This window comes from Centroberyx gerrardi, chromosome 1, assembly GCF_048128805.1.
Source record: "Centroberyx gerrardi isolate f3 chromosome 1, fCenGer3.hap1.cur.20231027, whole genome shotgun sequence".
In the NCBI taxonomy this organism is placed as follows: Eukaryota; Metazoa; Chordata; class Actinopteri; order Beryciformes; family Berycidae; genus Centroberyx; species Centroberyx gerrardi.
Genome location: NC_135997.1, coordinates 5,981,569 through 6,087,963, shown reverse-complemented (window position 1 = coordinate 6,087,963; position 106,395 = coordinate 5,981,569). Strand labels below are relative to the sequence as shown.

General features: G+C 41.9%; 1 protein-coding gene across 3 annotated transcripts; it reads left to right on the top strand.

Annotated features, from left to right (window-relative positions):
- The first annotated feature begins 4,047 nt into the window (after positions 1 to 4,047).
- tspan4a (tetraspanin 4a) lies at positions 4,048 to 97,642 on the top strand. Of its 3 annotated transcripts, none has more exons than XM_078286780.1 (8): positions 4,048 to 4,157; positions 24,876 to 24,955; positions 63,005 to 63,196; positions 70,261 to 70,335; positions 85,976 to 86,077; positions 88,351 to 88,482; positions 93,420 to 93,503; positions 97,054 to 97,642. In XM_078286780.1, the coding sequence occupies exons 2-8, from the start codon at positions 24,893 to 24,895 to the stop codon at positions 97,120 to 97,122; spliced, it is 717 nt and encodes a 238-aa protein (XP_078142906.1). In that variant the 5' UTR covers positions 4,048 to 4,157; positions 24,876 to 24,892; the 3' UTR covers positions 97,123 to 97,642. The 3 variants fall into 3 exon arrangements, with proteins under 3 accessions (XP_078142906.1, XP_078142924.1, XP_071752285.1); XM_078286798.1 differs by having other exon boundaries at positions 4,067 to 4,150; XM_071896184.2 differs by lacking the exon at positions 4,048 to 4,157 and having other exon boundaries at positions 24,635 to 24,955.
- Positions 97,643 to 106,395: the final 8,753 nt, after the last annotated feature.

The following is a 106,395-nucleotide window of genomic DNA, read 5'->3' as shown; positions in this document are numbered from 1 at the left end:
GCAAGAACGTAGGACCAGGCAAGGGATTTACACCATTGGCTGTAATGCAAAAACACTGTGAAGCTCACTTTACATCACCTCCATGTCAGTCTGTGTGATCGCTCATTTTGAGTTTCCATAACATGATACAAGTGTTGCCAGCTTTCTGTTTTTGACAACTATAACTCCATACCATGACTTGATTCAGTCACTAAAACTGAGACTGTAAGCCTACAGAAGTGATGTAACAGTCTTGACAAAAAGACAAAATGATTGCTAACAGGAAATTGTAAAAGCATAATGTTTTTAATAAACATAATGACTGTAACATTTCCCTAATTTTACTGGATGCTCTTTATTATTGTCATATTTGTGTTTGTCGGCAGGGAAAGCATCTTCATCTAGATCCCTCCAGATCTGCTTAAGTCATTAAGTGATTGTAAATATTTCATTAGTTTCTTGTTGAACTGCATGTTTGAAATGCCTCTGGTAACAGTTACATCATTTGTAGCATTATTTGCCAACATTAATAACATTTCTAGAAATATTATTTGCCAAGACGCTCACAGCCGGCTGAGCCGGTTTTCGCTTGTTTTCAGATGTGTTTTTATATTTGATTATATTAATCATGATGAAGTTATGAAGTTATCAAACGTGCGCAAGTCATTCTCAAATGAGATCATATGACATGAATATCTTCTACAGTAATGAGGATTAGTGTGTCATATGCAACACATTTGTTACTCATTTACCTCTTTTGCAGGCCCTTGATCTTATGCAAAGGCATTATTTCATATTTATTTTTATTTTATATAAAGATGATGATGAGAGGTGCTAAATTCATAAATTCATACTCTCTGAAAAGTTAAATAAAATGATCTTCCTGTAATTCACATCATGTGAAACCTGCAGTGATTTTTGGACCTAAAAACATTTCCTCATTGTGAATGTGAGTCATTCTCAACTAGCTAAGTTAGTATGAAGCAGGGGGAAGCAGCAATCAGACACTTTCCAATGCAAGAAATGAGAAGAAGGGTTTAAGAAGTGGAATATATTAAGAGCATCTTGCATCCCTTTGACTGACAGCTTCTCAGCAAATGTGGGGCACAACCAGGCTACAAACTAGTCATTCAGGATTACAGTAGACCTGCCCTTACTGACTGTACATGTGAACATTATAATAAACGTTTTTGTTTTGTTTTTTTTAAATAATAAGCTTTAGCCTATTTGTATATCAGCTTTTCAAAAACAAAAATTTACATAAAAAATGAGATTACATGAAAATGAGTCAATCATAAATGAGACACTAATAAATAAGACCAGAGAATTAAGAATCATAGAATTGTCACAAAAAGCCTGCAGTTATGGATTAGGGATCCTAACCACATACAACACTACAGCACTTACACATCAGTGGGCAGCGAGAGACTTGAAGCTGATTGAGTAGCTGTCTGCCCAGCAGTTTTATTCATGAGTCTGAGCATGACAGGATTTTAATTGCTTGATTATCCTAGGTACCATGACTGTATGGAAGCACCTGCCTTCAATATGCCTTCTAGCCCTCATTTGCGGTAGTGACAGTTACTGCACATTAGGTCTATTTGTAATAATTTGGGATCAATATAATTGAAAGGACGATTACATTTAGTCAAAGTTGCCTTGTTTACCTTCACACTGAGGAGCTGGAGTTCAAAAATAACAGTTCAGCCCCCGGGCTTTAGTTGCAAAAATGCTGTTGTCAGTTCCTCCACTCCCAGCCTTTTAACTCTGCTCTTCTGGAATGACAGTAGTTGACAATATGTGACAGTTGACAAATTTATAATATAATATGACACACTGTCAAAAGCCAGAGAGGAGGAAGCACCAAGCAGGACTCAAAACTGTCTTCCAGTGATTCTCTTCAGTATCAGTTCTTGTAATATTGCCAGTTAATGTTTTGATGGTAATTGTTGTTGCTTGTGCGATTTCAAATGGTTCCCTATTTTTCTATGTGTGAAAGCCGTCCCCAGTGAACATCATTTCCACCCCGAATGCAACAATAAAAACAAAAGACTGCATCAATGCCATTAGAATACAACAGGCAGGACCATGTGATCTTTTCACTGTTTCCCATAGTTGGCAGGTGTGAACAGCAGGTCAAGGTTTTTATTTTGAGGGAATGGACCGGCCCTCGTTTCACAAGGCTGCTGGCCTGTCTTCACTCCTGGTTTTATTGTCTTTTGCCTTGATGGCAGTGTTAGTTGCGCTTAGGAAATTACTTAAACTTGAAATGAGCAAAGCTAACTTTGAAAATCATCTCTTTCTGTTTTCTCTTATCTTTTCAGCACTGCTTTGGGTTTGTGAATATCTCTCCACTATGTGTGCCATAGAGTTGCAATAGTCCATTAACTTTATGTGGGTATTTATAATGACAAAGTCAGTATAGGCCTACTTCTGGCAAATAAAAGTTGTTGACTTGTTGCAAGATCAAAAATATCTACCCCATTAACCTGGGCACAGTGTGCAGTAACAGCAGCCAGGGAGGAATGGGCTGCGGCTTGACATGAAGAAATGGGCACCAGGGGCAATAAGCCAGGTGGAAAGAAATAATGATCTAGAACCAAATATTAAACAAATGATGCCATGTTTGGGGCCGTATGAAATCAAGAGGACCCAGGAAGTTGCCTTGCCATACAGAGAGGAATCCCTCACTCATTCACTCACTGCTGTTTCTCTTTTTGCACATGGGTTATTTGATTTCTTTATCCTGGCAAAATATTTTTTGTTGTAAGCATAAGCAACTATAGCTTACTGATTATTGGAGGTGTTTGTATATGAATGAAACACTGTGAATTGTGGTTCAGTATTAAAAAATATACAAAATAAGATGAATGCAAATAAAACTAACATATTTTTGAACATCTAGTAGCAAATACTTTGGCACTTCATAAAAAAAAGTCCAACAAGTGTTCAGGAAATTTAACAAACTTAAACAAATTATATATATATTTAGAAGGAACATCAGAGACAGCAATGTCATATATAAATCAGTATTTGTATCTTCAGGACTGGGCTGCATAAACAGCTCAGTACATCAGTTGTCTACCTTGCAGACAGCTACGGTGTTAAAGCAATGTGTTGCAGCTGGCCGGCCTTATAACCTTTTTTCAAACATTATGTTGCCCAGCAAGCTGGTTAACCGGTAGCCACTATAGCCAACAGCAGCTAACTAGGCTGCCTGTTCAGGTTCTTGTTTTTTCAGGCAATAGTCAGTTCTCAACACAATTCATTCACTAACATGAAACAAAAGAGGAGGTGGCTGCTTTCCAGTCGACACTCAGGAAACAAAAACCCTTTCTGCGTGTGTGAATCCTTCACCTACATGCTAAACAAAGGTCTAAAAAAATACACAAACAAAACACAAGCCACAGTTTGTAATTTAGCCTACAATCAATGTACTTTGACACCCATTTTCTCAAGGGATCAATAAAGCTTCATATTATTTTATTCACAAAGGCAGATTCAACAATTTGAAATATATATATATATATGAATATTACATTTGGTAACTCTTGGTTATCTGTTGGACTTTTTTTTTATTTTTTTATATATAAAGTGCAAGTATTTGTGGATGGTCAAAAATATAGGCTACTCCATAAAACACAGCTTGTCTTACAGTTGTCCGTATTTCGCACATGCGCAGTGACGAACAGAGGCCAAACAATTGTCTTGAGTAATTGTGTACGTGATGTGTCAGTTATGATCCATTCTTTCAGCAAATAAAAACTAGCAATCATTATATCTTTCGAGATCATTCAATAGCCTAATACACACGTGTTTACGGGAATAGATATTGATCATCACATTTGATCATCTCAATTATATATATGTAGTTTAAGTATCAAAGCAAATATTCGTTTTGTGTCTTGGAAATTGTCAAGGAGGGAAAATGACAGTTGCTTTTAAATGCTATAACTTTATTCACCACTAGACGTCGGCATATTGCTATTTGACCAGTCAGTCACATGTGTAGTGAAGTTGAGAGAGAGAGAGAGAGAGAGAGAGAGAGAGAGAGAGAGAGAGAGAGAGAGAGAGAGAGACGGTCGGTGGAGGAGTAAGAGACAACTTACACAAAGTTTTGCGACACACTGAGGGAAGAAGGACCGCCGAGAGAGACCAGAGTGTGAGATAAGTGAGTGGTAAGTCCTTTCCTCGTTTCTCTGACTGTTAAAAAAATAAGAAGCATCCACTCGTAACTGTTTTGAATCTGTCTACTCCTCTTATTCTCCTGAGACTCTTTCTAACTTACTCTCTCTCTCTTCTAGCTCTTACCTTTCTCTCTCATTCTGTCATGTTGCAGCTACACACATCATGTCAATGACCTTGTTTTGGCGATTTAACTTTAACAAAACAAACAAGCTGAGTTTTTGTGGGCTCTTTGTGTGTAATTAGAAGGGTTAAACTATGCTAATTCCAGTTGTCTTGTGTAAATTGGCCAGTGAATACATTTTGATCTTTATTACTGTGGGATAGCAATAATTATAGCCTACTTTGCATATCCTTTTCCACGTGAGCTCACTGCTCCCCAGTAGTATTGTAAGTATATTTATAATACTCCTAATACTGAGTGTGTTCTTGCTCTGGTCAGTTATGGCCCAAACAGACGCTTTTCTTAAGGGAGTTGGTGATGATAAGAGATAATCGGCCGTTTTACAAGGTTTGTTATGATTATGGAGATGTGAGGATGAGGAGAATGTGAGAAATGAAGCTCTCTGATTGGCCTGGGAATGTTTTCCTTGGATCTCGATGAAAGACAGAAATAAACTCTTGGAGGAGAATAACATTTCAGAATACCAACCATTCCAGAGGCCGTTCCCTCCCATGGGTTTTTATTTTTTCTAGATGGGTTACAGGAACTTTGGGCCTCATCGACTTCCCCAAACCATGGCTGCCTGGCACAGCGCACTGGAATTCCACTACCATACAAAGTGCCCTTATGTTACATCTACAGTGGTCCAAAACGCTCCCAGATGAAGCTATACTCCATATTTCTACTTGAATTACTACTTTCTAACTTTAATCAAGACAACAAGGCTGTATTAAAGGAAAAATCCACCCAAAGACACTGTTAAAGAAAACGGCTACCGGTGATGTACCTTGCATTTGTGGGCCTATTTTGTTGTTTGGTGGAGTATTTTTCTTATTCCTGTGGACTGGTCAAACATAGATGACTTGACATCATGTCAAGATATTTCCAGTGAAGCTACAATGGAGTTTGACAGCAGAAAAGGTTTCAGCGATCTGAAACACCAGAGGTAAACGTCAGGTTTTGGTGTCAGTCCCTCAGAATCAAAGAGCGAGGGTTTCTTTCTAGACTCAACGTTTTGCACCAACGTTCAACAATCACACAGGGAGAAATCCATTGTAGAAGAGGCAGAGAGACCAATTTCTCCACTGGCAGCAGCCTCAATAGACCAGAATGCAATGCAGCAACAAGGCATGTTGTGTTTAGAGTAAAGGGCACAACTCTTGCTTTTTCTCGACTGGAAAAACTCTCGCTCTCCCGCTCTTAATACGCTAACGCTCTGTCCACTGACACGTATAACCAACAGCTGAATGCTGTTGAAGTTCACGCCCGTCCTTTGGGGGTTGTCGAAAGGCATTCTGGGAAATGTGGGAAATCACTAACTGAAGTAGAAGAAGAGGCAGGTTGAGGGAAAGTGCGCACACCAAAAAAGCCTAAATTAGAACACAATTACAACGCACGTTTCATCACAAAATAACTCCTGGAAAGAATTGAACATCACAGATTAACGACACAGTGTAAAAGTATCCGAAGGTGGATTTTGCCTTTAAATAGAGCGAGCTCGTGAATAATAAAACGACTCATCCTCACCGAAATCTTTGCACTGTCATGCCTCCCGACGCACGGTGACTGTCAGACCAGCTTGACACATCCCAGGATGTAATTTGACAGTGCAGAGACAGTAAATGAAAGGAGACAGCTTTCTCTTTTCCCGTGTCCTCCCACGTCCCATCAGCCCCAGCAGGGCTGAACTGATGACCCCGGACAGTTGGCAGCTGCCCACTGTTTACATTTAGCCTGCAAACACTCGCTGAGAGCAAAGGAGCAGTTACACAGAGTCCTGCCTTTGATATCCCCCTCCGTGTTTTTTCCCTGCTGCCTAACAAGACTAGTAGTGCATATGGCATCTAGCTATTTTTTGATGGAAGCACTGAAAATGTGTTTGGGAGAGAAGCACGAGGAGGGTGTTGAGTGTTTTCTTCAGTCGTAGCAGCTGGTGTGTGTGGTTTTTTCCCCCGAGCTCGCTCTGTGGCCGACTTGTGGGCTTCTCTAGGTGTGGCAGCTCTCTGGATAATTGCCCTGAACACTGGCTCTACAGAAAGTGGATATAACCGTACAACGCTGCATTGTGCCGCCCGCAGGTGTGTGTGTGCGCGCTATAGTCTGCTCTACATTCGCTCACCCCATTTTCCCCTCAGTTTCTTCAGTACAGTTTATTTTCTTTGCCAGATTTCAGCCACTGCTTCCCTATTCCCTTTGTTCCCTCAGTACATTTTTCGCCTGCAGTTTTCAGCCCCTGTGTTCCCTCACCTCACTTTTCCTCAGTCTGTCCTGCCAAGGGAATAAAGGGCTGAGTGGGCGTAGGAATGAAAGGTATGCTGAGGGGAAAAAAATCAGGATTCAGGAAACATGAGGTGATCCTGGATGTACAGTTTCTGATTCTGTGCATCGTGGATACACAGGGAGGGAGAGGCGGCGTGGAATTGGATAAGACACACCAGCTTGTGTACACAGTCAGAGACTCCCATCCACTAATATGAAAAAGAACTATAGTAATCCCAGAGGAATATTATAGTGGTACCCTACCATGGGAGATAAAAGATACCATAAATGTCGCTGTAAACTCGCTGTTGAACACCACAGACACAGTTTGAGATGCGATGAGATGCGATGAGATGAGATGAAATGTGATGAGATGAAATGTGATGAGATGCGATGAGATGAGATGAGATGAGATGAGATGAAATGTGATGAGACGAGACGAGATGAGATGAGATGAGATGAAATGTGATGAGACGAGATGAGATGCGATGAGATGAGATGAAATGTGATGAGACGAGACGAGATGAGATGCGATGTGATGAGATGCGATGAGATGAGATGAAACGTGATGAGATGAGATGAGATGAAATGTGATGAGATGAAACGTGATGAGATGCGATGCGATGAGATGCGATGAGATGCGATGAGATGAGATGAAACGTGATGAGATGAGATGAGATGAAATGTGATGAGATGAAACGTGATGAGATGAGATGAGATGAAATGTGATGAGATGAAACGTGATGAGATGAGATGAGATGAAATGTGATGAGATGAGACGAGATGAGATGCGATGCGATGAGATGAGATGAGATGAGATGTGATGAGATGTGATGAGACGAGACGAGACGAGACGAGACGAGACGAGCGTCGCGACGCGACGAGATGCGATGAGATGAGATGAGATGATGAAAATATATTCAAATGAATGCTATCAAATACAAATTTTTATCAAATACATTTTTTGTAAATATATCTCTAAACATATTCTGGATATGTGAAATGTTGGTTTTTTTCCCATATGGATCCTGCTGGGAACAGATTGCTTTAAGTGTCAAGCCTCAAAAATGAAAATGGGAAATAAAGGCAGTGTGTTTGACAGCTGCCGTTACAGCAACAATAATTTGCACTTAGCTGCACATACTTGATGCCACGCATGATGTATATATATATATTTTTTATTCTGCCCTGGATTTGAGGCTCCAGCATGGCCTCTTTCATTTTGAAGGGTCTCTTTTGTCTCTCCCCTGTTATTCCTTGTTGAGAGCTCTGCTGAGACGTTTAGTGCAGAGTGAAAAACCACAAGCCTTCACCACACTCTCCCACTGTCGCTGACTCCCGTCTCACGCCCAGTTTAACACAGAAAAAAAAAAATACAGTCTTTTCCTCACTGTATATCTTGACCCTTCCTTCCCTTGTTGGGTGTTTCTCTTCCTATCTCACCTTCTTTCTCTCACTCTCTCCACTTCTGGTTGACATATGCAGCTTTTATCTTTATTCAGTTTTGTGTTAAAACTGTTAAGTTTTCTTTGTAAGTGATAGAGGTAGCAGCGAACATCAGCATACTATATATAAACGTTTTTTTTTAGACCTCTTGGTAGAGCGACTGCAAACAAATCTTTACATAACCTGTAATTTTGCATTGCAGGGGGAATACTTTTAAACATGCTGACATCCCACACAGCTAAAAATATTTCCTGTACATTTCTGATTTGGTGGCTAAAGGTTATCTGTGCCTCCCTGTTCCTCACATTTCTCACAAAGCATTCTCTCCACGTGCTTCGTTGCTTGATATGATTTAATTTTCTTTATCAGTAATTTCTGTCTGGAAATGAGCGACTGCCAGGAATGAATGTAAATGAGAGTCGAGCCCTTGTTTTAGATGTTTTATTCAGTATAGGTTGCTCAGTCTTTGGTGATCTTAATGAATTTAGCATAAGTTTTTGGAGGTTGCCTCCCTGGACATGGATCACACTTTAGCCTGAGAGGAAAAATCAATTTTCATGATGTTAAAATGGAGAATATCAGGCTACTAGAATTGGAGTACAATGCCTTCGGAAAGTATTCAACCCCCTGGACTTTTTCCGCATTTTTTAGTGTTATAGACTGAATACAAAATGGAAATTTGAGGGTTTTGAGATTTGGTCAATCTACAGAAAAAAAACCCATAATGTGAAAACATGTTAGTGTTTTTTTTCCCAATTTACTGAAAATCTTCTCATTTGACAAATTATTTAAACCCTCTGAGTGAATACTTTGTAAAAGCACTTTTGGCAGCGAGCTTCAGGTTCTCTTGGATAAGTCTGTATCATCTTGGCACATCTGGATTTTGGGATTTTCTCACATTATAACTTGTAGTTTTACTCAAGCTCTCTCAAGTTGGATGGGGAACGTCTGTGAGCAGATTTCTTCAATTTCACAGATTTTAAATGGGATTCAAGTCCGGGCTTTGGCTCGGCCACCCAAGGACTTTCACACTCTTGTACTGAAGCCATTCCAGTGTCGGCTTGGCTGTACGCTCAGGGTCAACGTCCTGCTGGAGCAGAAATTGTCCCATCTGTAGATTTTGTCTGTTTTTGGCTTCATTCTGTGTTTCCTCTGTCCTTACAAGTCTCCCCATGCAGTCCCTGTCACTGAAACCTTCCCCTCACCGCCTGATGCTGCCACCACCACCCTTTACAGCAGGGATGGTGTTACATGGGTGATGAGCAGCGCCCCGGCTGCTGCCAAATTTAGAGGTTTGCATTACAGCCGAAGACTTCCAATTTTTGTTTCATCGGAACACAGAATAATTCGCCTTGTGCTTTCGGAGTCTTTCACGTGCCCTTTTGCAAACTTCAGGCTGCTGCCACGCGCCCTTTTTCCTCCAGGAGTTGCTTCCTTCTGGCCGCTCTGTCTGTTGTCCTTCTGTCAAATCTCCCATCGCAGCCAAGGAAGTCTGTAGTTCTGTCGGAGCGATGCTTCTCTGTTTCCTCGCTGACCAAAGCCCTTCTGGCTCGGTTGCGCAGTTTCATCAGATGACCAGCTTTAGGAAGAGTCTGGGTAGCTTCATATTGTTTTTGTTTTTTTTAAATCTCCTAATGATGGAGCTTACAGTGCTTTTGTGAACTCACAACACTTCAGAAAGTGTTTTAAACTCTTCCCCAAATCTGAGCTGATTCTTTCTGAATTCTACAGACAGTTCCTTGGACTTCATGGTACAGTTTCTGCTCTGACACACTCTCATCCGTGAGACTTTATATAGACAAATGTGTTTTATTCTGAGTTATGTCCAATGAATTCATTTGGCCACAGGTGGACCAAACCAAACCAAGTTGTAGAAACATCTCAAAGACATCAGAATGCACTTTAACTTAATTTGGAGTGTCACTGCAAAGGGGCTGAATAATTATTGACTCAAAGTATTCAAGTTCAAGTGTGTTTATTTGTCATATGAGTAAAATATTTGTTTGCTAGGTCCTCTCAGTATAAAAGGAATAAGGAACATATACTTCACAGACATAAAAATAATTAAAATAAAGAATACAATTAAAATAGAAAAACAGAATTTAAGAGGAAAATAAAAGAGCATAAGAAGATAATTGTTGTAGTGCAGTGACGTGATATAAAGTGTAATAGTGTTCGTAAAGTGTCAAAGCGTTCATTTTAATTTGTAAAACATTGTAAATAAATTAAAAAAAAACACTTTGACATTATGGGTTATTATGTGTAGATCAGTGACAAATAATCCTAATTTAATCCATTTTGAACTGAGGCTCTAACAGCACAAAGTGCAGAGAAAGTCAAGGGGGTTGAAGACTTTCTGAAGGCGTGCAGGTGTGGAAAACTGGTCCTGGAAAACTGAACTTTCCGTCTGAAATGCACATCGACCCGATCTGAACTATCCTTCTTGTAAGAACATCCTGATTGCTAACGAGCCCCGAGAGCGAGGATCTGGCATCACTTCAGCTTATTAATTTCATCAAATCTGGCTGCATGCTGTGAGCGATGCCACACTGTTTCTCTCTGCTTCTGTACTCATCATTGCATTTTCTTGATTTGCCATTCCTCCCGAGGTACAAAACAGTGTCACATTGAGCTCTTAATATAACACACCCTAACTGATAGAATATCCTGTTTCCATGCCAGTTTGGGATGATTTATCTAATTATATCCCCAATTAGCTCACAGTGGCTAATGTCACACGTCATTAGCCCCTGTTAGCAGGAATATTCCCGGCACTGTAATTAACCCTCATATAGAGGCCTTGATTATAGTGTCCTTTGTAATGTCTGCTCCGCCCTGGCCAACCCTCCACACTCACACACACACACACTCACACACACACTCACACACTCACAGACACGTATATAATTTGCTTATCACCATATAGTCATGCCTTGCCTTGTATGCCATGGCAGTGTTGTTTTTAGTGGGACAAAGAAAGTCATATGTCTTTAAAATACATATTCACACACACACACACACACACACACGCACGCACGCACGCACGCACGCACGCACGCACACACTCACACACACACACACACACACACACACACACATAATTTGTTTATCACCATATAGTTATGCCTTGTATACCATGGCAGTGCTGTTTTTAGTGGGACAAAGTCTTTAAAATATATATTCTCTCTCTTTCTCTTTCTTTCTCTCTCTCTCTCTCTCTCTCTCTCTCTCTCTCTCTCACACACACACACACACACACACACACACACACACAAATAGACACATAAATAATTTGTTTATCACCATATAGTTATGCCTTGTATGCCAGGGGACAAAGAAAGTCATATGTCTTTAAAATACTCTAAAATACGTATTCACACACACACACACACACACACACACACACACACACACACACACACACGACAAACATATAATTTTGCTCTTATTTGTTGTATTTCTAACTAGGTCTGTGATATAATTAACATGCACAGTCTGCCACTCCGCAGTCCACAGTGACTTGTTCTCATTGAGAAGTTCACAAGGTACTTTTTTTTTTTTTTTTTACTGCCACAGCCTGCGGATTAGTTGCCATGGAAACAAAGCTGTCGGAAATCAGGATGAATACTTTACCCAATACTTGTGTTTGCTTCCACCAGTTTAGGGTACATTATGGAAAAGTTTGGAGAGCTCGGTTGATAGAGGCTCGATATCTCTCAGGGACTCGAGTGCATTGAAACACTCGACAAATACATTTCCCTCTCTCCGTCCACCCGGTTCTTTCTCTCTATCTCCCCCCCCCGCCCACCTTTTACTCTTGAAGTTTCCTTTTTTACGCTTCGGCTGACAGCAAGATTGTAACTTTTCAACACACTTTTAAAAAATTGAATGGAGAATCATAAAAGGAAAGCTAAAAAGGGAGAGCATGGAAACAAACTGGGATGTTAAAAACAGACAGGAAAATCGAAGAATTTGCATTAAATCCCTGATAACGCCTCCCTCACTTTGTCTTCATAAATAGTAATGACGGCATTATCTCAAATTCTAATTTGTTTTATTGGCATGGCAAGTATTCTCATATTGCCAAAGCGTCAAACTGTGTAATGATTAAAAAACGATCATCTCTCCAGGCTAGATTATCTCGAGATTCACACCTCAGTCTTGAATTGTTTACGTGCTGCCGTCTCTTAGCGGATCATTTTGAGTGTGTTTCTGAATTTAGCCGTCTTCTCTAACTCTTATTAATTAGTGCTTGGAAAGAATAGCTGACAGTGTGACAGATCACGGCTGATATTTTACTGCAAAGTGACAATACAGCACTTCCTGTTGTGTATAAGTGAAAATGCAATCAGTGATAATGCCGCTTTGCCTGTCAACCTTTTCCTTTGTGGTGACAGCGAGGCAGGGAGTTTTTATTAACAAGGAGTACAGTTAGATGTTTTGTGTTGTGTTATCTTATGTTGTGACTCCTGCGGTGAGACATGAATGTTACTCGATAGCGGTGATATACAAAAGAGCTGTCACATGTTTGTTAAGCAAAACCTGCAGCCTGATTATCTACTCTGCTTTGTGACTTTTAATCTGGGTGAAACTTTTATGTTATGGCTCGGTTTTTTTGATGAACATGACAATTATAATTAACTATTAATCATATTATTATCAAATAATAATAGTTTTTTGAAATGTTCCTATCATGTCAGTAATAACTGAGTACCTCTGCTCAGCATGGATTCCCCTGAGTGGGGTGGGTAAGTGCAGTGAGCAACTACACAACGATAACAAAGATGATAATAATTGGGCCATGATCCAACACTTGCACATGACATGAGTCACAAACATTTCATGCTCAATTTCAATTATCTTTGTTTCGTTCAGTTTTTTCACTTCTCACTCACTCGACTTCATTGGGACTCCACTGGGGACCAAAGTGTTTGCTAGTTTTGTCCTACATTAGCTGGAGAGTATACTCACTTATTACTGGCAAAATATCAGCATTTGATTCATGAATTAGTATTATTTGATAATAATATGATTCGTAGTTGTTACTCATCAAACAACAGAGCCATAATCCAAAAGTCCACATGAATTGAAAGTCACAAAACAGCGTAAGAAAAGGCTGCAGGTTTCGCTTAACAAACGAATGTGACAGCTCTTTTATGTTTTATGGAAAACGGGTGTTCCAATTATTTTGTCCAGTGAGTGTGTGTGGGAGTCATTGAGTGCCGCCTAGCAGTGTGTAAGCTGACCACCAGGGGCTAAATGAGCCGCTGCTGAGGCTCTGCTGAAAGGACGACGCTGTTCCCTGTCTCACATTCCCAGGAAGGATTTAAAACGCAAACAATCGGCCGAGGAAAAAGTCAGCCGAGGCAAGAATTCAAACAACGGAGAGGGTCCGGAAACATGGGAGGGAGGGAGAGAGAGAGAGAGAGAGAGAGAGAGAGAGAGAGAGAGAGAGAGAGAGAGAGAGAGAATGACATGCAGCAAAGGTCATGCAGCAAAGGTCAGCAGTCAGATTCAGACCCACGGCGTTGCAGCTACACGGTGTGCAACTCGGCCGGTCGAGTCAGCGGGACGCCCCATCATGCTCACAGTCTGCTCCTGACAAAGCAGTTTTATTTTTGCGTCACTGACAGTTTTAATAGCTTAATGGAGCATATGGATCAACACAAGGCTGTAAATCGAAGATGTGTTTGTTTGTAAAGATATCATACTAACAAAAAAGCATCAGTTGAATCCAAAAATGCAGCTTACCCCAGACGGTGTTTACCAAGTTCGGCCGATTCGTTTGTCAAATGCATAACCAGGCCTTACTGTTAATAGGCTATTATAAATGTGTTTCTAATTTTTGGAGTCTTCCCACAGCCTTTAATTACAGTGTTTGAGAAGTAAAGTCAAAGTGTTTTCTTTCACAAACTTTTATTGCTAACAACAGCTTTGAGGAAAGTTTCTCATGTTGGCTGCCTGCCGTTGTAGCTTCTTTATTTCCAGTTAATTTACCCTCACAGCCTCTTTTTAATGACTTGAAATGTAAATAAATGCTTAACACAGTGCAGAAGCAGATGTGACGAGAGGAGGAACTCTGACACCTGACAATCTATTGACAGGATCCTGTCTCTCTTGGTTTAAAGCAAGCTGTCTGTCTTGATGTAGCTCACACTCACATTAAATTATTCCTCTCTCACCACGTAACAAACGCTGACAGTCATCATGTTGATAATTAGGGACGGAGGCATCCGGTAAACTTGAAAGAATGCCTAAGCATATCCGCTGTGGCCAATTTTTCCAGCCATGCCAGATAGCAACAGCTATTACAGTTGCTGCTGATAACCACTAACCAAATCAAACATGTGTAAATGTTTCAGGTAGATATAAAAACTGGTTTTATGTCTTTTTTTTTACGATCAGGTTTTGTAGTTGAAAGGACGCCTACACAGGAACGCAGAACCAATCAACTTCTTTCCACTTCAAAAACTCCTTGTAAGAACTTTGATCTTGTTCAGTGAAACATTTAATTGCATTCTGGAAACATTTGCACACATTTGATTTGACAAACCCCTTTGCTTTCTATGAACTAGTTACATGGTGCACAGGCTGCTGCTGCTGCTGCTGCTGCAGCTCAGATGGACTTGCGTTGGATTTGATCAGCCCCCCACTGTGGAGACACTGGAAGCATTGCCATATCCTGTATTCCAGTATCCCTACAAAACATATTGTCACAGAAAGGGATACATGAAAAAAATGTTTCATAACATCATTATCCAGCCACTGAGTTGCAGCTCTCCTGCTTCAGCTAAATCCATGCCAGTTTCACAACACTACTGTAGCTTACAGCCTGGACCTGAATTACTTGGCTGCTTGAATATTATCCTGCAAAAGACAATTATTTTTCTACTGTCATGCAAAAATACATAACATTTACAATTTACATGCATTACAAGCGTGGCTCCTTACAGCCTGTCACGTTAAACGAGTACATGTCTGTTCGCCCTTGGGAGCCGTCAAGGTTCCCTCGTCTTTGAAAGCCAGACTGCTGTGCGTTGTATTGTATCTGTGTCTTACACACTATTGACTACAGTCACAGGAGAGCACAATGGACAGAGATCCTTGAGGGAACGATGGAGCTAAGCCACGTGACACACACACACACACACACACACACACACACACGTGCATCAATTGATGTGGTTTGATGGTAGCTGTCTCTGCTGCTCCAGGGTCTTTATGGTGGTTAACTCTCTCGCTCTCTGTCTTCTGAACCGGCTCCCAGGAGCTGGTCTGCCTACACACAGCCACCTGTCTGAGGCAGCTAGTGATGAGATTACTCTCACTGGGATTTCAGCTCTGTTTTTATATGTGTTTGTTTTCACATGCTTCTCTCTTAATGCAGCACATGAGGGAGGACAGGTGTCTCTGTCTGCTTCTGGCTCTGTGTGTGTAATCTGGGAGTGGGTGTCCTATATATGTGGGGCTGCCAATCAATTGTCTCGTCTCCATGTTAATGCAGCGCGTAACTGAACACCTGTGTGTGTATGTGTGTGTGTGTGTGTGTGTGTCTTGGGGGGGGGGGGTGTTCATGTATGTGTGTTATCCCACCGTAAAACATGATTTCAACGTTGTGTCTCTGCTCTAGCTCTCATATGATTCAGGATCTTTTTGGCATGTATAGCCCAGTTTTAGACGAAGCAGTAAATCCATTATTACGTATTTAAACACTGTATAAACAGCTGTAAATATGAAAAGTATGTGCCAGAGTTGCCCATATGTACAAGATAATGCTTTTCTTTTGTCATATAATCCAGAAGACGTAGTCTAAGACATAGACATCTACTACACTTTTACTTTTAAACCCTATGTAGCCTCATTGTAGCCTAGACGGCTGTAAACCATTTAGGAGTCTTTTAATGAACGGAAAACTGCTCAGTGGGATCGTGTGTTGTCGTGAGTTTTTATGATTCCATGTGTGTTTGTGTTTGTAAAAAGGATGGATCGTTTTCCAGCAACCCCCCTACCCATCCTCAAGGGGAATTATCCACCCTTCATGTCTACAATGACGTGTCCACGTAGAACGCATATTTGTCTTTTCTCGGGCAGCATGTGCCTGGCAAACAGGATAATAACCCCTTTGCTAAGATGGATTAGCAGCAGAATGCAAATGGGAGATGTGACAGATACGCGTACATCGTGTTTGTAGGTGAGGAGGTTTTTATTTTTATTTTTTTCACGCTGGCTCTTCAAAGGTGTGGAGCAGAGATCAGAATCTGTCATGCTGCTCCTGACACCCCATAAGGCAGAAATGGTTGATAAATGGATGGAAATCACCTTCTCACCCATCGCCGTGAATTACCATAAAGCTCAAGGTTTGAACAGATTCCCCCAGACATGTTGTTTGCGTTCATCATATTGACTGATGTTCAACTAAAATATGTGAATATTTTAAGACTCTTTCTTCTCAATATCCCACCACAAACTGTGCTGTAATCACAAGTAGAAGTTCCCTTCATGAAATATATATGCAAGAATTATGCGTCTGTATATGAGTAGATAATGTTATTAAAGTCAGATTTATGCATCCTTACCAGTGTAGTCCCATTTGAGGACATGATGAGACAAATACATCCTGATAACAACTTTAAACCTAATTAGTTTTTCTGTGGAGGCAGCCTGCGCTATATAGATTGTATAAATAATTAAAGTTCAATTTCCTCAGTTCACCTTCCCAGATGATAGGTAATCTACCTTTAGGCTTTCCACCAGCACAAACACAAATGGTAAATGATGAATTTTCATTGTTTCTTACCCAGGCCGGGTGTTCAGCAGCCTCTGCCACCAAACACTCAGAAACTTTCAGAGATGCTTTTCATCACAAAAAGGATGATAAGGTCAAGTGACAGTGTCTGTTCGGCAGATGATTCTTTAAACAGCGCACAGCCCTTGTGGTTTTGGTTAACTGAAAGGCTTATTTAAATTAAATAATCCAAAATTGACTGTGTGCTTAACCTTTATTTAAAGGCATACTGAGCAGGATTTTACCCCTTGAAATAGCATAAACCCATCCAAAAATTACCCTACTCAATCGTTACTTATTAGTGTGTGACAGTGTCTGTGTCTGCAGAGCGCCTGCCTTCTGCCTGGATTTTCTTATTTCTGAATGTTCGGGACGTTTCTGGGTGTCAAACTTTTGTCAGTGGCTGTGAACCAATATCTCTGCTTGCAAGCAGATTTTGGCTCAACTTTTTATTTTTGACGATGCGAAAACCCTTGCATTTGTGCCCTACACAGTCTACGCTCTGTGGAAATAACTTTATTTTCGACCTCTTTTGCAGTCGTGGTGAGTTTAAATGGTTTTATCTTTAAAAGCCACGCTGGCTGCGGTAGCGATCCTGAACTCTAATACAGAGTAACTGGAGTTCTGGTCAGAGCGAATGTGTCGTGAGCTGGCAGCTAGCTACCGCTGTTAGCGTAGCTTCGTTGTAGTGGAAAAGCTGATACCTAGAAATAGAAATAGAATAAACTTTATTGTCCATCCAAGGCAGGAAAATTGTCCTTGGTCTCACCCAGGAAAATATAAACACAAACATGTCCACAAGATACTGGCACAAGGTAGGTGCCAGTTACGCTAACCGGCACCTACCTGTCCAACAGAATACAGGCCAACTCCGCATCGCTCTTCATCCCCATCCTCTCCGTCAATGCTCACCAACGGATGAAAGCAAACCCCAGATTCACTCTTGTTCTGGAACGGTCCTTGTCTGCTTGGCGTTTCGCCTTGCTATACTTGTGTTTTGTACCGTTCTTTGAACCGGGTTCAGGGACGAGGGGTCAACTTTGGAAGTTGTGCTTACAATCCACAAACCGGCAAAATCCTACTCAGTATGCCTTTAACCAGAGATGTTTCTTTTTTACACACTACTACCACAGTCTTCTACCTTCAGCCGCTGAGCAGCTCCACTGGGGCAGGTGGGAGTTAAGTGTGTTGCTCAAGGGCACTTTTTCCAGGGCGGGGAGAGTGTTAGAGAGTGCAGGGAAAAATGGATTCTGTGTCACATAGCCTATGAGATTGCCCTCCAGTCCCCTGTTTATGATTCCTACTAAATTCCCCGAAGACGTTATGGGGTCTATAGGTCCTTGCTTGTTTTCTGTTGTAAATATCACTCTCCCCAGCGGTTATAATGTCTACCTGACCTGGTTCAAAAGTGTTAAGCCTTTCTTGGAAAAAAAGCTTACAGAATGTGGCATCATAGCTCCTCTCAGAGACGGTGGAAAAGAAAAAAACATTTTTAGAAAAAAAACAAAAAGTTCAGAATGTTTTTTTTTTTTTTTTGCAGAATGTCGAAGGAATCTGCCGCTCACCCAGCCAGCTGCAGTCTCTGCCACGCTGCTGGAGCAAAAGTGACATATATAGAAGAAAAGGAGTCTCTGCACACTCACTTCACTGCATATTTCACATTTTAATAGCAGGCTTTCCGTCTAGGAGACCTTCATCAGAGCATGTGCATATTAATTAATATGCATATTAAATGTGAAATATGCACTGAACTGAGTGTGCAGAGACTCCTTTTCTTCTAAGTGTGTTTTTTTGGAAACATCACACAGGACTGAAGCCACTCTTCTCTGGATTACTGCTGATCCCCTGCGTTTCTGTTAGTGCTGCTTGACCTAATCGCAGCCTTCAACATGAGTGATCTTGCTTTTCTAATTGATTGAACTGAGGAATTGTGTGTTTGCGCCTAGCTTGGACGGGTTCTCATCTTACCGGTCGAGCTGAAAATTTTCAATCTCTGCTGTTGATTATGTTTTTTCTTCTTCTTCACTGATTACGTTTGGTGTGCCTCAAGGCTCATTTCTTGGGCCGGAATGTTTTATTTATATGTTATCCCTTGCTCATATTGCATGCTGGGATTGCATTGCTATGCCAGCGGTACTCAGCATGTCTAGCTGTTGTCAAGGAGTGGATGTGCCAAAATTTCCTTCAGTTAAATTTAGACAAAACTGAGGTCCTGAATATATCTCGAGACAAATTCAGTTTTTTCTTGGTCCTTTATCTCTACATCAAGCTTATATCTAAGAATTTAGGAAATTGAGCAACATACTAAAAAGCTTCTTCAAATATGTTTTTACCAAATTAGGACCATTGCACAGATCAGATCATTTTTGTCTTTTGATGATACTGAGAGACTTACATATCATACTCTATTCTTATTATTTATACATTATATTATTATTTATGATATTATATTATTCCAGTATTATATGTTCTTTTATATTCTTCTGTAATGCTGTTTTTAAGTTTTACCTATAGCACTTTTTACCTATATTAAATGCATTTTATTTTTACACCACGCTGCACAAAGTGTAAATGGGAGTTATGTGTTCGCCCCTGTCTGTCTGTCTGTCTGTCTGTCTGTCTGTCTGTCTGTCTGTCACTAACACATAACTTGCGCTGTTCCGATCATGACAAGTCAAGTTATGTTTATTTATAACTTATTATAATCACATTTGTTTGTGGATGGAACAAGGCGGCGTGAGCCCAGTGCTCCCCACTGAGGAAGCATTTGGCAGGAGATGGATCCGTTTTACAGGCAGGCAGACAAAACCATAACAAAGACTTGCACTATAATCACATATACAGGTCACACTCAATCAGCCCCTTTCCACTTTGTAAAGCATGACTGCCATGGGTGACACCTTCCTTCATGACATTTAAATTACATTACATGCAAGCGGCTCGGGTGTAGCATCTCTCTAAGTGCTTTTCTGGCTGTTTTATTGTCTATAAAGCTCTACAGTCAGTGTAGCAAATCTTTCATCCTGCATGAACTGGCTTGGTTCTGTAATACATGTTTATTTCCCCGCAGAGCAGTTCTTATTAATCTTCATGGCTCTGATTCTTAAATGATCTTTGGTGTCATGCTGTTGTGAAAAAGTCCTTCCAGTCTGCTCAGCTTCCACCAGACAACTGTGTTTTTGTCTCCTTTCATCAAGTAACTGAAAGTGGCCGCTGACTAAAACTGCACCCTGCCAGCACCTGAGAGCGCCGAAACAAAATGGAATGTTTAGATCTACACATTATGCATGTATAGAAAATGTCAGGAACTGTGGTGCAGACTTGAAGCTATTTTCACCTAATGAATATTGTGCATTCACAGTTTTAAGGCGCAATAATGGAGTTTATTCAAATGACTCACTCCATGTGATTTAATAAATGAGAAAGCATTAATTTAACCTCAATCATTGCACTAAGAAAGCATGTCTTTAAGGGAAAAAAAACACCCTAAAACACTTTAACACGGTTGAAAAGAGCTATCGGTGATGTATCTTGCATTTCTGGACCCATTTGGTTGTCTAGTGTTGTATGGCCAAACGGCCAAATGTAGACACGCGGAGTTGCAGGTGAGGTCATGAATGCACGTGAAATTTGAAACAACATGAACCGCGCCGCAGAGCCTCTGTCCAGGATTGGCTGAACAAAGAGGAACTGGAACTGCTGGCCAATTCTGGTGAGGTTATTTGTTCTTGTTGGGGGATGTGGAGAGCTGCATTTTCCTGCAGCGCCACTAGTGCTGGAGGTTTCAGGTGCACCGTCGTCATGAGAAGTGTGAGAAGCATGAACACCAAGCTGCACGTATGGCATGAAGCAGCCCTCACCAACCTGGCAACCTCCCATAATCCTCCCTCCACCAAACCCAACCATCCCATCAGATCCAACCCCCCTCCCTCTCCTAGGTCTAATTCTTATTACTTATCAGCAGAAACTGCTTTTTTCTTTGATAACATTATACTTCATGCTTAGTGATGCTGCTTTGACAGTCAAATTGTGTTAGCAATGTCAGCTAATGCTAATGGTAGGTGACTTCACCTGGCTGAAATGGCTAATGTTGAAAGTAGTTGTCAGCTACAGTTTACTCAATTGGACCTAGTTGGTTTGGAGATAAACATAAAGTAGCTGACTGATCCACATCATGGATGTTCCATAAAATCTTCTTGCTGTAGCCTTGATTTGGACTGTCTTGGGTCCAGATTGCCAAAAATAGCATCATGGTGAAAGTGTGAACATGAATGATTTTGTAATGATTGCATAAGCTAAAATTCTACCAGGCAAACAGCTCTAAATAAAATGTCTTTTGGAGAGCTAGTCTCATTTCGTATGCTCATGTTGCAGCTCTGTGCACAATGCGCTTGTCCTTGGAGCCTATTTTGTCACTTAGTTGAGATATTCAGAAGAGACTCATATCCCATCTTTAAACAAGGGAAAGCAAGCCAGCATCCTAGCCCTTTATGGCTGCATGGAGAGGAGAGTGCAGCAGAGTGCATTTGGAAGATTTGCGCATCTGACTGAGCGCATCTACCCATTTATGTCCTTGTTCCACTTCACGTTCTATTATAAAAGTACCTGAATATGTGTTACTATCTATAGACCCTCAGTCTTCTCACAAAGATAAATTTCATAATGTATCATTTTTCTTTGTTACAGCCCAAGACCTTTTTTTTCATTGATCTATTTGTACATGCTGAAGACATCAAAGCTACTGCTGCCCTTTGGGTGCTGCTGCAGCATGTTTACTTTTTTTTTCTGCGTGTGTGTGTGTGTGTGTGAATGGGTGTTTGCGTGTGGGTTTGTGTCTGTGGTGGTGCGGTGGGTGGTGTGTGTGTGTGTGTGTGTATGGGGGGGGGCATAACATGAAGGACTAAGAATTAGGCTACATATTTGCTTTGTGATGCTAAAATGTCTGTAAATGCAGACCTCTGATGGATTCTGCTGCATGACTCATCCAAATCTATATATTTTATGAAGTGACTGCAGATTAAATCAATTACTGCGTTAATTGACACATCAAACGAATGAACCACATACTGTATTATTATGCCTCTTTTTCTTTTTCATATGAAGTACGGTTCATTAGAATGGATTTTAGATCATGCATGCAATTAGCAAACACCCTCAATGTGGGGAGAGATATCTTGAATATGATTGTGCCATCCTGTGCCAAACCCTTAATTAGCGAAACTTAAACAAGCAGGAGAAACACACGCACCCGTAGGAGACAGAACAGAAATCTGATAAAGACATAACTACCAAGTCAATACCTGTGCAGCTTTAAAACCTCCACATGGATTCGTAGCCGCTGACCCAGATGGCCACCAGGTTGTGGAGAACATGCTGTTATTCTGTGTGAATGTCAGTGATGCACTTCCCAGTATGTTCATACAGATACATGCTTTCAATGAGTTGTTTGCTGTGCAGTAACCTGTGCTGTGTGTGGGTTATATGTGGATATGCCCCATCTCCCGGTCCGGAGGGACGGACAGAGAAACATGACTGAAGCCAAGCGTATAGAGAGAGAGAGCAGCCTGGGTTGTGCGCAAGAACAACCTCTGAATGTAGAATGAGTTCCAGGCAGGAGGCAGAAAGAGAGGAGAGAGAGAGAGAGAGAGACAGAGAGTGGAAAAGAGACAGAGAGAGAGAGAGAGAGAGAGAGACAGAGTGGAAGAGAGACAGAGAGAGAGAGAGAGAGACAGAGAGTAGAAGAGAGAGAGAGAGAGAGAGAGAGAGAGAGACAGAGAGTGGAAGAGAGACAGAGAGAGAGAGAGAGAGACAGAGAGTGGAAGAGAGAGAGAGAGAGAGAGAGAGAGACAGAGAGTGGAAGAGAGACAGAGAGAGAGAGAGTGGAAGAGAGACAGAGAAAGAGAGAGGAGAGAGGAAAGGAGACAGCCCTAGCACAAGTGCAACGGGCTACACAGCACTGGTATGTTAACCACAGACCAGGTTTTTATGTGTGTGTGTGTGTGTTTCTCTGTGCCAGTGTCTGTGTGTGTGTGTGTGTGTGTGTGTGTGTGGTGCGCGCCTGAGTGTATGTGGTAGATGGTTGGACATGATTGGCGTGCGCACGCGGGAGGATGGGCTGCAAGACCCTGATTGGCTGCGCCGCGTAGTAGGGTGTGGCTAGAATATGAATGACTGCTCCAGCCTTTCTCGCAGTCAGGTTTTGGGGACAGTTACCAAGGAGGGATGGGGTGTTTGAGATTGTGCATGTGTAGGGGAGAGCATCGCAGCTTGTGAGAGAAGGAGAGAAAAAAGGGAGGGGGGCAGAGAGAGAGGAGAGAGAGAGAGAGAGAGAGAGAGAGAGAGAGAGAGGGAGGGAGGAGGAATGAGGGAGCTTCAGGCAGCCAGGCTGGACTACCGCTCAAACACTGCAGTCTTTCTTCTGCTTCTCTGAGGAAACTGTCTCTCGCTCTCTCTCTCTCTCTCTTGCTCTTTCTCTCGCTGCTTGGCCATGACCCTGGTGGACACCTTGATCTTCTTGCCCACCTAGAGAAGAGGAGAGAGAAAAAAACGCTAGAGCGGAGGGAGAGAAGAGGGACGGCCGCTGAGCACTTTGCCTCACTGATGAGAGTCTGGAAATTAATTAAACGCCGTCAGCAGCAGCGCAGAGAGCGGGAGAGAAGGGGGGGAAGACAACAGAGAGGGATAGAGAGTGAGGTGTAGGAAGAGACAGAGGAGTGTGAGAGAGAGAGAGTTGGAGTGAGCGAGCTGGCAGATGTGTGGAGAATGAGCCGCGGGAAGAGGAGGAGTAATCCCTAGACACTTTTGGAGACAAAGGAACAAGTTAGGGCAGAGGCAAAAGAAGCGAGCAGAAAACTAGGAACTAGGCAAAGCTGAATTCAATAGAGATATCCATTTAAGAAGCCAAAAAAACGGTCTGCTCACATGCATTATTCATCCCTTCATGCCTCTACTGCTCTTTCATTCTTCCTCTGACATTCGCAATATCATCCTTCCATCCCCGTGTCTTGTTCACTTCTCATTTTGTCCTTTCTCTCTTTATATGCATGTCAGCAAAAGCACAGCGACAGTACGCCACATGGGCATTGCTGAATCCTCAGAGCTGAGTGCAGCGTTCATTTCTCAGCGGACTGTGTTATTACTGTGTAAAAGAAGTTGATTGGCTGAAGTGAGGGTGTCATCACCCCCCGGCCAGAGCACCTGCTCAGGAATTTCTCATGAGACCAGGTAGGACGTTTTCTGGATCATTCTGCCAGCCAAAACCAGTTGGAGAGGTCGAATCCGAGCCCTCCAACAGTTTGCCTGATTGAACTGTTATGAAAATGGAATTGAAAAACGGCTTATCTCTCGGAGCATGACACCTGTGTTTGAGGGATTAGGGAGCGGAAAACAGGGATGTGCAGATGTGTATGTGTGTGTTAGGATTATGTCCTAAATACACAGAATTACACAGGTGTTGCAGCAGGATTATGCAAAGTCTCCATCTGAATATAGTGGCAGAGTAGGATTAAGGAGAGGAAGTCAACTCAAGTGAATGACAGCACATTATCTTCCACAGATTAACTCAGATCGGGTTTTTGATCATGTTTGGTCTGTAACTTAATCGACTGATGTTCTGACAGCGCTCCAGGTTCGATAGGGGTCATAATTATTTCTGAGCTCCACTGGAGATAGGTCAAAGCATTTCTGAAATACGACAATCCTCCCTCAGTGGAATCACTTAGTTTCTGGGCCTTCGTTGTGGACTTTGTGCCTCCGTGCAGAACTGAATTACAGAGCGTCACTATTAAAGACTCTTCGCGGCTCCTTCACCTCTCGTAATGAGACGCTCCAGCACAGACGAGACTCCGTACCGGCGCAGTCCGTCTCTGGACAGCAAACCGGACACGCCGCCGTTCACCTCCGGCTTTCACCGCTACAGTGGGGAGTTTGAGTACAAGCGGCCGCCGTTTGCGTTCGGCTTCCACACGGCGAAGGGGCCGCAGACGTCCAAGGGGCGCTACGCCCAGGGCAAGAAGTATGTGGTGTTTTACCTGGACCTCTCCTTCATATTCCTCCTAGAACTGCGCCGCTGCAGGATGGCCGAGGGTTGCATGATGGGCCTGCGCTATGGGATGGTCTTCTTCAACCTCCTCTTCTGGGTGAGTCCATTATTTTCAAATTCAGTATCACTGTGTGTAAGTGTTGTGTGTAAGTGTGTATGTGTGTGTGTGTGTGTGAGTGGGATGTTTGTTTTGTTTTGGAGGAAAGGAGGTCTAGGTTGAATCTGTCTTGTTTTTTAAATTGTTTTTTGGCTCTCCATATGGTGTTTTTTTAAATTTTATCTAGAGACAGGTCTGTTATGTCCGCTCTGTGCAGCCGGAATGGTGTGTGTGTGTGTGTGTGTGTGTGTGAGAGAGAGAGAGAGAGAGAGAGAGAGAGGGAGGGAGAGAGAGAGAGAGGGGGGGGGATCATGCATTTAGATTGTGTGTACAAAGCCCACTGTGTGGGTGAGTCAAGGTTTTTCTGTTCCCTATACGGTACTTCCAGCGTGGGTGTGCTGCATTGTTTTTTGTGGTAAGCTTTGGCATGTTTTCAGCGCGTGTCGTGTGCATCCCGGCTTATCACACTGTTAGCGCTATACTGTAATTCTTCACCTACTTCTACTTCGCCCTCCTCCCTGCCAATAGCGCTCCTCAGCTCTTCCATAAAAGCATCTGCTGTCAGTCTGCTCTATCTGGCTGATCTTATCTGTTTACCATGGGGACTTTTGATGGCCTACGTCTGTCTGCCTCTGTCAATCCCAGTCCGATAGCCTCACTTCAGATCACTCCCATTCACACCGCGAAGCCTGTCAACTTCGACCGGTGTGCTTCAAATTTAAAGATCTCTATCTCTTACTTTGTGTGGCCTTGGCTCGCTCTTTGCTGTCTGTTGTGACTTGTCCGGAGCTCTGAAGGGACGCTGGCCCCTGTCGTTCCCTTGCTGGGGTTACTTTGATTCGTCGTACGTCCATTCTCATCGGTAATGGAATGAGACCTTGGACGCAGAAATGCAATCTGGCTGCCAGGATTCAATCTCCCCCCGGGGAACGAATGACCTCTTCACCTCTACATCTTCTATCAGCTATAAACTGCTGTCAAAATGGGGTCAAAGTATTTGTGATTAGCACGATGTGTGTGTGTGTGTGTGTGTGTGTGTGCGTGTTACAGCTGGCAGGGACAAGGAATGTTGGCCTTCACCAGCGAGGGATAAAAAATGACCACTTGGCCAGAAAGAGCTACAGCATTCTTCTCCTCAGAAACCATTAGGCTCATTATGCCTGAGGTGAAAAAGGAAGAACTCCTCAAATCTTCAAAACAATCTGTCAAAGCTGTAGCTGTTACATTGAAGATGGCCAGTTTCAGACTTTAGTATCTCCACCTTATCAATAGCAATTCACAAGCCAATTCACACTCATAAGCCAACCGGTTCACCTTTCGGACAGCTATGTCACAGCCACTTTCGACTGGTCAGTTGCTAAACCACAGGCCTTGATATGCCAGAACATGAGGAAGGGCTTTTTAGGGGTAATTACCTCCGCCAAGGAGGTAATGGTTTCACCTGCGTCCGTCTGTCCGTCTGTCCGTCTGTCCGTCTGTTAGCAGGATATCTCAAAAAGTTAGGCACGGATTTGCACAAAACTTGGTATGAAGGTTGGTTATGGGCCAAGGAAGGACTTTTCATGTCGATTGGTCAAAAGGGGGCGTGGTGGTGGGCGTGGCATATCACCAAATGGTGCAATACTTCCTTGCGGGGTGTTGTCAGACATGGCGGTGGTCTGTGCTCTGCTGAGCACATTTTCTAGTTTTACAGTTTTTGAATGTGACCTTAATATTCTAAGAAAAGGAGATAATTTTTCCCATTCAAATTATACTGGGAGACCAAAATGCTAATCTTATAAAAAATGCTACCAAACTTGTGAGCATTTTAGTTAGAAAGTTTTCGCCCCAAACCGTCTGTTTGTCTATTTGTCTGTTAGCAGGATTTCTCAAAAAGTTATCAATGGATTTGCATGAAACTTTATGGAAAGATTGGTCATGGGGCAAGGAAGAGGTGATTAACTTGTCACACCATAATTGACCAAAAGGGGGCGTGGCAGTGGGTGTGGCTTCTCACAAAAAGGCTCACGTAACATCATCAAACTTTGTGGCCTATCAGCAGACAGAGAGAAGAGGCAAACCCTCCCTTATTGGCTCAATCAAACAACATGCGGGTACTGGAGAGCTCATTTCCTGTTTATCGACCCTGCTAATTTTTCCAAAACTTGGTCCAGTGTTAGAAGGGCAGCTCTAATGGTCACTGAACACATATAGAGCTGATTGGTTGTGTTGTGATAATCGGCTAAAAGGCTTAAAAGTGGTGAGAATTTGAACAGGCAGATCTGATGTCGCATTTCAGGTCCAGTCATGAAAATGTGTGAATCTCCTGATGTGAAACAAGGTGGTAATGTGGCATGGAAGAAATTATTAACTTTTGGGGAAAATCCGACAGGTGGAACTGGCATATATTGACAACTGCATAGTGTTGGTGGAGGTATGCGCTCTACTGAATGCCATCTAGTTCTGATTGTTATATTGAATCATAGAGTGAATGGATGTTCCCTTGTCCTCTGGCAATATGACACAGACCAGCTGTGCTACACCTTTTAACAGTGTGAATAAAGTTGACTAATCATCTAGATGGAACAGCAAGCAGTCAATAAACGTAAAATAAATCGTTTAGAAATCCCCACGGTCATTTTGTAAAATAAGCTTAAATAGCTAGCAGCAAATTGACTGGTGCTAACTTGATGTCAGATACTGGTTTATGCAGTTGTAGTGCTTGAAAAGCCCCTTGTCCCTTGAATAAAATGCATGAAAAGAGGCTTCCTGGGAGATAAACAGTGAGTAAATTTACAGTGGCATTTTAGCCCAAGTGAAAAAAAGGGGAGGTGAATACTCCAAACAGATTTTGTATAAATTGTATAACTTCACATAAATCAGATCAGTTCGGATGTGGCGTGCTTAAATGGCTTTTTGGCTTAAACTGATTGCTGGGGGAGGAATGCTTCAAAAGCGACATTACTTTTGGGGACAGTTTTGATCTGTTTTGATTTCAGACAGCCTGAGCCTCAGAGTCTGGCCTCTGAATATGACAAATTGTATGGTAGGGAGATCATCCTCTGATTTATTGTCCTCTGCAATTGCTCCTCCTAACTCAGCATGTGAAGGGGGGGGGGTTGGTGCTGAGTTGTCTATTGATACAGTAATTTCCTACCATCAAAATGAAAGAGTGTGTTCAGTGCGTACACCAGTAGCTGCCAACAAAAACATCGTAATCTATATTCAGTGTCTGCCTATTGCTCATACTGCTGCCTTAAACAATTGAGGTGTGTCTTCGCCTCGATTTTACATCAGGGAAGAAAATAACTAAATCATTTCATTTTTTGTAGATCGATGTCCTATCACTGGCTTTAAAAACATTTCACGGGATTACAAAGAATGAAAGTAGCCAAGTGAGAGCAACCTGCCCAGTTGCCTCGTAAGGAACAGCTTGTTTGTGATCTTATTATCTCATCTTGCGTCCATTGACTGTACAAGGAGGTTGTCAGGCTATAAATTAGTCTACTTGTCATTTATTAAGTGCATGTCCCACATGATCATTTCCTTATGCAATAGCAAAACAACACACAGAGGACAGAATGAGGACACGCTGCCAGGGAAACACATTTTTAGGGGATACAAATTTTGGCAAAACACCGGAAAAATCCTCTGGCATGCAGGAAGTGAAGCAGCACCAGCGGTTTGTTTGGAATAAACAGAAGAAGAACTGGGTAGTTTGCATGAGCAGTGATAGCCACCATGGCTGAACAGACAAAGAAAAGAGCGCCACCTACAGAGACTCAAACTGCATCAACAGAAAATCCAAGGAAAACGACGTCACAGTCCCGCCCACACTGTTTGATTGACAGGTGATCTGTGGGAAGTGCAGTGCAGAAATACTACAGCAGAGCACTGAGCACCAAAGATGTAAAAAAAAAAGAATCTAATTGATTACTACTTTAAGCAGCGAGTCCCATTGAGATTAATTAAATCTCTTTTGTCAGAGATACCAGACCAGGGAAGCAGCAGCAGTGACAAACACTATCAGAAGCAGACTCACTTTATCTGCCAAGTACAGTAAATCTACAGGAATTTGTCTTGATGCAGAGACATATCGACAGCTCGATTAGATAATAACACACTGCATACATACACATGGACCGGAACAGCAAGACTTCACATACAGTGCAAGAAGACAATGTTAAGATATCGCTGTTGTCGTATTAAAACCTTGTAATTTTGGTGATTTTTCGTGTTTTAACTTTAATTGGAGGATTACATGGTCTTCTATGGGTTGAGAAAATTGCACAAGCCTTATGAAACCTTTTCAAATTCCACTGGATAAACAAAGAAAATGCATGGTGGTCGATCTGATTTGGTTCTGGTTTTCATAGTTCCTGAACACTGGACATTTGGGAGATACAGGGTTTTCACTCGACAAAAAATGAACTATTTATGAGCAAATGTCTTAAGATGACTCCTAACTTCAACACTAATGTGCTTAACTTTCATGCCAGCGGTCAATATGGGAGAGTAGGTGTCATTTGTATTTGTATTTACAGCTGTAGAGGCAGATGTTGTGTGTCCAACAGTCGGCCAGTGAACTATGAGGGAGTTCTACTGAGTTGGATGAAATGGATGAAATAAGTTACAAGCTTTATGAAGCATGAGCCAGCTCCGTCTCCCAGAGGGAACTTTTCAGGTCAAACGGTTGCTCGGGTGTTTAGGATTGGTGGCAAACCCTCCTGCTCTATTTTGCTCCCTGGCGTCACGCGGCTCCCTCGCATCGGGCAGCAAACTGCCAATCACCCGTGCAGCAGCGCGGACAACATGGAGTTTGTCCTTGGAACAGCAGGAGCCGGAGGAGAACTAAACTGTGATATAGAAGATGATCGGATGCTTTTTATTATCGAATGGTAAAAATTTGACCAGGGGAGGCTGTAAAACTTTGAGCTTCTTCAGCTGCATCAGGAAGGACTTTAATGATCTTTCTTAATTAAGCAGGAGATATTCTCATCCCTTTTGGTGTTGTTGGTGATGGTGGATCAACGTGATCTCATAAAATTTCATCAAATGAGCACGAAGTCTGAAGCACAGACTACGTGTTGTGGACGCAAATTATGTGAAGTTTATGCTCCTCCACCACAAATTGGATTCTGTGACAACAGCTGGAATTGGACACAGCATTTTCAGCTAAAGGTTGGCTAACGTTTAGGTTTAGGCAAGTAAAACAGCTTTGGTTAAGGTTAGGAAACTAAAACAACTGTATTTAAGGTTAGGGTTAAGGTTACGGTTAGGTTTAGGCAACTAAAACAACTTGGTTAAGGTTAGGCAAAGGCTTTGGTCTTGGTTAAATAAGAAAAACTTCAGATAAAAATTAAAACTCACAATAGAAATCTCCTTCGTAGAAGCTGGGAATTGAACCCAGGTCATTGGAGCTGAAGACAAATGTATCCATCCATCCACCGACAAAGCTACTTTCCATCGCTCTATTTCAACATCACATTACTTAATGTTTCTCGTTGTGCCTCCTTCACAAAACCCTTTTGTGGTGGGAACACTTTCTTTCAGTTTTCGTGCACGGAGCACGTATTTGTATTTTAAGACTTTGTGCTTATTTCATGAATTTTCAGGAGATCCGGCTGTGGCGGCTCCTTGGAGCGTGAATGACTGAATTCACAATTGAGACATGTATCTGTTGCAGGCAGGTTCGACAGTGTTCTGCTTCAAGTTGTTGGCAGCCATGAATGAGGTGCTCAGTGGCAGCTGGTGCCGTTCTCTCCAGGTGGGGAAGCACCAATTATCCCCCACTCTCCACTCCCCACCTCCCGCTGTTAAATACAGTCACACCAATATGTACAAAGCAATAAAACATAATTACTGAAAAACGGGAGAAAGGCTTTAATTTCTGTGAAAACAAAATGTATCAAAATTACAAAAGGTGCTATCCAAAAGAGCCGAAAACTAAATTGTCCCAGAACCGTAACTACAGCACTGTCACCTTGTGGCAAAAAATATATAGTTTTCCTCAGTTTTCCTCTGTCTGTTGATTGCTTTCCTGTTGCAATATCCTGTCAATCAGGTCCAAGCTTTTACTCTTCGCTTCTCCTCCAATATACACCTCTGAAATGGTTTTTGGTTACGGAATTTTACTCTTTTTCCCTCTATGCACCATCTGTGAAGCTGTGCTGCTAATAGTGCTGGCCATGTTAGCTACTGCTGTTTTCACTCTGACAGTGATTTTGAACAGAAAGAAGTACATGTTCGTCCAGGACAGACTGGGCTCGCTGGCTCCAGTCACTGGCTTTTCATTCAGTAAAGCATTTTAAAACATTTCACAGGATTACAGACTGAAAGCAACCTACCTAGTTGCCTTGTAATGAGCAGAGGTCACGCTTGTTTGTGATCTTATTATCTCATCCACTTTTTCTACAATTAAGTTGTCAGGCTATAAATTTGTTTACTTGTCATTTACTAAGCACTTTTCCCCCTACGTTAATTTCCTTGTGTAGTTGCAAAACAACAACACACCGAGGACAGAACGAGGACACACTGACACACTGGGAAACACATTTTTAGGGGATGCAAATTTTGGCAAAACACCGGGAAAAACCTTCCGGCACGCAGGAAGTGAAGTGTTTTACATTTCCAGTAGCAGCAACAGCGGTTTGTTTGGAATAAATAGAAGAAGAACTGGGTAGTTAGCGTGAGCAGCGATAGCCACCATGGCTGAAGACAAAGAGAAGAGCGCCACCTACAGAAACTCAAACTTCATCTACAGAAAGTCCAACACACACCGAGAACACAACGAGGACACCCAGCCAAGGACACACATTTTAAGGGATACAAATTTTTGCACAACTTTGTGAAAAATCTCCTCAGTTCTTTTGCACTACGTACACATATGTGCAGAACTAATGGAGCCATTTCAAACCCCCTCCTGGGCGGAAGTAAGGGATTTGTGGCAAAACTAGACTAGATACAAACATCTACAAACTTTTAAATTAGTTTTTATTGCAGAGATAATGCATTTGCACACAGTCTAGAGCCATACAATATTGAGTGAATATTATTAAAACGATTTTTAAATAACTAATAACCCTGGTGCCCTCTGCTGGCCAGCTGCCACTGGAGGCTTCCACCTCTCTCTGTCCCACAAACCTAAGAAGTCTGACGGACAGGTGGCAGGAGAGGCAGTTACTGGTGTACAGATGTAGAGGAGAGGAGGGATCACTGTGCTCACAGAGAGCGGTGAGATGTGAAGGGTCTCTGCAACGCAATTGGTGTTTTATCTGTCAGGAAGTCAGTTATCCATGCACAGATTAAGGGGCCAACTATCAACCGGAGCAGTGTACCGTTGAGCAGTTAAAGGATGATGGTGTTGAACAGAGATCAAAGCAGAACTCCGGCCATTTTTGACCTGAATCCTATTTTCCCATCTTTTTGCATCATATCAATCCATTTCAACCAACATCTCATCAATTGCCTCACTATAGATCTACTTATGTCTTGCTTGTCAGGGTTTTCGGCTCACCAACACAGTGCTAATGGTTCAATGGTCACTCCAAAAATCAACCCCAAATTATCCACAGCTTGTCTTTTCAAACACTGACTGCTCGCTCTATACGTGTCTCATTAAAGAGTTTTCATCAATATGTTGAAAAAGACATGCTTTAAGTGCTTTTCGGCCTGATTTTTGGGGAGTCCATCGGCTCTATAGGACTAGATTGGAGAGCAGCACCCAGGCAAGTAAGACATAAGTAGCTCTATAGTGATGCAGTTGACGAGATTGTCGTTGGAGTCGATCTTTATGATGAAAAATTTGGGGACAATATGGGTCCAGTTATGCTTCAAGTCAGCAAACAGCATCCAGACGCAGGAGCCAGACTGTCCGGGACAAAGTGTTGACGTCACTGACCAATTTGCTCTCGAGGAAAGCGAAAGGGGTCAAGGAGTCAATCTGTGACACAATTTAGATTGGACGGTAATAGGCGCTTAAAGGCCTTCATTATGACTGAGGTCAGGGCCGCTGGCCTGCTGTCAGCGGTGGATGATGTCATGCGGAAAAAGGACTTTCCTGGGAACGATTGAAGATGCCAGTGAGTGCTGGAGCGAGCTGGTCGGCGCAGTGAGTGAAGGTTTTGCTTTCCTGATGTTTTGCTGCAGAAAAACAAAATGCACATTCTCCTTTGCGATGAGGAGGACAGCAGTGAGGCTGTGGGAGTTTGAATTTAGCTTTACTGAGGGACTTAGGCTGGGAAAATCGGTGACATCTTTCAATTTACTGCTCAAAACTCGTTTCTACAGACAGGTCTTCATATAATTTGTTGCTTCTCATTCTTATGTGATGCTCCTATGGTTTTATATTTGTTTTGTTCTTGTGTAACCTTGTTGTTATTCATGCCTGGCATTTTTATCGCTTGCCGTATTGACTTTTGTTTATTATTATTTTATGGTTTGCAAATCCCTTTGAAACGCCATTTTGAAAAGTTCTGTATAAGTGAAGTATTAGTGTTATTTTTGTGGTATTTTTTTAGTAGTAGTATTATTAGTAGCGTTGCACACACTGTCTTTGACACTTTGTCTCTTTCTCTCAAAACAAACGTGGAGCAAAGCCATCACACAGTCTGAATTTTGATTTCATGCTTTCATGTCATAAAAAGGTGTGACAATTTGCAGATTGTCATAAAAATGCTTTGAAGCATTGCATAAAAAGGAATTGCAAGCAGGGGTCTGTGTGTGTATGTGTGTGTGTGTGTGTGTGTGTGTGAGAGAGAGAGAGAGAGAGAGTGTGTGTATGCACATGCCCACATATGCCACACGCTGTGCTAAGACATGCAACATCAGCAGAGACACTTCAAATTCAAATTGGAATCCAATAACTATTCACTTACTTGGGGCTAAATTCAGTTATCCTTATGTTAATTTCTCAATTACCTTAAGTGAAGGAAATAAGCCCAGCACTCTGACCTGGTGTATTAGTGTGTGTCGAGTGGGTGAGAGGGGTCTGGGTATCAGCCCTTCCCAGACAAGGCAACAGAAAAATAATGTTTAAAGGGCGAAAAGGATTTCTGTGCCCCAGGGCAAATGCCCATGAGCCCCTAAATGCAGCTGCAATGGCTTCACAGTGAAATGACAATGACAACGGGCTTCCCAAAAATGTTCTACGATGCACAACACTAATCGTCTTCAGCGGAAACCACCACAGAGCTGCGAAGAGTGCCCCACAGCTACAAAAGACCAAAATAAGGCTCTCAATTACAGTCACTTCTTAATTAATCTTGTTAGCACAAACTTGGCTTTTCCACACTGCGGGGGGCGGGGGGGGGGATGAAACCCATGCAGAGGGTGAGACTGGAAGACAGCAGGAAGAAGGGAGAGAGTGAAGATGCCTTCTCAGAAGTTGTGTTTACTTGTCATCGTAATGTAGGTCAGAACCCAGTGGAGGATCCATAGATTTCCAGAGTTGTGAATGGGTTGCATCTGTCTCCCCTGATTTAGCCAGATCAATAGAATTTGCCTTCCGAGTGATCTGAGATCCGCCCCGCCTCCCTGCACCCACCGCCCCTCCCCCCCGCCCCTGCCGCCCCACAGCCCATCGATCTGCAGCAGGACGGGGGACGTGCGCAGCATGATCGGTCCAGATAATAGGCCCGCAGTTTGCATTTGCTGAGTTTGGCATGTTTGTGCACGCACCTCACAAACAACAATACTACAGCAACATTCAGCTGTGGGGAAACTGCTAGACCTGGGCATGGGGGATACAGTGGGATAGCACTTTATCATTTCTTTTCTTCCTATCATTATCATCACGGTGTATTGTTTAGAATTTATGACCCTTGCAATTTTGTTTATGCCACGTTGTGTCCAAACATCATCGGTGTTTCCATCTGGAGTCTGGCAGATTCTGTTGTGCTGTGATTATCGGTCAGTTCTGGCAGCTCTATTTGCTGCTTAGCCAATTTGAATATTCACACTTAAATATTCACTAAACACACCAAATGTTTCTGACACTTACCAATAGTCTGACAGTTGCTGTTGAATAGTTCCTTTAATAAAGCACTTCTGTTGTCATCCTCCCTTTAGAATCACATTACAAAACATATTCATGCTTATGCTCTAGAGCAGTGATTCTCAACCTTTTTCATATCAAGGACCCCTCATTCAGTCCACATTAGGGCCACAGACCCCCATTTGATGAGATTTTGTCTGTCAGACCCAAATCTGAGAATATTTTTATTGTTAAATATGATTTTGTCCAGAATTCCATGACTATCTGTATTGTAGGTAGAGAGATAACAGTGAAACTATGATCAAAATAGTCATTAGTACATTCTCTAATTGTGTTAACTTCTTGTAAATGAAATAATGGTGAAGTTTAATAATTCATCAATTTGCTGTGGACCCCCTGGAACCCCCTCAAGGACCCCTGGTGGTCCCCGGACCCCACGTTGAGAACCACTGCTCTAGAGATTTGGTGACATGTAGACGCAACAGAAACCATCTAGATGGTTTGTTCAGTGTTAGAGAAGTTAAAATCTGAGGTTGGACCAGTGGCACCTTACAGGGTTCGATGTCTGGCATGGTTTTAGGTAGAATTTATATTTCCAGATCCACCGTAAAAACATATTTTTTGCTGTCAATGCACAATATGTTTTTTTTTTCTCCACGTCTGTCACTTCCTGGGGCTTTCCTAACAAAATAAATGTGAAGCCTAGAACATAAATGTGACCAGCCTTAAACCATGAGTTCACAACCATTCTCTAGGACAATATTAACAGCACTCTTCATACATAATAAACAAGTTTATTCACTGAATTACGTGCTTCAAAAAATACTCAAACAGTGTCAACTACAGTGTTCTCTTGAGGCAGGAAGAAGAGCTCTCACTCCTCTCCAACACTTCCAGATTAGCCTGAGGACTGTGTGGAAGTACTTAGTGAGCGATGTGCTCACTATTTTGTCAGTATCCTGACAGTGAATTGTCTTTCTCCACTGCATCAGACTGCTGCGACTGCAGTGAGCTGCACTCTCTCTACATAGATGTCCTTGTATTCGCACACTCCCAAGGTTGGGCCAAAAATTAATTACATCTGGTATGCAAAACAGGACATTTCTTTCTTTATTCAAATCAAGTTAAAAATACAAAACAACATCAACAATACTGCATTTACTGACAGAAGCTTTAATAATGGTAAGCCAATTGCACTACCAAATATTTGAGGAAAATACTCATATATTTAATTGCTCTATGTAAATCTGCTGAAATAAGACGCATTACTGGATTTGTTCCAAGATCTAATGAAAGTTTGTGAAAAAATATTTATACCGATTTGCACGGAACCACTAATAGTTGATGAGTCAAGAAAGGCTGGCAGAATACAGTGTCTGTTTAGGTTAAATAGGCTATATTGAGTAATCACAGTTGACAGATCTGAGAGATGAACATTTTTAAATATTCATAAAGGACACTTAAGGACTAGATGTGTCAGAGCAGCGTGCACTGTGGTTTAGAAAACAGCATGGCCTTGATTCTATAAATGTAGCTGTTCTGTTTTGGTAGGTAGGACTTATTATAAAGGTGGGTCATTCTTTCTTTTTAAGGAGACTGTGAAGGGATTCTAGGATATCACATGCCAGACCTGGAAGCTGAGCCTCAGCCCACTTCAATATACACTGGTTTGAAAATCATCCATTTAAGTGAGATTTACCCAGAGTCAAGTTACTGCCCATCGGTATAATCCCCCGATCCCAGCCTGTTTTACATAGCTGCCCAAGTGTGGCCGCTTGAGGCAGAGATAGAAAGGTAGTGGGGGTCTTTTTGAAAAACCAGCTTGAAAATGAGACTGAACATAATGTGCTGTAAGACAAGGATCCACAGAGCAAAATGTCTCTCAGGTGTCTCTCAGGTGTGCATATGAAGAGCGTTTCTGTGTTAGCATACAGCAGCGGGCTGTTAACCCTCGCATCGGTGAGAGACCCCCGTCTTTCTCTCCCATCCCAGATGGAGAGCAGATGGAAGCAGCGAGCTCTAACACCCCCGCCAACTCTGCTGACGCAGGGAAGAAAAAGGAGCTCAATATACCTAATTGACAGCATCTTGTCGCGAAAGGAACTGTAGTTTAGGGTGCAGTGGAGTCCCACGTGGAATGCATAAACAGCCGAGTGACATTGATCAGAGTCGAGTGGATCCTGGTGCGGCTGTGGGATTCAGCATGAGCAAAACTTCTTCTGTGCAGCAAATAAAAACGGGATCGATGTTAATTACCAATAGCTCTCAGGGCTGGAGGAGCCTTGGGATCCTCCCTTGTTTGAGGAACGATCAAAAGAAGCTTCTTCAATTTTGCGCAAAGTGTATCATGTCATGTCATGTGAGGATTATTTATTAATGTGCTGTGTTCACAATGAGATGTCGCCAGGAAAAGCAAAGAGACGTCAGGAGGGGATGAAGGGGGTGGGTACAAAATCTTTAGTAACAAGTCACTTATGCCCAATGAACAAGCGGTGGTGTATAAGTAATGTCAATCTGAAGAGAGATAGAATTCTTTCTGATATATGGCTCCGCGGTTCCCACTCACTTGATAGTCTCTCTCTGGAAGAAAGCCTTTATATTGATATTCTCCCTCCCCTCCACGGTTTCTATTATCTCTGTGGAGAAGTTGAGCAGTACTCTCCAAACTGTCAGGAAATATTGCTAGATGTGGGCTTACTCAGAGTAGAATAGAAAATAGAACAAAATCATATAGTGTCATATGTAGAGATGATTCCTTAGTGATGTAGTCAGCGTAGGTAAATGGAGCATATGGACTTCTCTTTCTGGGCGTACAGAATAAGTTTGCCTTTGACACACCGACCACCTCCACATCCGCTACACCGCTAGAATCCTTCAAATCCTTTTACATTATCACTTAAAAAACACGCTTCTAACTACGCACTCACACATATAACCCAACCCTCACCTGCTCAATCGAACACTATACACTATAATTTGATATGTTGTGGCTAATCACACATTTTACAACCATAGATTTTCCTGTCAGGAGTGGTTTCTGGGGCAAGCTTCACCTCTGTCAAGAGCATGCATCAATTTAATTAGATTATGCTAACAACATCCACCTCGTAATTACACCCAACACCTGCTTGCCACAGTCAAGCTCCTTCAATATCACACCGCACTCATAGAAATGGTGCACAGAAAAGGTGATATATTTCCATTTGCATGCATTTTTTTTCTCCCTGGTCAAAATTTCAGACCGAGAAAATAATCTATCTGGAAGGCCTTGTGTGCTAAAACGGGTTGGTGTATCGATCAGGCTTGCTTTCCATTGTTAGAATTGAGTTCTGTGTCTTTAGAAATAGAGAAATAGTGGTCTTTCAAACTAGAAATCCTTCAAAAGAGACAGCCTGAACCTTGAAGTGTTCAAAATGGCTTCTCTGAGTACTTTAGCTTATGTGATTTTGTTCTCAATGTGTTATCTGACACAAAAGTCCAATGACATTTTATTCCCTTTCTTCGTGCTGCAAGTTCTGACTTACCTTTGGCACAGTGCAGCGACAGTCTATTCAGTGAAATGCAATTAAACCGCCTTCTCAGGACCTGACGTTTCCCTTTTAATTATGTAGCCTTTTAACTTTACACCATCCTTTGCAATTCTCAGTGAGTGTTAGTAAACTGTCTAACTGGGCAACTGCAAGACTGAGAATTATCCAGGCTGTGTGAAGGACTGAGCGTGCATTTTGTTGGTGTGAATCAAACTTTACATCACCAGGCTGCCAATCAAACCGGGTCAGGAATTCACATATGACTTTAAATTGTGGAGATAAGTGTGCACAGAACAAGCCCTCTGCTTCTTTTCGTGTGTGCTCTCCTCCGCTGGGCCTTTTAGACCTTCATTCATTCACACACACATTTATATTCTCTCACTTTCCCTGGCAGACATTCCTTGGTACACACATACACACACACACACACATTTTCCACACTCTCACACATTAACAACAGCGAGAGGACGCAAGATGAGGCCCTGCTCTTTCAGCAGGCTATAAAAATAGAGGCTTTATTAACACTGATAAAAATTCCATCTTCTTATCGACAGGGGAAACGGAGAAGGGCGGGAGAGTTTGCTGCAGCGCTGCTTAGAATAAGGATGCTGCTGGGCAGAGGGGGAAAGGGAGAGAGAGAGAGAGAGATAGAGAGAGATGGTGGGGGTGCGGGCGGAAAAGGGGAAGAGAGTATCGGTATTAAAGTGAAGCCAAAAAAGCAAGAAAATGAGACAGGAGTCGGGTAGAGGAGAGGATCAGAGGGTGGCTGGGGAAGTGACTGGGCATGGAAAGATGGGGAGAGTCGGGGAAGAACCATTCCACTACCAGAGAGAGTTAGAGAAGGAGAGGAAGACAGATGGAGAGAGAGAGAGGGAGAAGGAGAGGGTGTGTGTGTGTATGTGTCTTTAATGCCCTTGTTCATGTAACTGAGGTTCGGCTGTGGGAAGGGAGCAGTAAGGACGTTTTTCCTTACTGCAGGCTTCCTGCCTGAACAGTTAAAGCCAACCCAGGGGAGGACGGAAAGATAAACACAGAGAACCGGTGGCATAAACGAATTAGGCCAGCGCTCCTGTAATGACGATGTGGTGCGGCAGAGAGTCCGAAACGGCGTGGATATATAAGCCAGAGGATGCCTGCGCACCTTGGGACCTGTGCTGAATGCAGGTGGAGCGGTGCAGAGCGAGGAAAGGGGGGGGGGGAAGGGAAGGGGGAAAGGAATGGAGTAGGGGGGGGGGGGGGGGGGAGTGAGGGGGACGGGGGGATGAGTGAGGGATGGAGCGGCCCGGGGGAGACGAGGAGGTTGGAGGAACAGGTGGGGAAACAGCAGGCGGCGAGGGGGTAAGGGAAAAATGTTCTGGTAACGGCCCAGACAGCCTGCATCATAAAGCACCTTGATGATGTTGTAATGACCCGAACGTGCGTGTTCGTGGAAAAACGGGCTAAAAATATATGGAATTATGACCTCAGTGAAAGATCGTGCACGGCATTTTAAAGGAGTCCCCCCCCCCCCCCCCCCCCCCCCACCCCCATTGTTTTTCCCTAATGACCAAAATGGCTATTGCACTGTTTAGAATGGGTCGGTGCGTGTACGTTTGGATTGAACAGGATTGATTGTGTGAAAACTGCCGAATGTTGTTGCCGCTTTTATCAAGGCTGTATCATCCGTGCCTCCGCTCCATCAGAGTTGGAAAGTAACTGAGTACATTTACTCAAGTACTGCTTGCTTTTTACTGGCACTTGGCTTGAGTATTTCCATTTTGTGAGACTTTATACTTTTACTCCACTACATTTCAGAGGGAAATATTGTACTTTTTACTCCACTGCATTTATCTGACAGCTTTGCAGAATAGGGTTTTACGTGGAAAACATACGATGAGCTCAAAAAATATGATGCATTGTTAGAGTTTAAACTCTCCAACAGTAAATGGAGCAGTTAGAAATACAACATTAAAAATACTTCTTACAGGTTAATGCATCAATAATTAACAGAAAGGGACTGTTCTTGAAAATGACTTCTACTTTTGATTCTTAAGTACATTTTACTGCTAATACTTCTACACTTTTACTTAAGTAAAATTTTACCTTTTAATGGAGTATTTTTCCATGAATACTTTTTTCACCACTGCACTCCACGATGGAAACATGCCGACCGCTCAGCACGACCTTGTAGCACCTGACTGATATGGATGACTTAGTATTCAAGAGTCTTCCCAAGGTATCCAAGTTATCGCCAAACTCATCATTCCCACGCGCGCTCTTGTCTGGCCTGGCAAAAAGAAGAGCGACTCAGGCTTAGACACAATAATACGCTCAGGCAAGATAAAGAAATTGCTTCTCTAAGGAGACAAATGCTTGTCCAATCAATCTCGTGACAAAGCGGGGTTCTGCCTGAATATTTCCAAGAGGCACCTCTGCCCCGTCCTCCTTTGTAGCTGCCACAATGAAATCCTCGGTGGTGTCTTGTACTGATCAAAGGCCATTCCCTCCATCTCTTAAAGAAGAATGAAGGACATCCATTCTTATTACACCCTCCATTGCCTTTTATTGAGTCCAAGTCTATGGGGCAGCCGCCTCATGGGAACACAATGGGATCTGAACTGATACCGCAAGGCGATGCAGCCTTTAAGACAGCTTTGTTAACGGTTGACAAGATAAATCTGTAGCCCAAGCCCAAATATTCTCATGAAATATGTATCAATCCAAAGGGAGACAGGGCATGTTTATCTAAAACGCTGTGCTATGAGTGCCAAAATATGAGAATCCACCAGTGGCCTTATTTTCTCCGTTTCTATAATATAAGCACGAGCTATGATGACATAGCTAAATGTTTGCTTTGCAAGCTGGTTGTTTACTTCAGCAGATGCATATGATACTGCTTACTGCCTTCAGATTCAGAGTTCCCTACCGTATGATAACCAATCCACAATTCTTGCCGATTCTTTGAGCTAATTAAGCAGGATAATCTTCAAGACTTGTGCAAGATATCCTGATCACCCTGATCTTGTGAAGCTCTGTGGCTTACTTGACGCTAAATCTTTCCAAAATTTGCTTTAGTCAAGTACTGTTGTTGAGATGAAGGTATTTCAGTAGTAAAACTACTTGCTAGGAAATATAAAGTTTTTTCAAATCATTAATGTTCTTCTCAGTTGCAAGAGGTAAAGCCTGAAGCCAAATAATTTGATTACAAATGATTCACAGAAAACTAAAGGCTTATGAAAAAAAAAAGAAAAAAAAAAAAAGAGAAAAAAATCAACAACAACTTCTAAGTACAATAACTAGTGTCCCATCCATCGCTGCCCTCCCATGTGGTGAGCTAGTTGATACAACAGCTGGTGATAACCAGTCTGAATTATAGATGTTTTTTCTAAATGCCTCAAAAACCAATTAAGGCATGCGGTATAAACAAGTCACACTGATGCAGTGCATGTGACTCCTCAGCAATCACTCATTAACCAATAATTATGAGACGCTGTCCCTATAACAAGATCCTAATTTGAATCCAAGGCAGAGCCTCTGCTAAGTGATGCTAGCAAATGCCTCTTGGCATGATTCTGTGTGAAGCATTAATATGTGATAAAAAATATGCCATAGATACATTTAGATCTGGTTATTGAATTGAATAATTTTGATATAGCTATAGAGCCAGTTGCCTGGACAGAGATTAAAACGACTCTTTAAACTGGAATGGAAAGGTAATTCCAAGACTATGGAAAATATGGTATCTGTGGTCTTATGAGCATATACAACACATGTAAAAAGTAGGAGAATTCAGTTAGGCCTACGTTCCAGTTTTGAATATATCAGTCCACATGTCTCTCTCTCTTTTCCTGACACTGCTTATAAATTATGCTGAGACCTACAAGTAGATAACTGATGTCAGCAATGAGTCTTACTGTGAGGGCAGATGCATAATTACATATTTACTCATCTATGTCTGTAGTTACAGTGATATATCAGATCAAGGCTACCGTTATCCAGTTACAACTGGAGGAAAAGGGCCCTTGTGGCAGATAACATGGTAAGCACAAAGATAACCTGACAATTTAAGAGTGACATTTTAACAGGCTAACAAAATGAGAAAAGGTTTAGAATGAAGCAGTAGTTACAGTGAACGTAGCTTCGAGTACAAATCAAGTGTCTGTGATGACTTGTGTGTGTATGTTAACTAATTGTATCAATGAATACTATGGCTAGCAGTGTGTATTCTGCAACCAGCTGATCAGAATGAAGACCTCTGGCTCAGAATGTTTTTTATACTTTTCTTTGTTTTCATATTTGGTGGATGCTAAATATGATGCTCAACTGTGATATCATATATACATTTTTGCTATTTGAAGCCGCCAACTTTCCAGAGACTTTAAAATAGTTCTTATCCTAGATTTTATAGTTTCCAAAACAGAGAGTACAGGAGTTTGGAAAGTGAGTTTTTGAAAGCCAGAAACCTGGCAAAGTTGAGTTACGTTGAGTCATTGGTATTGATCAACAACTCTATTAACCAACACAGATATATTATGGTCATTTTGTGCTATGGGACTTACTGAATCTTTCTATATATATAAAAATCAAGCACAGTTGGTTGATACTTGACATATGACACATGAAATTAAACCTTAGGCGTTATACATTTATGCATATAGAGGTTTTAGGGGAATATATTTATGGCTGTTGAACTCACTTGAGAATAGACAGGTATCCTAAGGTTGATAATTAGTGAAGTAGACAGAGTGATTGGGTAGTCAGTCACAGAGGAGTTCTTTAATTGGACACACTATTTCTCTGGGTGCTGATTGGCTCCCTGACACCCTGGGCCCCGGTGTGACTGCACCAATAACACTAACGATAGTTTGACTGAAAAGTGTAAATGCACTTTTTCAGGACAAGACCAGGAATTTAATTAATCTGAGCCACAAAAAAATATGTATTTTCACAGACAGATTCAAAATTCACACTTTCCAATTTTTAGTATGCTGTGTAATATCAGCTGTTACTGGTTGGATTTATTTCACTCCAGCTCCACAAATTGCATGCGGGCCTAAATCCATTTCAGGATTTTGAAGAAACTTGCCACTCCTGAATCAAATTAGGCCTACATGATCAAAGTGGGAGACTCCATCGCTCAGAAGCAATTAACTAAAATGAATGTTTCTAAAAGCCATTTTTCATGCCGGGATCCAGGCATTAAACAAATATTGTCGACACCTGGACTGCAGGGAGCGGCAGTGATTGGTTTTTATAACGCATCGCTATTAAATTGTGCAGGGTGTCAGTGTTCCCTCTTGCATGATCACAGGCAGGAACTGAGCAGCATTTGATCCCTCCTCTCTTCCCATGCACCAGTTTTCCTTCCCTGGCACATTCATAGCCGTTTGATTCTGCAAAGTACAACACAACCCCTCTATGCAAATTTTTTTTCACCCTCATGCTTTCCGGTCCTCCCCATTCCGTTTGATGCGCGGCCCTTTTGAAATATTCAACGCTGACACTCCCATCTTATTACCTGCATGTCCAACTGGATATAGCAGAGGGCTCTCTGCTATGTAGCTGCAGTGTGTGTTTGTGTGCGTGCGTGTGTGAGCAGAAAGAGCTCAGAAGCCGTCTTTTATTTGGCTAATCCTCTTCTTAACACAGCCTGCTATGTCCGCTCTTCAGGGCGGCATTGGCTGGTTGAGCCTGCTCAAGCCTAAGCCCTTTCACCTGCGGTGGATTTGCCATTTTCAGAAGGCTGGTGGACGTGGCAGTGATTCGAACTGGCGTTGGCAAAGCTTGACTGCCGGAGGGGGATGAGGGAGAGGAGGTGAGGACAGGATGAAGGCGAGATGAGCAGAGGGAAGGTGAGGTAAGGTAAAGGATGAAGGGATGACAAGGAGAGGATGTAAAGGGAGCAAAGCAGACGGGAAGGGAGAAAAGAGGGATGGTTTGAGCCAGTGGGGAAAAGGGAGAGCTAATGATGGGAGGAGAGGGAGAGGGAGGAGGAAGGAGAGGCCAAGGTGTGAACGATGGAGAGGAGGGAGGGGGGGGGGGGGGGCTGAGAGAAAGGACTAATGATCGGAAGGGGGGAACAGAAAGGAGGCGACTGCGAAAGAAGAGAACGAGCGGCACAATTAAGAATATAAGGAATTAAAATCACACAGAGTCACAGAGCCGGGAGATGAGGAGGAAGAGAGTAAATCGGAGGGGGGAAGAGAGAGAGAGAGAGAGAGAGAGAGAGAGAGAGAGAGAGAGAGAGAGAGGCAGGAGGAGTGTTGAGGGAATTATAGATGGCCTCGCTCAGCTGAAGCGTGAACACACACATGCAGAGGTTGGGAGGGTGGATGTTGATATATGCACGCACACTCACACACAGCAGCAAAGGAAAATCAACACACACACACACATGCATACACATACATGATCGAGGGAAGAGGGCTGTAGATTTCCAGCTAGTGAGATGGAACAGATTTTGTTGCGGGATTTTATTAGCTGCGGACGTTTCATGCCTCTATCAAGGGAGCCCTTGGGATGTGGAGCCTCCGTTACTGTAAATGAAGGGAAACGAAGCCTCCTGGGCCGTCCGCTGCTTAACAACGCTCTGACTGAATGAGCCCACTAGTTTTATATGTCACCTTTCCTCCCCTCTCTCCGCATTGTTGACCCACTCGTGCTCTGCGAGTGTCTGATTACTTTCATTTCGCTGCACACTCGTTCTCTCTCTCTCTCTCTCTCTCTCTCTCTCTCTCTCCCTCCCTCTCTCTCTCTCTCTCTGTCTCAAACCATCTTACGTCTCTGCCTCCTTGTTTGTAATGCTGCCTGCCACTGCATTTTGTCATGCAACTCTCATGGGTCACTCTTTGTTACTCTTTCTATTTGTTGGCCCCTCTCTCTCCCTCTCTCTCTCTCTCTCTCTCTCTCTCTCTCTCTCTCTGTCCTCCCCACCTCTCTCTTTCCATCAATAATTTGTTATGCCACTGTTGCTCTGCAGGGCAGTTCTCATTGGTCTCTATTTCCCTCTCTCTCTCTCTCTCTTTGTCGCTCTCCCTCTCCCACCATTTCTGATTTGTTATGCCACTGCCATTCCCTTGTACAGATCTCATTGGTCACTGTCCGTTGAGCTTTCTATTACCCTATCTCCCTCCATCCCTCCCTCCCTCCCCCTCCCTCCCTCCCTCCCTCCTTCTCTCTCTCCCTGTGTTGTTTGATCTCATACTTCCCCTGTCAGAGCAACCCTGAGATTTGTTTCTCCCTACAGCATGCTACCAATGTGTTTTTCACCTCCAACGCCTTTATCAGCAGAGACACACAAAGGGTGCACAGAATTGGAAAGCTGCTAGTGAGGCCAACAGTTTTGTCCATATTTCTGTCCAGGGGGAGTTAGTTAGTCAGCGTTGCACATATAGTACACGTTTTGCCTTTTCAGTCTCTGCCATTAGTATCACCTGAATGCACCAGGAGGTATTCACAAGGCAGCATGGGAATATGGAGCCATTATTGGAAAACGGACAAGGCAAATGCTTTGTGAAATACTGCACTGTTAAGTTTCTGTTAGATGTGATTCTGGTGTGTGTGTGTGTGTGTGTGTGTGTGTGTGTGTGTGTGCACAGGGGGTGGACAAAATTATGGAAATACTACATGACAAAGGGCATTAACTTTGAAGTAACTAAATCACATTACAAAGGCAGCTACACAGCAACAATCATTTTACGTTGAATGCTAATTAGCAGTATGTGTCAGCTTGAAAAGATGTCCGACAATCTCCAACTTTTATATGAGTTTTCAAAGCAAGATGAAGCAACTAGCAGAGTTCCAAAGAAGCCAATTAGTCTGCGCCACAAAAAACTGCAAAATGATTTCGCTTGGTTTCGTAGGAACAGTCTCCAAAACCACGACAGCTTATATCAAATACAGGCAAACTGCATCAGCAAAGAGAAACAGTGGTGTCAAGTTGAAGCTCACTGACAGAGACAGACAGACACTTACCAGGATATCTGCAAAGCTACTGACTTGAACATTACAACAGAAAGGAATCAACGCGGCTGTCTTTGACACAGTCGCAACAAAAACTGCGCATGGAGAGCTTCACAAAGCTGGAATTTCTTGCAGGACTGCCATTCAGAAATTGCTAGTATTCAAAACCAACGAACAAAGCTGGAGTAAGGAGCACAAAAGCTCGATCCCAGAGCAACAGAGAAAAACAGTAATATGGTCTGATGAGTCATTTTCACCCTTTTTCCTTACTCTAGATAGGTTCATGCTTGGAGAAAACCAAAGGACGCCTTCAACCCTTAGTTTCTGTAGCCAAGTGTTAAACATGGTGGTGGATCTGAGCAGCCGTCTCGAGGGAGTCATTACACCTGATGATTGCTCTGCATGGTCGTATAACAGCCGAGGAGTATATGAGGCCATTTCACAGGACCAGGTGCAGCCGATAACGCAGACTCCCTTCCCTAATGATGTTCGCATAGTCCAAGATGATAATTCCCCCATAAACGCAGCTAAACAGATTCAAGGGTGATTTCGTGAACACTTCACGCCTTCCATGTCCTCCCCGATCGCAAGATCTGAACATCATCGAACCTTGATGGGAAGTTCTGGAGTGCAAAGTAGATTTCTACCAAGATATTTTCTACTCTTGAAGAAAGGTTCGATATCCCACTCCACACAGTTCAGGACTTGTATGACACCAATCAAAACGAGCAATCTAAGCTGTTCTGAAGGCAAAGGGCTCTACTCCTTATTAGGTCGTTCAAATATTGTTAGGTGTTTTCTAGTGCAACCTGCCTGTTATCTCTCTTATTGTCTTTATCCAATATCTCTGTCCTGGTGGAGTTTTATGTACAGTCGTGTGTGTGTGTGTGTGTGTGTGGCGGAGTGACTTGGATGCCTGTTCTCAAATGAGCGCACATTAAGATCAGAAAACACTTGAGGGCACTGAGGATAATTTGCTCCAATATGATTCCTCCGTAGTGAATTCAAAAATGGCTGCTAAGAAATTGAAGGAATTTTTTGAAAATGAAAGGCCTGATGACTTCTTGATGGCTTTGAAACAGTCGACCGATTTGGGGCGTGAGCGGTGAAAGCTGTTCTGCGGGTCGGGCGACACGAGCGAGTACTTCTCTTCCTCATGCGCGATAGAACCATAACCAGGCATTATGCATGTCGTGAAATAAGCCTCCATAACGTTAAGTAAGAAATAATAATGTGTTTCGGCACATCACTGGCTTTAAATCGACGTTTGCTGAGCCGGATTCATTTAGCGGATGCGCGTGTGTGCATCACATGATTGATGGGGCTGTATTAATGCACGGCGTTAGGGAAATAAGATGAGCATATCAGTGGTGTGTGAGTGTTTCCCTCCGCAGTGACTTGGCCACGGGGCGAGATGATTGCTGTCACCCTGTCTGTGACGAGGTCTGACAAACCGGGCAGCCGCTGCAACAAATCAGTCTCCTCCCAAGCCCAGTCAATATAATGAGACCAGACCTGCAGGCAACTGAAGGTGTGTGTGTGTGTGTGTGTGTGTGAGCGCGTTAGTGTTTATGGACGTATGTGTTTGTGACTGTGTGTGTGCACAGAGGGAAAGAGGGAGGAGAGAGAGGAGGAGAGAATACTCTAGAGATTAGAGATTTATTGATTACCCTTTGCAGTGCCTCTCTTTCTCTCTCTCTCTCTCTCTCTCTCTCTGTCTTGCTCACTCTCTCTCTCAGAGTTTATTTATAGTGGGTTGTAGAGGGCTGTGATTTTGGCTCTGCACAGTGCGTTGGAGAATTCTTGCGGCCCGCCTTCTGTAAGACATCACTGCTGAAGCTTAGCGTATGCACAAAGATCACACAGCATCAATGTAATGGAAGAAGAGCATTAAGGCAATAAGCCCTCGCATCAAGCGGGCCCCCTTCCCTTTTAGTCTTTATAAACGCTCCATGAAACCTCGCACAGCAGCACTCTGCAGAACGTTAAAATGTAAATGTAGCGGTCGGTGCGACAGGAAGCGCCCAGCGTTCGCAGTGCAAAGGCTTGCTTACAGTCTTTGTTGGCTATGTATGAAAAAAAAACAAAAAAAACAACAAGACAAATTGGTCTCTCTAGAGATATAGCCATTTTTTTCTCTTCCTGTGGTCGTGCTGTTTGATAATGGTACTGTTTAGAATGGAAATGAATGGGGACAATGGGGGTGGCGGGGGTGGGGGTGAGATTGGCAGCTTGCATTTATATTCAGAGGCTGAACGCTTTTACACAGTAGGATGTTTCGACTCTGGTGGTCTCCCATACAGTCAGGCCCGCAATATGGATTCTGCCGATTGAATCTTATCCCCAACACCAGTGTGAGCAGAAATCAGCCATTCAACCGACTTCTATAAAGCTTGGAGTCATTCTGACCATTTTTTAAAAGGGAACAGGATGATCAGTCGCTTCACTGGCCAACAACATCTTTTCTTTGTGAGGTCCCTGTTTACCACAGAGCATAGAAAACACTGTAATATGGAGGCAGAACATCTTATCCAGGGCAGTGAAGGAAGACGGGCTGTTTGGCGAGCCGAGGGAGACGCAGACGGTCCATTCAGACACCCTGCAGCTTTAGGGACTGTGCGGTGAACAGGTAGTCTCCTGTGTGTGGACTCTATCTCGGCAAACAAATGCTAGACTGAGACAATGCCTCCAGCCTAAAAGAGTATTTTAATGTGTCCCAGGCTTACAGATTGGGAGTGGGAAGAAGCCGGCAGAAACACACAGAAGAGGCTACACAGCAATATTTTTTTCGGCTTTGCTATTGTGAGAACTACCATGCTTTTATCACAAAACATCAAAACACCTGAAGGAAGCATATTTCTTTTTTTTCCCACTGCAGCCTCCCGAAGATAATAAGTGTCTGAGTTCAGATTTCTGTCTCCAATTTTGAACACAACAAAAGTAGATTATCTAGGTGCTGTGGGTCTAAGCAGATCTACAGCTGGGATTAAAAATCCATCTGCTTGATCAAATAGAAAATGGCGGCGTTATTGTAGTTTGTAGTTTAGGCCAGTCAAATAGAGATATATATCCACTCTTCATGACAAATTTGTTGAGCTGGATTTTGGATGGGAACCAGACTCAAACAGGTAGCAGATGTCTGCAGTGTTAATATATTTACAGTGTTTTCCCCTTCTATGTATTCATTAAGTATTCTTCAGAGTTTGAGAGTTGGGATGTGATTTGGCTAATAAACATAATGTAATCCTCTAAAACACACGTACGCAACCACACACACACACACACACACGCACACATACACACACACACATTAATACACACACCTTGGGAAGTCTGATCAAAGGGATGTACACTGACCTTGAGTCAAAAATAAAACACCAGCAGCACAGTTTGACACATAGTTTAAATACCTTTTCTAGTTAAATAGTGGGAGAAAGAAGCCAAAACCCAAAATTAGTTAGCTGCCTAGTAATAGTTTTGGTTGCTTGTAAATTTTGGAAATCTAGCAATTGAAGCTTATTATATTGTTGCAATCCTTAAGTTTGGACAGGAGCGTCAGCTAAATGCCAAAAATGGAAATGTAAAATGTGATAGGTGAAAAAAGGGAAGGGGATCAAAGTGGCTTTCATCTCACTGCGACAACTCTCAATTGCAGTCATTTGCAGTTATCAAATCTACTCTACGAGTAATTCTGTTCCGCCAATCCAACGTCCGATAGTACTCTAATGCTGTTGACCAGATCATCAAACTGGAGGACTTCTCCCTCCAGGGTTTCCCATTAATGTATTAAACTGTGGCGCACAGTTACATTTCTGCCGCCACAGTTTCACATCGCTGAGAAAGAAAATGTTGCCGTTGTTATTAGTAGTTTTACTATTGTTTTTGCGGTCTTTGCCTTCATAAAACTCAGTCTCCTCTCAAGGGGCTGTCCCTCCCCCCTGCTTTGGCAGGTGCTGCTAAACACACCCTCATCCCAATATGTGTGAGATGAGATGCAAACACGTGCATACGCGCGCGCGCACACACACTACGTGATACTGCGGACGTCTCTCAACGAAGCACAAGCCACGACCTGGAACGCATTTGTAGCACGCCCATTCACACAAAGAGTGACAACTATAGAGGATAACTATAAACTATAATGATATGCTGTTGCTCAAGCGTTCACACTACAACGATATTGGTGCCAAATATTCAGAGAAAACAATGGAGCTTTATCAACGTGCTTTTATTTTACTTGCTCTCTAAAGTAAATAACGACAGAGCCGATGGATTTGGGTTCATGAATTGCCGCAGAAGAGAGAGGAGCCAGCAGAATCAATAATGCTCTTATACGGAGCTTTCATTACATTATTGTGCTTTGTTTATATGAGAGCTAATTGTACTAATGGCCACCAAGTGAAGCTTGTCATATTATAACAAGACTAGGTCAAAACCTAGTATATGGCTGGACCGTGTCCGTCTCCTCTCTCTGCCGCTGTCCTCTCCACCGCACCCACGGCCCACATTGATGCTCCCGATCCAAGCCCCAGTCGCTCTGGTACCCATTGGTGCCGAAAAACGCCGTTCACCGGACACCCGGGGCACGTTCAATCTGAAAACGGTGTGCACCGTTTTGCTACGGTTTCCGGGTTGAACGTCATGTTTCCTCGAAACGGTGTGAAACGGTGTGAAACGGTGTGCAACGGGCTTTGAGGTACGTTGTCTCTCGTTTTGTGGGTGTGTCAGAGGTGTTACCCAAACAGCAGCAACGTGTATATAAACCCACCGTATTAAAAAGGCAGTGCGCACAATGGATCCAACAAAAGTCCTTTACAAATGCGTCCGTTGCAGCTTGGTGTCTGCAACAATTTAACTAATTAAAGTCGTAAGTATTTTATAGTTTTAAACTGATTTCATCAGGCTCCGAAAATTCTTCAAAAAGAACGCAAAGAATGGCCTTCTCAGCTGCCATAGGTGCAACGCTTGCGTAACACAACAGGGTGTTCAACGCACCACAAACGTTTTGCTACGTTTTGTCGGGGCTGAACGCGGTCCCGGTGACGCATCGGCGTTGGGACCCCCGCCGAAATCTCGGCCGGATCACCGGGAACAAATCGGCGCCCAGCTATCGGCGCTGGCCGGCACCGTGCCCCCGGGAAACTCCGGGAAGCGTCGGCAGTAAGCCCTCGGCGTGCCGAAACCTCCATGCTTGTCTCTCTCTCTCTCGGCCGACAGAACAGAGGCTGTCAGGTGGACTGAGCTCGCGCCTATGCATCGAAATAAATGGCGATATGATATAATTGTATAGATTCTACTTTAGCTTCAGTTAGCTTCAGCTTACATGCATGATATTGGTCAGCCTGCTTACTGTGTGGGAGAAACAGAATCTCAGCGGAGAAACAAGATGGCAGAGAAAACGAAATTTCTGGCTCTGTGATCCTATGATGTGCCACGTGCCACGGCCGACCAATGGTGTAACTTCATCACTCAGTCAGTCAGTCAGTGACAGACATTCGCGTTTATAGGGCTGGCCCCCCTGTTGCGGTCCAGCCAAAAACATAGGATAATAGCGCATTTGCGGTCAGGTCGGCCAAGACATGGTGCTATTTTGTTTAGCTAGCAAAAGTTAGCGGGTTAACTAGCTTCCAGGTCAGTAAACTGCCTTACCACTAATCCCAAGAGCTCTTCCAATTCCAACCGGTATGTCACATTTCTTTTCAACATTTTTAGAGGCGATGGTCTTTGTAAATGGCGCCGGGGTCCTCTGGACTTCTGTCATCAGTTCCTCAGCAGCAGCTCCGTCACTGCAGTGAACTAATGAATTCTCCCAACCCGTACTTTGTAGAACTCTATCGAATCGCAGTATGAGTGAAAATGCAACGTGACTGTATCCCAACGTTCATGCGACTCAACCATTATTTTTAGCTGCATGCTTACACCCTATTTTTTGCTGTATGTTTACACCCTTTACTTAAACAAAACAGGAGATGATGAGAAACAACCAACATCAGAGGTAGCATGGTAATAGTAGAGCAAGAGCGAATTTTTAGGAAAAATATAACTCCACAACATAAATATATGCATTAATCAATAACATAGGCTTGTTTGTATTTATAATATGCAGTCATGACTGCATTGTTTACAAAAGCACAAAATTACTAATGGCACTAACCCCCCCCCCCCCCCCCCCCCCCGTTGGTGACCCCCCACAGTTTGCCAAATTTCTGTGGGAAACACGGCCCTCCAAGTGCAGAGTAACCGACTCTGAGGCCGAGTAGAGGCTGTCAGGCTTTCATTGTGGAAAGTAGGTCAGTGTATGAGCGCCAAGTGTGCCCCGTCTCCAGGTATGGAGTGGCTAAGATGAGCAGTGAGCAGTAATGTTGTTGACTATCTGTGAGCCTGCCAGGCTTCACTGGGTGCTGGAACGGTTGCTGAAGCCTCTTCTCAGTCAGGGGGGAGTGCTGGGATGCCACAGGCGATCTACAATACACACACACACTCTAATCCTACACTGGTGTATGTATGTGTGTATGTAAGTATAGCCTATATGTGTGTGTGCATTTGTCTCTGGTAGGAGCCTAAATTTGGATGAGGATAGTTCTAACAGACAGAATCCTAATACTGATGTACATGTGAATAGATGGAGAGTGGATAGATTCCAGTTGGTTGGCTCCACTTGGCACTGCGGCCCTCAAAATGTCCCAGGTGGTTTCCAACTCTCTCTTTTTACACACTTAGTGGGTGGAAAACAATCCACTTGCACTCTCTGGCAATTACTTGCTAGGAGTTCGTTGATAAAGCCCCAAAAGACTCACGAAACACTTTTAAAGCACTCTTAAAGCTACAGAGCTTTTTCCCCAACAGTCAAATGAAACTAATGAATTGCTGTTGACTGCCATGACTATGCAGTAAGTTTACAGTTCAAGTAAAGAATGATGTCAAAGTCCCTTTAATAGAAGTCAGTTTACTCGGATGGCATTTTGGTAACGCCCCCTGGCAGTAAGTTTGTGACTAACAGGACAAGACTCCTTTCTCTTTGAATGGGGAGTCGTCTATATATCTAAAGTTCTGACATGCATATTATCATTTGCATTTCATATTTAGGAACATTGATGAATTGTATACAATACAGAGTATTACAATTTGTTCCAAAGGAGACTGTTGTCACAGAAAAACGTCTTTTTTCCACTTACCGATGCTTGTATGCAGCGTCATCCACTGCTTCATGAAACGGTGAGATTACGACATTCAAGACAAGTCTGGTTTACGTCAGTCCCATACACTTTACTGCCATGGTAACAGTCATGTCATGCTTGCAGTCCACAATAGGGACCTCACAGTAACATCTGGGAATATCATGTTATTAAAATGTTATTGTCAAAGTTGTACGGGCGCTGTTGCCCCCCCACTTACATCAGTTGTCATAAAATAACAGTTCTGCGGCTGTGTGAACCTGAAAGTATGATTGGCAGATTTTCTTTATGATAAGCACGCAAAGGTGCGTCGATTGGCCAGTTTTGCTGACGGCACGTTTTATGTTGTCAGAGCCGCCATCTTAAGTGTTATGGATTTTCTCATTCAAAACTGACAGAGTGCCCTGTCTCCTCTATATAATACTGTCTCTGGTTAGAGTGGGATTGCATAGTAGCTGAGTCTTTAGCATTGTCGTTTCACAGCAGCAAGGACCGGAGTTCGATTCCCAGCCCTTTAAAGAAAATTTATAAATGAATCAATGATCAATTTTAGAGTGTGGTTAAAATCTGTCAGATTAATCTGTCTGATTATCGGAGCCCTTATTCCCACGGCAGCCAGTCTGTATTTACATCACACAGGGAAACTATCCGGAGGAGCAAGTACAGCCCAGCTCTGTCCTACTGCTGTGTAAAGATGCACATTTCAGTTTCCCACTGAAAAAACATATCAGAAACAAAATGCACATCAAGAATCCAGAGGGATATAGGTCACATTTTAAGGTAACATGTTTGGCCACTACAGCTACCTGAATCTAGCTTGTAGCCTAGCTAAGTAGCTATTAAGATTCCCTGTTAAATTCAAGCATATTATCGTCTTATCGTTGCTCGTGGGATTGCTAGGTAATTGATAACTGTTCGGTCTATCTAAAGTCCTCACTTGTGGGTTTAAGTAATGTATATGTCAATCTTCTAGGTAGAGTTTCTCACCCTGAGAGTGAGGTAAATTCAAAATGGCCACCGTGGGAAATGCCGTGTCCATGTCATGTCCGATTTACCGTAAATACAATCTGCGGACTGGGAAAACCGTTCACGTCAACCTCCTAGTTGTAATTACAAGTAGGACATGAGGTTTTTTTTTGGGCTGTACAACTCTCGCTATGAGAGGCACTCGTGTTCAGAAATTGAACACCAGATACGTGAGGGTGGGGGTAACAAAAAACAAGTTTATTCAACAGCCGGTGGGGGAAATGGAGTGAGGACAAAAAAACAACTGAGGTTCCTCCCAGATTGGCGTATCTGTAGAGCGGGGTCACACACCAGCAGCCGCCTGGGGAAACACAGAAGAGGGGGTCAAACACAGTGCAGGTAAAAGAGACCGCAAACAGTCCATTCATCCTCTATCCAGGTCTCTTATCCTGTAGTCACACTCGTAATTCAATCCTCTGAGGTTGTCCACTTGCATAAAACAGTATTCAGTCAAGTCAAGCCACAGAATTGCTCAAAGAGACAGTTTGTCAGGCTGTTGGCCGCTTCCCACACCAAGCAAGCAATACAATACACCACCACCTCCTTCTCCAAGGCTAGAGGAGAACTGAGCTGCTTTTATACAGGCAGGGGCTGATTGGTAATTGCCGGCAGCTGTGTTGTCTCCACTGCAGTGTAGTAGTGTTGGTGGCAGAGACAGTATTGCAGTATATACTGTATATTTAAACTCTATCAGTTTTGAATGGGAAAATCCGTAACGCTAAAGATGGCAGCAAAACTGGCCAATCGACACCTTTGTGTGCATGTCATAAGGAAAATCCACCAATCATACTTTCAGGTATACGCAACGGCAGAACTATGTTATTTACGACAACTCACGCAAGTTGGGGACGTCTCTACCAGCAACCGTTTTATTAATACATTTGAAACTAGAAAATGTGCTCAGTAGAGCACAGACCTCCATGTCTGACAACCACCTTTTGGTGATATGCCACGCCCAACACCACGCCCCCTTTTGGGCCAAGTTTTGTGCAAATCCGTGCCCAACGTTTTGAGATATCCTGCTGCAGAGGTAATAATTTAATAACATGATATTCTCAGGTATATAACCGTCAGCTCCCTACTGTGGACTGCATACATGACATGACTGTTGACAGGTGATTCAACGACAAATGTATGTATGGGACTGCCATAAACCAGATTTGTCTTGAATGTCGTAATCTCACCGTTTTGTGAAGCAGTGGATGGTGCTGCATACAAGCATCAGTAAATGGAAAAAAAACGTTTTTCTGTCCTTTGAAACAAATTTTAACACTCCATGTTGTTAACAACTCAGTTTTCGTAAATATGTAATGCAAATGATTGTATGTATGTCAGAACTTTAGATATAGACGACTCCCCATTCAAAGAGATAGGAGTCTTGTCTTGTTAGTCAAACTTGCTGCCGGGGGGGCGTTACCAGTGAACCGACTTTGACTTGGTGGTTCATTACCTTGCCGAGGAGCCGCCTGCCTGCAAAAGGGCGCTGTCCGTGGTCCTGCAGTCCTCCTCTAGACTTTGTGGAGCGAACCAGCATCCCCAGAGCCACAGGGCTCAGATATCACTTGGCATCAAGAACTGTGGAAATGTTGTTCACAGGGTTCGGGTCAATTCATTAATGAACTCATCGATTCCAATAAAACTGTGGAATTGGAACTTGAAAAAACATGTACAGTAAATATACCAATGAAAACTTCCCAGGACTATTCACTGGTGATAGTTGGAGCATATAAAATGCAGAACTGTGGAAGTGTGTCAACACAAACACTGCGGCGAATCTGCAGCGATGTCAGCAATCCAGCATAATAATAATCTAGAGTCACAGTTATACAATCAAGTGTATTTATGAAAAGTGAATGATGTCTGCTGTAGTTCATTTATGGTTGATTTTAAATTCATGGACGTGGGCGTTCCAACAAGTTAAACACTTGAGTGCTTCCAAGTTGTAGCAACAAGATGTCATCTCATTCTTTTGAAAGCAGCATACGGTCTGTGGAGTCTAGTCTTTATAAGCCCAGAGACACATTAACATGTCCAAGGCAGGGGCAGTAATTACTACTGCAATAACTACTGCAGCTCCAATCCTCAACAATAATAATAATAACTTTATTTATGTAGCACTTATCAAAACAGAGTTACAAAGTGCTTCACAGCAGTAAAAGACCACAAATACATTCCCAGAAAAACAGAATCTTTCAAGTAATTCAAAAAGAATGTAATATAAACAAAATGTAAACACCACCACAGAGACCAGTGGGTGGGATTTCACACATTTCTGTGTCCTGAAACTGTGTGACAAAGCTCTTGATAGAAGGACTGGATGTATGTGACGGCAAAATATTGGTTTCAAATTGATACTGAAACTGTGAAAGGTGTATTTACATCTCTATTGTTTGGAAACTGAGAGCAGCAGAGTTACCAGGACAGTTTCTAGGCAATGAGAAGTTAAAAAAGCTGTTTAATCTATGCATATTTGATATTTGATTTGGTAAATTGTATCACGGTTTGTGTAATTCTATCACAGTTTGATTTGCTAAATTGTATCTCTCCTCACCTTCGCATATGGCACACATTTGCAGATGATGCATGGGTGGTTGTATCCCAAGGTTTTTGCATTTCAAAGTGTTTGTATAGAGTGACAAGATTACTGATGAATTGTAAAAGGTTTATGTAAATCTCACTAATGCCTCACACGAGTGCACAGGGGTTTCATAAGAAGTACTCAAAGTATACGAGCAAATTGAGTGCCCTTGGTTTCTGACATTTACAAAGCAATAATAACTTAAAGACATCGACATCTTCCATGATGTTTGTCTGCCAAAAGGAGTGTGGAAAATTATCAGAGAAAGAGAGAAACTGGTTAAGATTTTCCGCGGCAGGCGTTCACCTCGTATTCAGTGGATTTAAAGCGGCCTATTATGCACTTCATAACTGTGATAGGTGCATAATGGTCTACCTCCTGCCAAAATCCAGACCACTGTGATGTGAATGCATTTCTCATACTTCATTATTGACTCTGTAGGGTTCAGTCACGTGGCACTGTATTCATTCAAGTCGTGTCAGCATGAAAAACATGCAGTTGCATTCCTGCGAGGAACACTGAAAGTGTTGTGATATTTTCTCCTTTTCTCCCTGCTAGTAACATGTTTTTCACAATGAATAGATGTGGAAACATGCGCATAGCTTTGCAGTGAATTAATTAAAATGAATTCATTTGTCTTTCCAAATGGGATGCTCATGTGAAACTGTTGATTGCTGTTTGAGAGCTCCCGCTGATTTGAGTGCAGTGTTGCAAGTTATGTTCTCTGACAAAATATGTAATGTTTTCTATTACCAGGTTTTATTTGAGTAACATATGCCCAGCCACATTGGCTTAAAGGGCTTTAGCTTGTCATATAATTTAATTAGCAGGCCTAATTAGCAGGATATTCTGGTGGCGAAGTCTGGTCTGCTGGCAGCTGTATGGGTTTGATTCTGGGTTTGTGCTGTGTGCTGTGACGTCTCTCTGCACCGCTGCTCTGAAAAAAACTAGTGAAGAAGGTGCTGGAGGGGAGCTGGGCTTTCGCTCTCTGCTTTGTAATGGAAAATGAACAGGGGGCGGGGTGTTTCGCATCTTAAATGCCCAGTCTGAAGGTAGTAAATTGCCAAAGGCGAAGCACATTTTCCAGTTTACACAACAGCTCAATAACAACAAAACAATTTTAGCAAAAACAAGCATGATTTGGACTCATTAACTTACATTTTAATTTCTCTGTGGAATGAGGAATATGAAAGTTTGTAGCGTTCACCAGGTCAGAAGATTATTAACATACAGCAAAAACACAGCACCTATCTAGAACTCATTATTCATTGAAATCAATTAAATAATAATAACTTTATTTATATAGATAAATGAGACATGAGGATGTTATAACCAGCTCTCTGTGAAACCAGTCTGGGATGCTTAAGAAAACTGACCAATAGGGATCAAATACCTGTTTGTTTACAATATACTTCTCAATTTTCTCTTTAAAAAGGCTTACATTGAATTCACAATCATGCTTGTGTACTCATAATAAATAATGAATGTGTTGTTTTTTGTTGACTGGAATTGCAGTCAGTTATAAGAGTCAATATCTGTTGGTTCTGATCAATAGCTGATTGGAGCCTCTCTAAATGCTGACACTAACTGAAATGATGAGTCTGCTTGTTTCTCACAGCTGTACAGTCTTAACATTTTGTTCTTCGACTAACAAGGCAGCTGCAGAAAGATACACTGGTTTCATGAACAGTGTAGTCTATCTGAAAAAGGCCAGGCGGGAGTTCAGCAGGGGTTCCCCAGAGATTTTTTTTTTCACCCATCAAACCTTTTCTGATCTCTCTCTTTGCTCTCTCTCTTTTCTCTCTCTTTGTTCTCTTTCTTTCTCTCTCTCTCTCTCTCTCTCTCTCTCTCACACACACACACACACACACACACACACACACACACACACACACACTCACAGCCACATTTTGGTGGTACACTTTAATGATCTTCACACATGTGTGTCAGAGTGTTGTGGGTACAAATCAGATTTAACCACTAGATGCAGTCCTGTCTTGCACAGTTTTCCTCTCTACGCCTTTTAGCAGGGATTTTGAACACATGGCTTAGCTTTTCACACTGTGATGCGTACTGATGGTGGAGATTTATGTGTACAACAAAAAATACAACAAAGCAGATTACTTTGGCCATGAACTACAGCCACATTGCACCCAGTTTTATGTTGCTCCCCTATATTTACACAAGTTCCCCAGTACTGAGACCTGAGAAGCATGTGGGCTGGATGTAGACATCAATGAAAATGGCAGATGTAGACATTAACAAATGAAGCATGTTGCTTATTAATGATGCAGTCACCCTTTGGGCCAATCACTAACAAGCTGCATCATATCTTCAAGTTTCATCAAAATCAAACCAGCGGTGTAGCAGGTCAAAATCACACCAATGGTCTGAGCTGTCCTGTTTCAGTTTCAAATTTTGACCTTATTATAGCGCCCCCATTAGGCCAATCAGTGTACTTTGTGTGGATAGCTGAATTTGTCTAGCGAGTTTCTTGTCAATTAGACTCTCAGTGCTAGCCTCTTGCTGCTAACAATGAGTCATAGTGTATAAATAATGAATAGGGAACTTAGTGCCCGATCATTTGGACACTAAGTGTGATTTGTAAGGGTAGCTGGATGTGTGTAGCAAGTTTCGCGCAATTGGACTTACGGTGTAGGAGTTAGGGACTTTCAATGTTTGAAATTTTAACCTTCTATCAGGCCAATTTGTGTATTTTTGCAAACACCAGAACACAGTGCAAAGATGCATCATCCCTCCAAACTTTGTCAAAATCAGACCAGTGGTGCCTGAGATATCACCTGAGGTACGATCACAGCCCGATCCATAGTCCTTCCCCTCAATTCCACAAACACAGAACTGGAATGGATAGAACGGTCCTTCCACTGTTTGCCATGGTAATTTGGCTAGTACAGGATAGAATGGCGATTATGGAATTTTAAGGGTTAATTGCTATGGTGACAACGCAAGTCGCATTAAGGCCGTAAAGTGTGTCACACTTGCTTGAGAACTGTGCAGATGAGTCTGTTGCTCGAGTGCTTAGCAAACTGTCCAAACACAACTGAAAGCTGACATTAGCGACGAGGTTAACCTAGCTTCATCAAAGACTGTAGCCTACTTCTGTCGCTAGCTCTTCTAGTCACCATTAGCTTAATAGCAATCCATGGCAGCAAGGCGGAGGAGAAGCTCCTTTGGTCCTTGATGCAAAACCTCTTGCCTCAGCAGCTTGCCATGAGTCGTGAAAAGTCTTGTGAAAAATTAAAAAGCCAAAGTAATACAGATCTATACATTGAATATGGTGAAGATAAAGACAACTCAATCAAACTTCCTTGACAGCTTTTACAACCACAAGAGCAGATCTCACTCTGCTGGGACAGATTGAACTGTCTCATTCACACATCAAAGCATCCCAACAGAAATAATGCATGAAGCGTGTGAATTAAACTGGCGTTCTCGACCGCGGGTCCCGTGTAAACCCGAGTTCTTTTACTCATCCTGCCGACACTTGGCCTCGAGAGCGCCGCATTTTATTCATGTATGTATGAGAATTCAGATTATGACCTTAATCAAAGTATTATAATTAAATAAATATGTATGCCTGACCCGTGCTCTAGTTGGATTCTCATAATTGCATTGAGATCAGAGTCTTGATATTCCTGTACTGTGAATGTAGTCATTAAAACATCCATCTGTATTACCCATTTGAAACCCTGCCAAGAGTCAAGTATACCTACTGTACATGTATATTTATGAGGGAAAACATTAAGAGTAAAACACTGAATTGACATTGACAAGATATCAATGTGGAAAATTAGTCCAACATCTTATTCACTTTTCATGTTTTTCTTCAAATGTGCCATATTTTTTATTTTTTTGCAATACAGAGAAGTAGAAGAATACGTTCTCACATGCAGAACAGTCACAGCACCGGGCCTGAATCAGCAGACAGTCTGAGTGATTCTGATTCAAACATACACACCTGCTGAGTGGTGGAGGCACTGCGGCGGGGAGAGTCAATTCAAATACTGAAAATCGGGGTGATTGTAAAGATTTAAGCAGTTGTTTAGGGAGCGGTGCTAATCAAGACCAAGTCCGGTCGTGATTTGTTGCTGGAGTTAAAATAAAACTGGAAAACAGCTGGATGGATTGGATTTTTGGAAATGCATTCACTTCAAAAACTAACCTCGCAAACAAAAAACAGATTTTCCTTCATGAAATATCACAAGGCATTGTTTGTGTCTTAAATTTCCCTTTTTTTTAATTCCATTTTTGGTCACAGCTCTCCCATCACATTACAATATTCAATATTTTATTCTACTTTTATGTTCTATTAATTAATTATGCTTGGTATGTTTCTGCTTGATGCTATGATGCTTGATGTGGCTCTATATGGCTGTACAATAATGAAAGAAAATATTGTTGCTCTGATTGATATTGCATTATCACAATTTTTAGAAGGATGTGAGTTTGCCACGGATGAACACCCACCATGTGTCTGGAGAATCTGAACCGCACCCACACGTCCCATTCTCCCCTGCATCCCCGGTTTGTTTATGATTCTGACCTCAATTCTTCCACCACCAGCTATTCTCAAGAATCTCTTTTTCTCCTTCACCCTTCTCACTCTGGTCAGTCTTCATTAGAAAATACACTCTAGGGCATAATAGAGGTCCGCAGTGAGAGACCGTGGCCCGGCGACCCTTCATTTTCAAGCCATTGAAATATTCCAGCCACGGTAGATAGTTAACACCAACCTGCCTAAGTGAATGGAGCCCCACACAATGCCTCCAACTGCTTTTTATTCAAGCCCTGCCCTACTTCTAGCTCAAGAGCTCATTAAAAAGGATCTGGTGTTAAAGCTGGAAATAGAAAGAAAGCGAAAGTAGGGAAAAAAAAACAATAATCGTGTATTTAGCCATGTAAATCTTATTGCCTTTGGGAGTTCTGGCAAGCGGCTGTGTGTGTGTGTGTGTGTGTGTGCACGTGTGTGTATGATGCACGTTTCCTCTAGATGTATCTGAAGATGCTTACTGATGTGTATCTTAAATTTGTTTGTCTTTCGCTCCTCATCCTGTTTCTGTTCCCCTTAAGAGAGCGTTATACTTTTGGCAGGTTCCTACGGAAAAAAAAAAGAGCAAAAGGACACTTCAGTGGAAAAAAATAAGTGTCGCATTGGCTCCGGACCTCACAGTGGGTACAGACCTGCTGGCCAAACAAATTGAATTCTTCACACACCAGCCTCCAGTGTGCGGCCGTCTGCAATCGGTCTAAAATATCACAAGATTGGTTGTGTTGCCTTGTGGAAAAGCGTCGCCATCTCCGGTTGATTGCTTTTGTTTCCGTCTCTTTTGTTTCCGTCTCTGTGATAACAACTCCAACCTGACGCAAGTCCAGCTAAATCTGACAAAGTGCATGCACGAATGACAAAGGCGGCTGAGGATGTCCCACATTGGCCACCGTACTCATGGTCAGTTCTTCAAAATGAATTGATCGGAGGCTCGGCTTGCAGAGCTCGATAGAGGATTTCTGCAACTTTATGTCCGATCAAACAGCTTCTAAACCCTCGTGCTCCCTCAGTCGCTCTTTCACCGCAGCTGTTGTTTGAGTTTTTGTCGCCATTATTCCCAGTTTTCCCTAGGTTATGGTTACCTCTTCACGCACCCCCACTGGCGTGCAGTGTAAATAAACAAGCAATACAAAGCCGCAGCAAGTGTACACAAATTTGTATGCGCCGCCATGTTTGACTGTGTTTCTATTTTGGGCATGTTTGACTTTGCTGGAAGTATCCTGACAGCTCTCCTCCTCCTCTTCATGTTTCCTCTGCAGCTGGGAGGATGTGGAATACTGGGGGTGGGCGTGTGGCTCTCGGTGACCCAGGGAAACTTTGCCACCCTATCATCATCCCTTCCCTCCCTTTCGGCAGCCAACCTGCTCATTGCAGTGGGGACCATCATCATGGTGATTGGCTGTCTGGGCTGTGTGGGAGCTGTCAAGGAGAGCCGTCCTCTGCTGCTGACTGTAAGTAGCTGTCAGACCGGCTCTGCACTCTTTTGATGCTCACATTGACTCTACACACACTGGTTTGATTTTACAATTGCAACGTTTGGATTAACATTTTGTCGGCCGGCATGACAAATAACATCCCCACCTCATCATGAAGTAATAATCCGTGACATTTTCATATAAATACATTTCTGTTTTTCTACTCTTTATTGCCGATTGATATAACAGAACAGTGATTCAATCTATAGCCGGTTCATGAAAGCTTTTCCATTTTTCCATTTCCACTTACAACCACCAAACACACAGCGAGTTAGCTACTGCAGTTTTCACCCAAATAACTGAAATAAATGGATAACATTAACTATATTTTGGTTTTTCCATATTATTTCAAAAACAAAATCATCACTAGAATTGTAGAATACTAGTTTGCATTAAAAGAATGATAAAAGCTACAAATTTTACAGCTTGCTAGCTACAAACAGGTGAAAAATGTGCAATATTTTATATATTTGACCAAAAAGTGCTACCTTTTGGTCAACAAGATTCCAATAATATAATCTACATAAAAAAAAAAAAATCCTCAGATGTTGAGTCAAAGATACAGTAGATGGAATTGCTCTTTCTGAACATGAGAAGAGGATTGTGGGAGTTTTCATCGCTCTATCTACTTATTAGGTTTATATCAGTGGAGTGTCTGACACTTCACTGTCTTGGATTTTTCCATGGGTAAAATGCAACCATATGCAAATCAGTGCAGGGGTTGTGTTTGACTCCAAATGTTTCCCACGCCCTAATGTGCACGAGCTTTGAGCTGAGCTCCAATTTCAAGCCAACCACCCCTAAAAATATATAGAACTCACAGATCCCAGACAAGTATTTTGATACACAAAAATGCACATAATCATCACACACCAACATTTCTTGTTCTATGAGAACAAATCCTAAATCTATGCGGGAAAAAATAGAATTCATTATTATAAAATAGCACAGCAGGAGTGCGCAATTAAGAGCTCTATGGGAATGAACCTTAGTGTCGATCAGTAGCATCATCCATGACATTTTCCCCACAGTGACCAGGCCGATCCATGCCCCGCGTCAATGTAATGAGGCTGGCCGTCTTATAAGTCTGCTTTAATGAGTGACAGATCAGCCCCTGCTTCATTGAGATTTCAAAAGACTTTACTCCCTTCAAATTTCAGAGGCAATTAGCATGTTGATAGCTGATGAGGGGCACAGAGTATTGCAAGATTCCTCTGAGATATTTGTGGAATTACTGTTCTGCTTGGTGCAGGCAAATGTGTTATTATGCCTTTTGTGTGCAGTGTAATTTGTTGTGTCTGAGATTAGAGTTGGTGGTTTGCAGTTTTGAAAATAATCTATTGAAATGGTGTCATTCTAACTTAAAAGAAGTGCCATTTTAGCTCTCATTTGAATGCAGGGTCATATGAAAAAACTCACATCATTGACTCAAAAGCAGCCAGTCAATTCGTTTTGTATGCTCCAGACTTGGTGTTTAGCAGTCGTCTCACAGTGGCCTTTGGCCTGACAAAGTCACTGAAAAGAGATGCAGAATTCAACATTTAATGTGTAATGTGATGTGATTTTACAAGGCCTCCACTTAAGAATAAGAAGCAGCCTTTAAAGGTCCCGTATTATTCATTTTTCATGATTTTGTTTTCAAATCAAATCTGATCTGCCTCAGGATAAGAATGATTTTGTTTGTGATGTTTTGCAAATGAATGTAGTTTAGTTAAAAGTTGAATTGAATGAGTTTGAAGACTAAGTCCTCACAATACTGGACCCTGATTGGCCGACAGCAGCAGCTCCTCTAATTCAAATGATGTTAACCTGCTGAGTTGTGGGATTTCACTTAAATCCAGTTGTGATATGCTTACTGGAGTTTGTCTGAAACTGCTTGTTAAAAAAGGTGTATTTTGTAAAATGCAATTACTTAATATTTAACCACTCAAACGAAATCACATATTAACAATGTCTTCGTTAAACATCTTTGATCATATACGTTTGTAAGTAGAGGAAGATTAGAATTCCTAGAATATGTGGCCGTTAAGGAAAGGACTTGAGATCGTTTCAATGCAATCACAGGTCATGGTACTAAACCAGATTTTGGAGCGACACAGTCTAAAATCCAATACCCTTTCCCCTTAAGTTAAAAATAAGGGCCATTCAAGGACGCTGAATTTGTCCAGAAATTCAATTTTCATCAGGCTGATGGGTAATTGAAGTCATGTTTCACACCAATGAAATTGGACAGTCAATACCAGCACAAGTCAAAGGGCACAGAGGGGGTGCGGCAGGTCCGAGACCCAATCAGGATGTGGGTTATTCAGAAAGGTGAGGAAGCAAATTGCCTACACTCAACAAGCCCTTTCACATCAGTCACACGTGGGGCGCACAAGAGGAACCGGGCCTGCGATAGCGCCCGTAAAACCGATTAGACCCACCAAAGAAAAAGAATGTAGTTATCACTTCTGCGGCCTCCCTCAATATACTGTACGTTGTAGGCAGCAGGATCCCAAAAGGTATTGATTTTGGAGGTGCTGATGGACTGTGTGCCTGAGATGACTGCCTTGCCAGTCTTGCTGGTGTGTCAATAGACAAAGAGCTACTGTAGCTTTCACACTGGGTGGAAATCACAGCAGGCGGATAAACAGGCAGGAATCAATCCGTGTGCCAGGACTTTGATTATAGTTCCCCTCATCCTGAAAGCCTGCCAAGGCATCGATCTCTGCTAAACAGGGATATCAGCACAGCCGGCCAAACAAGTCATAACATAAATAACAGCAGTAATCTATGCGCCGGGCTTCTTTGGCAGAGATGCACACAGACACAGTGGTAGCCGTCATATAAATTTTCATCACGCATGCATTCTGCATACGGACTGCAGCAGCCACTGCAACCTAATGTTTTTCGAATATAGTAAAGTCCAGTAAAACGTAATGGGAATATTGTAACATAAAACCCATAAAACTGAAAATGACTCAAACTCTCCGGTGAGTAATTGCGACACCGTCTGCTGTACTGCAATAATAGAGACACGGAATCGTGGAAATACATCAAGGACACTGACAACCTTAAGACATCAACCTCTAAACATAATCGTAGAAAGTGACAAACTTTTCTGGAATGCTTTGTTCCACAGAAAATGGAGTAACACCTGTTTTCAGCTCTATTGTGCTTCTTTTTCACTGTGATCTCCTATTAACCTTTCTGCTGCTGGAAGCCTCTCCTGCAAAATATCTCATAGGCCACTGCTAGGTATTTGAATTTGGATAATAAGAATTCAGGAGAAACATATCCAGCATACTATGGTCCTTTTGGTCTACGATCCAAGTATCCCTTTAGCTGGGAGGTTTGCCTTGGACAGCACAGCCCCAACTTCAATTTTAGCCTTTAGCTGAGCCAGATAGATGGCTACATACATTATTACATATTTAAACAATGCATAAACAGCTGTAAATATAAAAAAATATGCACCAGAGAAGTCCGTATGTACAAGCTAATGCTTTATTTTGTCATTTACCCCAGAAGACGTACATGTTTACTAAACTTTCACTTTTAAACCCTATGCAGCCTCATTTTAGACTCAACATCCATAAACCATTTAGACGTGTTTTAAACAGCCAATCAACATAAATTGCTCAGTGGGAATTTCTTCACGCAGAAACTGCCATGATTACAATTAAGATTCAAATGTATTTCCATTGCCTGCTATGTGTGTGTCACATACAGAAGTGTGTCACAGAGACTTGAGTCCTGTTAGCGAACAGCCTTGCAAAGTGATTTGGAACATAAATTATGCTGTTTATTTTACTGTCTCAATTGAATCTTTTTTTGTTTTGTTTTTTTCTCAGAGAAGATAAGCCTTGTTTTCCACCAGCTGCTTAGTTTTTTGTTTTTGTTGGTTGTTTTTTTTGAAAACATGATTGAGGAATTGCATCTGTCATTTTGAATCAATTATGCTTCATCAAGACAGCAACTACTTAAGAGGGATCCCTTGGCACTTGACTTAATTGGCACACAATTATTGCTTTTATTATTGATATTCTTCCTAAAGAATTCACAAATGGCTTTTCCTCACTTTCAGTTAATTGCAGCAAGCCATTTGATAGCAGCAACCCATTCAATGTGACAGTTTGTAATTTCTTGAGCTAATTCAATTGCTTTCTTGTAGTATATTATAAAAGCTAAATGTAGTCTGTCTTCTGCCATCAAATAATCCCATATTCAGTCTGGCTATCGCCTGTAGCCTTGAAGAGATGTGGTAAATTTCTTATTAGGAGTAGATTAATGGGGAAGTACATTCGGAGAGCCACAAGGGATGGGTGTGTTTGTTTTCTAAGTGGTGACGAGTATCGGTTTTTCATTCTTAACGATGTCCCTTTGCTTCTCGAGTGCGATTTCATGGTCTCAAAGAGCGACCCATGATGGCAGTAGAGCAATGAGAGAGAGAGAGAGAGAGAGAGAGAGAGAGAGAGAGAGAGAGAAATTGAAGGTTATGTAACACAACATAGATTGCAATACTTTTATCTTCAATTCTCCTCTCTTCAAAGAAAAATACTCTGGATTTCTAATGGTTCAGGACTCTTGCGTGAGGCGGAGCGTTGTGTTTTCTGGCACGGGATAATTAATAAAACATGGGAGTTGCATTATATTGTGCGCGGTATACATTTTCCCTTTTTTCGTCAGGACTCTGAACACCCACATGCACACTCAAGCCACCAGAGATCAACATACAAAATGTCCAAACCGGGCAGCAGTGTGGTGTATCGAGGTAGAAAAGCATCGTTCAGCGGGACGGGTCGAGCGCCTGTGACAGCAAGCATCTGCCTGGCTGCTGTCCTTGAGCGAGACTCTGAATCTCTCATCACTATTCTGCAGCTGACCCTGCGCTCCCTGTGGAGGGGGGCCGGCGAAAACAGAATTGCCCTTTGGGGATCGATACTGTATCCCAAAAGAATCGCAAAATAACAAAATAAGCAAAGAAAATCACAACTTTGGCAGCTTTTTTTTCGTGCATTTATCTCTGTCAGACTCTCACATTACCACATCTTTACACTGTAAAACCTCATCGTGCATTTTGGTGAAATCAACTCATCTTTAACCATTAACACAATGTATATAGATGTGTTTGTCAATTTCAACTTATAAGTGCCAGAAAAAAAACAACAACAAAAACATGATAAAATTTAGCATCTGCAGATTTGGGAAATTCAATAAGGTGAAGCAGACATTCTCTATTACACATAGCAAGTAGTATCCACTTGAAGCACGTGTATTGCAGCTGCATACTTAATGCCAAACAGTGTAATAATCATGTGATACAAGAGCATCTCGCACTAAAACCTGCTCACTAGTGAAAGAATAAGTAACACTGGAATGCAGTTCATCAGTTAATGCATTAAATTTGTAAACACTTGTCACCACGACTAATTGTCTTAAGTTCAATGTAACAACTAATGATCTTTGACTATTCAGTACTATCATTATCAGTCAACTCACAGTTTTAAGGCAGCAAGGAACCTTATGTTTTTACGTCGAAGTGCCTTAATATTTTTTGCAGTGTACCTTTATTTTCCCACATGATTGCATAAGTTTGATGCATAATGTAAAACAATCACATAACAGTGCAGAATGTGCAAACTACACGGCCTGTTAGAACAATAGAACAAAGAAGTTGCTTTCAGACGGTTATCTGAGTGCACTTCTTGAATGGAGCAGGGGGGTGAGGCGAACGCCCCGTGGGTTACGTGCGTGTGCGCTGCTGCCACGGGTTTGTTGCCTAATACGTCACCTTCCAGACCTGCCACCGAGTCTTTCATCCTCCCCTCGCTTACTCATTCATTCTAACGGGTGCTGCCAAGAAGACCTCGGGGGGGGCAAACGACAGCCCCACTCGATGCGAGTCTTGTGAACTAGATACATTCACATCCACTGTCAGCAAATGTCTAGGATGCAGCGAGGCGGCCTCGTCGCGGTGTATTTGAATAAAGCAGCTGCGTGCTCGTGCCTTTTTAACGAGATGCTTTTTTTTCTCTCTCCCTCTGAAATCTGTTTTGACCCTCTGAGATGTTCTCACGCTCTTTCCCCACCTCTCTCTCTCTCTCTCGAAATTGTTCAATCGGATTTGTTCTCCTAAAAGCTGAGCATCTTTGATGTTTGATGTATGTATTCGTCTGCGTCTGATACGCTCCTCTGTCATTTTATAAAAATCACTTTTTTCTCTCCCTTTCAAATCTGTTTTGGCCCTCTGAGGTGTTTCTGTATCTCTCTCAAAATATCCCACCTTCTTTCTTTTTTTTTTTTGTACTGTTGCCTATGTCCAGTGCTTCACTCCTTTAATCTCATATACCTTTTTGCTCTTTTTTCCCCTTTGCGCATAACTTCTTTTTCCGTTTTCATTTCCCTTCCCGTTTCTCACTCATTTGCTCCTTCCTCTCCTTCTCTCTCTCTCTCTCTCTCTCCCTCTCTCTCTCTCCCTCCCTCTCTCTCTCTCTCAGACAGGCGCTCCCTTGTGTGAGAGACAGAGTCGTGTCTTTTGCAGAGTGCTTGATGGATGAGCTCGTAACTGTTTTAAGCACTCACGTGGGTGCACAGGAAAGAAGATGTATCACCCATCAAGCAACTCATCTAGTCCACCACAGAGGAGGAGGGGAGTGGGGCGGCCAATAAAATATGGCTCCTTTAACAAATTCAAAAGTGGATAGTGGAATACTGTATATCACCTGTCCCACTTGGTGTGATTGCTCCACCCCCCTCTCTCCTCTCTTGACCTGCCAGTTAGAAATATCGAGGCTGAACAATCTGCGGCTCTTCGATCTTTCTCGCTTGCCTCTCCTTGACTCTCCATGCCTCTCTCTCTCTCTCTCTCTCTCTCTCTCTTTGTCTCTCTCCCTCCCTCCTTCACCTTGCCCTCGCTACCTTTCCTCTGTTCTTGAACGAAAGTTCATACCTCACAGAAGCTTGTTTATCCCCTCTTGTGATCTTTCCTCTGCTCTGAACTGAATGAACTGATAAATAATAACTCGGCTGTCCCTCCCCCTCCCTTTGTGTGTCCGCAGTTCTTCATCCTCCTGCTCCTTATCTTCTTCCTGGAGGTTCTGTCCATCATGCTTTTCTTCATCTACCAAGACGAGGTAAGACATGTTGGCTGTTCTCATCGTTTGTCATCCTGTGATTTTGTGCCCCCGAACAAGATAACTGGTTGTGGCAAGATTGGCCAATTTATGTCAATCACACAGTCATGTAGCCTGCTGATATAATGATGTATCTCAGTGGTGGGTGAGGCTGCTCTGAGGTTCACATAAGGTGGTGCAACTTTATGTTGTTGGTAAAAAATATATATATATATGTCCACTGACATTCTGCATGAATAATGTTTTAATGAAATTGTCTGAGAATCATTTGAAATGTTTCTATTTTGGCTGCTGCGCAGACATCTAGGGGGAAATGTCTCTAGGCTACAGCGGGAAAAAAACCATACTGTCACACTTTCCTTTCCTTGTTCATAAATTTCAATTTATCTCGGCTCATCCATTTTGGATGATTTCCCCTGTAAATAAACAAGTCAAGCAAGAGGAAAAAAAAAACAGATGAGCCATCCCTTTCCTAATATGAATTTGTAATCCCTGCACATTTTCATCTAAGGTATTAATAATACATTCAAAGGGCATGCCAAATTCCATCTATCTTAATCTTAATTAAGAGATAGGGGGCTGGATGTTGGATTTGTTGGGAAATTTCAACAATAGATAAAACATATTAAGTGTTAAACGGCATCGGAAAGTAAGACCTTTAAGCTTCAGGCAGCAGCTCGACAATGTGTCTTCTTCTCTGTCCATAAACACCTAGCAAACGCAGTGTAATTAATCTCAGCTTGACAACGTGTAACAGTCTTCTTTGTCCAGGAAAACCTAGTGAACACAGTGTAATGAATCTTTCCTATTCAAATGATGAAATTGTAGAATGTGGAAGGGTTCGGCACATTAGTTACCCACGGGACTTCCATTCCCAAGTTTAATTATGTTGCCATGCCTAGTTTTGTGTTGATACTACCACTCATACAGGTTTTTGACCACTCAGAAGTTGAACATTACGGTCCAATATCATTCCAAAAGACAACCTCAAGACCCCCAACATATTGAAGATGAGGTTAATGAAGAGATTTGGTATCAATCACCTATGAACTTCTGTGAGGAAGTTCCTGCAAAACTTGGTTTGGATTGGAGAGCTCAGAAACACTCCTTTATTTTGAAACTACATACCATAAATCCTCTAATAGTGGCCTATAGTCAATTAAAAGCCGGGTCTCCGATAATGGCCGGGGGCGTGGTCGACACAAACAAATAAATGGTAAATGGACTGCATTTATATAGCGCTTTTCTAGTCTACCGACCACTCAAAGCGCTTTACAACATGCCTACATTCACCCATTCACACACACATTCATACACCGATGGTGGCAAGCTACCACGCAGGGTGCGGGCACAACCATCGGGAGCAACTTGGGGTTCAGTATCTTGCCCAAGGACACTTCGACATGCGGACTGGAGGAGCCGGGGATCGAACCACCGACCTTCTGATTAGTGGACGACCACAGCCGCCCCCAAGGCCGGCCTCAAATACAGGCCGGGGAAAAAAACAAAGGAAACAAGACTAGGTCAAAACCTAGTATATGGCTGGACCGTGTCCGTCTCCTCTCTCCGCCGCTGCCTCTCCACCGCACCCACGGCCCGCATTGATCCTCCCGATCCAAGCCTGGACGCCCGGTGACGCATCGGCGTCGGGACCCCCGCCGAAATCTCGGCTGGATCACCGGGAACACATCGGCGCCCAGGTTCAGTTAGCTTCAGTTAGCTTCAGCTTACATGCAAACAACGGTGGATACCGGTAAACTCCTGCTGCCTGTTTGTAACTGTAGTTTGTAGTAACGTACAAGTGCCACAAGATGGCTCGGCCGGCGGAAGTCTCTGGAGCATGCCGTCGTCGATTACCGTAATTATCGTAATGCATTGCAGTAACAAAAAAACGTCTACCTAACGTACCCCAACAGAAGCAGATCAGAAAACAAGGAGGCTTCGTACTGAAATATGAGCAAATATACTTATCAAACAGAGGGAATTAGAAATAAAGGCCTGTCTCTAATATAAGCCTGCTTCCAATAAAGGCCTGGTACCCTCTGCAGTTGAGGTAAATAAAGGCCCGGGCCAATATTAGAGGATTTACGGTAGACAAACCTTTAACCTCTAGTTTCTGTGTGTCTTGTTTCTGAGTGTTTAATGAGGCTGTAATTATCCTAGAGGTCACAGCGGGTCATTTTAACACTGATCCAACACTGCAAAACTGGTGTTGCTGTAGTCAAAGGGCTGCCACGGCCATTCACAACAGCACAGATGAATACAAATTGTGTCCTCAGAACCAGAAGAGCCTCAAGTTTCTGTAATACTGCAAATAAGTATGAAACCCACATCATAGAGTGTTGTGCTTTTTGGATTTTGCATCGCAAATAGTCCCAAACTAAAAACAATGACTGCTTGCAATGTTGGTTCATGCTTGATCCTTTATCAATCAGCAATGAGGTTAACAGTGAAACTGAGGTATAGCATGTTTATATTGGTTGATAAACTGAGAACTTCAATTTCTAACAAATCGAACATTTGGTTGACTTCACTTCACACCTGGATACTCAAGCATGCCTGATACCAATGGAACCCATAGGTGCTCTAATTTCACTTAGTCTGTGTTTTGTAACTACAATATAGCGCCATCTAGAGGCACTCAACGTTGCGTGATCGTTGGCAGGTGAATTGGAGTCGCAGTATGGCGCCCGTCTGCACAATGATAAATCATCCTATAATCTTTCAACCACTTGTGTTGCATTATTCATGGACAGAGAGCATTTTCCCCAAAGGCTAAGGCCAAGGCTACTCCTGATAGTAATGCGTTTGCATGTTTCGGTAAATAACGGTCTACTTTGATATTTCCTCCTCCTTCTATCTGTATTCTATTTGCCACCATAGAATTTGGCATTTTGTGTGTGTACTTTACATTGGCTTTTATCTCTTTGTTACTGTAATTCTGCCATGGTTATATCATCGCCTAATGTGTTGTGTTTCCCTCACAGTTTGTCTTTTGTAGTGTAATCCAATGAGTATTTGTGGATTGGCAGAGTCCTCTGGGCTTTCAGCCAATCATCACTGTTCTGTTTAGCCTTTAATGAACGTTGTCTCTTGTCACGATTCACCTTTCTCTTGGTATCTGTGTTCCCCGATGTTCGGTGCACCCCATCATTCAGTCTCTGAATAATTCAGTTTCATCTTTCTTTGAGGGGATTAGCAATGGAAAAGCGTGAAAGTTAGGGATAGATACTCTAGATGTAGAGTAGGACTGGTGAGCCAAGGGAAATCACTCACAGTGAAGAATGGGTGGCTATTACCAGCGTTGCCATTGATATTTTTTAAAACAGCAGGAGCCCTAGTAACACTCAGCACGTTTTATTCTCTTTTATAGATTGCAGTGCCAGAATATATTAAGAGACCTGTCAAATATAATATTATAAAGTATATTTTTAAGCACATGACAGCATTACTAGCCAGTGTCAGTCCTCTTATGCTAGCCTTCCAACTGTGGCCATTTCCCACCATAACTCTAACATAGCGGGGCCGTGGGTGCATGTTGATGAACGCCATGCCAGGCTTCAAGGATGGTCACACTCACTGGTCTGTTTCATTACACCTGCTTTACACCTGATAAAAGCTCTGCGACGCAGCTGGAAGCTACTTCAAACGGCCCACAGATCCTCGATGCACCGCAAATGGTCACCATTTGTTTCACTTTGTTGGTTCCTAAGGAGGATGAGAGGGTCATGTGAGGTTAACTTCAATGGAACCAATGTGACTCAAAGTGTCACAGCGAGTAAAAATAGGTTTGAGTCAGTGGTGTGATATTGAAAATTGATGAATGGGTGTTTTATACAACTACTTATGTGTGGAGTTTACAGCCTTGTCCTTGTAGCTTTATTGCCACCTCAAGGGACAATTTACCAGGACAGACTCACGCAGAGGGAGCAATAGAAGAGCAATAACAGTATTAGCAAAATTCGGTATGAGGACAAAGTGACATAACAACAATAACCACAATAATAATAAAAATAATAATGATATGATATGAAAATAATCTATGCTATTCTGTGTATGGACAAAGTGAACTATTATTATTATCATCATTATTATCATTATTAGTAGTAGTAGTAGTAGTAGTAGTAGTGGTCGTAGTAGTAGTAGTAGTAATAGTGATAGTAGTGGTAGTAATAGTAGTAGTCATTCATCAAACAGCTTGATGAGAAGTTAATAGGTGAATTTATAGCAGTAGTAGTATTAATAGTAGTAACGGTAGTGGTACTAGTAATAGTAGTAGCAGTGGTAGTAATAGTAGTAACAGTAGTGGTAGTAATAGTGGTAATAGTAATAGTAGTAGTAGTAATAGGAGTGGTAGTAGTAGTAATACTCATCAAACAGCTTTATGGGAGGTTAATAGGTGAATTTACAGCAGTAGGATAGTTAATGGGGTGAACAATGGAGTGAAATTGCCAGTTGAATATGTTACATTCAATAGATCAATACAGGTGATGGAGTACACATTTGGTCAGTCTTGCTCTTGCTCTCCTGGTTTTCCCTCTTCAGTAAACCCTTAGACGTATATAAAATCATTATGCAATTATATTGACAGGGTTTGGGGTCAATGATGTAAATTAACCAAAAACAAATCAATAACTGAAAAGAGGGGCATTTGTGTTCAATGATTTGAAAGGCTTATTATATTAAAAGGTTTCACAACGCACCGGATGCATAAATGGTGGCCTCTTGGTTTGATGCCATTACTTTTTATACCCACTCACAGCACAATGCATCCAGATATCGACATTTGCTCATGAGTGCTCAGACACAGAAGCACGTTCAATACCAAGAGCACATCAATCCAGGAGATATCTATGAACTATGAACGCTCTTTGATTTAGGATTCAAATCCAATACCCATTTGACACCTGCAGTGATACACTGTACCTTTCTGTGGATACCAGGATCTTTGAGTTCACACGCTCATCTCAACAAAGGTCATGCAGCGCAAAGGTTTCACTGTGACATTTATGGGTGATAATTAAAGGGAGAATCCACTCTCAGATACTCATTTACGCTACTCTGTATCATCAATCTATGGAGCATCGTGTTAGTTCAGGCAGAACATTGAAGTCGTGCGTGCTATCAGCTGATTGGCTATCAGCTGTCCAATCCAAACAGCACATCAGCTGATCAGTATCAACCGACTCTCAATCATCAATCAAATTCAAACAAATCAATGAGGAAGTCTTTATAAACTGACAGCTCACACTCTCACTCTGCTGATCATTCATGCCTCTGCTGCTGTTGACCAAAGTCGATGCAAAAACTTCCTCCTCCACCCCAACCTTCTCCTGCTATTACCGTACATATGATGTTTGTGCAACCTATCTCTGAATTATGCCTGGTTTTATATTGGTTCTCATATTATTGAATGATATATGTCTACTGTGCCCATTTTATTGCGCTCCCTGCAGAATCTCTCACATGCTGCTTGGATTCATTGGGGAGCTTCCTCAAGAGCAGAGCCGTTTCTGCCAAATACAACTGATTAACCATATGTTGCTAGAAACAGTCCAGACTCCTTTGATGTGTCCCCGACTGAAGTGATGTTCAATGCATTCCCAGAGTTATTTTGTGATGAAGTGTTACTTTTTTGTTGTACCCACTTTCCCTCAACCTGCCTCATCTACTTCTGCTTCAGTTGGTGATTTCCTACATTTCCCAGAATGCCTTTCAACAACCTCCAGAGAACGGGCCTGAGCATTGTCCCTAATTTTTCGGCACAAACCGCCTTTCAGTCAAAATTGTGAAAATGAATATGAGTATAAAATGTTGTTAAGGTTGACTTTTAGTGCTCTCGGGGGTTCCTTTATAATACATTTCTATATTTGTGGAGGTGGATTCTGATTGGTTTTGAATCTGCAATGAAAACAATAAAAAATCACTAGTCATGCTTACTTTAGCATTCCAGTATTTTGTGGCTTTGTGAAGCGATGATAACGCAACATCTGTTCATTTCTACTTACATTATTTTACCCATTTTAAGAACAGAATGATTGGCAAACAGGACCCAAAAATTGGTCCCATTCATTTTTGCCATAGCTGAAAAAAAAAAGGATCCAGATAGAATCCGAAAGCCACAAAATGACGACGACACTTGAGAGGACAATTTCAGCTGTGGGTTTCAGCTGTGGGTTTTACATGTAGGTGGGTAGAGAGAGTGGTAGAGATAGTGGAGAGACAAAGTTTTTCCAGCTGAAAAAGTGAAAGTCACAGCCCTTATGCAAAATGCAACATGTCTCTTTGCATTACATTGCGGTTTAATGAGGTGTAGAAATTGGTCTCCCTCTTGTACGATGGATTTCTCCTTGTACGATTGTTGAACATTGTTGCTAGAAAGAAGTTCTTACTCTTTGATTCTGAGGGACTGACACCAAAACCTGACGTCTACCATAAACTTTAGACAGTTGAAAAACATCTACGTTTGACCAGTTATCCAGAGAAATAAAAAAAAATACAACAAACAACAAAATGGACCCAGAAATGCAAGGTACATCGCCAATAGCTGTTTTTTTTAAGTGTTTAAGTGTTTTAGGGTGGAGTTCTCCTTTAAAGGTGGGGGCAGATATACCTATACATACATACCTATAGTCTAGCTTGTGCTACCAGGATCATTTGTGTCTTCACCTCTACATGATGTTAGTTATTAGCTCAGCACAGCGTGAGGTATTGCCTCTGCTGCCCGGTGACCTCAGCGGCTGACGGCTGAATGAGCTGCCTGTCACGGGGCGGCTATAGACGTGATTTCCTATCTGCTTGTGTGTTGAGACTCTGGTGCTTAAGGGGCAAGTCAAGGTGACGTAATGCTGCTGTAAAGAGGAAGTCAGGAGCAGAGCTATGGTGAGGTTGCAACCCCAAAAGACAACCTTATCTACTAACCCAAAGGCAGCGAAGCCATTAAAATGAATTATTATTATTTTTTAAACAGAATTTTATTGGTTTTCAACAGAAACAAGAGTTAAACATTTTGCCATCATATCAATAACACACAGATAGAAACGGAAAACAAAAAAAAACAACAACAAAAAAAAACAAATAAGAATAATAAAAATAAAATAGTGCCATCCATCCATTCTCAACAGAGAAATCTCCCAGCTGATCGCCCCCCTCCCTCACCTTGACATTACACACAGAAGCTTTCCTCCATATTGTCCTGCATACAGACACATTATTGATTAGTGCAGCCATATATAATAGTCACATCAACTTTAACATTTCCCAATAGTACACAGTGATACAACAAGTAGAATTAAGTTGAGTTAAAACACTAAAACATAGCAGTATTTAAGCAACGAAATACAAGAGAAAGACACTGATGAGTCTATCCTGGATGGGTGTGGCCATTGCAAGGAGCACCGGCCCCTCAGCACTAACCGAGTCAATTCCCCAGGTAAGTAGTCAAGCAAAGGAGACCACATTTCAGGAAAGGACCTCTCATTGCCCTTCAGAACTGCACCAATTCTTTCGTGAGGGAGGACCCTGAATATCTCCCCGTACCACAGTGTTGCAGTAGGTGGCTTATCCTTTGTCCAGTTAATCAAAATACATTTTCTGGATTAAAATGAATTATGTCCGCTAGATTGAACACGGTCAGTGGTGGTGGGTGTACACAAATATTTCTGATACTAATACTACTGATACTATCTCTGAGAGTCTGATAGCCCGATCATGCATATTATCCTTTGATGCCTCGATCTAAACAAGGGTGTACTATCATAAACAGCTTGTTTCTGCTGCGTGAATCCTCATGTGTCAGCCTGACGCTCTGCTCTGTTGAAAGTGACTGGAACTAAAAATCCAGATTTGAGGATGTCTGAAGATGTCTCATGGTACACTCGTAGTTGACATGCTACATTTCTCTTGAGAACCGGGGTCTGTTTCTGCTGTCACACTTCCTGTAATGTCACATTCTCTCATCTTGGCCCCGTTCCACAGTTGTTAGACTAAACGTGTAAAATTGTCAACAAATTTGATCCATGGTGCATTAGGAAAACAAGCATAATCCACGTGTGTTTAAACACTATTTCGAATGCAGGTAAAGTGCAACCACTCTACATATATCTAAGCATCCAGATATATGACAGATGAAACACTGAAATCCCATCTCAAGCGTGCTAGTAACACTTTTTCCCCATCACTGCTGTTCCAGCGTCGACCACCAAAACAATTTACTTTGTCAAAATGTCACTTCTCCAATGCAGCAGCCCTGTCTGAATACATTTCAAGCATGAGGAATTTTCATTTCATGTAGACTGGGAAAACGCAATTAGATAAACACCCCTGGCTAATCACATTACGAAAATGCACCTACATAAGGGCCATGTTGAAATGAAAGACAAATTGGGATGATCACAAAACAGGCTAGACATTTGTTTGGGGAGTTTCAGGGTATTTGTTACATGGGAATGTGGGGTTTGGCTGCCGCAGATAATTATATTGAGGAATTTCGATGACAGGATAATTTGAATTTGCAATGAGACTGAGATCCCAAAGTTATGAAGGATAAAGGGAGAGGAGTGGAGCTGTGCTGAAGAAAGTAGTTTTGAGGAACACAAACTGGAACTGGTCATTGTAAATACTCTGATGTATAAATGGAAGTGTATTTAAAATAAACATAATAACATTAAGTAAACCAGATATATGGAGAAACTGAACACAAATACTCTCCAGTTTGAGTCTTTCACTTCTTGGTAGGAGCAAATACCTGCAAACTTAGGTAATGACTTTAAGGTTTGGGATAGGAAAATATTTTATATAAATCTGCGGTCACTTATAGCTGAACAGGGTCAAATATTGTAGCTTGGCATTCTCTTTCTGGTGCTGAATTCGGTGAAACGGCGATGGTTGAATAGTTCAGGTGTTATAACTGAAATCCAATGGGGTCTGCCTGCAAAGGTTCACACCTCGCTCGCAGCACTGTGCTGTCAAATATTAGCCTCAGGTGAGCACAGGCTGAATATCGTGTGGAAAACAGAATCTTGCTCTTCAGTGGTTCTAGCTGAATAGATTCAGCATGGCACTAATAGGTTAGGAGTTTGATTCCACCGGGACGTCTGTGTATTTGCTCACTGTGCCGCAAAATGCTTTGGATAAATCCACCAAATGATGTGTAAAAACAAATGCAAATTGTTAAACAATCATGGCATAGATCAAATGTGTGTTTTTTATAATAATAGTGATAATAGGAGCAAATCACATCTAGAAGACTTCTGTTTTTAAACCTCAAAATGAACCTTGACCCTGTGTTACAGCACAACACCTTGATCCACAAGCTCCAGAATTACTACCTTGATTAAACCTGTTCAAGTAGTCTTGATTCTGCTAGTTCACCACTTCTCCCCCTGTCAGTGTCATTGATTGTCTCCTGGGTCCACTCACATGGTTTGCCAAGTGCTAATCAGGCACTGATTAGAAGCAGAGGATGGAAAAGTGCTAAGATTGTAATTGATTTGCCCTAGCGAAAGATTGAGGTTAGTCGGTTAGAGGGGAATGCCACCCATCTTAAGAATTCACGTGTTATTCCTGCGCTCCAGAACAGTTCAATCAATGTTCGTGAACTTGTACTGCTCTTTCCTAAAGCTCGAAATCAGAGAGACAAAACCCTTAAATTTGTGACTGGGATGTAAAATCAGCGGCTGCTCCATAGACGATGAATGGGGCGCTGACTTTGTGGAGCCATAAGATGCTAAGTTGAGTATTCTAGCATTGCTAAGAGGTATGAAACAGAATTTAAATCTCATTTGGGTGCAAGAACTCATACAAAAACCCTACAGGTCAACAACATCAGTCCTTCATTTGTTTTTTCAATTCATTTGTCCGCAGCAAGTTCAAACTAATGAACTTGCACAAACAAACTTTACCCCCTGACCCCTAACCTGCTGCAGCACCTAGCTTATCTGTATGTTGAATTGTTACACTGTCATTCCTGTTGTGTGTTATGTACGTTCTTTGATGCCTTAAATGTTATCTTTGTTAAATGTCTGTGAATGTCTGACTCAGTGCTCTTACATGCAAGGCAAACTCTTGCAAAAGGCAAAATAAATGAAAACTGTATCCCCATTTGCTGTCTATGGAGCAGAGCCAGATTTTACCCCCCAGTGACATCACAAATTCAAGTTCAAGTCAAGTTCTCCAGTTTCTAGCTTTAGGAAAGAGCGGTGCGTGTTCACAAGTATCGACTGTATCTGTCCTGAGGCGCACAAACAAAATATGTGAATTTTTAAAATGGGTGTCAATCTCCTTTAACTCAGTCTTGAGATGTGCTGCAACACTGCCAACGATTTAAGCACATATCCCAAGCCAGGGAAAACACAGCAGAGCGACTCAGGCTGGAGCATGGTACCTGCAGTCAGAACAAATGCCCTTGAAAAGCCCTGACTCTGGGCCAAATGATGTCTGAGCCCAGGGAGCGCAATCTGGGCCGGGTTCCCTTGGAGCGAGGATGAAATTACAAGTAAGATATTGTCAGGAAGCTGCTCTTGCCAATAACTATCGGTAGGCAAACCACCCAATAGGTGAGGAAAGTAGAAGCCCGGTGGGAGCTTTAAGCACATTTGGAGAAATGCAGCGGGGAGAGGATTCGGTGAGCGCTTCACATACTTATTTGAAATTACTGAAACTGGACTTTTTTTGAAATTACACATTTAATACCATCCTGATTTGAGATGATCCTGCAGTGGGAAAGCTAGACGTCCTGCCGACAGAAAGGAGCAATGAATTTCAAATTGTAAGGCAGCAACTGCAGCTATGAATCGATAATGTTAAAATCCCCCCACCCCTTTTTGTTTTTTTTGGTTAGAAAAAGTAACCAAATCTGGGAGATGACGGGGTGCATGTTTTATGCAGCTGGGCATATTATCATGAAACGAGGTGCTCACCGGAAATCTACAGGGAAGATGATCACAGCTCTCTCGTCTCCCTTTAATGCCTCTATCTACTTTACTATATCTCTATTCCTGTCTCCCCCTTCCATTTATGACACTGGAAATGGATATCCAGAGTTTTGAGGGGGCGGGCAAATCGAGGCATTTTTCCTCTCATTATTTCCTCTCTCTTTCAAACATAATATCCCCTCTCCTGAGCTTTTCACAAATGGAAAGTTCCCTTTCTTCGCCTGCTGCATTGTCAGTTTTATCTTCACATGGAGTCCAGGTGGCCATATAACAGTCCATTCATATGCCCCGTATTTGTTTTTCTATATTCTGTCCTCTGCGTTGTGATATCTTTGCTCTCCATCACCTTCCTGCTCTCTCTCTTCCCCCTTTTCTACTTTTCCTCCTCGTCTGCACCCGCTCTCTTCCCCCACCTCCTTCTCGCATTTCTATCTTTTTTCCCACATACTCATCTCTCTGTCTCTTTCGTTCTCTCTTTCTGTCTCTCCTCTCCTCTCCTCTCCCACATCCTCATCTCTCTGTCTCTTTCATTCTCTCTTTCTGTCTCTCCTCTCCTCTCCTCTTCTCCTCTCTCCTCTCCATACATTTCATCTCTTATCTCTCCCTGTATCCCCTCCATATAAATAATTGATAGCCCATCTTTGACTCGCCTGGTGTAGTTAAAGGGCGACTGAAGTCCCGGGGACAACATCAATACTGAGCTAAAAGTACAGCAGCAGCTTATGCACAGTCTGCTCGCAGCACTTTCACAGGAGTCACTCCTTACTAATGAACCACTTACTTTGGAATGAAAAGTACATATATATTTTTTATTTTTTTGCAAAACTTCAGAGGACTTAGGGCTTTATCCAGTCCACTCAAAGGGACTATAAGGGCTCCCAGTCCTAGATTCTTGCGCTATTTTATATTAGAATCTTACATCATTTTTGAGATAGCTTGCATGTTGCTTTGTGCCAGTAGTGATATTACAGCTTATAGCGCCGTTTTGCTTAGAAATCAGATCTGCTGTTCTTTATTGTTGCAAGAAATTACAGGAATGTTGATTCATTCTGTGTCATTTGTCTTTTAATGTAATTCTCTTTTATCTCTGTCTCTTTGGGGCTTCGAAATGATGATTTTTTTGATGATTTTCTTTTTTTGTGTTCATGGATCCTTATGCAACAGTTACTTTTGATTGAGAAATCTGATTGGCCAAGAGGCATCGCACCTATGATGTTACGCAGTATGGTAAATTGAGACCCTTTTTTTTGCGTTTTGGGCTATTATGGCAAAGTGAATGTGTATTTATTTCAGACACTAATTGCTATGTATATTTAATGTTGTGGGGCATTCATGGTAGTTAAAACATTTTCTGTAGCTAATACAGTTTAAAAGTACGACCCATTTTAAAAGTTGTTCCTTTGGCACAACTTACCCCAGGTTACAAATGTTACGTGACATAAAACCTTTATTTTTGTTCTTTTCAGTTCTTTCACTAGGGCTTTACCAGCATGCAGGGGCAGACTAGAGCTCTTTCTCAATTTGCGTTCTTGTTTCTTGTATCCTCCTCTTGTATCCTACGCGTTTGACGTAAAATCGAACGGCTGAAACACGATTCCAAAACAAAAGAATGCCAGGATGGAGGAGGATAAGGATCTAGGAAGTTTACTTGTCAGCTGAAGATGCATCGGATGGTGACTTGACCGAAGAGAATGAATGGAAAAGCGCAAGATGCATTGCGAGAATGACTGTGAATGACAGTGCTGTAGTCTATTAGTACAGAGCCGCTTGAAACAGCTGGGAAAATGAACAGCTGAACGTCTTAATTGATCGCGTGTGTAACATCAAACACAGTCCATCTCAAACTCTAAGAAAGCTTCTCTTCTTACTTTCTTGAGAAGTTTGCTCTCTCCAAGACAACTTGGGAAGAACTTTCTCAAGGACAAAAGTATTGACTTGGCATTTTTGGATTTGGTATTTAGCCAATCGGAGTCTGCTTTCTGTCTCTGCTAAAGGCTGCAGGAATCACATCCTAACAACATGACTCATGTTTAATTCAGCATATCATGGTGACAGTTTCCCTTATTTTCAGAAGGATAACAATGCAAGACTTGGCTCAACACAACTGTCAACACAACTTGTTTGAGTTTGTGTGTGTGTGTGTGTGTGTGTGTGTGTGTGTGTGTGTGATAAATTGACTTCCTTGGCTACTTCTTAGATCCTCCAAGGAGGCTGAACCCCTGTTGGTTTTGTGTTTGTAGTCTCATGGAATAATGATATCTGCTCTGTAATATTAGAAAACACCACTTGAGCATATATACTGTATGTGTTTATATTAACTACATTTTAAAATAATGTAAATGTGATTAGATTGTTGTAAGCTGAACATTTGGCTCAATTTGCCCCAGGGTTAGTGGTACTTTTTACCCCACAACCACCGTTTTGACAAAACTGCTTCACACAGCAACTCAGGCCTACAAGTTTCTGACCTCATGTTGTACCTTATACAGCCTTAAATCAATATGTAATAAAGCCTTAAACTGATCCACTTCCATTTACATACAAGAATCATGATGTTTTTACCATGAAGAAATCACAGCAAAAGTCACATTTATTGACCTGGCTCTCTTATCACGCTGCTCTCCTCCCTCACAGATTCAGGGAAATTAATTGCTCTTCCCAACTCTGTGACCACATGATTAATTTTGTGTATGGTTGCCTAGAAACAAGGAGTGGCTCATCTTCCCACAGACTCAACTTACCCCGTTCTATCCTATGATATATATGCTGAGTACAATGCCATGGATCATCACTAAAACATATTCATACACCATTTACACATATCATTTCATACGTCTATATTTAACATTTAAAAGTTATTTGGAGAAATGGAATTAGTTTGAAATTGACACAATTTATCTTTTTCATTCTCATAGTTAAGTAAAAAGTTTTGAAACAACATGCTTGAGACTGGCTGGCTAAATCAGTGTGATGCTTTATCACTTCTTAAACACATTTTACATACAGACATACATTCATTTTACATACAGTTCATAAACTTTTCTTTTTCTTTGTTTTGCAATGTTTGCCTGTTTAATTCTTCTGTATCAAAAGAGTCTAATTATTATTTTAGGTGTTTGAAGTTAACAATTAACAACAGGGCGCCAAATTACCTAACAAATCATTTTTCCCATGTCAGGGAGAGACACAGTTATAGCACAAGATCCAAGTGTAGGTGATCTCACTTTAGTCAGATTTTATACAGTGACTGGTCGACGGTCGATTAGATACTCAGGAGCTCTGGAGTGGAACAGACTGACTGGTGATGCTTTAGTATAAAAGTCATAAAGTGGTTGCTTGAAAAAACGCCTCTGAGGGTGTGACCTGGCATTGATGTATTAAGTTTTTATTGTTTTTATTGTACTTTTTATTGTATTTGTTTAATTTGAAGATACTCTGGTATTGATTGTTGCTGTTTGTTGACTAGCTAAATACACTTGTGTTATCTTTGCTGCTGGTATGAAGGACCACAATGGAAATAAGTCTGTGACTTTATTGTATAATCCTTTATGAACACGCTGTAAGGTAATCCTGCTTCTTGTCTTTGTTGAGTAAACTAAACTAAAACTAAAGCCAGAGAATAAAGAGGCAGGTATTTAACAGGGTGTCTGGGGTCTAGAGCACCTTACAGGCTAACGGGCTACATTACCCCACAGTCAGGAGATAAGGAGAGAGCAAGGTCAATGGAGATCAATGGGATTGATGTGCTGCTGACCCTCTAAATGTGTAAACAAGGATAAGCGGCTTATGTGTATAATGTGTGTGTACAATTTTGTGCTGCTTACATATTTTGCCTTAATACTCTGATTGTATCATTCATTTCAAACAACTGTGTTTTGCATAACTGGAAGGCTTCAGTATACCTAAGCATGTTAATCTCTCTCAGAGTGCGATCGCTCTTACAGTTTGTTTTCTTTGATCCGAACCACAGTGAAAAAGTTCACTTTGTTGCATTTTTGTATTTGGTTCGTTTAGGTTCACACTGTCCGACTACAAGCGAACCAGAGTGTGTGAGCCAAAGCCGCATGGACTCACAAGTAGTCTGTTTATTGACAGACATTTTTGGTAACCTGTCATCCTGCCAGGTTAGAGGTTTTTGCAGCGGGGGATCAAAACAAATCTGATTCCAGTTCCTGTAACTTTAGCTATAGGCATGATGGACTTGTCTGACCTCTTCACTGTAATCCCTTCTCTGGTCTTCGTACCAATTAAGAACACATGAAGAAATAGCTGAATATGAGCACCTGCGGGTAAAACTGCGGTTTGCCCTTGGTTCTTTTTCTTATATCATGAGGAACTGCTGGCTATCAGATAGCAGCATCCTTCTCCTTTTACCCATAAACCCTTGCATTTTGGGGTCGTTTCCTATAGTTGGTTCAGATTTCGTTCTCACTCCTAAAAAAACGCACCGCAGTTCATTTAGAAGACGCCTGAGACTCACATTGTCAGGTGGCCTTGGTGCGTTTATTTGGTGCCACCCGAGTTCAAATGACAGTGTTCTCGCCTGCACAAACAAATGATCCAGAGTTTGAATAAACCGCGGCAAAAATGCTTGGTGTGAACGCACCCTCAGACACACTTCAGTCAGCCTCACAGCCTCACACGTTTCGTCTGCCACCGACGCTCCGAGGCGTGCGCCAAACTTATTTTTCTGTCTGTTCCCTCAGATTGATTACTACGCCCAGAGGGATCTGAAGAGGGGCCTCCAGCTGTTTGGCACAGAAGGCAACGTGGGTTTGACCAACGCCTGGATGATCGTACAGACTGATGTAAGATATGAGATTATGAAATTTTGACTGTCTGACAACACTTACTATTATTATTGTTTCAGGGTATCTCCATTTGTGCTAACTGATCACTATGAATTCAAAAATGATTATGTAACTTTTAAAGGACCAGGTCCATTCAAGGTTAGATTTCCCATTTTGTGGATAAAATGTTGCAATTCTATTTGTCATCAATGGGATTTTGATAGGCACATTTACAAGCAAACGGCTAAAGATACTAGTAAACTTCTCAAAATGACATTACACAAAGTGTTTTACTCCTAAATTTCTTTATCACGCGTTGTAGTGGCTTCTCCCCGCAATACAGCTGCAAATTCCTCACCAGTAGCCCTACTTAAAGCTTTTCTAGTTTAAATGATGTGGTAAAATGCTGTCAAAAAGATTAATGCAAACACCATCATAGACCCTCTGAGGTAATCTTTGTTTCCAGCTCTCACTTTGATGTGCTTTCTCCTTTGTATTATTTATATTCAAAAAAAGAAGAAAAAAAACCCACAGCAAAGAAAACACAATGTGAGAGAAAGAGATTTGGATTGAAGGAATGCAGGGGACCGATGCTGCCGGCGGTGAATGCCGTTGGGAGACATCAAATGATAGATCCGAGACTCCGGGGCTCTTTGGACTTGTTTCAGATCACAGATCCGGCGTTATGGCTTGTAGTTATGTTCCATTAGCGAATTTGTGAGACTCGCTGAATGTTTGGCTCTGGTCTCGGTCTCTCTGTGGTTTCTGTCTCTGTGCATGTCTGGTGTCTGGAAGGCGCGTTGTGTTGTGTTTCTGTGTGTGTTTATGTGTGTGCATGTGGTGTCTGAAAGGCATACGATTTTCTCCGGTGACACAAAGAAATGTGGTGATATGCAAATGATATATGCAAATGATATATGCAAATGTATGTGTATGTGTTTGCATTTGGGGGTGTTAATGTGTGGAGAGGAGCGGGTTTTTTTGTGTGCAGGATGTTAGCGTGTGGAGAATCTGCGTGCCTCGCTGTCTGAATGAGCTATAGTTTGAGTTTTTATGCGTGCGTCTGTCAGCACAGTATATGTATGGGCTCCATAAAGACCGTGTCTAGCTGAGATCAAGACCATTAAAAGGCAGCTCTCACTCTCTCACTGCTCTCCCTTCCCAGCCTCCTTCATATTTGCTGAGTCACTGAATACATAATGCTGCAGATGGCCCTGGAGCAAAGTTCACCCTGAATATTATTAATGGCCACTTATGGAATTTTGGAGGATCTACATACATAAAAAGATAAAATAGAGACGCGCAGGGTCTGAAATTAACACCCACCTAGCGCCAAATGCCGGGATAATAAATCAGTGAGGGTAACTTTTGGAGACGATAACATTTGAATTTCCTCGGTTACACACAGTCTTTGGTCTTTGCCCGTTCTCAAACTTTGAAAGTGCGCTTGAAATACTCTATGGTAATTTAAATTCTGCTGCACTTCATGATGAATTACAAACTTGATCCACAGTATGAGTGAGTGAGCAAGTTTTAAATTAACACAGCACCTGATTCTGTGCACGAAATGGTGTTGAAAACAGGTAGGGTGGCATTACTGCCGTGACAAATGCGCACTGAAAAAATCTCGGGTGCACTTACTCGTTTCATGAAGTGCACTGATGAGGTGAACGCAGATAAAAGCCATCAGCCCTTACTTAAATTGATTTCCCTTATTAAATCTATACCAGTCACAAAGGAGGAGATTGAGAGAAAAAGAGAAGCAGATGAGTTAGAGGAGGATTTTTAAGCTTTTGAGACACTTGAGATGTGGGTTGTGCAAAAGGGGCTGAAAGTCCCTAATTAGTTTGGACATTCAGTGTGTATTCATTATTTCGGCCAGTAAATATTATTTGGCGACCAAGTCAACTTAGTTGTTCAGTCGTCTGCTGGAACAAATCTCATCACTTTCAATCACTTTCAAAAAGTCATTTACACAAACACAAGATATTTTGTCGAGACTTTAGAAACCTTTTCAAGTCATCAAAGTACAAATCAAAGTCAAGTCCCAAGTCACCAGAACCCAAGTCAAGTCTCAAGTCTTCTCTTCATGCATCAAGTCAAGTCTCAAGCAGTTAAAATTGTGACTTGAGTCTGACTCCAGTCCAAGTCATGTGACTCGAGTCCCCACTTCTGTTGGCAGGTAAATTATTTCAGTTTACCAGCTTTTTGCAGGTGATGTTTTTTATTGATCATGCATGAGGATTTCAGTGTGTTGATGATACTTGTCTTATTGTGTTTGTCCGGTGCAGTTTCGCTGCTGCGGCGTGACCAACCACACAGACTGGTTCGAGGTTTACAACGCCACCCGCGTTCCCGACTCCTGCTGCCTGGAGTACAGCGACAACTGCGGCCTGGACAACCCAGGAACATGGTGGACAGCGGTAAGAAACAGCTCACACGGCTAAAATGCCTCCATAAAGGTGCAGATCGTGTTCTTCAGATGTGGGATATGTGTCACATTTTCAACAGGCATGCCCTTACATGAGTTCATGAGCAATGAGTCAGTTTGATATAAGAATGTGACCCAAGATAGTCTTTGTGTTTATTTTTCTGGTTACACTTTATTTTTAAGAAATCAATCATACAACAACATGACATTCAGACAAATTTTACACCGTGAAATATTTTACTACTTCAAATGTGCTGAAATGCTGAAGTTTAGAGGTCTTCAGCTTGCAGTACACCTGGGGTTGGGTATGCATGAGTGGAGTGAGTGAAACTAACTTTAAAAACTTCACCTGTTAACACAAGTGCTGTGGTAGCACAGTGTTGCCGTAAGTAAACTAAGAGAATTGATAAACAAAATATTTAATTCATGTTTTGACCCAACCACTACAGTTAGAAAATCACTGAGCTACTTCCTGGTATGTGATGTACAGCACACTAGCCTCCAGCTGGTTGAAGTTTGTTTGACTTCTACTGTACTGCCTGGTGTACGAGCGCACACTGCGTTTCCCTTATTCAGGGCTCTGAGGGCTCTGCAGCATCTAAACAGTGCAGACCGTAATTCCCCTAAGCACTGTGCATGGCAAAAACATGAACCAACCAACCAACACACAGGCTCTTAGAGAGGTACTCCTGGGCACCAAATACATAAATGTAAATAAAACTACAGTATGCACAGATTCACAATAATATATATACATAAGCAAGAAACACAGCATGTTTGCTGATATAAAGTTCTCATTCAACTCCTTGAGTTTTACCAAGAACATAGAAAGACACAAATGCAGCAAAACTACACAACCTTCGCTGTCGTCCAGCTTCGCCAGCTGCAAGCTGATTATTGTGGCTGAGCTATTACAGGATATTATCTGGAGGCATTAATCTGCATTATGAATCAAACAAACTGTATCGTGGTAAGATGTGATGGCAAAAGTAATAAAATTAAGGTCTGAAGTACACACATTATCACCATCAGGGGCCAGAAAATTGGTTTGACCACTAAATACGCTCACCACAATCTACTTCCACCGGTGCCAGAGGAGTCATGCTGCCTCATTATGGGTGAAGATAATTCACCATAATGACAGCGATTTTAGTATAGCAACAAATGTTTGGGCTTAATGCATTGCAGTAAAGTGGTATGCGGCTATTTCAAAAATCATCTCAGATAAGGCAACATGTAGCTCATGAGACAGCCGAGTTTTATAAGACTACAGACCAAGCGTGTCATGAATCATTCTCTTTTATAAATTTTTACGCCTAACTAGTCGATTCTGAATTTAAAAACAGATTTCAAATATAAGATATGGGTAAACTCGTGATGTGTTTCCAACTCTAAACATTATCATAAAACATGATTTTTGAATTTTTTTATTTAATCATTATTTAACCAGGAAAACCTTGTTGAGATACAAGATCTCTTTTACAAGAGAAACTGGCCAAGAAACGCAGCATCAGTGACAGATATAAAGATTACAGACACACAACATCAAACAATATAAAGCATAAAAACATAAAATAAAAAGTAACACCAACAACAGCAACAATAACTAGCAGTTGAAGTCCATAAAGTCCATACAAACAAATTTGGTCATACAAACCAACGGCCTTTCACCACAGTTTTAAATTCTCCCAGAGAGATCAGATCACGTTTCATATCATTTCAAAATCAACCTGCTAAAACTTCCGGGTAGTGGCAGGCAGCAGAGTATTTAAAGCACTTTTTGCCTAATTTAGTTCGCACGTTAGGGGCAGACAGCAAGAACAAGTCACTAGAACGTGAAGTGAAACTCGCAGCTTTCCAAGAGATATAACTACACAGATAAGAAGAAAGTATGCCAAGAATAGATTTATAGATGAAAATATACCAATGAGGAAGTCTGTGCCTGGATATAGTGAACACACTGAATGAGGCCAATTATGAATGAGTCTGCACTGCAGTGAGAAGACAGTGGCCTATACTTTTTACATTTACATACCTTTATCATCCGACTCTGCCATTCTTAATCAGTTAACTATTATTATATCGGAAGTGAGAAATCCTATGTAACACATTTGGTTACATGAAAGTCTCTTCTTTTCACTGAATCCTGTCCTTCAGGAGACAGACTTTACAAAGATCAGATCTTAAATGTGATGCCATCATGGTCATAGGCGTAGATTTTGGGAGAGAGAGGAGGACCCCCCCCACCCCCTCCTCAATACTGTATTTTTACTCACTCTGCGGTTCTAGAAGCACCGTCCCGTTTTACCAAAGCACATTTTGCGATCGTCTCTGGTCACAGGAGCGAACACCCACTCCCCTTTAAGAATGCGGTGCCCTTCCTCTAATTGTTCCTCTGAATTCTCCTTTTAATGCATCCATTTAACACCGGAAAAGGGCAAGCCGTGGTCAAATTACAGCTGTTTTGAATTTCAGTATGGAAAAATCTAACCTTTCAAAATGTCTCTCCATTACTTTTCCCAGACCCAATTTCTGCACAGACACAACGTTGTAAGGCTTTTCAACATTAAGCGAGGAAATGGTAGCTGTAATTATATTTACCACTTTAACACGACGGCTCTTTGGCCTTCTCTTAGACCTCCAAAATCCATTGGTCCCTGCTAGTGTGAAAGACAACAAATTACACCGCAGTGTTTCATATTTTGATTACGGTTTGCCCTTCAGAAGATCCGGGATTTATTTTAGCAGTGTGTTACTGTATTTCACGTTGAAGAATAAGTCTCCACACTCTCTATCGTACCTGCCCCCCCTTCACTCCCCCACCCCCCCAAAAAAAGCTGAAACGAAGCCTAGGGGGGAAGACGGCTCTCAACTAAAACGACAGTTAGGGCATGCAAGGACGCCTGGTAGTTGAGGCTGTTGAAGTGTTGAAGTGCAAATCTGAGAGCTTTTCTTATTTCCAGATGCACTTTTTTTTTTTTTAGAAATACAGCACCTTACATTGTTTGTAAATGAAAAGAGAGTTGTAAAAAAAAAAAAAAAAAAAAAAGCCGGATCCTTGGTTCTGGCTACAGATTCCTGTGGTGCTTGTTATTGGAGGCTGACTGTTCATGAACTCACAAGAAATGTCCCTTCGGGCTTTTTCTCCTGACAGACAAACAGATACACAACAAACACAAACACTAATAAACACAAACACACACCACACACTCCTTGAAAGCCTGGGAAAGAAAAATGTTCTAAGGCAAATGCTAAGAACAGGCTTACTTCCCTGCAAGTACCACAAACTTTACCAGGTTTTTCTGGGGGGGGGAATCTGCGATGGAAGACAAACAATGAATTTATAAATTCATACATTTGTAGACACGACTGTGTGGGCCGGGGGATCGGAGTCAGGCGGCGGTTTGATAACAACAACATAACACTAAGGCTATCCTAATTTTTGGCTCGCTGCGTTCCCTCCCTGCCAGCACGCATCAGTATTGATCCAGGCAGGAGTTATCTAAGCTTGTGCTATGGAAATATTTTTTTTTTTGGCTCCCTGATATTTCAAGCAGTAGTAAAATACAGCAAAGATTGTGTTTGGATTCCTTGACTGCTCTCTTGCCTTCCTGGCTCTGACTCAGCCTCTTGATATAAGGGGATTAGAAAATCGCACAATCAGAATAGCATGTCTGCAAAAATCAATGATTTAATTACAACAGCGGGCCACTTTGTTATGATAGCACCTTTGCCTAACTTTATTTCAAACCGCTCTCCGCTTTTTCCCGGCGTAATAAAAAAGACACAGTTGTGCTGACACGTCTTTGACGAGGCTAAGAGTTGAAGCGCCCTGGGCAATGAACCATTTGCCACTTGGCCCCGTGGCAAGTGCCACTCCCATCTCTTGTAATGTCACTTTTCACCCATTATTGCAAAACCCACTTCTGCCGCTTTGAGAATTTATCTCCTTTTCATTACTGGAGCACATTCTCAGACCCAGGAGTGCATTGTTGCATTCCTCCATTAATAACCATCATCCTTTTCTTCCTGCCTATCGGGCGCTACGTGACTCGGGGACATTTCTGAGTTTCAAAGGGGGTTTTGAAATGTACTGTAGATGGTGAAAACGTCTCGGTGACAGAAGTGGGAGTGCTGTAAGAGGGGAGAGAATTTATTTTTTGTCAAGGCCCTCTTAAGAACGCATTCAGGCGATGTCAGACATGAAAAATTCAGCCCATTCTCATGTCTAAATGATATCTCCAGTGTATGTGGTGCTCCTATATTCACATTATTCCTATTTGTAAGCCCAAAGTGAGACAAGGGCAGTGGGGACTTGGATTTTGAAAGTTTTCTCAAAGAACATCGGGTCAGAGGAGGAGAAATGGGAGATAAGGAAGTTGCCATTTGGGACCTTCTATGATAGCAAAAGAACATTTTATATCAAAGCTTCATAATATGGGGGAAGGAGGCTTAAAACCCCTTGCCCCCTGAGTTCCCCCTTAAATTTCTTCTTAAGTAGCTTCAAAGTTAGAATTTTTTTTCTTCCATACTGTATGACAATATCTCATCTCAGATACATATTCTGTATCTGCTCGTTCCAACGCTTCGTTGAAGCTACAGCTGCAGTGAAATATTCAGACCAAGGCACCACTTTTTTATGGCTGCACTATTACATCAAATGGAAAAAAATCTAGATGATTGTGCATCATTTTATACACATTTCCCTGTAATTCAGCCTGAGATGTTTGGTATCTTTGGAAACCTTGGGATCTTGACTTGAATTTAAAATAAAGTTCTGTGGGTTTCAGCAAAGCTTGGCTGCGAAATGTGTTTGTAATGATGGACCGGCAGGACGCATCCAATTGCACATTGCATTCTATATACTGCCATATTTGGTCGGCTTTGTTTTCACTGTGTGTGTGTGTGTGTGTGTGTGTGTCTCTCCAGCCATGCTACGAGCGAGTGAAGGACTGGCTTAATGAGAACCTGGTGGCGCTTTGGATCTTCGCTCTATGCACGGCACTTACTCAGGTAATAACAACCTTTAAGCTCCGTGAATGAATTTTTCAATAGTCATTAACTCGATCCTTGATATCTACAGGCTCAGGTAACGACTTTTAGCTCATGATGATGAATAAACCTAATACTTCCCATGTCCTTTGCACCAAATGTTGAATGCGGGATTTCGTCTGACAACGGGAGCGCTTATGAGCCTCTTTGTGTTTCCATTAAAGACGATATAGGAGGTCTTGAGTTTCAATCAAATCTTTAATCTCCTTTTCAGCTGACTGGTAGGTGATGTGTTGATACAAGCAGAGAAGACAAATACATTATTCTTGGGAAAAAAATATTAAAATAATAGATCATATGTGGCTACTGTGGTACTATAAGGCAAGGCAAGGCAAGTTTATTTATATAGCATATTTCATACACAACGGCAATTCAAAGTGCTTTACATAAATAAAAGAAAAACACAAGAAGATTAAAAAGATAAAAAGATAAAGAAAAGTGAAAGTGCATTAAAATCACATTTAAAAGAACATATAAAAGATAAACAAAAAATAAAAAATATATATATTAAATAGTCCAGTACAGATGAGTGTTGCCCTAAATTTCTTAAAAAGCCCTGGCGAACAGAAAAGTTTTAAGCCCTGATTTAAACGAGTCTAAAGTGGAGGCAGACCTCAGATTTTCTGGAAGTTTGTTCCAGGCATGAGGAGCATAACAACTAAAAGCTGCTTCTCCACGCTTTGTTCTGACCCTGGGAACAGTAAGCAGACCAGCATCTGAAGACCTGAGGGGTCTTGCAGGTTCAAAACACTGAAGGAGATCAGAAATGTATTTTGGTCCTAAACCATTAAGTGCTTTATAAACATGCAACAGAATTTTAAACTCAATTCTTTGGCGCACAGAAAGCCAGTGCAGTGATCTCAGCACTGGAGTGATGTGGTCCATGTTCTCAGTCCTGGTTAAAACCCTGGCAGCAGCATTCTGGATGAGCTGCAGTTCTCTAATAGCTATTTTAGAGAGACCTGTAAAGACACTGTTACAGTAGTCAAGCCTACTAAAATTAAATGCATGAACAAGTTTTTCAAGGTCCTGCTTGGACATGAATTTTTTAAGGTGATAGTAGGCAGATTTTGTAATTGTCTTGATGTGGCTATTAAAGTTTAGGTCAGAGTCCATAACTACACTCTTATTATTTCAGTTTTATCTTTATTTAGTTGCAGAAAATTGTGGCACATCCAGTCATGATTTGTTCAATGCACTTATTTAGTGAATCTATTGGACCATAGTCATCAGTTGATAAAGCTATGTAGATCTGAGTGTCGTCTGCATAATTATAAGAGGAAATACTGTTGTTTTGCATAATTTGAGCTAGTGGCAGCATGTAGAGATTGAACAGAAGAGGCCCAAGCATCGACCCCTGGGGAACTCCACATGCCATTTTTGTTCGCTCAGATACGCAGTTACCAATAGATACAAAGTAGTCTCTGTCTTGTAAGTTAGATTTAAACCAGTTTAGGACTGTGCCAGACAGCCCTACCCATTTTTCCAGTCTGCCTACCAGTATGTCATGGTCTACTGTATCAAACGCAGCACTAAGGTCCAATAAAACTAGAACTGAGATTTTTTCACAGTCCGTATTAAAACGAATGTCATTTAAAAGTAAGTAAGTAACTTTATTTATATAGCACCTTTCGAGAGCAGAGACGTCACAAAGTGCTTCACAGAGGAAATAAAGCATAAACATAGATACAGACACAATAAAAACAGACAAAAAAACAAAATAAAAAACAAAAGTAAACAGAAAATTACACAAAGGCAAGTCTAAACAAATGGGTCTTGAGCTGCTGTAAAACCTTTACTAGAGCGGCACATTTTTGTATTTTTACTTTACTTTTTACTTTACTTTTACTAACCTTTATTTCACCAGGCAGCGTTTGGTTTGCGTTTCATTAGTGTGTTGTCCATCATTGTTTTAAAATGTAATGCAAGACTCTCTTTTTCTATACCATTAAGCCAATCTCATCCCCAAAATGAAAGAAGAATAAAAGTAACTATTAAAATTTTAAAAACTAATAATGGGTAACAAAGCTAACACATAATACCCCATTTACAATTCATGCATATTGAGCTGAGCAAATGGGGTAATTAAAAGTTACTAGTTACCACCAAGCAGGTTCTATATGAACTACCACACTGTTCATGTGGTGTCACATGGTACAGTATCTCAGGATTGACGACACGCTACAAAGAAGTTAAACAAAAGGCCGTTGGTTTTTCATATTACGTCTCTGTATGTGGTTCAGGATCTTTTGATTGTTTTAGCAATGACGCACGTCCTTGAATTTTCAAGGACGGCATTTCAACTGTGTGTTGTTTCCATAATTTGATGTATTTTGGTTGAAACAGGGTGAGACAGAACGCAGAGAGAGACTGACAGAACAAACATGGAAAGTGACTCAGTGTTTTGCACATTATATTGAGCTGTCACAAATTCTGGATTCTTCAAAATGAGTAATTGTGAAGTTTTTATGCAGGTTTTATATGATGGGAGGGGTGGAGTGTGGGGTGTGTGTGTGTGTGTTTTTTTTTATGTACACCTACTGGTACGCCGTTAAGTAACCAGTAAAAATACACTACACCGTTCCCCAGGAAGCAAAAGTAATGCGATTTGGATGTAAAAACAACAATAGTCTGTTCACCATTAAGTAAAAGTAATGGGATTTGAATATAAAAATATGAGAATATATATACATAGATGCCGACATACCAAATGTAGGACAAACAGTAAGTTAATGTGGGACAATGTGGGACACTTTACCAATGCTTAGAGGTAGCCTCAAATTTTTATTGAATTGAATATTGAATTTCTGTCTATGTAAGTTAAAAAAGAAACATTTCTCTTCTGCCTCTCGGCCTGTATTTGCTATAAGAAAGATGAAAATATGAGATGAGAAAACAATGAGAGCACAGTGCTGTTTGTAATTCCAGAAAGACACTAATTGCAGCATAACAAATCTATATTGACGTCCAACATGCAACACGTCGTATTCGCCTCTGTGCGAAATTGAAAAAGAACTCTTTATAATCGCATTCCACTGGACTTGTTTTCCATTCAGTGTTAAAGCTACATCTTCTTTTTAGCAGTGTCCATATTGCCTCCAATTCGATTGTCTGTGTTTATTTGAAAGTTTCCCTGCGCCCAGCAAAGATGAGAGGTCTACACTTGACAGCCAGCACAGTCCTGTGAAAGACAGCTGTCATTGATCACTTCACAACCACTGGATGAATGCCAGGCTTTTAAAAGTTTGTGCTCTACAGTGTTTTGACTTTTAACAAAACTGAAGGGCCAATCAGAATGCGGGACATCATCTCAATATGTGGGACGCGGGACAACGGCTTGAAATGCTGTGCAGTACAACATAAAGCGGGACGCCTGGTCACCCTAATACCTTATGATATGGAGAATTAGCTGACAAGGTGTAAAAGTTCTGTTTCATTTCATTGTGACTTTACACAGACATTTCATGACGACTAATGTGTGTGTTGTGTGTGTGTGTGTGTGTGTGTGCAGATCCTGGGCCTGGTCTTCTCCATGACGATGTTCTGTCAGGCGGTGAAAGTAGAAACCTTCTACGCCTAGCGATCGACTCCCTGCCCTTCAGCAGACCTGGAATGTTTTTCATCAGAGAAGGACAGATATAGACAGACCCCCCCCCCCCCCCATCTCCCTCCATCCCCCTCGCCCCCCCTCCTCCCCCCTGACAGACTCTTCTCTCCCATCCTGCTCCTCTCTGTGACATTCCTGCTCAGCGATGCTGCTGACTCTCCTGATGTTACCAGTTCACAATATTCTGCTAACTATCAACAAGCACAGTGTCAGTGTTAATACCCGAATCAGTTTCTATGGTTTGCTCTGTGTCCAATGCTCATTTCTGTGATAAACATGCAGTATTATGAACATACGATATATGAAAAAATGTAACCCTTTTTTTAATATATATGTTTTGTTTTAAATTATTTTATGGTTTGTAATTGTGTTTTAAAATGAGAGTGATGTGGATTGGTATGATGAAGCGCACAGTTGGGAAAGTGCACTGGGGAAGTGCTGCAAGTGCATGGCTCCTGCGATGGTGTGTATTAAATGTTTTGGCTCGTCTAAATACTTGTCATCGTATCGTTCTTCAATAGGAAACGCCGAAGGGCTTCTAATGTGTAATCCTGCTGTAATGGGCCTGACTTCTTAGATACTTAGATGACAAATGAGAGTATGGATGGAGAAGTGCCAAGAACTGCCACATCACATTGTGAATACATTCCCTCTTCTGAGACAGATTATAAAGTGCAAATTATTTTTGTAGCAATTAACTAATTGGGTATGAATTAGATACATCTGACGAAAATAACCGCTTTGCTAATTCATCTGTGGAACACGTTGCCTTTTCACCAGATGGATTTACACGGGACATGAGACTTGCGCCAAGTATAAGAAACATTCTGTCAGAAGAATTTAAATGAACAGTAGCAGGATCCTCCAGAGCGGCCCGGGGCCGTTTCCCTCCCAGCGCCAATCAGCGCTCCATTGACAAAGATTCATCTGCAGTCTTTGAAGCCTCTTCTGGCCTTTTTGCGACTCCTCAAGTCTCTTGCTCTGTTTTTTCTGCATTGTGCTGTTAACTATAAGTTAGGCTATAAGTACACCAGAGACACGCTGTGATTAAATTGTCCCATGGGAAAACTGCATCCAGAGGTTTTCTTTAGTTCTAGTGAGGGGTTCGAGCACTGCGGCTGCTGGAACCGCTTTGTTCCACTTCTTCTTTCTCTGCCTTACAACGACCTGCAGCTCAGAGACTGGAAGTCCCAGAACAATCAAATTTATTAGACAGGTTTCAAATCTCAGCCAAAAAAAATTACACCGATCGCTAAAACAGGAAACTTTAGCCAATGTTTAGCCAATAATAGTGTGGAATAAAAAATATCAGTTTCCTTAAAGACAAATCCATTGCACACACTGGTTTTCATTTCCACCATGATAGTTTTTCTGCCATTGTTATGCAAAACCTCTTTTTCGCTATTTCTCCTGCCAAGTTCATTGAATCACAGCAGATTTGGATTTTACAATAACATGAACGAAGCTGATGGAGAAGACAGGCAAACAGGAAGTGAAGCATAATTCCCAAACACTTGATGCTAGAGTAACCAAACTTCACACGCGTGTTTGTGAAGAGCACCGAAGTGCGTCAGACCACATTTGGTCGCGCTCCATAGCGCCACCATCAGGCAAACCTTACAATAGGACAGAATTTTGTAACCATGTGGCCAAGACGCACAGATGAAGTTGACAGCAAAGATGCACAAACTTAAACATTTAACGCTAGAGCAATGAAACTTCACATACATATTTACAAAGGGGTTCCAAAGTGTGTCAGATCATATTTGGTCGTGGTTTATAGTGTTGCTGTGAGGACAACCTGGCTATTTTTTTTTTAAACTGTAATATCTCAGGCATCTGTGTGTTTGGCCCATGGGCTTGGACTCTGCTAATGGCTGCTTGCCGCTATATTTCTACGTTTGTTTTCTTTCATAACAGACACCAATAACACGTACCATCATGTTGAGGTAGGCAAAAATGCCAGAATAGAGGAAGATTATTTCCCCAGCTCACTGACACCAAACCAGATACCAGCGGCTCGTCTGAATATTGATTCTGGATGTTCTTGGCCAGATATAACCTATGGACCTGTGCACCTCTGTTTTCACGCAGTCTGCATTATTTCAGTCCTTAGGCAATTGATGTCAATTTAGAAATAAATCAAGTCCAGTTTATTTGTATAGCCCTGAACACAGTTACAGTCTCAAAGGGCTGAACAACGCCCACATTATGAAACAATAAGTGGAAACGATAAATGTAAACGACGCTTCACAACCTCAAACCCTCAGTGAGAACAAGGAAAAACTCCCACGAAAACCTCATTACACAAAATGGACCAAAATGTCAGTCTTCTCTTCACCTAAAACTTTCTGAAACAACAAAGGAGTGAACACAAGCTTTTTTGCAATGTGCTGATTAGGCTGAGGTAGAATAGCATGATCTTACAAGTCTTTTGAATCTTCTCGCACCTGTCATGTTATGGCAGCTCAATCCATGATATCCAGCCTACTAACCTATTCTTGTACACACATTCTGTGATGAGATTCTGGTCGCTTTGACCTTAAGAAACACGGCAAAATTATTTACAGAGCATAATTATTTCCCTGGGAAGATAGATAAAAAAAAGAAGAAGAAAGCTCACAGAATCAAGCACACATCTTATTCCAGCAGACAGCAGCATGCTGAGGGCAGAGGGGTGAAACTCTGAGAAAGGGCACCGTTTGGACTGGAAATATGTCAAAACTCTCCACATAATTATTGTAAGGGTCGGCGAATAGTCTCACGACTGTCTCGTGTTTTGCACTGGCTCACTGTGATTATGTGGAATATTTAGCTCTATTGATGAAGCTTGTAACGCCATGAAGGCTTTAAACATAAACATAAAAAAAAAACACTGAATCACCAGGGAAGAAACGCGTCAAGTGTAAGAAAACATTGGTAACCAAAAAGCAGCTTGTCAACAACCAAATGGCAGCAAATCTCCCATAGGCACGCTCACCAATGCAGGAGCTTCAAACGCGAACAGAAGGCGGCTCTTTGACTCGATTACTCAGGAAATGTTGTTTCTTACAACACGGCAAATTTCCCCACTTCGACCCCTCTCCAAACTCTGCCACCTCTGTTACCTCGCCGCTCCAACACTCCTCTGTTGCCTTCCCCCCTCTCGCCTCATGCATTATTCATCCTCATGTTCGCAGGCTTTCTCCCATCTTGTGCTTGATCAATAAAACATACCTGTGTGCTTGCTCTCTCACCTCTCCATCCTCCCGTCTTGTTCCCGAAGCCAAACCGTGAGCCCATGCTGAGCTGATAAAACACCATAGATGGATGGCCTTTTCAAACTGTGAGAAAACGACTGTGGGATTCATGTCGTCTCTCTCTCTCTCGGCTGCGTGAGTTGTGTCTCTAATCTGAATACCGAAACTCTGTATTCATCATCGCCTTACCGTTTTCCCTCAAAACCTGAAACGGCGTCTTGTGGAAGAATGCTTGTAAGAGATCGTTTTTTTAAGTATCCCGCTCAAAGAGGAGGCACACTATGTTTTTATCATCACGGCACCTTGAGAAAGGTATCAGTCTCTGCCAATTTCAGTTGCTGCAAGTCCTCCAAATTACTGTCAAGCATGTTGGAACAGATTGATTTTAAATGAATAAAACTGATGTAATGTGCAGGCAACTTCAAGTTGGTGACTCATCAGTGCTGCCAGACTCTTCATATCTTCAATGGAGATCTTCAGTGAAACCCAAGTGGAGCCTGTTGCATTACAATTGGATTTCAGTTATAGGATGGACTCTACTCTTGTACAGCAGGGTTGTCAATTAATGAATGACCATATCAATTCCAATTCAGCTGAGGAATTGGAACTGGAATTTGAAAAAACCTACAGGAAACAGAATTGGAACTGAATTCAAAACATCAAGACAATCTCTCTTAGAAGTGGAATTTCATGGAATTTAATGGAATTCAATTCTGTTTACTGTCATTCCAATTCAATTCCAATTCTGTTTTCTCCAATTGGAATTACATCAATTAAATTCACGAATGGCCCCAACCTTTCTGTACAGAGTAGAACTGTTTACTGTTTATATGACAGCCTGCACCAACATTGAAAATCTACACATATAGCCCAAAATTGAGAAATCAGGACATAAATATCTTCTGCTCTGAGTTCAAAACAGCTTCCAAAGTTGTTTTAACAGATTTTTACTGCGTCATGATCACACTGAAAAGTTCTCATGCTCGGTTGCATGGGTTGATATTGAATCTGCACGTCACGTAAACCTAAAGGAGTTGGACCTGACCGCCTCGACCCGCACGTCGCCGTCCATCAAACGCTGGCTGGGCTGGTTTGCATCTCCATTGATCAACTGACAAGTCAGATTACAGCAGAATTTGTAAGCAGCAGAAAAGAACTGCAACTGGTACACCTCCAATCAATATGTAAGTTTTTCAGCACTGGAGTTAGAAAACAGCAACACAAATGACAGACCATCGACAGTTTCTATAGTCTCCCAATTGCTTTTCTGTGAGAAATGATTTCACAATGTTCATGAAACATTGGATTTAGCATCTAAAACCATGAATTCTTTCTTTATGTCGGAGCTTATAGACAGCCTGCCAGGCCTTGTTTCAGTGCAGCACCTCCAGATCCAGCAGAGGAACATCTCCTGCTTGATTTTCCAGCAGCCAAAATCACTGTGGTGTTTGAAAAATAATAGCAACAACCAAAACAAGACCACTCCTTTGTAGAGAAATGCTGGGTTCAGTTTAACAGTCTGACAGTCTGGTGATTGCTATGAGCTCTCATGATCTTTAGTCCAACAGAAATCAATTGCAGGCTACGTTTATTGGACATTTATTTTGTTATTTATTATAATAACAATAAAATATTACAATCAAAAGTAACTAATAATAACATTTAATATGATAATAATGAAAATGGTGAAACTAAAGCAGCACTTAGGTAAAGTCCCACCTCTGATGCTGTTTCTGATGTGAAACTGGACTGCTGCCCTTTTCTGTGGATAATAGTGGCTCCATCTCTCCGCCGCATGTTGCCTCTCTCTGCTTCATCTGTTTTTCTGTTTTCCTCTTGTCACTGTCATTGTCCATGTTCCTGTCACTATTTTCTCTGACCTATTGTCCCAGTGGGGGATCCCACTGTGACTTGGCCCGCCCCAAGGTTTCTTCCATTGTGTTTTTTTCTTAGGAGTTTTTCCTTGTATGCACTGAGGGTCAAAGGCTAGTGGTGTCGGGTCAGTTAGGCTGTGTAGAATAGGTTGGCTGTTATGTCTTGCTAAAATCTGCTTTTGTGTGTCTTGTGCTCTTCCTGATGTTTGTTTTATATCATTGTGTTCTATGGTTGATTGTTGATAAGTTAGATCTAGTTAGGCTTGTTCTCTGTAGTCCTGTCAAGACCAGATTTAAAATTGTAATACTTGAGCCTTGAAGATCAACTGAGTCAGGAAAAGTTTGATGTTGATTTCTAACACAGTGAGCATCATTATATCAGTTTTTGCCTGTAGGACTAAGAGAGAGTTTAATCTTCCACTGCAGCACAATATTTCTATCTTTGGGAAACAAATATCTGGAGTTGAAACTTCAACACTCAGTAACAACGGAGGCACACAGATTTTGGTTAGTTTGACAAACTGTCTGACAAACTATGGGACAGCTGATTAACTATGCATACTGTCGACCAATCAGAGCGTTCATTAAAACCTGGGTGTAGGTGACATCATTCACACCAGGAAGTAGACTGGAATTCTAAATCTGTTTTGATCCTGTTGACAACCAGAGCGAGAGTTTTTCCAAATTTCCACCATGCTGGCAGTTATAATAATTTGGGACACTTTACATTAACAGGTCTTTTGTTACATTATACCATGAAATTGAGAAATGCAATTCTCATTGCACTGCACCTTTAAGTGCATGGATATGATTATGTTGCAGCAGAACCCCACAAAAAAATTACAAGTTAAAATGTGTCAATCAGTGTTTCTTTTTTTATGTATATGTTTTGAGAGAAGAAATCCGTCTGGAGGATATTTTGACCCGATGGGGAACTTCACATTGTTCTTACAAAGTAATGCTACTTTCTAAGCTTCATTTTCTGTTCCATTGTCATAGCTGTTAGCAAGTTCATTTTCATTTATAAGGTGTATATTAGCATTAAACAACAATATCTCGTGTTTCTAGGTTTCCCCTCTGTGACATGATTATATGTTTTAACTGGCAGATTACTAGCTCAACATGGCTTTCAGGGCAAGACTCTGTTATTAGACACTCGCTTCTCCAGTGTGCTAAAAAAAATTTAATATTCACCGCCTAATGTAGGGCACCTCGATTTGAATATTTCATGCAATATGCCCAAGCATCAAAACCATCCCCATCTTAAGTCTAAGCTAACATGATTAGAGGCGCTATATTATTAACACAATTGGGTGGAAGTGATTCCAGAGTGTGCATTAGTAATCACAAGAACAGTTTTCCATCAAGTTTTATCTTCACAATGAAGAGTGATTTCACGGGGCAGCCGGGGTCATTTCTATTTCTAACTTTAAAGAGAGATGCCTGTTTTTCTTATCACCAGTACACAGAGGAGCCCTCAGCCTCTTTCTGAGACGGACCATCATGCATTTCAGTCGAGCCTGAAATCTGTGTATCACTGTGTCAGCAGTTACAGACATCTTCCTCCTCCTATGTTATTATGGTTGATTTAATGTTCGGGGATTGGGAAGGCAAGAGCGAGAATGTTTCAACTAAGAAAAGCAACAGCGCAATCTTCTAAATGCATGATAATCCAATTACACAATAGTTCGAGGGGTATCAAAATCTAAATGCACAGCAGATCATTTTTATATAGTATGAATAATCATTGTAATATGCCTCTGCTCAGAATCTCACTTAAATTTGGAAGGAAAGCAATTTTATAACACATCAAACTTATCAGAAATAACATATTAAAAATAAGACAAAGCCAAACTATAATGTAGTCCCATCCCTGGTAAGAACGAAAACACAGTTTAAAGGAGAACAATTTGTACCAAACCAAAAAACAAATATTCAGCAGCAGAGTTACTGAGGCTGGATCAAAGACTTGCAGCGGGGAACAGCAGCCGGGGCAGGACACCCTCCCAGCCACTGCAGAAGGCGAATGGCAGTAACAAATTATGTGCCAGAAAAGTGGGAGCCCCCTGCCAGGGTAGAATGCATTAACCATGCTGTTTTGACTCCGTAAAATGGTCCACTTCTGTCCTAGGGGATAAGAGGGAGTTCATCTGGGGACGATGTGGAGTTTCACTCGCTGGAGTCAGTGACAAAGAGCTCAGGTTTTCTTTGGGGAGACCAAGGAAACCAACACACACACTTGCAGTAAGTGCTCTGTTTCTGAATTGGGAATCAGGAGTAAACTGCTGTTGGGGGAAACTTTAGAAGTTCTCAAAGTCTACCAAAGGAAAATAATATGAAAATAACATGAACTTTGGTCTGGAATCTCCTGGACAGGCTGAGAAATATCAAGCCGGGGGAAAGCAGATGAGTGTTGCTTTGAGTGTTTATTTTCTTAATCTAAACTTCAATAACAGAATAACTCAAATTACACTTTACAGCCGGGGAATGAAAAACATTTGACAGTGTTGAGGAAGAATTAATTTGTTCTGTGTTAGTCAATATGCACTTCAGCCAAATGCTTGTAATCATAAATCTGATCAATACAGCACTTTTCAAAACAGTGCTTCACAAACACACAAACAATAATATGCCAGAAATTGATTAGACAGGGGTTACATGAAAATACATCAGGCACACAGGAGATACAGTAGGTAATAGATAAAGACCGTCTGTAAAAAAGTATTTTAAGAAGCGAATCAAAATGTGACACTGGTTTCTGCCTAAGCTCCTCAGGCGGGATGTTTTAAAGCCTCGGTCACCAGGAGGGCGCTTTGGCTCCGGCTCCGGCTGGATTCAAAGATATGAGATGTGGCTAGGAGGCGCCGGAGCTATCTGAGCCATAAAGGTACTCAATAAAATCCAAAAATCCACTCTGAAACTAACAGGCAAACCAGCTAAAACAGAGGTAACACGTCCCACGACACCTGTTTAGTTTGGGTCGATACCCGGCCAGCAGATCATCTGGAGTGGAATTATTCGCTTCACCCACCCAGCTGCTCCACTGAAGCTGCTCAGTTTAATTAGTACAAGACTGCAGTTGTATTGGACATTTCCCAGCGGCGGATCTACACCCCGGATTTCACTCCGGGCGACCCTCCTTCTGCCCTTAAAGGCAAAACCCACCCAGACTGTGATTCTGTTATGCATCAGGAATCTGTGATGCTCAATGCGTTCCAGGAGTTATTTTGTAATCAAGTGCTGTAATTTACCTTTCTGTTGTACCCACTTTCCCTCGTCTACTTCTGCTAGTTAGCGATTTGCCATGTTTTCCCCGAATGCCTTTCAACAACCCCCAGAAAAACAGGTGCGAACCAACTTGTTGCTTCCAGCTGTGAGTTATAGGTGTAGGTGGAAAGAGCGATAATAGTGATAATGATTGCATTGTAAGAGCGAGAAAGTGAGAGTTTTCCCAGCTGAGTCACACCTTACTCAAAATGCAACACCTCTTTACTTGCATTGTTTTACACAATTAAACTTGCACCAGAGTTAGCTTTCGGCTAATTTGCATCTAAAACCCTAACCCAACAACACACACTATATACAATACAAAACATTACACATGAAAAACCCAACAGTAGTGAAACAGCCATTGCCAAGAGCCATGAAATAGTAAACCATGTAAAACTAGCTGTACAAGGCAAACATCAGCGATGACACAGATTGAGCCAGAGATTTAACTTTGACTTAAAAGCTTTCAGACTCTCTGATGTCGGAAGGCTTGGAGTTCCAGTTTCCAACCGCTTTGATAGAAAAAGCTGATTGACCCAAAAGCTGCCTTCCTGCAGCCCAGTCACCTCTCGCTGAAGCTCGAGTCTCTGTAACGTCGCCTTCAGCAGGGATCAAACATCCTTTTTAGGGAAGAGGTGCAAGATCATCAACAATTTTTCATGTGGCTTGTGGCTGGATCGCATTCTGGTCTATTGAGGCTGCTCTGAGAGGAGAAATTGGTCTCTCTGCCTCTTCTGCGATGGATTTCTCCCCTGTGTGATTGCTGAACGTCGGTGCGAAACGGTGAGTCTAGGAAGAAGCCCTCGCTCTTTGATTGTGAGGGACTGAAACCAAAACTTTTTACTCTTGATGTTTCAGAAAGA

What these genes read in the sequence shown, in the direction of transcription:
- tspan4a (XM_071896184.2), top strand. Translation starts at nt 24,635, where the DNA reads ATGAGACGCTCCAGCACAGACGAGACTCCGTACCGGCGCAGTCCGTCT. An exon ending in TCTTCAACCTCCTCTTCTGG is followed by an intron (nt 24,956 to 63,004) that starts GTGAGTCCATTA and finishes TTTCCTCTGCAG; the next exon opens with CTGGGAGGATGTGGAATACT. An exon ending in CAGGAACATGGTGGACAGCG is followed by an intron (nt 88,483 to 93,419) that starts GTAAGAAACAGC and finishes GTGTCTCTCCAG; the next exon opens with CCATGCTACGAGCGAGTGAA.